Genomic DNA, 124,125 nt, shown 5'->3' with positions numbered 1-124,125 from the left:
CCCTCTTCAGTGCCTCCTTCCTTAATATGTTAAAACCAGGTACTGTGATCACTCGCCTGATTTTTTGTTCCTATAAAGGTGTTTTTGTGTGGATAGTTGTTCAATTTTGTGTTACTGTTGTGCGTACAATTGGTGGAATCTTCTTTTTGACCATCTTGCTCTGCTTCCGCCTGAAGTACATGACGTTATGGTAACCATCGTCATATATAATGCACATAAGTGCTTTTACATTTTCCTTTTATGGTTTTCAGAGAGTCATAACTTGCAAATACAATTTTAAATTGTTTTTAAAAATTTGCAGTTGAGTAGAATTAGTCCTAAAATAATAAATACCCATCAATACAATTTTCTTTCTTTTTTTTTAACTCAAGATAATTTGCTGGAAGGTGAATGGTCTAAGTGCTTATTCAGTGTTTTTAGTTTGTCTGTGGAACACCTACATTAGGATCCCTTGGAAGCTTACTAAAATGAAGGTTCTTGGGTCCCACCCTCCATCATCTTGAATCAAAATCTGAGGGGAAACCTAGGAACTTGCTTTTTAAATAAGCTCTCCAGGTAATTTCTATGCACTTTCAAGTTTAAGAACTTTAGATCATACAACTTCTACATGATGTATAGTAACTGGATCTAGTTCTGGTTTTGACAAATAAGTTGCTGCCATTTCATTTTAAACTCATTGTGCCTCAACTTCCAATCTATAAATGTTTGATGTTTACTTTTACTTTAAGTGGTACTCTGAACATTTATGGAGCATCTCACAACCCAAAACTTTCCACAAGTGCCAACTCTGCAATAACTAGTATCACATCCTTGGGAAAATAAAAATCTCTCTGGGCCCTTTACTTCATTTGCACAATAAACAAGGTTAGACTAGGATTTATCTATAAGGCCTTTTCCAAATGAAACGCACTAGAGCTCTGTGAAAAAGTTGTTTACAAATTACCAATTTCTAATGTTTTCCTTCCCAGCAGCACAATTCATAATAAAGCTGCATTAATAGTACATGAAATTACAGAGCCTAAATAGGAGGTGAGTTTAAAGCATTGTGTGACACTTGAGCTCTAATAAAACTAACAAATGCTTGAAACAGTACTATATACCAATGATTTGCAAAGTTATTTGCACATTAAAATCACCTGGGGACCTTTTAGCTACTCCAGTGCCCAGGCCACACCCCAATTAGAGGTGCATCTCAGGCACAGTAATTATGAAGCTTTCTAGGTGATACCAATATGAAGCTAAGTTTTAGAACCACTACTATATATTGCTGTCAAAATTTAACATTACTAGACCTTTTCAACTACTTGTACTTAATATTAAGTACCTGAATGAAAGTACTTATTACATTTAAAAATCTATATTTTAACTGTAACAAAATCTGCATTTTAATGTTACCTTTAAAATTTATATTGAATATATCTACCTCTCTCAATATTATTTGTTACCTAGCTGGTCTCCTTGCTTTCACCTTTGCCTCCTACATTTGTAGAATACAGGTTTAACTTCTGTTCAGATACTCAAAATAATAGTGACTTAAAGAAAACAGAATTTTATTTTTTGTCTCATGTAACAGCCAAAACTGTGGTAAGCAGTGTGCAAAGCTGGTATGGCAGCTCCACAATGACAGGACCTTGGCTCCTAATAGCTGGTTGCTCTGCCATCCCTAGGGTGTTGCTCTTCTCTGCGTGATCCACAATGTCTCATGACTATGCTCACTTTATAGCTAGCAGGAAGTGGAGGGTGGACGGAAATAAAACATTCCCTCTTAACCTTTGAGGGAATGGTTCCAAAATTGTACATATCACATATGCTCACTCCCATTGGTCAGGACTTGGTCATAGGGCCTACTTAGCTACAAAGGAAGCAGAGCAAGGTATTCTTTATTCTAGGTAGCTTTGTTCCCAGATAAATATTGGGAGATCTATTACTATAGAAGAAGAGAACAGGTATTAGGGTACATCTATTATAGCAGTCTCTGCCAATCTCCTTATAATCCGTTCTCCTTCCAGCAGACAGTGACCATTCTAAAACAGGAATTGAATCATGGCATATACTAGCCACAAATCTTTCAGTGGCTTCCCAGTGCTTTAAAGATACAAACTTCTAAAGTCTTTGCCATAGCCTATAAGACGGCATAGTCTGTAAGAGCTCTTGTCTATTTGCCTGTCTCATCTTGTATCTCACTTTCTGCACTCCAGCCATATCAGTCCTTATTCAATTCTCAAACACACCTTTTGCTGCATGTCCTTTATACCTCAAGTTTACTTCCTCAGGAAAAACTTTCCTAGTGCCCCCCACTTTGTTAAAAAGCTCTAATATAAATCACATGTTTCCATTGACACATTTGTCTCACTTATTTGTGCAATTATTTGGATGTGTTTCTCCTCCATGAGACTTTTAAGTTCCATGAGAATAGGGGCCTTGTTTATTTTTGTTTGTATTGTATTGTGTTCCTAGTGCTAGCCCAGTGCTAGGCATGGAGTGGACACTCGAAGATTTGAATATAAGCTGCAATGATTTAGCTCATTATTTCATGAGCCCCAAGACATAGAATTTATTGTGTAGTGATCTAATATACTAATAGAAATTGTATTATTATTTAAACATTTTACTTTTTCTATTTTTTTAGATGCAGGGGTCTTACCATGTTGCCCAGGCTGGTCTCGAGCTCTTAAGCTCAAGCAATCCACTCATCTTGGCCTCCCAAAGTGCTGGGATTACAGGCGTGAACCACCACACCCAGCCTCAAACATTTTACTTTTTGCTCTAATTAGAGTTTAAAGAAATAGACTTTGGAATATAAGCTTGACCTTACCATTAAATTGTCTTTACTAATTTACATTAAGTCATTTAGTCTTTTTCAGTTCCCCATCTACAAAATAGATATTAAAACCTTGTTAGGGGCAACTTCTAGGTCTCAAGCTACTAGAAGTCAGGTACAATAACCTTAGAATAACATCAGAGTTACTTGAGTTCTTTTAGGGATATTGCTTGATTTTCACTGAAAATGTGCATATAATTTTTCAAAAAGCTAATATAGTTCAGATTTGTTTTGACAACAGTCTTTAAACCCATATGGAAGAATCATCTTGGCTCATTTAGTAAGTATATATTTAGGCCAAAAATATGAAGGAAACACATCAAATTCATTCAAAATGAGACAGGAGACCAAAAAGTTATTGCATTTTAACTTCTTTAATAATTCACTCAAAACTGTAACACGAGAGGAATCCACTGTTTAGTTAACATTTACACACAATTATAAAGAATAAAAGACTGAATACATTTATGAACAAACTGCAGTATGTCTTTAGGTTCATAGGCTGCTCAACACATTTAAAGCGTATAGCAAATGAAGTCACAGAACTATAGGGCTACAAGAAAATCCCACAAGTTTATAGCTTAACTGGAATCAGATTTATCTTGATACAGAATAATCTATAAACTCATTTAATGGTCATTTTGTCTCATCTAACAAACCACACAGATGTCAACCACCGGGCCTTGCAAATGCAGAGTGGCCATTTACATTTAAAATGAAGTATTATAGACAACCAGAATAAAATCAATTCCCGTGTTTACTATTTTCCATTTTCAATATGAGCATTTGAAATGTTAATATGAGATACAATTTCACTATTTAAACTCACATTACATATACTGAAACTACCAATGAGTACAGCAAGAATATAGACATACTGCAGCCTTTGACTTTAACATCAACACACTGGTTAAAATACTGAGAAATTCGAACCACACAAAGTCACAAAATGAAGTGGAAAAACCTTAAGACAATTTAATTTAGCACGCTTATTTTGCAGCTGAGCAAGCTAAGGACCAGGGGCAACTAGACCCTAATAATGTGTACTTTTGAAAATGATACAAACTACCTTGGTTGTAAGAAGTGCAGGTTGAACACTTTAGGAGAACAGTCTTCAAACTGGCAATTCAAAATTTCCCATTATATGTGAATAAAATTGGAAGGATGTTAAATGTCCATGGAAAGTTACTCTTGTAAGTTAGGATGCCTTATACTGAGGCTTTAGAATGAAAGTACACTTCACAAATGGAATAGTGAACATAAATTACCAGAAGTCAAGATAATAGTCATACTAGTAAGGTAAGCAAGGTAAATTCCCTTATACACAAAAATTATTTTGATGACCTTTTTCAATAATGAATCTGAAATGAAGTGTTTTAAAAAGCTCCCTAAACACAAAACGAACATAAAACTGCTTAATAACTTTAGAGCTCATGTAATATTCTTGCTGAAAACAGTTACTGAAATTACCAGCAAAATGATGGAATATCTTTAAAGCAGTACACTCGTATAATCTGTAATAATTTCATTTGCTAACTTTTAAGAAGTATTCTCTGGACTATAAATCTTGTGCAAATAGACTTCCACTTTATTATTACCCAAATTACAGATATCCAAGATACCGACGATATGCACTCTATCCAGTTCAGTTGCTGCTTTTATAATATCACCTAAAAGTAAAAAGCAGATGGTAAGTACTGTAAAATAGTTAAATATTTACTTGACTTTAGTATCACATAAGCTGTTAATTTTTTTCTTATAATATTAACACTGTGCCCCATCCTCTCCCTCTTCCCTCCAATTTATTACATGCATTTACCAAAATTATATGGCAACTTCTGCAGATAAAGGTGAACATATCAAACAGATACACCAAAACTGCCATGGCATGAACTGGTATTCAAAAGCCACATTTAGTTTTCGGGTTTTTGTTTTGTTCTTGGTGGAGCAAAATAAATCCAGATATCTTCAAGGTCATTTGTAAGGTTCCAAATAAATAGCTTATTGGTATACTTCAAAGGAATGCAAAGATAAAGTTTTCTATTTTGAAATTCAATTATCAATATTTTTGTAAAACTATAAGCCATAAAGCAAAACTGTATTTGCCTTATATATTTTACCGCATAAATATATGTATACATATGTGTATATGTGTAACTGATGCATCTTTTAAAGTGTATTTCCTTTAAAGTGGCTTTATTAATTAAAACTTATCTTTGGATACTCTTGAGAAACTCTGTGAAAAATGTATCAGGTCTCCAGTAAGACAATTCGCTTCTCAGAAAAAAAAAAAAAAAATGGATCAGGTGAGTGACATGGCAGAGTAACGAGTTCCAGGGCCCTGTCCTTCTATAAAGCATCTTATAAGCTGACAAAAACTCTTAGAATCAACTTTTGCAGAACTCTAGAATCTAGACAAAAACTTAGAGCAACTAGGGAAAAATTAATAAAGAAATAAACTGCTACACGGTGGGTAGAGTGTGCTGTGGTATTTTAAATTGCCTGCCTATCACTCCTCACTCCGCAGATAAGGGGCAGTCATGAAGATGGCTGCTTGCACTTCTGGTGCAGGTTGCTAGTACCAAAGGGAGCAATGCAGACCTTATTCTCAAAGATGTGGTTGTGTGTTCTCATCTTTACAGTAGCTCCCTCAAGGAAGATGCAAGGGTTTACTTTTGTTTTACCCAGTTTGGAGCATTCCCACAGCTGGGATGGCTTTTCTGGTGGTGGCATTGCTGAACGCATTTAAAGACAAAAATAGTAGCCAGTGCAGCTGGGCAGGTTATAAAGTTGGGACAAGCAAGAAGCAAACCAAAAAATCCTGGGCAGGAAGAAGCTGAGAAAAGATATATGTGGTGTAAAGTGGGCTTTAAAAACTCCTTTGTACAACGGGGAATCAAGAAGGCCACATGCATACCCAGGGCAGACATATGGTCAGAAAAAGGCTGAGAAGACTCTAATCACTCATCTGTGGCTGACCTTCATGCTCTGAGCAAGCAGGAAGTGAAGGCTAAGGCAGAATTGTAAATGGCCTGGCTAAGTGTCGAAGGAGTGCCACCACTCCAGGTCAATTTACAAAAACTGGGAGAATATATTTTTTCTTTTTCATTTCTGGGCTCCAGGTGTTTAAGGAAACTGTCAAAACACTAGCTGACTACTGCTAAGATAATGCATCACAGACTTTAGTGGCTACGCATAAAAATACTTTATTTTCAATATAAGAAAATGAAAACAATTAGAGGTTAAGTAACAAGCAAAGTCACATGGTGATTCTTATCCAGACAAGCTGGCATGAAGGCATATGCTTTTAATCTTTTATGCTAGAGCTACATCTCTACAAAACTGTGCTAAAATATAGTAGTAGATCCAGGTTTTGTGGGACCCCAAGGGTATACTATTTGGGGGCACTTTTTAATGAAAAAATACAAAATACGTAAGAATGCCAAATGGGTTTTAGAAGGGATTTGTGCAAATTTAGGCTACATTAGCGTCACAGTAAATCCATCTCTGCTAGACTTATCAAAAGATCTAATTAATGATTTAAAATTGTATAAGTTCACTAAATCATAATGATTACAACTGGTAGTACTATATAATTTTCTTTTGCCTTGAGTGGGGTGGACTTTAATCCAGATGCTTTGGAAAGATTTCAAGATCTTGAGATCTGATGATAACAGATAATTCTAATTGTTATCGTATTTTGACTTTTATGAACAATGACTTACTTCTATCCACAACATAAAATATAAATAAGTCTTCTGTTCAGCTGTTCAGGTAATTCTGCCTAGTTGTGTAATGCTTTGAACAAATGACAACTTCTCTATGCCTCAATTTGCTTATCTAGTACCTACATCATAGGGTATTTTGAGGATTGAATACACATAAAGCATTTAGAATGGTAGTTGACACACAGCAAACACTCATTAAATATTAGCAGTGATAATCTTTACTTAAGGAAACCTATTATGAAATTAGGATAGTATTTATATCATAAAAATTCTTTAAAAAGGACTATAGATTTTACCTAATAAAACGAGCTACTCTTCGGTTCATTTTAAATTGCTAGAATTACAAAAATTATACATTTTTAGGAAGCTTACAAATGCATAAGTTAAGTGTGACAAAGGCAACACTATGTGTTCTCCACTCCATTTCCTCTCTTTGGTCACAGGAAAAAACAGTGTCCTGGCTTCCCTTGTAGCTAGGCTGGGATCATGTAACTTAGTTCTTGCAAATGAGAATGCAAGTAGAAGTAATGTGTCAATTCTGGTCCAGCATAATTAAAAGCCAGCATCTCCTTCATCTTTCTTCCTCTGCCTTGACGACCCTAGAAGCCATTTTTTCCTGCTTAGGCAGCAACAAGATGGAAGCAGACTGGATTCGTGAATTGCTGTTGGGAAGAGAGCTGATGACTGATTGCATCAGACTTGAGCAAGAAATAAACTTCTTGAGTTAAAGTGTCTGTGACTTTAGAGTTGCTTTGTAATTGAGCATAGTCCTATAGATATTGTAATACAGTGTGGTATTCCTGTCTCTGAAACTAATAAGGGAAACCTTGATTACCTAGAGAATAATAAAATTGTTTTCTTAGATGTGTTAAAACATTTCCATACCATGCTGTACTTCCAAAATGATATCCTTGGACTTCAAAGTTAAAGATGACACCAAGTAGGATATCATATCAGTAATCAGTATTCAATAAATGACTTGGGATAAATGGCTATTTGGAAAAAAATATGAAGCTGGATCTCTATCTCACTCTTTTTTTTTTTTTTGAGATGGAGTCTCGCTCTGTTGCCAGGCTGGAGTGCAGTGGTGAGATCTCGGCTCACTGCAACCTCCACCTCCCGGGTTCAAGCAATTCTCCTCCCTCAGCCTCCTGAGTAGCTGGGACTACAGGCGTGCACCACCACGTCTGGCTAATTTTTGTATTTTTAGTAGAGACGGGGTTTCACCATGTTGGCCAGGATGGTCTCGATCTCTTAACCTCGTGATCCGCCCGCCTTGGCCTCCCAAAGTGCTGGGAGTACAGGCGTGAGCCACCGCGCCTGGCCAAAGATCCCTATCTCATTCTTTACACAAAAATAAATTCCAAATGGATTAAAATTTTAAGTTGTAAAGATGAAGCCATATCAACATCACCCAAATCAAATTCAGAAATGGGCAAAGCATTTGAGTAGATATTTCTCCAAAGAAGACATACGAATGGGCAGCAAGCACATGAAAAGATGCTTAACACATCATTTGTAATCAGGGAAAAACAAATCAAAACCACAATGAGATACCACTTCACATCCATTAGGATCGCTGTTGTTAAAACAACAACAACAACAAAACAAAACAGAAAACAAGTGCTGGTGAAGAAGTAGAGAAACTGGAATCCTCATGCATTGCTGGTGGGAATGTAAAATAGTGCAGCTGCTATGAGAAAGCTTGGCAGTTCCTCAAAAAGTGAAACATAGAATAACCGTTTAATCCAGCAATTCCACTACTGGGTATGTATCCAAAGGAAATGAGATCAAGTTGAGGGATTGGAGGCAGAGCAGGAGGGCGGAATAGAAGGCTCCACCAATCGTCTCCCACCCCTCCCCTGGCAAGGACATTAATTTAACAACTATCTACACACACACACACACACAAAACACCTTCATGTGAATCAAAAGTCGGGTGAGCACTCACAGTACCTGGTTTTAACTTCATAACACTGAAAGAGGCACTGAAGAGGTAGAAAAAACACTCCTGAATCACCAATACCACCCCCCACCCCGGTGCAGCCATGGCAGGGTACAGAGAGCATTTCTGTGCCCTGGGGAGAGGGAGATCCAGCAATTGTGAGGCATTGAACTCAGTGCTGCCCTTGTTACAGCAGAAAGCAAAAGTGGACCAAATTCAGCTGATGCCTGCTCATGGATGGAGCATTGAAACCAGCACTAGCTAGAAAGGAATCACTAATCCCAGCAGTCCACAAGCCTCACCACCATGAGCTAAAGTGCTCTGAGGTCCTAAATAAACTGGAAAGGCAGTCTAGGCTACAAGGACTGCAGCTCCTAGGAGAGTCCTAGTGCTGAACTGGACTCAGAGACAGTGTACCAGGGGCGGTGTGTGTGTGTGGGGGGGGATGGGGGGGAGACACAACCTACTGAGACATCAGCCAGCGTGTCTAAGGAAGTGCTGGCATCACCCCTCCCTTAACCCCAGGCTGCACAGCCCATGGCTCCCAAAGAGGCCCCTTCCTTCTGCTTGAGGAGAGGAGAGGGAAGAAATGGGCAAAGCATTTGAATAGATATTTCTCCAAAGAAGACACAGCAAGATAGGGCATAGCAGGATAGGGCACCAGTCAGTCGTGAAGACATCGTTTCGGGCCTTAGCTCCCAGATGTTATTTCTAGACACACTCTAGGCCAGGAGGGAACCCAGTGCCTTGAAGGAAAGGATCCAATCCTGGCAGTATTCATCACCTGCTAACTGAAGAGCCCTTGGGCCCTGAATAACCCGCAGTGATACCTCAGGTACTATGTCAAGGATCTTGGGTGAGACTCTGAGACTGGCTGGCTTCAGGTAAGACTCAGCACATTCTCAGCTGTGGTGGCTTTGGGGTGAGACTCCATTTACTTGCGAAAAGCAGAGGGAAAAGGGGACTTTGTCTTGCATGTTAGATACCAGCGCAGCCACAGGGAGGTAGAGCAACAAGTGGGCACTTGGGGTTCCCGATTCCAGGACTTGGCTCTTAGATGGTATTTCTGGACCTGCCCTGGGCCAGAGGGGAGCCCACTGCCCTGAAGGGTGAGTGCCAGGCCAGGCAGCATTCACCGCAAGCTGACTGAAGAGCCCATAGGTCTTAAGCAAACATTGGTGGAGGTCTGGCAGTGCTCCCCATAGGCCTGTGGTGCTGATAGCCATGGATGAGGTCCCTCCTGCCTTTGGAAAGGGAAGCAAAGAGGGGGAGGGACTGTGTATTGTTTGAAAGCCAGCTCACCTACAGTGCAATACAATACCAGGTAGACGTCTAAGATTTTTGACTCTAGTCACTGGCTCCTGGATGGCACGTCTGGACCTGCTTGTGGACTGGAGGAACTAGCTGCACTGAAGGGAAGGTCACAGGCCTGTCTGGCTTTGCCACCGCCTGACTATAGAGCCCTAGGGCATAAGGCGAACATAGGTGGTAGCCAGGGAGTGGTTACAGCAGGCCTTGGGCCAGACTCAGAGTGGTGCTGGCTTCAGGTCTGACCCAGTGCAGTCATAGTGGTGGCTACAGGGCAGCTTGTGTCACTCCAGCCTCAGCTTCAAGTGGCTCAGAATAGAGAGAGAGAGAGAGAGAGAGTATCTTTGGGAGAAAATAAGGGAAGAAAACAAGAGTTTCTTCCTGGTAGTTCAGAGAATTCTCCTGGATCTTGTCCAAGACCATCACTCAGCCATAGCCACAAAAAGGAATGAAAAACAGGCAAATTTCTAGAGACAGAAAGTGGAATAGCTGTTACCCAGGGATTGGGAGAGGGGAGAATGGGGAGTTACTGTTCAATGGGTGCAGAGTTTCTGTTTGGGATGATGAAAACGTTTTGGAAATGAATAGTGGTGATGGTTGCACAACATTGTAAATGTACTTAGTGTCATTGAATAGTACATATAAAATGGTTAAAATAGTAAATTTTGACCTGTATGTTTTATCGCAATAAAAATATATCAGTATATATGGGTGAAGCTCTAAAAGTGCTGGAAAAAGACAGTGAATTCAAAAAAATGTAGTCTTGACCTGAGTGATGCCTGAGTATGACATAAAACCAGCAGCTACAAGATAAAAAGTCTAGTGTATTTGAGTACATATGAGTAAAATTACTTAAACAACCAAAACAAACATCCCATTGAAACAATGTCAAACTGGGTAAAAATCTTTGTAACACATGATAAAAGGTTAATTTCTTTAATATGCAAAGAGAACTTACAAATTATTAAGAAAAAATAGAGACAAATGAAAGGTAAAACCAGCATAGAAAGAAAAAACATATAAATGGCCAAGAAATGTATTAAGATTTTAAAGCTCAGAAATTGATAAATGCAAATCAAAATAATAATATATATTTTTGCTTATCTATCCACCATAGATTAGTAAGACCAATAATATCTAGTTTTTACAAGGGCATGAGTAAAGTGGCACTCTTGCTTTTGGTTCTAGTGTAAATTAGCATCACCATTTTAGAGAACCATTTGACAGTATCTACCAAAGTTACATATCTCTTGTATAAGTATGCCCTGTGGAATACTATTTAGCCATAAAAAGAATGAAATTATGTCTTTTCCAGGAACATGGGTGGAACTGGAGGTCATTATCTTAAGTGAAACAAGTGTAAAGATTTTATTGACACACACACAACACATAATGGATATTCATGCAGTACTGTTTGTTAATAGCAAAAACATTTAGAAACAATCTAAATGTCTACCAGTAGGAGACTGGTCAAATAAATTTTGGCACATCCACACAGTGGAATACTTTGTAGTTATTAAAAAGAATGAGGTAGCTTTCTATATACTAATATGAAATATGTCAAAGACATACTGTCAAAGGGAAAAAGCTGGATATAGAACCATATGTTTACTAATTCCATTTTTGTGTATTTATTCGAGAAAGAGAGAGAGCAATAGAATACATACTTTCATAAGCAAAAATCATTTCTTAAAGAGTTCAAATAATACTGGTTATCTCCTGAGAATAGGTGAGTGAGTTGGTGGAAAGGGCTGGACCTGGGAAGGCAAGGAGGGGAGCTTTCATTTTTACCTGGTACCTTTGTGTACTATTTGAATTTTTAAATTATTAATGTGTATAGCTTTTGTAATAAAAAAGAAACTATAAAGAATGTTTGAAAGATGACACTAGTATTATACCATGAGACACTGCATTATATCATTTTGTAACTATTTTTATCTTTCAGTTGAGAATCATGAAAGGAAAGAAAAAGTTTGGAATCGGATCAGGTTTCAAAATCTAGCTTACTCATGCTAGTGAATCTCTCTGATTTTCAGTCTAGTTATCTATAAATAGGGGATAATAAGGTTCACTTTGTGAGATTCTTATTAGGATTAGCTGTACCATATAAAATGCCCAGGCACAGTGCTTGGTACAGAGTTAAATGAACACTATTATTATTATTATTATTATATTATACATATTATTATTAATGCTATGTCATGAAAAACATGGTATTCCTCTCAAAATGAACCACTTTGTTTGTGATTACCAATTAATTTGTCTTCCCTAGTGATTCTTGTCCTTCACATTTCAAATATTACCTGCGTTGTCAGAAGGGTACCAGGTATATTTCATATGACCATGTTAGTGACTACTGGAAGAATACTGGCACTAGCACTAAACAATTAGCTGAGAACACTGAACTGGTATTTTATATCAATAGTAGTGTAGACATACAGCAGAAGACATGTAACATAAGTGGATATTATATGAAACATGAGCATACATGAGTGCACAAATATTTAAGCTGCATGTTAGGGCACTAATTAAGAAATGTGAAATTACTGAAAGTCTAAGGAGCTCCAATGTAGAAAGTAATACGGCAAGTGTATATCATCTCTAAAATGGACTGTGGGAAAAATAAAAAAAAAATCATCTCTTATAAAATTAGGTACCCAAGTTCAATTTGCAGCAACTGTTACTGCCCCAAATTACTTTGTCATCAGGCACAGCTCATAAGACTTGTTCAAAAACAACATACACTCAAGAGTTTCATCAGCTTAGAAAGACCCACCACAAAATCCCAAGATAATAAGGCCTTTCTTAAAAGCCATTTTAAATGTAATATCCTGATAAGCTCAATGAAAACTGCTAGAAACTTTACCACATGATTAGGAATTAGAAATAACAGAAAAACGTGAATGGGGTAATTATAATTGGACAGATAATTTTATAGGTACATAGAGACAATTTAGAGTTCAGTATATTATGCAGCAACCTAAACAATTAGCTGGTTGAAGAGTTTCACTATTGGGAATACATATGCTCCTAGCAGTTCTCAAGAAATTTATTGCATAGCACTGGAATAACTAAACATTTATAAGAGAGAATAATTTTACTGTATTATACTATAGAGTTATTGTAATTTCAGGCAATTACAAGGTGAAAGGACAAATTGTGTCGCCTGAGAAAAAGGAAGAAAAGAGTAGAATTTGTACTGTTCCATGTGCATACCACTTATGTCTGATGAAATAATTATACTTGGAATTGTATTGTATTATAAGATAATATTCTTAATGCTAGCCTAGAGTAGAAACAGCTATTCAATTTATTTAAAAGACATATTCTCATTTATAAGTCTTGGGGAACATTTACCAAATAACCCTTTAATTAAAACTACACTAAATTTTAAGGCTAAAACTGTTTACATAATAAAATCTTAAGGCTAGGGCTGTTTATAATTTTTTTTTTTTCTGAGTGAAAAGAACACTGAGATTGTTTTACCTGCAACCGCTCTTGGACCTGGCAATCGGTCATTTCCAGTTGTGTCCTGTGGATATGCACAGCTGTAATTCATGGAGGTCAACAGTGTGTCTATTTGAGATGTTCGAATATCTTCTGGACAATACATGGGTAGGAAAGCAACATCGATTGCTATCTCATGGTTCAGACCTGTTAAAGAAAGTTCACACATTATTAAAAGTTCAGTGGGTTAGCATGTGGTGCTGATGCCGAGTTTGCTGGTTTGATCCCAACATGTTCCAGATAGCTTTAGATCTGAAAAAACCTGTGTTTGAAAACTGGAGACTAAACTCCTAGTATTGCAATTTATGAATACATGGTATTTGTTGAAAGAGTAGACACTCCAGTGCAACCTTTCACCACTGCTGGAAATAACAGTTCAAAAGGTTTCCCCTACTGATGGAAGATTGGAATCTTACTATCCAAAGGACAGCATGGTCACACAAATGACATGTAGAGTGTTTCCTTGGTCATTTAGGACAGGTGCTATTCCGGGGCAGGGGAGTTTGGAGATGACTATTCGTTCCCTTATTGCCATTTGGACTCAAAGATATCTGACTAATGCAAGGTCAGGGATGATATAGTAGCTAGATCTCATCCGTCCTCAAATATACAAGACAAGGTTCGCACACTCACCATCAGGGCCATAAAAGGTTGTGCTAGAAAAAGGGCTAAGAGGGAAGAACTAAAGTGAATCCTGACCTTTGGCTGTCATCTTTTTATGTGGGTCAATGTCAGTTGGGGTAGATAAAAAAGACTTCCTAGAGGAAGAAAAGAATTCTAGCTATGTACTAAAGGATGAATAGCATTTAAATAAACAGAGAAGAGGGCATTTTAGGCATGGCAGGGAATAGCACAAGCCAAAGGTGTAGACCAGAGTAAAAGACCATCTTGGCTAGAGTAAGCGTAAACAAACACACAGAGCACAGCTTCAAAACTATGAATTCTATTTAGTGACCCAAATCAGAAACCTGAGAGTTATCCTTAACTCCTCCTTTTCGGTCTTTCCCAGATATTTAGTCAGCTAGATTCTATGACCTTAATATCTCTCTGATTCATCCCTTATAGTGATTCCTAAGTACTGAGTATGGGCCAATGATGGGTAACCAAATCCTTCTCGTTAAGCTGCAAATCAATCCAGAAATGCAAGTTCTTTGCTTTTTATGGGGAAATGACATTAAATCTCATATATTTAACTTAACATACAGCTAAAGGCCACTTAGCGCTTTCTAAGGATTACTAAAATTTGGTAGCCATAAATTGAAATAATCATGTTATCTAGAATTTTCCAAGAATTCTAATTCAGTATTATAAGAAGCATAGCCACGTCACAACTCCTAGCAATGCTGCAAGACTCATATGAATGTGCACATGCTGGTATCTTATATCCTTGATTCTAAGACTAAATTTAACTTAGATATATATCATTAATTTTATTTTTTAATAAAAAGAAAACACTGCATTAAATTTACCATTGACCGTTCCAACTTGCAAACAAAAAAGGAAGGATGCCTTAAAACTGAGAAACTATCAGAATTTGGAAATCCTGATATTTTCAAGAAAGTAGACATATTAGTGTGTTATTGATATTATTTTGAGTTGCTTTCTACATTATAAAATATTGGGAGTAGAGCTTCAGCATTATCAGTGAATTTTTTACTGAGCTGTTTGATTAAAACTAGAGTTCTGGTCGGGTGTGGTGGCTCATGCCTGTAATTCCAGCACTTTGGGAGGCCGAGGTGGGTGGATTGCTTGAGTCCAGGAGTTCGAGACCAGCCTGGGTAACATGGTGAAACCCTGTCTCTACCAAAAATACAATAATAAAAATAATAACTGGGTGTGGTGGTGTGCGCCTGTGGTCCCAGCTACTTGGGAGGCAGAGGTGGGAGGATTGCTTGAGCCCGGGAGGTGGAGGTTGCAGTGAGCCAAGATTGTAGCACTGTACTCCAGCCTGGGCAACAGAGTGGTAACCTGTCTCAAAAACAAACAAACAAACAAACAAACAAACCACTAGAGTTCAAAGTACAAACGTTTAAGTCAATAGGCCTCAGGGCTTTTGTGCTTGCTGCCTCTGTGCCTAGAATGGTTTTTCCCCAGATAACTACATCTCCCCCAAGTTTCTGAAATGTTCCTTTCTCCAGGAGACCTCTGCTATTTAAAATTTAACCCTTTCCTACTACAACACTTTCCAGCACCTGTTTTTCTTAGCACTTATCACCATCTCACTCTACTACAAGCTCTCATAGGGCAGGGTTTTTATCTGTTGTGTTCACTAATGTGACTTCAGCACTTAGAAGAGTGCTAGGCACACAGTAGCTGCCCAGTAAATATTTCTTAAATTGAGTAAATAAATACACATGTGTGCATTTTACCTATAATTTTTCAATAATAGAATTTAAGACATTTGTGCAAGAGCATTCAAATATAAGTTCATCCATATTCCCATTACCAAGAAATGAACACAAATATCCTGTACAAACCCCAAGAAAAATGGCTATGATGTAAGGAGAGCTGTTAAAATAATCTTTTCTAGATTTTTTTGTCAAAGTATTTTTTGGAAAAATTTGTCATATGGTTTGTTCTTTTCCTTTACCGTAAAATGCATTTAAAAGATAATTTCAAATTTTAATAACATTAACTGTGATATCAAGGTAATTTAATATACTATAGATACGCTGAAATAATAAGGCTTTACTCATCTTTATATTTTCTTTTATTAAAGCAGCCAAGTAGACCAATATAATTCTTTCCCTCCTTGGTATTAGCCTGTGGGCTCAGGATCAATTATTTCTACTTCTGGGGTATGCTACCTTCCTTGCTGAAAGCCTTTTTGAAAGATTAGCTGAGTAGCACTGGGTTCCCTCAATGTTGATTCCCTTACCAATTAATGCTATTATTGGGGTTTATATCTTTTGACTTTTAAAAGACAAATAGGCAGCCTTCAGAGACTTGGAAAGGCTGGCTGGATTATGTTCCTAATTATCTAAGTCAAATGAAAATTGAGGAGATGACTTTTAAACTTTGATTGACTCATCAGATTTCATGGGTAACCAAATTAGTGTTAGTAGAGCCAATGATACACTATTGTGTATCTTAATGATCTGTAAGTTCAATTAAAACTTTTGAAAGGTGTGTTCTTATATTTCAGGTGAAAAATAATTCTTAAAATTGGGAAAGACTGACCAACAGATTTTACATTTTGTACTTGGGCTAAGGGCACTGAAAATCTAGTTCGTTACTTCATCTCAATATATTCTATTTAAAGTGTGTGATCTTACATGGTAGGCAATGAGCTGAGGTTTTAATGGTTATAATCTATTGATTTGAGGCAAGTGAGATGGCCCAGCAAGAATTTAAAGGCAAGAACCAGTGCTTCTAGGATAGGTTTCTGACATTGCCATGGTACCAAGCTGGTGGTTGCTGAGAGCCATTAGGACTGTGGGAAAGAAGGAAGACTAATAATTCTATTCAATGTTTTCAATAACAATTCACCCTTCCAGTCAGAGGTAATGACCAAGTAACAGAGTTGTGGTCCAAATAACATTTTTGGCTCCAGGAATAAGGCACTTCAAAATTACGAGGTCTTCTAGAGACTTGCAAGATATTGCAGAGGTATAATAAACCACTAGAAGATAGTATCACTAAATTAGACAATCTTCATGCTTGGAGAACCTTAAACATCATACAGATTTATCTGCCTGAATTGGTTTAGGCAGTCTCAACTAAGAACAGGGGTCTAGAACAGGGTAAACTATGACCGGGGGGTTGGGGGAGGGGGTGGAAATTCAGCCTGCCCCTGGTTTTGTACATTCCATGAGCTAAGAATAGCTTTCACATTTTTAAATAGTTAAAAAAATCAAAAGAACAATATTTTATGATACATGAAAATATGAAATTCAAATTTTAGTGTACATAAAGTTTTTTTCAAACAGCCATGTGCATTCATTTGCATATTGTCAATGGTTGCTTTCACATTAATACAGCAGAGCTGAGTAGTTGCAAAAGAAATTGTATGGCCTGTAAAACCTCAAACATTTACTACTTGGCCCTTTACTGACCAAGTGTGCCACCTTGTATAAGATACACTTAAAGTCATCTTTCAGTTTTGGGATTCTACCTTTCAACAAATAGCACAGTAATAAGAGATTTATTCCTCTCTTCTGAGTTTATTGCTCATGTCCATGCTTAAAATATATATGAACCATTTGTCTGGTCTTATAATACAACTTGGGTTCATACTTTTCTAAAAGATATGACAAATTCAGCACTGTCACATCCGATATTCAGCTCTCATTCTAAGTAGTACTTGAAGTATAGATGTAGATAGTACCTGAATGAATGAAGATATGAATACAGATAGTACTTGAAGTATAGACAATGTATACTTCAAGTACTACTTAAAGCATAGAGTTTTCAACCTTTAATCTACTCCTTTACACCTGATGGACAGGATGTGTTCTTGGCAGTGGAATTATCTCTGTGGCAATAAGTCTCTCTTATGAATGGAGTAGACTGAATGGGCTGCTTCTCTAGTGTGTATCAGAATTCTAAGAAGTAGGAATAGGCCTCTTGTAGATGACTTTGATAAGCTACCCCCTCCCACCGAGACTGTATGAGAATCACTGGATCCAGTACCATTTATCCCAGCCCTCTAGGTTTTATCCCTCCATTAAGTTAAACTATTAGAGCGTGAAGTACTTGGATTATATAATAATAAAGTGAAAATATATTCCTTTATAGAAATGCTTTATTAAGGTATGACTAATGATTATACTGATTAGGTATATTAAAATGTTGATGCACGAAGCAACTATCTGAAGATCATTTACATAACTTTTTAAAAAAACTACAGTTGAAGTTTCATACAGTTAATTCGGACTTGAATTTTGTTTGAGAGAAAAAATAGCAGGGTTCCTCTATGTAATTGTTTTCTCTGCAACAGATGATACGTTTAGAGAATCAGGAGATCTGATTTATAATCATGGCCTGGCTTTTACCTAGCCAAGGGTAAGACTAGAAGATATCCAAGGTTTGTTTGGTTTTAAAATTAAATATCTCATCAGAAAAAAAACAATAACAATTGAAAAAAAAAAAACCCTTCTCCCTTCCTGCCAGAAAGCACAGAAAATTATTGCCAATGGTAGAAATTTGGTTATTTGCAAGTACCTAGTAATACCTACTTTTGCGCTTCCTTTAAAATGTTCTGTTTTGTTTCATTCATAAATGGCTTATTTTCCACTGTCTTTTAACTATGTAAACCATACTTGGAAAAATGTAGGATATAAAATTTATATAGAAACAGCATACTTCTAACATGGATTAAAGCTAGTGGGAGGAATGATGAAATTTCCTTCTTCACATTTGATTCCTGCTCTTAGCTGACTCATAGCCAAAGCTACACAAATTTATAATTACATGTAATACAGCTGAGAAGTCTTAGTCAAGCTGTTTTAATAGAGCACTAACATGTTAAAAGTAAGAAAAAAATTCAAGTTCTATGTTTCTAGATGAACTCATCATTTCCATGGTTACCTTTTTAATTTTTAATGTTGTGGGTATATAAGTGTATATATTTATGGGGTACATGAGATATTTTGATATAGGCATGCAATATGTAAAAATCACATCAGGGTAAATGGGGTATCCATCTCCTCAAGCATTTATCCTTTGAGTTACAAATGATGCAATTATACTCTTTTAGTTATTTTAAAATGTACAATTAAATTATTATTGACCATAGTCACCTTATTCTGCTACAAAATTGTAGGTCTTACGCATTATTTCTAAATTTTTGTATCTATTATCCATGATTATTATTTTTTTGATGGATGGGAAATTTTGCTATAATTTTTGTTCCCTAGATACAAAACTAAAGTTGATGAACTACTTGAAGAGACCAAGTAATACATTCTAGTGAAAAAGCATTTGAAACTTAGGTCTGTGATTGTCTAATGGAGTCAGTGAGAATTCAGACTTTTCATAGATTACATACATACTCACATGTCTGTACATATTTATATGTGAGGAGGTAGGGAAGAGGGATTGGGAGAGAATAAAAGGGAAAAGAGAATCTTGATAAAGGTCAAGGCAATTCATCCAAGGACTGCAAATGTTAGCACCACGCTCTCACCAACTGAGCTAACCGGCCAAGATGTCCAGTACTACAAATGTAAAAATCCATGAACTACATTATTCGGTCATTAAGTTAATTTGCTAATAATTTTTTCCTCATTCCTTCATTTTAAGGTAATAAGACCTGGTACTAAGATCTTCCTGTGAAATACAAATGCATTGTTTTGCTTGACTCTGAGAGTCATTTTAACTAAGATTTTGTTTTAGAATTTTTTTGTGTGTAAATTTTTCATCTTTCCGAAACAAAAAAAAAAAACTAAGTTTTAAAATGTTTTGACTTCTTTAAATTTCTGTAAGTTCCATAGCTACCTCTCAATTTTGAAAAACCTGGGTAAATCAGCTTATTTTCTCTTATCAGACAAGGGCAGTTTTTTCAATAACTTATTTCTAGTCAACCTCAGTTACTTGATTATTTTATTATCTTGAGGGTCTAAACAGACCTTTTTTTCTTCCTTTTTTTTTTTTTTTGGTAGGGGCTTCTTTTGATTAGTATTCTTTCTCCTCTTTAACTTACACTTTACCCTTCAGTGGTTCCGATGAATGAAGAAGCAGAGAATATAGGCAAGAAAGTGGTGGCTAAGGGAGAACAGAAGCTGCCTTAGAAGCTGACTGATAGTCAGGAATGAGGAAAATTCCCTTAGTTCTCCCATTCTTCTCTCGCCAGATACCTTCCAAGGACTTGCCAATGTTTAGAAGCACACAATTAGAGCTTCATTTATTCCATAATTGGTGCTCCATTCCTTTTGTTGGAGCCAAACAAAAACTTCCCTTGGGCTTAATGTTTTTGTGGGAGGGGCTTAAATTTTTAAAGCGAAATAGTAGGTATATTTAAAATATGTTAAATTAATGATATGCAAAAAGAACAGTGAACTTACCTAGTATGGTTACTTCAAAATGTCCAAGGCTTCGGGCGCTCTTAAAATCATCAAGTTTTGGGGGCCTTCCTTCTGGTGGTACATATTTCGCAGGCTGAGAATTATACTGGTCACTAAGAAACTTTCTGTGTTCAAACATAAATTTCCGTGGAATACTTTCAGGATAAACACGGCTGTAGTGTAGGTGATCTATTAAGCCAAACTTTTTCTCTCTCCACAGCTGACTCTCCCACCTATCACTTATAGTTTTTCTGGCTTTCCCTTGCAGATTAGCATTTATATTTGCTCGACCTGTTAAAGACACAAGGAGATAGACACAATTGATCTATAAACTAATCAAATCAAGTCATTCACTGCAAAAAAAAACCACACATTAATGAGGAAGAGTTTAAGTAACATTAAAAATCAAACCACTACCTACAAAATATAAAATGAATATACAAAAGAAAATTCTTATTAAAGTGAGGAACTAAATTCACTTTCAAAATAAACTTTTACCGTAAAATACTAAAGTGACATTGTTTTCTCTGTTGTTGTAATTATGTAGATTTGTAATTACGTTCTTTCTACTTTTTCTAAATGTTCTAAAAGCTCTTAAACATATGTTCTTTTTATATTCAGTGACAAATTCAAATTAAATTAAATTCATGATTAGAGATCACTCACTCTTGGTGGAAATTTGAGCCTAAAATAAACTTTTGTTAATCTCTGCTAAAAGTAAACTGAACAAATACAGTCTCCTTCTTCATTACTTCTCTCCTTCAGAGGGGCCATTTAGGGGTTGGGCATGGTGGCTCATGCCTGTAATCTCAGCATTTTTGGAGGCTGAGGCAGGAGGATCACTTGAAGCCAGGAGTTCAAGACCAGCCTAGTTAACATAGAGAGACCTGTCACTAAAAAACAAAACAAAACAAAAAAACCAAAAAAAAAAAACAAGAAAAAAAAACAAAACAAAAACGAAAAACAAAGGGGCCATTTATTTATTATATATGACACTCCTTTATGGAAAACAAAAAGGGAACGAAATTGAGATGAAAGACCCCCTCAATTTTTGTTGTTCTCTATCATCAAATCAAATTATCATTTATGTATGATTAAAATCTAACACATTAAGTTTCTAATGCAGAATATAATTTATCCCTTATTGATATGGTTAGGCTTTGTATTCCTACCCAAAACTTATCTTGAGTCCCCAGGTGTTGAGGGAGAGACCTAGTGAGAGGTGATTGGATCATGGGGGTGGTTCTCCCATGCTGTTCTCATGAAAATGAGATAGTTCCCACGAGATCTGATGGTTTTATAAGTGTTTGACATTTCTTCCTGCACACATTGTCTCTCTTGCCTGCCACCATATAAGACGTGCCTGGCATGATTGTAGGTTTCCTGAGGCCTCCCCAGCCATGTGGAACTGTGAGCCAATTAAACCTCTTTTCTTCGTAAATTACCCAGTCTCAGGCAGTCATTTATAGCAGTGTGAGAACAGACTAATACACGTATACATTATGACATTCGTTCATCCATTCAACAAACAATTACAGAACACCTATTATGTGCCAGACATTGTGTTAAGGAATTTGGTACAAGTAATACTTTGATTAAATAATGTACCATGGTAGAATCGGAAACACTGTAAAATCAGAAAAAAAAATTGATTTTGGAACAACAGTTCTGCTAGCTGAGATAGGCTGACAGCTTAAGAGTTTACCAAAGTTGCTGACTTTCTTTCTTGCCTATGTCCTGGTATTCTTATCCTAGCATAAAAAACCTTGCTGAGGCAGAAGGTGGCTGCAATAGCAAGGTTTCAGTATGGTTAAAATACTACTTCTGATTATCAGACTTTATTACATATTCCCAGAGTACTTGCTTGGTTTCTTAAGCCTAGCTGGAGACTTATTGAAAATGTATTACAAGGTAAAGTATTAGTTTGAGTTGTAAGGGAAGATGAAGAAGTTGAACACATACTTCTTACCAGGAATTTAAAATATTGCAATACTACAAAAGAGTTTTTTAAACTAAAAATTCAGTTGATGAACACACAAATTCCTATAATAATGATTGATAACAAAAGGGATAAAAAACTTAGTCACACACGAAAAGATCAAAAGGAATAAATCAAAGCTGAGAAAAAGAGTTAGTAGGACTAAATTGATGATTGGGAAATGACTTCATCTTTTGTATCTTCTAGAAGTAAATCTCTTCTCAAACTAATAAAAGTACATAATCAGAACAACAATTAGTAGCTATTGCAATGATCTAACCCATATTAAACATTCCTGCTTGACTTATTTTAGAATACAGCATGCAAAAGAAAAAGTGATATGCTATTCTAATTTTTAAAAATTAAGTATTTACATCTACCTTATAGAAAACAATTATATGATTGATCTGTTTGGAAAAAGCCAGAATATTTTCTATGCATATTTTCTTATTTGAGTGTTAATATTAAGGACTGCCAAGGTACAAATGTTTATATGAAAAATTCCTCTAAAGAAACATGCTTTATTTTTTTATTTTAGTAACTGGGGACTACAATTACCTACCTCAATTGTATCTTCATAATTAAGTAATACAAATCAGTATGAAATCAATACAGGAGACATTGGCAGTTATTGGTTGTGAATAGTAACAAATCAAAGACAATAAATAGGAAAGAGACAAAATATATCTAGAGCTCAGGTTTTTCTAAAAATAAGATGGAAAATCATGAACTAGTTTTTTTTGAATATTAATAAAATTACTATATGAAACATGTTATATTTTAAGCTTAATGCATAGCTAAAATATAGGTTAATTACTTAGCAAAATTATATTTTTATATTTTACAATTATAATTTTCATTCTATTATTTCAATTATCTATTTTACTCTTATTTCTGGTGAGATTGGTTCAATGTTTTAATGAGGAACATTTACATTTAGGTCGTAAGGTTAAAAAAAGAATGCAGTTCAAACGTATGTACGTAGGCATCGTGAATTTTTTTTTTAAATCTACTCCAAGCATTTCATTACGTGGATAAGAGTGGTAGGTTGATAGAGGCAGGCTCACGCCTGTAATCCCAGCACTTCAGGAGCCTGAGGCAGGAGGACTGCTTGAGGCCGGGAGTTCAAGACCAGCTTAGGTAACATAGGGAGACCCTGTCTCTACAAAGTAATAATAATAATAATAGTAATAGTAATAAAATAAGCAGGCATTATGGCACACACCTATGGTTCCATCTACTTGGTAGCTGAGGTGGGAGGATTGCTTGAGCCTGGGAGGTCGAGGCTGCAGTGAGCCATGATCGTGCCATTGCACTCCTGCCTGGATGACATAGCAAGACTCTGTCTCAAAAAAAAAAAAAATGTAATGGGATGTATGGAGGCATGGGGGAGGGAAAGGAGCTACTTTCTTTGCCTCTCCTTCTTGCTAGCAAGTATATAACGGACTTTTTAAAGACTAGTGAAAGTCAGAGGCTACCTGTAATGCCTTGTGTTACTGTTAACTTTTCAAGTGTATGTCTGAGTTACTAGATATAAGCACAAACAAACCACACAAACATATTAATTGTGTATTCACAAAATGAATGACTTTTGAATTTACAAGCATCTAAAAAGCCAAAGTTATCATGAAACTACCTGGGAATACATTAGTGACCATGTTGACACATATAGATCTAATTCATTCATTAAAACTGCAATATAATATTACAGTATATTAATATGCTATATTTATAATCATCTGTTAATTAACATTTAGCTTTTAATTTTCCCTATTATAAATAATTTTCCAGTGAAAATCTTGGAATGTGTCTTCCTATGTGGCCAAAGACATAAATGGAATTTCTAGGTCACAGAGTGTAACACATTCCCAACAAATTAGGTATTGTCAAATTATTCTCAAATGGTGGTTGCAGCATATCTATTCTAACAAAGTGGGGAGGTGCATGAGTCTCTCCCTAATACAAATGCCTACTCCAGCTGGAATACTGAGTTTGTCAAAAAGAGACAAGGAGTAGGTAATTGAGGGATCCTTGACTCTTCTCATTTCTCTACTTTAAATTTTTATCAATATCCAGTTATAGTTGATTGTATCAGAAATCTACTTTTCTGATATAAGTGTAGACACTCAAGTTTTCTTTTGTATGGTATGTGCTTTTCCATCTTTTTATATCATATCTTTACATTTAAATTGGTTTTCTTTTAGATGGTATATGGTTGGGTCTTACTTTTGTATCCAATATGATAATCTCCACTTTTTACTTGGGGTATTTATGCTATTTATTTTAATATAAAGGCATACCTTGTTTTAATGCACTTTATTGTGCTTCACAGATATTGCATTTTTTTGCAAATTGAAGGTCTGTGGGAACCCTGTGTTGAGCAAGTCTATTGGTGACATTTTTTAAACAGCATATGTTCATTTTGTGTCTCTGCGTCACGTTTTGGTAATTATCACAATATTTCAAACTTTTAAATTATTATATATATTATGGTGACCTGTGATTACTGATCTCTGATGCTACTATTGTAATTGTTTTGAGGCGCCACAAACCACACCCATGTGAGATAGCAAACTTAATTGAAAAATACTGTGTGTGTTCTAACTGCCCCAATTACTGGCCATTTCCCTGTCTATCCTCTTTTCCTCAAGTCTCCCTACTCCCTAAGACAAAATAATATTGAAATTAGGCCAATGAATAACCTTATAATGTTTTCTAAGTGTTCAAGTGAAAGGAGAGTCACACATCTCTCATTTCAAATCAAAAGCTAGAAACAATTTAGTTTAGTGAGGAAGGCATGTTAAAAAACAAGATAGGCTGAAAACTAAGGCCTTCTGAGCCAAACAATTAGCCAAGTTGAGAGTGCAATGTAAAAGTTCTTGAAGGAAAGTAAAAGTGCTATTCTAGTGAACACATGAATGATAACAAACTGAAACAGCCTTATTGCTGATCTAAAGAAAGTTTTGGTGGTCTGAATAGAATATCATGCTAGCCACAACAATATTCCCTAAGGCCAAAGCCTAATTCCTAGCAAGGCCCTAACCTAACTCTCTTCAATTCTATGAAGGCTAAGATAAGTGAGGAAGCTGGAGAAGAAAAGTTGGAAGCTAGCAGAGATTGGTTCATGAGGTTTAAGAAAGAAGCTATCTCCATAACATAAAAGTGCAAGGTGAGGCAGCAAGTTCTGATGTAGAAGCTGCAAGTTATTCAGAAAATCCAGCTAAGATAACTGATGAAGGTGGCTACACTGAACAACAGATTTTCAATGGAGATAAAATAGCTTTGTATTGGAAGAAGATGCCATCTAAGACTTTCATAGTTAGAGAGGAAAAGTCAATGCCTGGCTTTAAATCTTCAACGGGCAGGCTGACTCTCTTCTTAGGGGCTAATGCAGCTGATGACTTTAAGTTGAAACCAATGCTCATTTACCATTCCAAAAGTCCTGGGGCCCTTAAGAATTATGCTAAATCTACTCTGCCTGTGCTCTAGAAATGGAACAAAGCCTCAATGACAGCACATCTGTTTATAGTATGGTTTACTGAATATTTTAAGCCCACTATTGAGAACTACTGCTCAGATAAAAAGATTCCCCTCAAAATATTACTGCTTATTGACAATGCACCTGGTCACTCAGGAGCTCTGATGACCAGGAGCTCTGACGGAGTTCCATCAAGGAGTTCAATGTTGTTTTCGTGCCTGCAAACACAAAACCATTCAGAAGCCCATGGATCAAGGAGTAATTCTGACTTTCAAGTCTTAATTCTTAAGAAATGCATTTCATAAGGCTATAGCTACCATAGTGATTCCTCTGATGGATCTGGGCAAAAGTGAAAACTGAAAACCTCCTGGAAATTTGAAAACCTTCTGGAAAGGATTCACCATTCTAGATGCCATTTAAAGTATTTGTGATTTATGGAAGGAGGCCAAAATATCAACATGAACAGGAGTTTAGAAGAAATTGATTCCAAACCCCATAGATGACTTTGAGGTGTTCAACACTTTAGGGTAGGAAGTAACTGCAGAAGTGGTGGAAATGGCAGGAGAACTAGAATTAGAAGTGGAGTCTGAAGATGTTACTAAATTGCTGCAATCTCATCATAAAACTTGAATGGACGAAGAGTTGCTTCTTACAAATGAACAAAGGTGGTTTTTTTGAGATTGAATCTATTCCTGGTGAAGATGTCGTGAACACTGTTAAAATGAAAATAAAGAATTTAGAATATTACATAAGCTTAGCATAATAGATAAAGTAGTGTCAATTTTTGAAAGGAGTGACTCCAATTTTGAAAGAAGTTCTACTCTGGGTAAAATGCTGTCAAACAGCATCACATGCTACAGAGAAATCTTTCCTGAAAGGAAAAGTCAACTGATGTGGCAAAATTTATTGCTGTCTTATTTTAGGAAACTGCCAAAGCCGATTCCTCAGGGATCTAGAACTAGAAATATCATTTGACCCAGCCATCCCATTTCTAGGTATATACCCAAAGGATTATAAATCATGCTGCTATAAAGACACATGCACACGTATGTTTACTGTGGCAGTATTCACAATAGCAAAGACTTGGAACCAACCCAAATGTCCATCAATGATAGACTGGATTAAGAAAATGTGGCACATATACACCATGGAATACTATGTAGCCATAAAAAAGGATGAGTTCATGTCCTTTTTAAGGACATGGATGAAGCTGGAAACCATCATTCTGAGCAAACTATCCCAAGGGCAGAAAACCAAACACCGCATGTTCTCACTCATAGGTGGGAATTGAACAATGAGAACACTTGGACACAGGGTAGGGAACATCAAGCACTGGGGCCTGTCATGGGGTGGGCGGTGGGGGGAGGGATAGCATTAGGAGATATACCTAATGTAAATGACGAGTTAATGGGTGCAGCACACTAACATGGCACATGTATACATATGTAACAAACCTGCACATTGTGCACATGTACCCTAGAACTTAAAGTATAATAAAAAAAGAAAACCTGAAAAAAAAATAAAGCTAATAACAACTTAAAAAAAAAAAAGAAAAAGAAACTGCCACAGCCATCAGCATAAGGCAAGACCCTCCGCCAGCAAAAAGACTACGACTCACTTAAGGCTCAGATGATGGTTAGCATTTATTAGCAATACAGTATTTTTAAATTCAGGTATGTACATTTTTGGATATAATGATATTGCATACTTATTAGAATGTAAACATAACTTTTATATGTACTGAAAAACCTAAAAATTTGTGTGATTTGCTCTACTGCAATTTTCACTTTATTCTAATGGTTTGGCACCAAACCCACAATATCTCTGAGGTACGCCTGCAATTAACCATGGAAGGACTTAAATTTGCTACTTTTCTATTGTTTCTCTTTGACTCATCTATTCCTTAGATCAATTTTCTCTTTTCCTGCCTTCTCTTGGATTGAATGTTTTAAAAAATAATCCCTTTATAGATTCTGGATATTAGCCTTTTGTCAGATGGATACATTGCAAAAATTTTCTCCCATTCTGTAGGTTGCCTGTTCACTCTGATGATAGTTTCTTTTGCTGTGCAGAAGCTCTTTAGTTTAATTAGATCCCATTTGTCAATTTTGGCTTTTGTTGCCATTGCTTTTGGTGTTTTATTCCTAAGTCTTTGCCCATGCCTATGTCCTGAGTGATATTGCCTAGGTTTTTTTCTAGGGTTTTTATGGATTTAGGTCTTACGTTTAAGTCTAATCCATCTTGAGTTAATTTTTGTATAAGGTGTAAGGAAGGGGTCCAGTTTAAGTTTTCTGCACATGGCTAGCCAGTTTTCCCAACACCATTTATTAAATAGGGAATCCTTTCCCCATTGCTTGTTTTTGTCAGGTTTGTCAAAGATCAGATGGTTGTAGACGTGTGGTGTTATTTCTGAGGCCTCTGTTCTGTTCCACTGGTCACTTAAACAAATTTACAAGAAAAAAATAAACAACCCCATCAAGAAGTGGGTGAAGGATATGAACAGACACTTCTCAAAAGAAGATATTTATGCAGCCAACAAACATATGAAAAAAAAATCATCATCACTAGTCATTAGAGAAATGCAAATCAAAACCATAATGAGATACCATCTCATGCCAGTTAGAATGGTGATCATTATAGTCAGGAAACAACAGATGCTGGAGAGGATGTGGAGAAATAGGAATGCTTTTACACTGTTGGTGGGAGTGTAAATTAGTTCAACCATTGTGGAAGACAGTTTGGTGATTCCTCAAGGATCTAGAACCAGAAATACCATTTGACCCAGCAATCCCATTACTGGGTATATACTCAAAGGATTATAAATTATTCTACTATAAAGACACATGCACACTTATGTTTATTGAGGCACTGTTCACAATAGCAAAGACTTGGAACCATTCCAAATGTCCAACAATGATAGACTGGATAAAGAAAATGTGGCACATATACACCATGGAATACTATGCAGCCATAAAAAAGGATGAGTTCATGTCCTTTTCAGGGACATGGATGAAGCTGGAAACCATCATTCTCAGTAAACTAACACAAGAACAGAAAACCAAACACTGCATGTTCTCACTAACAAGTGGGAGTTGAACAATGAGAACACATGGACACAGGGAGGAGAACATCACACATTGGGGCCTGTCGGCATGTTGGGGGCTAGGGGAGGGATAGTATTAGGAGAAATACCTAATGTAGACGATGGGTTGATGGGTGCAGCAAACCATCACGGCACGTATATACCTATGTAACAAACCTGCACGTTCTGCAAATATATCCCAGAACTTAAAAGTATAATAAAATAAAATAAAATAAAATAAAATAAAATAAAATAAAATAAAACATAATCCCATTAAGCCCTGCTATTGATTAGCTACACTTTTTTTTAGTGTTTTCTCCAAGGTCTACAATATACAACATTTACTACAATCTACCTTCAAATGATGCTATGCATCTTCATGCATGTAGTGTAAGAATTTTAGAACAGTGCATTTCCATATCCCCTCCAGTCATCATGCTATTTTTTCATAACACTTTACTTCTATATAAACTATAAACTCCACAATATATTTTTATTATTTCTGATCTAAAAGAAAAATGAGAAAATATATTTTATTTTACCCACCTATTTACTAATTCTAGTGCTTTATCTTCCTTTACTTAGATAAAAATTTCTATCAGGTGCTATACATTTTCTGCCTGAAGAATTCCTTTAATATTTTTCATTGTGTAGGTCTCGTGGTGATGAATTCTCTCAGCTTTTGCAGCTTTTGCAGCTTTTGTCTTTATTTTGCCTTTATTTTTAAAAGTTATAGTCACTGTGTATAGAATTCTAAGTTTACAGGTTTTTTTTTTTTTTTTTTGACAGAATCTCACTCTGTCACCCAGGCTAGAGTGCAGTGGTGCAATTTTGGCTCACTGCAACCTCCGCCTCCTGAATTCAAGCGATTCTCCTGCCTCAGCCTCCCAAGTCACTGGTAATACAGGCATGCTCCGTGATTACATGATTTCTTAAGAGACATCTGCTGTCATGCTTGTCTTTGATCCTTTGTGACTTATGTGTATTTTTTTCTTTTCTCTTTTGCTTCTTTTAAGATATCGTTTATCCTGGTTTTCAGTGGCGTGTGTGTGTGTGTGTGTGTGTGTGTGTGCATTTAATGATGTTTTTGTCTCCTTGTTCTATTATTTTAAGAGGAGTGCACCATGACTGTTATGTGCACCAACTGCTCTTAAAATCCACCAGGTTATTTACCTTTTTAAGATTATATTATATGTTATACACATTCATGATTGTTACTGTATTCTTAGTGGAATGTCCATTTATCATCCTATATATTCTATATCGTCCCTATTTATCTTTACTTACAGTTTTTACCTTAAATTCTATTTACTTCATATGAATATTGCTATACCACTTTTCTCTTGGTTAGTATATATCAGGTATATATTTTGCCATTCCTTTATTTTCAACTTTTTATATAATTTTGCTTAAGTATGTCTCTCTCTTAAAAAAAATTTCTTTTGAGATTGGTTCTCACTATGTTGCCCAGGCTGAAGTGCAGTGGCTATTCACAGACACAATCATAGCACACTACAGTCTCAAACTCCTGGGCTCAAGTGATCCTCCTGCCTCAGCTTCCTGAGTAGCTAGGACTATAGGTGCATGCCACTGCACCAGGCTTAAGTGTGTCTCTTATATGTAGCATGTAACTGGATTAATTTTTAAGATTGGAATACGAAAGTTTAATATGTTTACATTTATTGAAATTGTTGATAATTCAGAATTATCTCAGCTATATCATTTTGTGTTTTATCTTAAAAAAAAAAGAGAGAGATGGAGTCCCATTATGTTGCCCAGACTAGTCTTGAACTCCTGGCCTCAAGTAATCTTCCTGTCTCAGACTCCCCAAGTGCAGGAATCACAGACATAAGCCACCATGCCCAGCCCATGTTTTATCTTAATCATGCTTTTTCTTTGCTTTTTCCCCCTTTTTTCTACCTTTACTGCCCTGAAAAATTTTTCATAATTCCTCCCCTTTTTTTCTGTGCTGCTTCAGAAGTTACACATTCTATCCTATTCTTTCAGCTTGATCTTAAATTTTTAACTCACATGTTTAAATTTACAAAGCCTGCAGTATATAAATCTCTATTTTCCATAAAGATACAATGATCTTAGAATGCTTTAATTCTCATCTTTCCATCCATTTCACCTTAAATAGTATTTTCATTCTACTTTGTTTCAAATCCCATGAAATAATTTGTTACCATAGTTATTAATTTCTACTGCATATATTTATTTATATTTACCAATATTTTACTAACTTCTTTGCTTACCATTGCTTCTTACATTCTGATATTTCCTTTTGGTTTGATTTTCCATCTCTCAGAATTCTTTAGTAATTCTTTCATTGAGACTCTACAAGTAATAACTCTTTTAGTCTCTGACTATCTGAAAATATCTTTATTTCACCGTCACTCTTGCTTGATTGTTTAGGTAGACATAAAATTCCAGGTTAGGAATTATCTCAACACTTTGAAGATATTTCACTGTCTAAAGCATTATTGTTTTTGGGAAATTTTTCCGTCTAATTTTGTTTTCTTTGTTGATAAATCTGTCTTTTTTTTATCTCTGGTAGTTTTAAGGATGTTTATCTTTGATGCTCTGCAGGTTCACTATCATGGTCTGTATGATTTATCACATATCATATGTCTAGATACAGTTTATTTTTATTCTACTCAGAATTCACTGTGATCCTTCAATTTAATAATTCATTTTTATATATATACAATTTTGAAAAAATACCCTCTTCAAATACTGCTTCTTCCTAACTATCTCTGTTCTGTCCTCCTGAACCTTTATTAGATATAAATTGGACTTTCTCATCCTATCCACTATGTCTCTCAACTTGTATTTTACCTTTCTAAACTCTTTACCACTCTTTGGTGTGATTTCATCAGTATCTCCAAATACACTAAATTATTTCTTCATCTGCATTTATCTATTATTCTACTCATCCTCTACCGATAAGTGTGTGTGTGGATACCTTTTTCACATATGTCAGTTCTTCATATTGATCTGTTTCCAACCTACTGACTTTTATTTATTCCTTTAACTTTTTAAACGTGTTTATTTTAGAGCTGGATGTGGTGGCTCACACCTGTAGCACTTTGGAAGGCTGAGGCTGGAGGATCACGTGAGGCCAGGAGTTTGAGATCAACCTGGGAAACATAGTGAGACACTATCTCTATAAAAAAATTATAAAAATAATAAACATACGTTTCAAAGCCTCTTTCTGATTGGCCTAGTATTTCTAGTTCCTGGGGTATAAATTCTTCCATGTGTTACATCTGATCACACTGCCTTTCAGTAGTAGCTCATTTCCTTTGGAAGCTTGTAATTTTTCACCATGAATCCATTTTCTGTAGATATTGTTTTCCAAGGGAATCCCAAGCACCCTAGGTTACAAGAAACCTCCCTTTTAGGAAGTTTCACAACTGCCTTTGTCTAGACCTTAGGGTCTTGATTTCACTGATTTTGGACCAGATATTAGTGCTAACTCCTTAGTTCAGTAGCCTCACCATTTTAATCATGTGAACTGCAACCATACTTCCATGCTGCACAGGTCTGGGATTCCACTTTCTCTCAGATGACTTTTTCTTACCCATTGCCCAGGAGATACAGGAAGCTCTTTGATATCTCTCCACATTCATGGTCACAATTTTTCTGCCCTTCTGCAAACTTCCAACTTTACATTAGTTTTACTTCTTCACAAGTAGGAGGCCTGTGGTCTGGACTCTCCTTCCCATGTGGTTATTATACCTCTCAGCCCATGAAAATTAAGGTCTCTATCTAGTTCTGAGATGTCCATGAACACTTTCAGTTTTGGTTCCTACTCACTAGTAAATTTAAATTCCTTTTTTGTTTCTGGCACCTGGTGATTTTTCATTCTTGTTTAGAGCTTGATTAGATACTTATATTATAATGTTTTTCTTTTGTGGGTTTTCAATCGGCCAGATTTACCATAAGGCAATCCCTCCTTTTGCTACTGGTCTGTCAGGCTATTCTTGGATTTATTTCTTTCTGCAGCCTAAGACTCAATCCATTCTATCTTTCAATTTTAGTTAGCAAGTGAATGATTAACTTACATCTGAACAAGAGCTTTCTCCAAAACAGCATGGAATAGGAAGGAAAAGTTGAAATTAATTTCAAATAACCACTTCCTGTGAGATAAACAAAATGTGTCCATAAAGCTCAGCACAGTGCCTGACACATAAATGCTCAATAAATGGCTGGTACTACTATTATATAATTGTGAGAAGTACCATATTATCTTCTGTAGGTAAAAGAGATGGGATAATCTTAGCAGATGCTAATATAGAAATCTGTATGAAGTTTAATCACCAAGCTGACAAGCTGAAGAATAGAATTTAATTGCTTTCTTGGATATTAAACAGAGAATCACAAAACCTGGGAACAATTATGGTTTTCTCCTTCATTTTTAGAATTTAGAGTCCAGGCAAGATCCATTGCCTGAGGAACATTTTTTTAATTCAAATTATGCTTAGCTGGGAAAAATAATCTTTTTCTCCATAAGTCCGCAAATTATATTTTTTACTGAAATCATCTAAAGTGCTCATTGAAACTTTTGGACAAAGTATTCAGCCTTATAGAGAATAATCAGTCTAGAATATGACAGGAGAAATGAATAAAAATCTATTATTAACTAACCCACATAAATCTAATAGGTAAGGACAGATGTTTCTAAAAAGATTTAAAATGTTTAGAATGGACTTGTTCACAATGCTCCAATTTTATATCATGTAACAATCAACAAAAGTCATATTTAAATACTTTGGAAAGGTTCGTTGAGACATCAAATTTAACAAGGTAGTATTCAATAAAATGACAGTATCACTTTTGTCTAGGTGGAGGATGAAAACAAAATAACACCAAAAGCAAAGCAAGGAAATAAAGTGCTAAAAAGTCTAATCCAGAGAGATGATACCTGATAAGATCTGACTTAAACCAAACTACTCTACGGACACCCCACCAGAAAAAATTGTATTACGAAATCACTTCAGAAATGAGGCCAAAGTTCAAATCAGCCAACCCAATAGCAAAGAAAGAAGATACAATTTACTTTTAAGAGCTATCCATATTTGTTGTCAATTAAAAATTAAACTTCCTACTTATTCTTCTATTAAAAATAGTACATTTGAAGAGATATACTATTACTAATGAAACAAACTGGTAAGTATAAGTTTGTTTAAAATTACTTTCACTTTTGGGATGATACCAAATTGATCAGTACACTTTTGACAGTGACCTAAGCTAATATTACTATATGCAAAGTATACATTCTAAGCATGTATTACTTGTGCTTAGTAATTAAATAGTAATCTTCATAGAATAATGTTTCATAAAGTTTTCATAAATAATAATAACAAATAGTAACATACGGTTGAAGATGCTTGGCATGCCCGGTTTAATTCCCTTTGTTTGTACAGAAGCTCCTGGTTGAGGTACAGCAACTCTATAAAGGATAAGAAGAGTATAACCAATCCTTATAAAAAGAGTCTCAAATGAAAAACAAATCAACTGGTTCTATTCAGAATTTATTTTAATTCAATAAATTTAGAAAATATACAGGTTAAGTTTGTTGAATAATACATTAACATACACTAATAATTATGAAAAATATCCATATATAAAACAACTCAAATACTGCAATAGATTTAAATTTTAAAGATTATTCCATAAAAGGGAGCATTAATTTTATTAAATATTAACTGAAGATAATATTTTTATTCTTTATGACAGAAATTTAAAATTTAGTGCATGCAGAGCAAAAGAAATAATCAAAGTGAAGAGACAACCCACAGAATGGGAGAAAATATTTGCAAACTACTCATCTGACAAGGGATTAATAACCAGAATACACAAGGAGCTCAAATAAAACTGTAAAGGAAAAAAGCTAATAATTTGATGAAAAATGGGGAAAAGATTTGACATTTTTATGAGAAATGACATTTCTGTAACAGACATTTCTCAAAAAAAGACATATAAATGGCAAACAGGTATATGAAAAGGTGCTCAACATCACTGATCATCAGAGAAACCCAAATCAAAACTACAATGAGATATCATCTCACCCCAGTAAAAGTGGCTTAAATCCAAAAGACAGGCAAATAACAAATGCTGACAAGAATGTGGAGAATGGGAAAACTCTGTATAATGTTGGTAGGAATGTAAATTAGTATATCCACTATGAAGACAGTTTGGAGGTTTCTACAAAAATTAAAAATTGAGCTACCATATAATCGAGCATCCCCCCTGCTTGGTATATACCCAAAAGAAAGAAAATCAGTATATCAAAGAGATAGCTGCACTTCCATGTTTGTTGCAGAAGCTTTTACAATAGCTAAGGTTTGGAAGCAACCTAAGAGTCCATCAACAGATGAATGGATAAAGAAAATGTGGTACATATACACAATGGAGCACTATTCAGGCATAAAATGATTAAAATCCTGTCATTTGCAATGACATGGATAGAACTGGAGATCATTGTGTTAAGTGGAAATAAGATAGGCAATAAAAGATAAACATTGCATGTTCTCACTTATTTGTGGGAGCTAAAAATTAAAACAACTGAACACATGGAGATAGAGAGTAGAAGAAGAATGGTTACCAGAGGCTGGGAAGGGGAGTAGGGGAGTTTGGGAGAGGTATGGATGGTTAATGGGTACAAAAATATAGAAAGAATGAATAAGACCTACTATTTGATAGCACAACAGGGTGACTATAGTCCATAATAACTTCACTGTACATTTTAAAATAACTAAAAGACTGTGTAATTTAATTGTTTGTAACACGAAGGATAAATGCTTGAGGGGATGGATACCCCATTCTCCATGATGTGATTATTATGCATTGTATGCCTGCATCAAAACATTTCATGAATGCACCTAACATATACTTACAAAAATTAAAAATAAATAAGTAAAAATGAAATAAGTGCAATGGCCTAGTTTTTACATTTTCTTTGTTCAAAAATTATGGGAAACAATCTGGCCTGCCTTTCCAATTTCATTTCATAGTTTTTTATTAGTCCCATGGTGCTTTAAACCTTCACGCTTTTCTTTCTGCCTGGAACAATCCTATGTCCCCTTTCATTTGCCTGGTTAACTCTTACTCATCCTTCAGGATTTAGCTCCAGCATAATTTCCTACAAGAAGCTTCCCTTGATCTCTTGCCAAGGCTAACTGCCCCTTGTATATGCTATTACAGTACTGTGAATAAACTTCTATCATGGCATTCACCATATCATATTGAAATTACAGGTTTAAAAGTCTGTCTCTTCCACAAGACTTAGCTCTCTATGAAAGTATTAACTCATCTTTATCAGTTACATCTGCTATGACCCTATTTCCAAATAAGGTCATATTCAGAAGTCCTGAGGGTTAGGACTTCATTGTATGAATTTCGTGGGGACACAATTCAACCCATAAGTCTGCCCTCTGGTCCCACAAAATTCCTGTCCTTCTCATATGCAAAATAGGTTTACCCCATCACAACAGCCCCAAAAGTCTTATCCCATAGCAGCAAAATCCATTGATCTGTTGCTTATGAGAAACATACTTTACCTATAAAGATACATGTAAACTGAAAATAAAAGGATGGTAAAAGGTATTCCATGTCAATGGAAACCAAAAAACCGTAGGAGTAGCTATCTTTATATCAGACAAAATCGATTTCGAGACAAAAATAATAAGGAGTAGCTATCTTTATATCAGACAAAATCGATTTTGAGACAAAAACAATAAGAAGAGACAAAGAAGATCACTATATAATGATAAAGGAGTCAATCCAGCAAGACAATATAACAATTTTAAATATGTATGCACCCAACACTGGAGCATCGAGATATATAAACCAAATATTATTAGAGCTAAAGAGACAGATAGGCCGCAATACAATAATAGCTAGAGACTTCAACACCCCACTTTCAGCACTGGACAAATCTTCTAGACAGAAAATCAACAAAGAAATATTGGACTTAATCTGCACTGTAGATCAAATGGATCTAATAGATATTTACAGAACATGTAATCCAACAGCTGCAGAATACACATTCTTTTCCTCAGCACATGGATCATTCTCAAGGATAGATCATATGTTAGGTCACAAAACAAGTCTTAAAACATTCAAATAAACAAATAATATCTAGCACCTTTTCTGTCCACAATGGAGTAAAACTAGAAATTAGTAACAAGAATGATTTTGGAAACTATACAAATACATAGAAATTAAACAGCATATTCTTCAATTACCAATGTGTCAATGAAGAAATTAAGAAGAAAATTGAAAAATTGCTCGAAACAAATGAAAATAGAAACAAAACATAACAAAACCTAAGGGATACAGCAAAAGCAGTAGTAAGAGGGACGTTTACAGCTATAAGTGCCTCCAACAAAAAAGAAGAAAAACTTCAAATAAGCAACCTAATGATGCATCTTAAAGAATTAGAAAGGCAAGAGCAAAACAAACCCAAAGTAGTGGAAGAAAACAAGATCAGAGCATAAATAAATAAAATTGAAATGAGAAAATCAATACAAAAGATCAATGAAGCAAAAAGCTGCTTTCTTGAAAAGTAAAACAAAACTTACATTTAGCCAGACCATGAAAAAAAGAGAGAGGATCCAAATAAATTAAATTAGAAATGAAAAAGGAGCTTTTACAACTGATACTGCAGAAATTCAAAGGTTCATTAGTGGCTACTATGTACAACCATATGACAATAAAATGGAAAATTTAGAAGAAATGAACAAATTCGTAGATACATACAACCTACCAAGATTGAACCAGGAAGAAATCCAAAACCTGAACAGACCAATAACAAGTAATGAGATGGAAGTTGTAACAAAAAGTCTCCCAGTAAAGAAAAGCCTGGGATCCAATGGCTACACTGATGAATTCTACCAAACATTTCAAGAAGAGCTAAGATCAATCCTACTCAAACTATTCAAAAAAATGGAGGAGGAAGGAATACTTCCAAACCCATTCTGCAAGGCCAGTATTACCCTTATAACAAAACCAGACAAAGACACATCCATAAAAGAAAACTACAGGTCAATATCTCTGAAGAATTTTGATACAAAAATCCTCAACAAAATACTAGCAAACCAAATTCAACAATATATTAGAATGATCTCTCATCATGACCAAGGGAGATTTATCCCTGGGATGCCAAGATGGTTCAACATATGCAAATCAATGTGATATACCATATCAACAGAAAAAAGGATCAAAACCATACAATCATTTCAATTGATGTTGAAAAAACATTTGATAAAATTCAATATCCCTTCATGATAAAAACCCTCAAAAAGCTGTGGATAGAAGGAACGTACTTCAGCATAATAAAAACCATATATGAAAGACCCACAACTAGTATCATACTTAATGGGGAAAAACTGAAAGCCTTTCCTCAGATCTGGAAGACAACAAGGATGCACACTTTCACCCCTGTTATTCAGCATAGTACTGGAAGTCCTATCTAAAGCAATCAGACAAGAGAAAGAAATAAAGGGCATCCAACTTGGAAAGGAAGAAGTCAAATAATCCTTGTTTGCAGAGGATATGATTTTATATTTGGAAAAACTTAAAGACTCCACAAGAAAACTATTAGAACTCGTAAACTCACTAAAGTTGCAGGATACAAAATCAACATACAAAAATCAGAAGCACTTCTCTATGCCAAAAGTGAAAAATGTGAAAAAGAAATAAAAAAGTAATCCCATTTACGACAGCCACACATAAAATTAAATACCTAGGAATGAACATAACCAAACAAGTGAAAGATGTCTATAATGAAAGCTATAAAACACTGATGAAAGAAATTGAAGAGGACATTCAAAAATGGAAAAATACTGTATGATCATGTATTGGAAGAATCAATTTATTACAATGTCTATACTGCCCAAAGCAATCTACATATTCAATGCAATCCCTGCCAAAATACCAATGACATTCTTCACAGAAACAGAAAAAACAATCCTAAAATTTAGATGGACCCACAAAAGACCCAGAATAGCCAAAGCTATCCTAATCAACATATGCAAATCAATGTGATATATCATATCAACAGATTAAAGGATCAAAACCATACGATCATTTCAATTGATCAACACACAAATCCACACACCTAAAGTGAACTCATTTTTAACAAAGGTGCCAAGAACATACACTGGGGTAAAGACAGTCTTTCCAATAAATGGTGCTGGGAAAACTGGATATCCATATTCAGAAGAATGAAACTATACCCCTATCTCTTGCCATATACAAAAATCAACTCAAAATGGATTAAAGACCTAAATCTAACACATTGAGATATGAAACTACTACAGGAAAACATTGGGCAAAATCTACAGGACATTCGTCTGGGCAAAAATTTCTTGAGTAATACCCCACAAGAACAGGCAACCAAAGCAAAAATGGACAAATAGATTGACATCAAGGTGAAAAGCTTCTGCACAGCAAAGGAAACAATCAACAAAGTGAAGAGACAACCCACAGAATGGGAGGAAATACTTGCAAACTACCCATCTGACAAGCGATTAATAACCAGAATGTATAAGGAGCTCAAACAACTTATAGGAATAAATCTAATAATGCAATAAAAAGCGGGCAAAAGATTTGAATAGACGTTTCTCAAAAGAAGGTATACAAATGGCAAACAGGCACATGAAAAGGTGCTCAACATCACTGATCATCAGAGAAATGCAAATCAAAACCATACAATCGTTTCATTTGATGCTGAAAAAAAATTTGATAAAATTCAACATCCCTTCATGAAAAAAACCCTCAAAAAGCCGTGGATAGATACCATTTTACCTCAGTTAAAACGGCTTAAATCCAAAATACAGGCAATAACAAATGCTGGTGATGATGTGGAGAAAAGGAACTCTGTACGTTGTTGGTGGGAATGTAAATTAGTACAACCACTATGGAGAACAGTTTGGAGGTTCCTCAAAGAAACTGAAAATTGAAATACAATGTGATCCAGCAATTCCACTGCTGGGTATACACCCAGGAGAAAGGAAATCAGTATACCAAAGAGATATCTGCACTCCTATGTTGCTGCAGCACTGTTTATAATAGCTAAGATTTGGAAGCAACCTACATGTCCATCAACAGATGAGTGGATAAAGAAAATGTGATACATATACCCAATGGAGTACTATTTAGCCATAAAAATGAGATCCAGTGATTTGCAACAACATGGATGGAACTGGAGATCATTATGTTAAGTGAAATAAGCCAAGCATAGAAAGATAAACATTCCATGTTCTCACCTATTTGTGGGATCTAAAAATCAAACAAGTGAACTCATAAAGGTAGAGTTTAGAAGGACGGTTACCAGAAGCTGGGAAGGGTAGCAGGGGGGTGCGGGGAAGTGAAGACGTTTAACGGGTACAAATAAATAGCTAGAAAGAATGAATAAGACCTACTACTTGATAGCACATCAGAGTGACTATAGTCCATAATAACTTAATTGTACATTTAAATGTAACTAAAAGAGTGTAATTTGATTGTAATACAAAGGATAAATGCTTGATGGGATGGATACCCCATTCTCCATGACATTCTTATTTCACATTGTATGCTTGTATCAAAACATCTCATGTACCCCCATAAATATATATATACCTACTAAATGTACCCACAAAAATTAAAAGTTAAACAATTTTAAAAAATAAATTAAAAATTTTACCTATTACTTATTCACAACCAAAAACTGCTGTGCACCCGGGCACACTCTAAAAGATTGGAATTTTTAAAATCTTAAAATCTAAAGTGATTCTGCACTCTGCTTTATGAGTGTTTGGGCTTTCCTGACACTTTAAAGAAACCAAAACTTCCAATCATGTACAATTCATAATGTATGAATGTTTTGTAGTAAAGACCCATGCTTAAACAACTGGTAAGCAAATGTAAGCTATAATGTTCTTGTTGTTCAGGAAAATGGAAGAATGACCTTGGGAGTGAGACTACCTCCTTGGTTTCAGAGGACAAGTGCTCCCTTTTCAATTCCAGAGGGTGGGTTCATTTCCTTGGTTCCAGAGTGTGGGGCCATCACCCAGGATTGTAGAAGTGGGGATGCTACCCCAGTGAGCCCAGAGGACATAAGACTGTGGCGAAGAGAATAATTCTGAAGCCTTAAAATCTAATGCAATTTATTTGCCTTGCTAGGTTTTGGAGTTGCTTGTGACCCATGATCCCCCTTTTCTTTCCAATTTCTCTCTTTCAGAATGGGAGTGTCTATCCTATACCTATCTCATCACTGTATTCTGGACAGATAACTTGTTTGATTTTATAGGTATACAGATGCAGAAGAATTTTGCCCCAGGATAAATCACCATGATCATGGATGGATGAATTACATCCATATGAAATTTAGATGAGATTTTGGATTAGAATTGATGGTGCTATGGGATAAGACTTTTGGGGATGTTGTGATGAGGTGAACCTATTTTGCATATGAGAAGGACAGGAATTTTGTGGGACCAGAGGGCAGACTTATGGGTTAAATTGTGTCCCCACAAAATTCATATGATGAAGTCCTAACCCTCAGGACTTCTGAATATGACCTTATTTGGAAATAGGGTCATAGCAGATGTTACTGATAAAGATGACGTCATACTGGATTAGGGTGGTCCCCTAATCCAATATGAGTGGTATCCTTATGAAAAAGGTGAAATTTGGACACAGACATTACACAGAGAGAACTCCATGTGAATATGAAGGCAGAGATTGGGGTGATGCTTCTACAAGTTAAGGAATGCCAAAGATTGCCAGCACCCTAAGAGGCTAGGAGAGAGGCATTGAACAGATTCTCTCTCGCAGCCCTGAGGGAACCAATGCTGTTGACACCTTGATCTTGAACTCTATCCTCCAGAACTCTGAGACAACAAATTTCAGTGTTTAAGTCACTCAGTTGTGGTATTTTGTTATGGGGGCCCTAACAAATTAATACAGCTTCTACGATAATTGCTTATTTTACAGGGTAGAGATAACCCAAAAGAAAAAATATACTTTACATATACTTAATACAAATGACTTACGGATTAGCGTGTGGGCCTTGAAGAATTCTTATTTTATTGCTCAGACTTAAATTTGTAGATGTAGTTTGGAAATACTGAGAATTCACAGGCTCATCATCTTGATGCCGTTTACCATTTCTTTCTTGAATTTCTACTCTAGCTGCTTGAGAGGTCGAGGGTCTGTTAGCATTCTAAAACCAATAATTTAGAGAAAACACTTTAGGCTAATTCACAATTATTAATCTCATAAAAGACTACAATTTTAGTGTATTCATTTTTCATAATCAACAGTTCTGGCAAAACTTCAATCATAACAGTGCTTTTATGAAAATGATTGAATCTAATCCATCTGCTATTAAAATATTTTTTAAAAGGAAGACAAACAAAAGTCCTTCTTATACTACTATCTGAAAAGCTGGATTAAACACTTATTTCCATATAAATAGTAGTAGTCCTGGACGTAGTGTTTAAAAAGATAAACTCATGGGAAAAATTAACTTGTCTTGATTGTGCCAATATTCCAGAACTGGCATCTTCTATAATACTAAACTATTTATTCTAGAAGAGTTATAGAACCTGGGTAAGACTACTATGCCAGATATAGAGAAAACTTCCTATGAAAGCTTTCCTGTAGTACTGGCCTGGACAAAAGGTAGGAAATTAATATAGTCATAGATACCACCTAGAAATTTAAAACACCCACAATAGCCTCAAATTACACAGAATGCAAAAACAGGATACCAAGTTTTGAGGGCCTTGGGAAATGTCAAGAGGCTATAATCATTATTGGCCTAGTCTGCCCCCAAATAAATGACACAAAAAGGAAACAAACAAAAAAGTAAAAATATTAGGTTGGTGCAAAAGGAATTGCGGTTTTTGCCATTACTTTTATAGGCAAAAACCACAATGCCTTTTGCACCAACCTAATGTTTTCTCTTAGGCTTACATTATTAAGAGTCAATACACGTGAGTTCTGAATAAAATGTAAAAGGTACCAATTGCAATCATAATCACAGTGCTTTCAGAGAAATACTATTAATTCTCTGGCACCATACCCGAAGTGTTTCTGATGCTGAGGCACTTTCAGTCGCACTGCTATGGGGGATATACTTTATAGCAGTAATTATCCCCTGAATTGCAATGCGCTTTTGTTCCCTATACTGCAAGTCTTCAATCTCCTTCCTGACTTCACTTATAGCTGTCAAGAGCGACTCAACTGCAAAAAAGTCCAAGAAAATTGTAAGTTTTAAAGAACTGAAATGATAAAAATAAGAATTAGATTTGCAATGTAATTTCACAACACAAAATTATAAACTTACTACATTAACTGTGAGACACTGTGTTTATATCTGGCATCCTTCTATATAATTTTGTGAAATAGGCAAAATACTTTTATCAGTTAAATTTGAATACAGGCTTCCACTCTGTACCCCTCATTTGCAAAATAAATTTTGCATATTAAATGCAATTTACATATTATATTTCAAACTATAAAGTGTTGCCTAGCCACTGCATAGAAAAACACATTTTAATTATTTCAAACACTATTACATATTGCTAGCATTATGATGTATAAGAGGATGCCAATATTTAGATGATGATAGGTCCGCATTTTAAAGTTTCTCTTTTTTTCCAAAACCATGCAATTATCTCATAGCTTTTTAAAAAAGAACATGCTTGTGCTAAACTTTTCAACTGTCATATATTAATTCTACTAAAAAGTATATTAATAGTAGGCTTCTCATCAGTACTTCAATTCCAAATTCAGCATCTCATTTATTTTGGCATCATTTCATATTTAAAGATAGCACTCAATTGTGTTAAACACAATATATATCATTCCACAAGAGTCGCATAATACAGTTGTCAGTCTCTGAATATCAAGTTACCCAGTGTCTCCTTTAGATATCTTTAGTCTTTCTGTATAACATCATAGCAATTGAGATCTACACCAAGGTCAGATGTGATCTCAATGACATTAAATAAAGATATTTATAGGTTGAACATCCCTTCTCTGAAATACATTGGACCAGAATATTTCAGATTTCTGATTTTCTTTATTTTGGAATATTTGTATTATACTTATCAGTTCAGCTTCCCTAATGCAAAATTCCAAAATCTGAACTGCTCCAATGAGTAGTTCTTTGAGTGTCACTTCAGTACTCAAGAAGTTTCAGGTTAGGCCGGGCGCGGTGGCTCACGCCTGTAATCCCAGCACTTTGGGAGGCCGAGGCGGGCGGATCACGAGGTCAGGAGATCGAGACCATCCCGGCTAAAACGGTGAAACCCCGTCTCTACTAAAAATACAAAAAATTAGCCGGGCGTAGTGGCGGGCGCCTGTAGTCCCAGCTACATGGGAGGCTGAGGCAGGAGAATGGCGTGAACCCGGGAGGCGGAGCTTGCAGTGAGCCGAGATCCCGCCACTGCACTCCAGCCTGGGCGACAGAGCGAGACTCCGTCTCAAAAAAAAAAAAAGAAGTTTCAGGTTTTGGAACATTTCAGATTTCGGATTTTTGGATTAGGAATACTCAACCTATATCTCCAGTTGGTTATCATCTGTGTTTTCTCTTTTCTTCCAGTCTGATAAAAATCAAAGTATTAATCTTTAGAGCACCATGCGAGATATAGGGAAAACTATATAGAAAATACGTGACATATATTTTTAGATCTGCATTAAGACAAAGCTATTATCGGTGAATGTTGCTAAACTTTAGATCACTCCCATAAAAGAAAAGAATAAAGATGACTAATTGAAATAGCATAAGCCATACATATAAAATATAAACATATTTAGAAGGACTGGCAATTACATTAGTACCTTTAATAGAACTACTATACTTGGAAAATGTCTCTGGCACTGGTGGATAGGGGTAATATCCACCAATAACCATATTCTTCTGTTCCCCGGAATCAGACTTTGTTCTAATCCATTGAATAAAGTTTTTTACCTTGGCATCATACGTATACGGCTGGCCTCTATGACCTCCTCGCGGGAAGGGTAAATCATAAAAAATGAGAAATAAAAATGTCACTGTAACAATCTGTATGCAAATTTTTGTGTAAAAACAGTTTACTATTAAAACAATCCCTCTTTTATCACCAAGAAAAAAACAGTCAAGTTTACTTATTCACTATGTATAATTATCCAAAGACAGTAAATAAATCCTAAGAAGAAAATCAGACACACTGTGTATTAGAGTTTAAGTGGACTAAACTGTAGCTAGCTATAAGATGCTAGAAATCACAGGAAGAAGAAAAACTAATAATTTGAATTTTTCTAACCATCCAAATGGTTGACATCTTCTGAAATAACCGATTTTTAAACTACGAATTAACCTGAAATTATGGCATCATGTATGAATGAAACTTCCTATGAATATGGCTCAGCATTTAAATTTATGTTCTTAAAGCATACTTAAAAGTGCCATATTCACATCTGATAGTATTTATAAAATAAGATATGCATTGACAAAGATGTATGTTACACCTTTCCTAGGACCCTTCTTTTAACAAATTTCTTAATTACCAACATGGTAACAATCTGGTAAACACCCAATCCACACTACTTCCTCACTCTCTCATTTGGAAACGTTTTTCTTTAATGTTTTGATCCTATTATTGGAGGGAATAGGGAAAAACAATATACTTGCAGACAAGTAATGAGACCTCTCTTGTTATATAAATAAAACATAAGATCTTGGGGCTAAAATTTGACACTCAGTTTTGTTTTCATTTAGAATTTTAAAATATTGTTAACAGAATCCATATTATGATACCAGGCCTAACCAGGTCTTCAATCTATCAAGCAATTTATGATTATCTACATTCTATGCCAAGCAGGAATTAAAGTTGACTGAAGGATATAAATGCAATTTTCCACTGAGTCACAAAATCATTGCCTCATTCGTAAGTAATCCATAAGCAACGTATTTCACAGGCCAAAAATTCTTTGCTAAAACACTCTTATAGTAATAAAGGAAGTCAAAATAAAGCTATCTTGTAGTTGAATGTTATTATATAAAAGTTAATATGTACTGAAGGATTCTAGGGAAGAGAAAATATATTTCTAATAATATACACAAAGAAATTACTCACCAGTAATAAACACTCCACTCTCATTTGTAGTGGTGAGGTAAAGCAGCTTAGGTACTTGATTGTCATTTCTGACAACTTTCAACTGTGTACACACAAAATATGCCACTAGAGAACAAAAACACTTATGAAATTACTTTTCCATTTCAAATAGGACATAACAAGATCAGGATCTAACACAATGCTTCTCAAACTTTAATGCACAAAGAAATCACATGGTACCAATGTTAAAATGCAAATTCAGATTCAGTAGGTCTAGGGTGGGGCCTGAGATTCTGCATTTCTAATAATCTCCTAGGCAATTATTAGTGCTGCCAGTCCTGGGACCACACTAGGAACAATAAGGGTTTAACACTACTCTGCTTTTTGCGAGAGGCCCCTTTTTTTTAAGAAAGTACAACAGCTGCAACTAACTAAAGTCATTTGTTTGTTGCACAGATAAAGAGTGCAAGTCATTTTAACTGGGCCCACACCTGAGTGTGAACAGTGATTTCCAACAGAGAAAAAAAAGCTTAGTTTCTCCATGATACTTCCACTGACTAACCCTAACTAACACTAAACTCTGAATTACTCTAACTCCTTCCACCAGATAGGGCTTATATATTATTGACTGGTATTTGCTTATGCAACTGTTTTTTATCTTTTATGTATTTATCTTAATTAGATTTTAAGGCCAATGGCAGGGCTTATATCATCTGTTTATTTTCTTTTCACCTTGCTAACTTTATAGACTAAAAAGAATATCTAAAAATGAGAGTATAATGTCTTCAGATTTCAACTACTTTCAACAACTATCAATTGTTTTTACCTAACAGGCTATCTAATTATTATAGTTTCATTAATCCAACATTATTTTTTATTTTAACTCATTATATGTCAAAACACTTACGGTTTTACAAACTAGGAAATGAAGAAATAAATGTAAATTCTTATAATCACACAAAGTAATTTCTCATTTGAGAATAAAAATTTCTCCAGAGCACAACTGTACATTCATTTGCTACATCTCATATTTACTAAGTTCTTTATTCTGTAGCAATGCAAATGAAGAAAATCTGTTCAAATGCTAAGAATTACCTTAATTTATATTAAGAATTATCTTAATTTTTCCATTATTTCAAAAACTACAAACATATGAATACTAATGGCTAAAGGTGTTGATACAGGAATATTAAAGAAACCTCTAAAATATGTTAAGCCAGTAGATCTCATGTTACGTGTTCTTACAACAATAAAATAAATTTAGAAAAAAATAAAGAAACCTCTAATTCTAAATTCATGGCCACTAAAAATCTGAGAGTCAGATCTAACACTTCCTAGCTATATGAAATCCAGGAAATTACTTAACCCCTCTGGAAGTTTGCTTTCTCACCTGAAAATTTATAACAACATCAACTCTTCAAAAGGTAATTGAGAGTACAAAATGAGATAATATCTATAAGCATCTGGTACATGGTAAACACACAACATTACTTCCCCTTAGTTCTTCACTTTTCTTATGAAAAAAAAAGTCATACTACCAAAGAATTTTGGTATTATTCCTGAAGACTTTTGGCCATGCTCCCCTTCTTGGGCCTGAAGCCCCCTTAATACTCACCATTAATTTAATGATTTTTTCCTTCACTTTTGGTCAAAAGATAAAAACAAATTGTGACTGTTGTCAACTATTATACTAGAATAAATCTCACCAAGATCCGAATATACGTTTCTTAGAAGGATACATTTCACATTATCACAAGAAATACAATATGCGTGCTTGGCAAAGTTCCTGCGAGAAATCTTTATCCAAAATTCTTGTTAGCTTGTTGTTTAAAGTGGTTACAAACAAACAAAAAGGAAGCTGGCAATAAAACCCACCTAAATTGAGGCAATAGGATTATCACCAGAAGTCATCACTGCCAATTACTTATGCCCTAAAAGAAGTTATATCAGAGTTAATAGCCCACTCACCTTGGAAGTCCATGCCTTGGTTTGGCCGAAACTCTCTTTCTGTTCCATCCCCCATAAATTGGGGTGAGGTTTGGTTCTATTCAGATATATTTTTAAAATTTAATCTCACAAGCCTAGGGTAGAATCTAACAAAGCAGAGGTGTATAATACTGTTTTGTATAGAGAATAAAGGGGCAGCAGAACAGCCCTATATATAGTGTCTAGGTCTCTTGGTGTTCTACAATGTCTATCTTATTGCTGGTTAAAAAAGTAATAATAATAGATATAGGCCAGGTGCAGTGGCTCACGCCTGTAATCCCAGCACTTTGGGAGGCTGAGGTGGGCAGATCACCTGAGGTTGAGTTCGAGACTAGCCTGCCCAACATGGTGAAACCCCGTCTCTACTGAAAATATAAAAATTAGCCAGGCATGGTGGTGTGCTCCTATAGTCCCAGCTACTCAGGAGGCTGAGGCAAGAGAATCATTTGAACCTGGGAGGTAGTGGTTGCAGTGAGTCAAGATTGTGCACTGCACTCTAGCCTGGGCGACAGAGTGAGACTCCATCTCAAATATATATATATGTATACAGATAGATAGATAGATATATACAAACACACACACATATATGTAGTAAATATTGGGAGTTTCTTCAATGTTGGCCAAGCATTTAACACAGATAGCAATTAGTGTTTATTCATGTAATTATTTGGAAAAAAATAAAATGTCATCCCCTAACTACAATAGCTTTATATTCTAAATTTAAATAAGGAAATATTCATTGAAACTGCTGAAAAGTATTATACTTTTTTCCTTATCATAATAGATCTGAAGACTAGCCTGTTATATGTAATATGTAATAGGACAAACCTAAAATAATTTCAAATAAATAAAACTAGTGGAAAAAATACTTTTATATCTGAATGAATCCAGGGGAGAAAGTCAATGCCAAAGTAAGCCAAAGTAAAATATTGACCAGCCGGTATAAATAACACTACCAACTTACTTGAATAATTTAATATTCGACCGGAACCATACTTACCATTGTTATTATGTAATTACATAGTCCACCAATCTTCTACCAATTAATGCTATATAAGTCTTCGATGTCTTTAATGTGGTCTACTTAATCAATTTCCAAATGTATAAAAAGGGAATTGACTGCCCATGTTTTAGTCTTATTGAAATTTAAGGATTTTTTTAATGCGTGGAATTTTTACAATGAGAATTGATAAGAGGACCTGTTTTCTGAAAAACTGGTTTCAATCCCAAGTTAATTCTGAACAGACAACCAACGGGTTGTTAATGTCTATAAAAAACGATATTAATATAGAAAAGATTTAAACATGCTGTCAGACTGCTTGAATTGCCAACTCAATGTCACCCTACTTCTGTAAGTCAGTTTACTCTACATTTTTAAAGTTAATTCTCCTACTTCCAAACATAATATAAAAATATTAAAAATCGCTTACTTGGGTAAATATTTTCAAAGATTTCTGGCTGCGATGTTGAAAACAGTTCCACTATAAATGGTTGTTCTGAAGTACCGTCAGCAATGTGAATCCAGCGATATGACCAAAAATCTTCACGGTTTTCTATATGGATAGAATATTAAAATAAATGAAGGTAACTGTTATATACATATGAACACAAAATTATTCACTGAAATACTTTTTATGATTTTCAATTTTAAAAGCTTACCTTTCTTTTTTGACCGCTGGACCCTTCCTACAAAAACTAAAAGGCCAATAACATCACAGATGCAATTTTCTGGCATATCATCCAGTTCTGACCTAAAAAGGTAAAATCACTAAATTAATATTTTATTTTTAAACAGTGAAAAAGCATTCTACAATTATTTTGAAAATGTATATCTACATAATTGCTATAGCTTAATTCTGGGTAGATTTTGAGCAAATTATAATGCATTGTTTTTCAGTAACCAAGACTGAAGATTAATATTTAAGACATTTTACAAGAAACTATTTTACCTTGTGGTAAATCGGTGATTTAGCTTTGGCAGTCTCCATTCTGGTTTCACCTGCTTTTCTGGAATGATAATTATATTTGTTGGGGGATCTCGAAGATTCAGGCAGATTTCTGAAAAATAAATATATTACTTTAATATGCTATTTAATACACACCAAAGAATATACATGAATATATATTAAAAAGCAAAATAGTATACTGAACATTTTGAACCCACCACTAAACTCAAGAACTAGACTATTATCAGTGTTCTTCTACCTCCATTATCACATCCACTTATCTCTCCACCACAGTTTAAAAAGTTTAACCACACTTTGAGAACTTTGTGTTCTATCATTTCTTTAACTTAAAAAGGGTTTTATCACTTTGCCCAGACAAAATCCTATTTGGCTTTGTTTTTGAACTTCATATGAGTGAAATTATATTCTGCATTTTATGACTACTTTTTTCACTCAACATTATATTAATAAAATTCATCCATGTAGCTGCATGTAGCAGTTTTCTTGTCATTTCCACAGCTGAATAATGTTCCAGTGTGTTAATATACTACAATTTATTAACTAAAATTTATTTATCCATTATTGTGTTAATGGACATCTGGATTATTTCCAGGTTTTTACTATTATACATAGGGTTGTTTAAAAATTTTTGTATGTGTCTCCCTGTGCACACAGGCAACTGTTTTTCTAAGGTATTATATGTAGGTGCAAAAATGCTGGATTATGTGATATGTAAATGTTCAGCTCTATAGCATAATCCCTAATCATTTTAAGTAATGAGCCTATTTGTGTTTCTACCAGCAATGTGTAAAAATTCCCATTGATACACATCCTCTCCAAACCTTGGTATTGTCAACTAACTTTCTTTCTTTCTTTTCTCTTTTTCTTTCTTTTTTCTTTCTTTCTTTTCTTTCTTTCTTTCTCTTTCTTTCTTCTTTCTTTCTCTTTCTTTTCTTCTTTCTTTCTCTCTCTCTCCCTCCCTCCCTTCCTTCCTTTCTTCCTTCTTTCTTTCCTTCTTTCTTTTTTTTTTTTTTTGACAGGGCCTTACTCTGTTGCCCAGGCTGGAGTGTAGTGGCACAATCATACAATCATGGCTCACTGCAGCCTTGAACTCCTGGGCTCAAGCAATCCTCCTGCCTTAGCCTCCTGAGTAGCTAGAATCATCATGTCCAGCTAATTTTTGTAATTTTTGGTAGAGATGGGGGGGTCTTATGTTGCCCAGGCTGATCTTGAACTCCTGGCCTCAAGGCTTCCTCCAGAATCAGCCTCCCAGAGCACTTAGGTCTCAGGTGTGAGCCACTGCACATGGTCAAATTTGGTACTTTTGGCCAATCTAGTGATATGACAATTTGTTGTGATCCTATTTTGTATTTCCCTTAGTACTAATCATATTGAACAACATTTCATATACTTATGGTTCATATATGCATTCTCTTCTGTGAAATGCCTTGGTCTTTTGCCCATTGTTCTATTGAATTGTTGAATTGTCTTTTAAAAATTTGCAAGAGTTGTTTATATGTTGGATATTAATTCTTCATTGATTATGTAGTGGCAAATACAATCTTTACCCAGTTTATTTATCTCTACTTATTTATTTAAGGCTTTCTTAATGTCTTCCAATAATGTGTCATAATCATCTCCACACAGGTCTTACACATCTTCTCTTACATTTATTTCTAGACATCTTATAGTTATTGTTGACAATGTCAATGATGTTTTCAAGTTATAATTTCTAACTCTTTATTATTGGAGTATACATAATCAGTTGACTTCTTTTGTAGCTTTGCTAATATCTTATTACTTTTAATTTTTATTTTTAAAAACTTTTATTTTAGGTTCAGGGGCATATGTGCAGGTTTGTTATATAGGTAAACTCATGTCACGGGGGTTTGTTGTACAGATTATTTTGTCACCCAGGTACTAAGCCTAGTACTCGATAGTTATTTTTTCTGATCCTCTCCCTCTTCCCACCCTCCACTTTCAAGTAGGCCACAGTGTGTGCTGTTCCCCTCTTTGTGTTCTCATCATTTAGCTCCTGCTTGTAAGTGAGAACATGTGGTATTTGGTTTTTTGTTCCTGCATTAGTTTGGTAAGGATAATAAATCCTATTTTTTTAATACTTTGTGTTATTTTTTCTCTGTATAAAATTTAATTTGCGAGTAGTAACAGTCTTGCACCTTTCTTTAAAACCTTTATACCTTTAATTCATTTTGTCTTCTCACACTGGCTAGGACAGCCAGTACAACATTAAATAGAAATAGTAATAATAGGAGACATCCATTTTCCCCATTTTATAAAGGAATGTATCTAACTTTTACCCATTAAGAATTGTGTTTGCCGTTTGGTTTTGATTTTGTAAATACCCATTATTAGGTGTTTTTTTTTTTTTTTGTTTGTTTGTTTTTTTGTAGTTGTTGTTGGTATTGCTCTGTCGCTCAGGCTGGAATGCAGTGGTGCAATCACGGCTCATTGAAGCCTCAACCTCCTGGGCTCAAGCAATCCTTTCTCCTCAGCTTCCTGAGTAGCTAGGACTACAGGTGCATGCCACCACAACTGGATAATTTTTTCTTTTTATTTGTAGAGACAGGGTCTTACTATGTTGCACAGGCTGGTCTCAAACTCCTGGCTTCAAGTGATCTTCCTGCCTTGGCCTCCCAAAGTGCTGGAATTACAGGCATGAGCCACCATGCTCAGCCCCCTTACTTAGTTTAAGGAAGTTTCCTTCTCTTGCTATTTTCTTTTTTAAATTAATGAATAGTTGTAAAATTTTAATAAAAGCTTTTTGTGTATCTATTAAAATGCTCATTATCTAATTTGTAAAAATGGCGGGTGACACAGATTTTTATATGTAAAACCAATTTTGCATTGCTGAGGAAAAATGCAACCTAGTCACAGTATGTGAACTTATTTTTTTTTTACACATGATGCAGTTTGCCAATATTCCATTCAGAATATCTATATATATGTTTATATATTAGTGGCTGAAGCTGACCTATAATTTTTCTCCTTCATACTATTCTTGTTTGGTTTTGATTATCACGGTTATATTGGAAGCAAAATATGAGTTTGAGAATATACTTTCTAGTCTAGTCTCTGGAATAGGTTTAGAATGATATATTCCCTAAATGTTTGGTAGAATTTCTCTATAATATGATGTATGCCTGATATTTTCTTTGTGGGAAAAATTTAAACCTCTGATTCAATTCCTTTAATAGTTATAAAGCTATTTGGGCTTTTTTCTTCTTGGTTAGTTACATTTTTCTAAGAACTTTCTGTGTAGCAAACAAGGCTTAAACCAGGATGAAGATATTTTATTTCTATTTCTGCCTATTACTAGTCATGTGAAAGGAAATATTCACTTTACCTTTATGAGTTTCAGTCTATTCATATATAAGCAAGCAAAGTTGTATTACATAATATTACCTTGCATCATAGTTTGCATATTCCGAAGTACTTTCATTGTCATAGTATCACTTAATTATATTCAAGGTCCCTTCCAGCTCTAAAATGCTAGGGTTCCGAATTAAAGAAATAGCCCCTGCCCGCCAAAATCAAAAATTCTTGTTGCTATCATCCAATCAATATGCATTATGTAATACAGTCTGAAAAATCTCAAGATTTTAAAGGGTGTATTATTTGTGTATGCCAGCTATGTACTATTTTGTAAAAGGTATACAGAATAATGTACAAAATTCAATATACAAAGCCATACACATCCAGCAAATAATATATCCTTTGTTTTGCAATAGAATTTCCATCTTTATAGATTTCCATTTATTCAGTCTTTTAAAAAAATTACATTGGCTAGGCGCGGCGGCTCACGCCTGTATTACCAGCACTTCGGGAGACCAAGGCGGGTGGATCACTTGAGGTCAGGAGTTCAAGACCAGTCCGGCCAATATGGCAAAACCCTGTCTCTACTAAAAATACAAAAAGTAGCCTGGCATGGTGGTGGGCGCCTGTAATCCCAGCTACTCGGGCAGGAGAATCATTTGAACCCAGGAGGTGAAGGTTGCAGTGAGCCAAGTTTGCACCACGCCACTCCAGCCTGGGTGACATAGCAAGACTCCGTATCAAAAAAAAAAAAAAAAATTCACATATTAGTTCTAACTTGGAACTATGTGTGGAAATATGAAAAATAAACCAAGATAAATGACCCCAGTAGTTTCTCTTCCAACATGAACACCTAGAAGGCAGTGATGGTACCACAAATCCTTATTCCTTTACTGACCAACTCTCCTCCCACTATATACTGTTTCTCATTTATAATGCTCAGAACATTTAAACTCCACTGATATTTTTCCTAATCTCTGCTTAACACTTTCTCCCATGCAACACATTCTCCTACTTTACTGTCCATTCTTTCTTCAATTACATTTTTATTCATTTCCTTATCCTTTTTGTCTATTACATTTTTAATATGGTTTACTGTCATTAGTCTTTCATTTTACTCTAATTTGTTTATCTTACATAGCTGTCACCCCATTAGACTAATTTTTAAGAGTAGGACTGTATATTACTTACTTTTGCATCTCCTGTGCCTAACATGATTTACATAACTGCCTTTTTTTTTCTCTTTAAAAGATAACTAATCACCTTCCAGCCAGGTGCAGTGGCTCACACGTGTAATCCTAGCATTTTGAGAGGCCGAGGCAGGTAGATCATTTGAGGTCAGGAGTTCGAGTACAGCCTGGCCAACATGGTGAAACCTCGTCTCTACTAAAAAAACAAAAATTAGCTGGGCTTGATGGCGTGTGCCTGTAATCCCAGCTACTTGAGAGGCTGAGGCAGGAGAATCGCTGGAACCCAGGAGGTGGAGGTTGCAGTGAGCCGAGATTGCACAACTGCACTCCAGCCTGGGTGACAAAGTGAGACTCTGTCTCAAAAAATAAATAAATAAATAAATAAAAACAATAAAAAAGATAGTCACCTTTCTACTCTGTTTCTATGGGATCAGCTTTGTAGATTCCACTTATGAGTTAGATCTTACAGTATTTGTCTTTCTGTGCCTGGCTTATTTCAATTAGCATAATGTTCTCCAAGAATCTAAAAAAGTCAATCTCATAGAAAAAGAGAGTAGAAAGATGGTTACCAGAGGCTGGGGAGTGAGTGGGGAGGGATAGGGAAAAACAAGATGTTGATCAAAGGGTACAAAATTTCAGTCAGATTGCAGAAATGTCTTAGGGATCTATCGCATTGGATGGTGACTACAGTTAATAATAATGTATTATATATTTCAAAATTGCTAATAGATTCTTAATGTCCTTACCACAAAAAGTGACAATTTGGTAAGGTGATGGATATGTTGATTGAGTCTTTCTACAATGTATATACACAGATCAAAACATCACACTAGACCCCATAAATATATTTTATTATTATTTGTCAATTAAAAATAAAGAAAATGCTAGGATAAAAAGATCATTAGTCAGTTTCATGCAGGTAATGTTTAAAGATCATAAAGCCATAGTTCCCAACCTTGACTGTACCTTTGGGATCAGCTGAGGAGATTTAAACCCATAGCAATGCCTTGGTCCCATTCTCAGAGTAATTAAATCAGAATCTCTGAGGGTGGGGCACCAGTGGCTCTTTAAAGCTCCCCAAGTGATTTCAATATACAGCCAGAGTTGTAATCCACTTACACATGTAGGCTAGGCAAACTACAGGCTGCAGATGGCTGCAAGTTTTTGTAAATAAATATTTATTGGAATATTGCCATATACATTCCTTTACATACATATGGCTGCCTTCAGTCTACAAAGGCAGAGCTGAGAAGCTGAAACAGAGACCATATGGCCTGCAAAGCCTAAAATATTTACTACTTGGTGCTTTACAGAAATAGTCTATTGCTTCCTAAAAAAAGAGGGCAAAAGTCCTGTTACTTATCAAAAATATAAGGAAGAAAATAGAGACTGCTGCTAACATTAATAAGAAGTAATACTGTTTTAAAGACCAAAAGGTACATTTTAAATATATTATCACCAACGCTAACATTACTAAGAAGTAAAACTGTTTTAAAGACCAAAAGGTACATTTAAAATATATTATCACCAAGGCTATCATTTATAAAAATAATTTCTGTATCTGCAATTACTTACTTGAAAGCATAAATAATTTCTCATACCTTAGAGAGTTTCCATTATGAAAATCTGGTCCTATAATTCTATATAGCAGAGGTAGCATGCTGTAAATCAGCGTCCTCTTGCCAACTTTTACTGTGTTTTCTTAGTAAGTCACAATATCTCTATCAGTTTAGTTCCTCACCTTTCTATAGCAAAAACTAATGAGGTAATAGACTGTGTGTACCAGACTACCTAGGTAATAACTTCTTCATCTAGCAAGATCTGACCAATGTCTGCAAAACGCTTAAGATTTTAATAAATAATCATATAAGGTTTTTGCAAATAAACACAAGTTTAAGAAAACAATGAACAACTGCTACCTTTATCTGAATATTCTCTAAGTAATTAAGCTTAATGGATTAGCTGGGGAATTTAGAATACACAGAAATTCAGGTTCAGAATAAAGGTATTATAAACCAAAAACAATATTTAAACTTAAGCAATGTAATCTACAATTCTTACAAATGAAAGTGAAAAAATCACGGTCATATCTAAAAACAATTATTTAATATATTAATCTTAATGGTCCAAAAATATTTGTGATGTCAATATACCAATACTAACTAGGAAAAGCCCTTTCAAGATTGCAGCAATTGGCAAAATTTGAATACTGACTATAGGTTAGGTATTAGTATTGTATCAATTTTAAATTTCCCGATTTTGGTAATTGTACTCAGATTATGTAATAGAATGCTCTTGTTATTAGAAAATATACACTGAAATATTAATGAAGTGTTTAGGCTTAAAGGGGTATGTATGATGGCTGCCACTTTCTCTTACTGGATCACAAGGAATATATATACATACATATGTGTGTATGTGTGTGTGTGTGTAAAGATATGTATATGTATGAAGAGAGATATATAATGATAAAGCAAAGGTAAATGCTAGTAATTGTTGAATATGCGTAAAGGGTATATGGGAGTTCTCTATACCATTCTTTCAACTTTTATGTAAGTCTGAAATTATTTCAAAAAGTTAACAGAAGTTCTTTTTAGATAGCACCTACTAGTAAGTGCAAAATATATTCGTTATTAACTTAATATTATATGACCAAAAATAAAATAAAACAAAATAAGTACAATCCAAGTGGAGCTCATTCTTCAATCAACAATAAATGTCTCAGATAATTTTTCTTAATAAATAAAATAATAAATAGGTATATTTATTAGGTTATGTGATTGCTTGAAAATTTTATGGACAAATAAATTTAAAGGTTTCATAGGTTCTAACAGCTTCAGTAATTTTTGTGGTCTTTTTTCCTAATATGGTACATTGCAAATTTATATAAACAAAACAGCGATAAGACAACAAATTCATGGAATACTTAACCCATTGTAGAAATTAGTTTGATCTGTGGATCCACGGGGACAGGCTGTATTCTGAATGGATAACTCTTTTTAACAGAATAGTCTTGAAGCAGAAGAACTAAACCAACCCGCAAACTTTTATACCACTCAGGACACAGGGCATTCCACATAATCACTGACACTGTGCCTGAACTGTCAGCAACTTCCAAAAAGGTCTAGAAAGAAAATGAGTAAAAGCACATACATATTTGTCACTTTTATCTGTACAGATAATATATAGCATATTATTTGTGATCATTTAGAGTGATGGAAAATAACATCTAAATTTTAATTATTTATTAATAATGATTCAGTTGTCAATTTTGCTAATATTGATCATCTAAAGATTAGAGATAGAGAAATGTATTGAGGTGGAAAGTATTTGGAGTTTTTCTCAGTATTAAAATACAGTGACAGACAACTTCAGTTGGGCCTAAAAGGCAGTCCGTAAAGTGTTTTCTAATTCTTAATTTCTTCTTAAATAATGATGTTATATTCTCAGACCCTTTCTCTAAATGATGAATATACATTTTGGGTAATTCATTCCTTTATTCATTAAACATTTACTGAATCCATATTCCAGAGATTATGTTAGGCCCTGGAATGCAGAGATGAATCAAACATTGTACCTAATAATAATAGCTAAAATATATATAGGACTTGCTATGTGCCTGGAACATAGGTAAATCCTTTACTAATTCAATCCTCACATCAATCCTGTAAGGTAAGTACAATTAGTATCCATATTTTACAGATGAGTAAACTGAGGCTTTAAAAGGATAAATAATTTTCCCTACATCATAAAGGTAAGAAATGGTAAACAGCTGAAACTTGAATTCAGTTCATATGACCACAGGGCATGCACTCTTAAGCACTGTTAGATACTTCTTCCCTACAGTCAGGGAGCGCACAGTAGAGTAAGATTAGCAAATCTATTAACAGGTATGTGTAACTGGGTTATGCATGCTCTGATAGACCTATGTAAGGGCATATAGTGGGGTCCTGAGTAGCATGTAGTTGATTCTCCCAGTGACTAGGCATATGGGTATACATGGAAAGACTTAAATCAGAGGTAAGCACTGAACTGAATCTTAAAGATGGCTTTGCCAATCTGATGAGAAGTGAGAGGAAGAGGATTCTAGGCAGAAGAAACAACGTGAGCAGAGGTATGAAAGGTAGAAAACAATTGGTTACTGTTAGAACATTCCAGGTAGGGCAATTTGGTTAGTATGAAGCATAGAGAGCTCAGGAAGAGATGAGACTGGAGAGGCAAGCAAGGGCGAAATGATGGAGGCACAAAGAGGTAGGAAGGCAACAAATAAGCGGAGTTAAAAAATCAGGGAGGAAAGTATTGCAACAATGAGAAGGCAAAAAACTATCGGGGAATGACTGAATAATTTATGATAGAATGTGCTAAAAATATATAACTGTAAAGTATTATGGATGAAGAATTTTTAGTGATATGAGAAAATATTTAAGAAAATGTTAAACGACACAAAATTGTATGCACAATATGGTTCCCATTTTGTAAAATAATGTAATGTGATATATGATATACACACTCACATGAAATATATAATACATCTACATATGCACATATATGTGATATATATGATTAAATATCATAGATATGTGTATGTATATATATATATGATATGCTTGTATATGTGTATATATGTGATTTACACACACAAGAAAGGGAATAAAACACACCATGTTAACAGTGGCTCTCTCTGAGTGGTAAGATCTTCAAACAGCTTTCTACATTTTCCAAATTCCCTACAATAAGCATGTATAACTTTCATAATAAAAGTTTAATGAAACATCTAAAATAGTTCTTGATATCATGGGAAAGTACAATATAATATTAAGTAAGAAAAAAATAGAACACAAACATATCAAGAAAGTAGAGCTCATGAGCATTATATGGCACAGAGAGTCAAGACAATAGAGAAGTATCACACAGATTTGACAATTAGAGTTACTAGTGAATGATAAGCTAAGGAAAAAAGCCAAGCTAACTGTGTTGAGAAATGGGAGGCAAGAAAGTAAAAACATCTAGTGTAGACTACTTCTTCAAGAAGCTTACCTGAAGAGAAAGATAGGGAATAGAAGAGTCATAAGGCCAAAGGAGATTCTTTTCTTTTCTTTTTTTAAATGGGAGACTAGAGTATGTTTATATATTGGCACAGAAAGCATAGGTGAGAAGAAAAGGTTGAAGGAAAATAAAAAGGTGGGAAGGAGACCACCTGGATCAGGGAAATAAAGGGCACCAATACAGAAATAATTTCTTTTTGTACAATAAATTATGCAGAAAAATACTTTATAATATACATTTACGTACATTTAAAAATTATTACATTGAACTTATGAAATGTTATTTAAACGAACAGGTTATCATACTATGGAGTGAGGTGTGTAAGCTATAATTTATAACTTTTAAATTAACATATGATATCTTATTACTTGTACCTGATATGGTTCAATCATCTTTTTATCAGGTTTTCCATAGTATCGCAGTTTTGATTTATGTAAGATCCTCACAAGCAATGCAGGAAAATTTCTTCTGTTAGTCCAGGTCATTTCAAGATGAGAAAGGGAAATTATTTTGGTATCTAGAATATAAAAAAGAGGAAAGAAATCCTGTTTAACATGTAATGGTAACTTCAAAGATCTATTTTAATGGTTAAAAATAGTAGCTTGATCATACCTAAAGTGACTCCTTCTTGCCAGCTAAACCTTGCCAGCTAAGTCTATTACCTCTCATAAACTACATTTGATCCCTAATATTAACAGCTGAAATATATATAGGGCTTACTATGTGCCTGGAACATAGGTAAACACCTATATTAACCAACACATTGTCCCACCTAGAATGCCCTCCATCTTACCAAACCATTTAATAACTTCCTGGAAAACCTGGATTTAAACTCACCTCCCTTAAGATATTTTGTGAAAAAAAAAACCTCAATGTCATGGAATATTTTTCCCATTACTAAGCACTTATATATTTAATTTATAGAAATGGGCCAGGTGCAGTGGCTAATGCCTATAATCTGAGCACTTCAGGAGGGCAAGACCATCAGCTTGCTTGTGCCGAGGAGTTTGAGACCAGCCTGGGCAACATGGCAAAACCCCCATGTCTCTCCAAAAAGACAAAAATTAGCTGGGCCTGGTGGCATGTGCCTATAGCTCCAGCTACTCAAGAGGCTGAAGTGGGAGGATCACCTGAGCCCAGGCAGCTGAGCTCACTGCAGCCAGGCTGCAGTGAACCATGATCACACCACTGCATTCCAGCCTGAGCAATTGAGAGCCTGTCTCAAAAAAAAAAAAAAAAAAACCATAGAATTGTTTTATTACACATTTTTTGTATTGCCTTCACCTCAGTTTCATATGTATAAATTCTATCTCCCGCAAACATGACAGACATGGCCCTGTATCAGGACCTTTGCAATTGCTGTCTTCCCTTTATATATCCAAATGACTTTCTCCCTCCTCTCTTCAAGTTTTGCTCAAATATCACCTTCTCAGTGATATTATCCCTAACCATCCTATTAAAAACTGACCCCTTTACTTATCCTCCATTCCACTTTACTTTTCTACATTGCACTTACTATCTTCTCATATGCCATATAATTTACTTAGAAATGTTTTTATCTGCAAGCTTGCTGGCAAGTTCAAAAACTGCTAAAAAGCTATTCATCAACTTAAAGAATTAATTTGTAATACTGATGTATTCTTCCTTGGATTAAGAGAGGTTCCACCTGCAATTGTCTCCACATTTTTCTCTCTCACAGCCCACAGTTTCAACTATTAAGACTTGAATCTGCATTAGTACGAGTATTTCTTTTGCTAAGGGTCCCTTCATTTCTAGCTTTGTTCAAATAATTTTTTACCTAGTCAACATTTTTGACACAAAAATCACACTTGTAATTTCTTTTTAATAAGGGATTAAGTGGTATTATATAATTATGTCTATACTATAAAACACACACAATTTTTAGTATTAGGATACTCTGTAATTTTCCTTCCAGATTCTCCCAATAGATTACTATCCCAGGATCACAGGTCCTAACATTTGATCTGATATAATTAAGTGATTTCATTTTAACGTCAGACGAATCTCAGATCAGCTTTGAGTTGTCTGGGATGTACATGGAACATTCTTGATCAATAAAGGCACATAGAGCTCCTTTATTGTCTGGAATAAATTCAAGAGCTACATAGTTTTGTAAAAGCAGAGTTCTAAGAGCCTCTGTTTCTGTTATAATTAGGTCCAGAGAGTTAGCTGTAATCAGACATCTTTCTGGTTAACATTTTTCCCAGTTAGAGTTTTTAACTCACAAACTTCATGGAATACACATTTTATCTCTCAAATCTAAAAAAGAATTAGAGGCTGTTTACAGACAATGAAGAATTTGTGTAAATTCATAGTAATAAATGTGTTCATTATCAAAAAAGAAATAATGAAAATAAACTGGTTATTCAATATGCAATAGAACAGTGATTCTCAAAATGTTTTGGTCTCAGGATCCCTATACATTCTTAAAAATTATTGAAGATCTTGAAGAGCTATTTTTTTTTCTTTTGTTAAGATGGAGTCTCACTCTGTTGCTCAGGCTGGAGTGCTGTGGTGTGATCTCAGGTCACTGCAACCTCCACCTCCCGGGTTTAAGTGATTCTCCTGCCTCAGCCTCCTGAGTAGCTGGGACTATAAGCATGCACCACAATGCCCGGCTAACTTTTGTATTTTTTAGTAGAGACGGGGTTTCACCATGTTGGCCAGGCTGGTCTCGAACTCCTGACCTCAAGTGATCCGCCTGCCTCAGACTCCCAAAGTGCTGAGATTACAAGCGTGAGCCACCGTGCCCATCCTGAAGAGCTTTTTACTGTACTATAAAGTAGACTAAGAATTTTTTAAATGATCAATTCATTAAAAATAGCAATAATAAACTGATATGTATAATTATAAATAACATTTTTTTTGAAAAATGACTATATTTTCCAAAACCAAAAAATAATGTAGTGAGAAGCGTGGCATTGTTTTGCATTTCTGCAAATCTTGTTAGTATCTAGCTTAATAAATGACAGGTGGATATTCATATCTTCTTTGATACTCAGTTTGCTTTTATGTCACACGTCATTTAGCCCCTGGAAAACTACACTGTACACTTGCGAGAGCATAAGAGTGAAAAAAGGTAAGTAAAGCCTTAGTATTGTGAAAATAGCTTTGACCTCATGAATCCTCTGAAAATGTCTTGGGGCACCACTAGAGGTCCCTGGACCATACCGTAAAAATCATAGCAGAAGAATAAATCTAAGGAATGCAGAAGGAATAAAAATTAAAGCTAAAAATAATGAATCAGAAAACACTATACCACAATAAAAAATAGAATTGATAAATTCAATTCTCTGGAAAAATTAATAAAAAGGTAAATCTTTGGCAAGTCTAATCATGAAAAAGAAAACAAAAATGTAATACTCAGAATGTAAACAAATATACACACAAATAAAAATTGTTAAAAGATTATTATGTATGATTTTATATCAATAAATTTGAAAAGATCAGTGAAATAGATAATTTCTTAGAAAAATATGAATTACCATTATTGCCATAAGAAGCAAAAGAAAACCAAACTAGGTCCTTAACCGTGGAAGAAAATGAAAAAAGTTTATGAATGATGGCTTCCAAAACTGGCAGCAGGTTCACATTGTTTTATAAGAAAATTCTAACAAATTTCAAAGAACAGCTCTTTCCCTGAGCTATAAATTGTCCCAGAGCCTAATAAAGTATAGAAATTGTACCACTTTGCTTTATAAACTTAGAACAATCCTGAAAAATTCCAACAGAAATAGTACAAGAAAGAAAACTATAAACCAAAAATCAGTTATGATGGCAAAAACCCTAAATACAATACTTATTTAGAAGCATGCACAAAGACAACTGTGCCATGATCAAGTGGAGTCCTAAATATCTTCTCTTATTCAGTAGGGGTGTATTATATATTTTGAATAATTCTGGAGACGGAAACAGAAATGTAAGTTTAAATAATTTTGTTAAAACATTAATACATGTACCCCATATATATCTACACCTACTATGTACCCATAAAATTTTTTAAAAAAACATTCAGTAACAACTAGGAGACTAGGAGAATACAAATACAATGTATGATTTCCAAACTACTAGAAGAAAAAGAAAATTTTAATCCCGCAAAAGTAAAAAAAAAAAATAAGGTGGCATATGGTAAACATAAAGTAGAATTTCAAGAACAGGTACAAACACCATTATTCACATTAAATTTAGATAAATTAAATTGATCTCTTAAAAGAAAAATAATTGGTTTGGATCAAAAGGCAGTCTTAGCTATATACTTTTTAAAAGAGACAACCCTAAAACAAAATGGAAATAAAGGGATGGACAAGCATACACTAAGGCCAGTGGTTCTCTTTTTTTATTTTTTGAGACAAGGTCTCACTCTTTTGGTCCAGGCTGGAGTGCAGTGGCATGATCAAGGCTCAGTGCAGCCTCAACCTCCCGGACTCAGGCTCCCCCGACTCCACCCCTGCACCAAGTAGCCGGGATTACAGGCACAAATTCATGCCCCGGCTAAGGTATTTTTATTAAAGATGGGGTTTCGCCATGTTGCCTCGGCTGGTCTAGGCTGGTCTGGACCTAGGCTGGTCTCAACATGGACTCTGAACTCAAGCAATCCGCTCGCCGTGGTCTCCCAAAATGCTAGGATTACAGGCATGAGCCACCGTGACCGGCTTGCCAGTGGTTCTCAAAGTGTGGTCTCTGTACCAATAGCATTGTTACCATCAGTGAACATGTTCGAAATGTAAATTCTAGGGCCCTACCCCAGACCTAATGAATCATACACTGGGAATGGTGGTCAGCAATCTGTATTTTGTTTTATTTCTGTATTTTTGCATTACTGAATTACTGTAGTCATTTTTTAAATAATTACACTCCAGCCTAACGGCCTTTCTTTACTGTTTTCCGTCTTTCAAATCCATTAAAAAAAACGACAAAACTGATTTAAACAATCATGTTGGAAACTAGATGTTGTGATAACTTATTGTGCATCAATTCATTTTGATTATATGCTTTCATGACTTTCATGTATTCTGTTTAGCTTTTTGGGGTCTTCTTTGACATTTCAAGTGAGAATTTTACTGAGACGGTAATATCTTTAAACCCCTCTCTTTTATTTTCATGGCATGCAATTGGCATTTCTTTTTTGCTTCAACATTTGAAACATACTGCCTTAATAATTTCTTTAAGTTTTGGTGTATTCTTTATCTTTGCAACCTTTTCCAAATCTTTTTTTCTGCATAAATTTTTTTTCTCTGATTTTTGTAAGTGTAATTTGAACTTGTTAGCACCGGGATGCTTATTTGTCTCCAATTCCCATTGCTCATTTTTGCCCCATCCATTTTTTTGCAGTGTTTCTTGATATTATTTGTGAATTCTTAGAGTAAGGAAGCACTTAAGTTATTTTTCTGACTGGCACTCTTGAGGTGATATGCATGCCTACTCACATTTGAGTATCATTGTCCTAATATGCTACCAAAAAGACTGTGGAAGTGGCAAACATTACTATTAGGGAAAATAGAATTCAAGGCAAAAGGTACAAAGAGGCAAATTCCATATTGATAAAGTGTAAAACTCAACAATAATACATTAATCAGTTATGAAATTGCACACGTTATAGTAACATCTAAAGCAAAACCTTTTAGAAATATAAGGAGAAATAAATGCAACTATCATCATAGAGAGAAGCCAATATTCCTCTGAGAAATGGGCAAATAAAGTAGATTAAAAATAAGGATCTGGAATATGTGAATTACATTTTTAAAAACCTGGTATAATAATAAACTTTAAACCTAATAAATAAGCTTTTTCTGAACTTTCAGAGATTAAAGAAGCAAAAAAGAGCCGGGCACAGTGGCTCACGGCTGTAATCCCAGCACTTTGGGAAGCTGAGGTGGGTGGATCACCTGAGGTCAGGAGTTTGAGACCAGCCTGGCCAACATGGTGAAACCCCGTCTCTATTGAAAATACAAAAGTTAGCCAGGTGTGGTGGTGTGCCTGTAGTCCCAGCTACTCAGGTGGCTGAAGCAGGAGAATCGCTGCTGGAGAACCCGGGAGGCGAAGGTTGCAGTGAGCCGAGATCACGCCAGTGATCCAGCCTGGGAAACAGAATGAGACTCTGTCAAAAAAAAAAAAAAAAAAAAAAAACCCACACACACAAAAAAAACAAAGAAATGCCAATTGCAAGCCAAGAAAATAAAAGAGAGGGGTTTAAAGATATTACCATCTCTGTAAAATTATCACTTGAAATGGCAGAGAAGACCCCCAAAAGTGAAAATATCAGTGAAATTTAGACTCCAAAAGGCTAAATAGAATACAGGACGGTAATGAAAGTATATAATCAAAATGAATTGATGCACATTAAGTTATCACAACATCTAGTTTCCGACATGGTTGTTTAAATCAGCTTTGTCATTTTTTTAATGGATTTGAAAGATGGAAAACACTAAAGAAAAACCATTGGGTTGGAGTGTAATTATTTCAAAAGTGATTACAATAATTCAATAATGCATAAATACAAAATAAAACAAGATAAAATAAGAAAATATAAATAACGAGTAACAATAAAATCTCTATACTTCCAAACCTGGGGGATGCAGCCTAAGCAATATCCATGGGAAATTTCAGAATTTTAAATGCTTTTGGAAGAAATAAACAAGGAAATATATGAACCAAGCATTTAACTCAAGAAAGTAGTACAAGAAAAATATGAACAAAGGAAGTACGTAAAAGAAATTAAAGATAATAGCAGAAATTAAGTAGAAAACATCTCCTCATTATAGATTTTGTTATTAGTAAAACCAAGTGTCTTAAAAAACACCAACAATAAGACTAATAAACTTCTGGCAAGGCTCACCATAAGAAAAGGTGAACACACAAACATGAGGATTGTGAAAAGAGTCATGATTGACAAGATAGGTCAAAAAACATAGATTACTACGTACAACTTTGAGATCTAGGTGAAATGAGTTTTCCTAGTGAATTACCAACTCTCAGAAATGGGCTCTTGAAAAAGCATTATTGGTTTAATCACTTTTTCTAAAAGAAATTGAAAAAGAGGCATCCCCCCACAACCCCCAATCCAGGCCCAAGACAACAGGTTCAGATAGTTTTAGAGAGGAATTTTACTAAGTCTTTAAGGAACATATAATTTCTGTAAGTACAGAAAGACGGGCAAGCTTTCCAACTCATTCCACTAGGCTAATATTAACGCCATATAAAAATTGCATTGAAAAAGTACTCTCCCTGCAAAAAACAAAAATAAAAACCAAATCTGTAGACCAAATTCACTTAGACAGATGTAAAAATAATCGTGACCAAGTGGGAATTCAAAAGTGGCTCAACATTAGTAAAAACATCAATTTATTTCATTCATTCTTTTATTCAACAAATACTGAATGCCTACTATGTGCCAGTCATTGTTCTAGCTGTAAGATATGGCCCACAGAAATGAAAAAAAAAAAGAGTTGTGGATCTTATAAAAATGTAAGAGAGGAAAGAAAAACAGCTAAAGAAAATAATTTCAGAATGCTATGATTCTATGAAGATCATTTGCAAGGTGGTATAATAAGAATAAATGGGGGAGGAAATATTTATTTAAAAGGCACTTTTAAAATGTTTTTATTTGAGCTGAAACTGGAAGATGGGAAGAAACTTTCCAGAAAGAGGAAAAAGCAAGTGCAGGAAAAAGACTGGAGGTTTGAGGATCAAAAAGAAGGCTGGTTGCTAGAACAAAATGGTGGAGGAGGGGGGTTAGAGATTCGAGAGGTGAGTAAGGGATTCTGTAGGGCAGGGGTCAGCAAATTATACAGCCCACAAGCCAAATCTTGCCTGTTGCTTGTTTTTGTAAATGAAGTTCTATTGCAACACGGCCAGACCCATTCATTTACATACCGCTTGTGGCTGCTTTCCATATACAATGGCAAAAGTGAATGGTTGTGACAGAGATCATGTCTGGAAAGACAAAAAGATTTACTGTTTGGCTCTTTACTGAAAGTTCGCCATCCTCCGCAGTACGGCCTGCCTTCCAGACCCCGGTAGAGTTTGGGTTGCTGCCTAAATGCAATGGGAGCCACCTGAGAGATTTAGGCAGGAGGGTGTGGCACAGGCTAACTTCTATTTTTAAAAGCTATATTTGAGGTTACAATATGTGTTACCCTTCAGATAGGGTACTGACCAGGAGGAGGCATGAGGGAGACTTTTGGGGTAACAAGATACAGAAATGTTCTATATCTTAAAGGGAGGGGGGTGATGGTTACACAGGTATATGTACGTGAAAATTTATCAAGCTGTATTTTTAAAACCTTTTTTTTTTACTGTGTACAAGGTAAACTTTAATGAAAAGTTTCAAAAGCACAAACGTGTGCCATAAACAAAGTTAAGAGAAAAAGAACAGAATGAAAGAAAATAATTTGCAGTATATAGCAGACAAAATTTTAATACCCATTAGCAAAGGAATCCTATAAATTAATTAGAAAAATGTCAAAAGATGTATTTAAAAATAGTAAGATATGGGGAAATGGGCATTCTCATATGTATGTTGGTAAATGTAAATTAGTACAACCTTTTCAGAAGATGATCTGTCTATATCCACAAAATTAAAAAAATTAAATACCTTTTAAGCCAGCAATTTCGCCAGAGGAAGCCGTTCAACAGCAATGCTTGAACATAGTAAACAAAAATATGTGTACATTCTAATGATGCTTATCATTGTATGTAATACTAAAACACTAATAAGTGCCTAAAACTACAAATTACCTATTCACATGGGCATGATTATAGAAATTATGGCACACCCATGCTATGGAATATTGTATGTACAGATGTACATGAAAGATGCCTGAGATGTGTTCAGTGGAAATAGCAAATCACACAATGCGACATTAATTCCTTTTTTTTAAAAAAATACACAACAAACTGCTGACAATTTGAGATTTTTAGAAGAAAGGTGAAGGCACTAGGGAAGGTGAAAGAGGTCTTTCACTTCTCCCTAATATTTTATTATTAACAATTTGAAACATATAGCAAAACTGAATAAATTTTACAGTGAACATCAATATGCCCACTTCCTAGATTTTATCACTAACATTTTACTATACTTTGGTGGTATATTTCTAACACAATATACTTTCAAATATACAGATTGGGTTTTATTTTGGCATACAGACATTGCCTTTTGTATTATAAATATGGTTTTAATGAATGAATAGATATTACGACAAAATACATTTTACAAAGTATTAATCCCCTCAACTTTTCTTGTAGGGCACCAGTTTTTCATTTACATATTCAATTCTAAAAATTAAAGTGATCAACATTTAGAGTAGTAATGCACTACTGCCTTATTTCACACTTGAGATAAAATCACTCCATTTTTTCATCCCTGAAATAGCTATCTTGCTTTTTAAAATTTAGTTATTTAAAATATCCTTACCTACACATTTCTATAACATCTTTTTTCCTTACAACTGGATGTGACTATAATTGCATGGTTTTTGAGCTAGTTATTCTTTTACTTTCAAGTTTGTTGCTCTTACACGTCACAGTAAGATTATCCGTGATTTAGCATTGTGACAACATTGTAAAAGGGACTGAAAAGCAGTAATGTAGAAAATTATAGTCTTTCTCCTTCCAGTACTTTCTCTTATTTTATTTTTTGCATTTTATTTCTTTCCCCATTTCAAACGTGTTCATGCCTACAGTACTATCATTCCCCTTAATTTCATCTGTTAGAGAAAAAAAACGTATTTTAGAGCAGTTGCTGATGGCAAGCTAGTGTTTTCAAGCTAACTTCCTACTTCTGATACAGAAAAATTGAAGTTCCCAGATCAGTACTCTTTGTGGTGAGTAATAAGAAACAAGAAAATGAGAATGTCAAGCCTTCCCATAAAAATCACACCGTTAAAAGGTGATATTTACATAACTGTTACACGGCGTTTCAATCAATGTAAAGTATTAAGGAATACATCACGGAGCATCCTTTTTGAATGAAGATTAAAACATGCAAACCCGCAAATTTTTACAACCTTTATGCTAAATTCAAATCTATAAGCTCTTCAACCGACACAACGTACTATTTCCACAACTGGATTGGGAATAAAACTAAGATTAATTCCACCACAATCAAACATGTAACGAACGTATGAGGAATACTGACTCCCACATCAGTACGTTTGCCAGACTGAATTTTAAGATGTAGTCAAACACACTTCCTGAATTGGCCACTTTTGCAATCAAAGAAACAAACAAACAAAAAACACCAACAAAAACCACTGGCTGTGCAAATTTCATTGAGCATCCCTTGGTCATTTAAGAAAACTTGTCTACCTACCACTCCTGGCTTGTAATTAACAATACAAAAGCATTTTCATTTCCTTTCCCGTTCACGCAAGCTCCTGAAAACTATTTTTTTTAAAACCCTCTGCCGTTCTTTCCAAACACTTACCGCTAAAGTTGTGTTCCTCAGGTTGCTTGTCTGTTAACCAGATATCTCCATAGGGATCTTCGTTATTCCACAGCGCCAGGTAATGACTCTTCCCGCCTCTTAAAGGCCTCTCTGGTTTCTCCTGGTGCGCTCTATTTCTGAAGGGAGTTTCTAAAGAAATACTGTCTGAAGTCTCCCCACAGTGGACGTTATCTATGCACAGGATCCCCTGGCCTATCCTTTTCTCATTGTAAAGACATGAGACCCTGGAAATTCTCATTTGAATGCCAACTTTAAGAATATTTTGATATACGAGAGAGTTCAAGCTGGGGTCCAGGTAGCACTTCTCCTGGTACACCCCATCTGAGATCGTCACATCATAGCAATAAAGGGGAGGCTTGGGCACCGTGTCGCGTGGCTCATCCTCTAACAGGTACCTCTGGACGGCCAGCACAGTTACAGGCACCACCTCCGAGGGGGTGACACACTGGCGAGGTGAGTCCATAATCTGCTCAAGAACCTTTTGGATCCAGGACCTGGGCCCTTGGGAACCAGCTCTTCGGATCACCCCTCCCGGGACCCCAGCCCGATTCCTCTCAGGGTTCGGCCAATCTAGCCCTGCATGTGAGGGACCAGCCTCAGGCTGTCCTGACTCACCAGACATTGTTGGATAACTGCGTACCCGCTTCACTCCCAAAAGCTAGTTTGCCCCGTCCAAAGCGGAGAGAAATAAAACCGCGCGCTTTGGCGACGATCGCTACTCTGCCCCTGCTGACAGGCAAGACTCCGCCCCGTAGCGAGGCTGCAAAGACTTTACGCGTGCGCGCGCCAGCTCTCCCACCCCGCCCCTCGCTCCGAGCGCTTCCGACTCGAGACACTGTTACTAGGCAGTCACACGCGCGAGTTACGTAGCAGGTCGTCCGACCTTGTGCCCGCCGGGTTGCCGTCTGGGGGAGGGATGACAGGGGAAGGGGAGGGGGAATCGGTGGTTGTCATGGTTCTCAAAGAGGGAGGGGGAGAGCGCTTGTGGTCCCCTGGAAAGGAGGATGCCTAGAGGCAAGGGAAAAGAGAAAGTGGCAAGAATCAGGGTGCAGAGTCAAAGCTCAGGGATTTGGGGGTTTGGGCTTTGGGCCAGGAACAGAAAGTAATTTAGAGTTGGTTAACATATGTTAATGTTATAACATGGGTTTCCTGTAGTATGAACAAAACCAGATAATTTATGCAGAGCCTCCAGGACAGACTCTAGCACAAAAAGTCCTCAGTAAACATTAGCTGCTATTGCGATTAGCATTAGCATAATTATCTGTAGTGGCTCCCTGAGTGTAGGGTGGGTGAATTAGTGTTTAAGTGCAAATGAAAATAGAAAACTAGAACTGGCTTGTAAAGGGCTGCCTTTAGATTAGACTTCTTAAAATGCAGCTAGTTTTAATATAATACCTGGCCTAATATACATCTAGGGTAGAGATTTCAGAAACTTTGTTTAATGTTTGTTTGTTTAATGCAAGGCATATATCAGGAACGAATGTAAAGTGAAAAAGCTGATAAGAATAGTAAAAATTAAGGATAAAATATTTAATAGATGTACTTAGATCCAGTATACATAGAAGGGAGTAATTGTTCTAAGAATACTTTTTAAGATGGTTATGAGCTGATTTTGTTTATACTAATTTCCTTTGGCTCTCTATTTTATCATTCTTTATTCACTATTTATGAAGTCTCTATATGAGGTAGGCACTGTTTTAGGCCACTGGGGATAACTGTAGTCAGGGTCCTTCCCTCAAGTTTCTTCTCATTGCTTGGGCTAAAGAGCCCTGCCGTTATTAATACTTAACTAATTTACTCATTCTATACAGATTTCTTGAGTGTCTGGTCTGGGCAGGGTATAGCCTTGCTAGGGAGACCAAAAAACATAGTAAGGGGAAATAAAGTGGAGGGAACAGGAGTTAATATTTTATAAAAAGTATGATTACAGAAAGGTTCTCTAGTAAGAGACTGAACAGAACAGAGATGTGCAGGAAGTGAGGAAGTGAGCTATGTGGATATCTAGGGGAATGGCACTTGAATCAGAGAAAACAAGAAGAATAAATTCCATGAGACAGAAGCATACTTGATATTTTCAAGGAAATGCATAAGCCAATCAGCCGCAGTGGAGGGGCGAGGGGGAGAGTGGTAGGAGGTGAGGTCAGAGAGGTAGCAGGGTTTCTTCTATTATGAGCAAAGGAGTGACATGACACTTAGTCTTGAACCCCACTTCCTTCATGATGCCTCCCCTCACCAATTCAGTCTAGGATAATCTTTCTCTTCTCTGTATCACCTTGTATCACTCATTTGATACTTATCATCTAATACTTGCAGTTAAAAAAAAAAAACTTAATGTATGCGTAACTCAGAGTTTCTCAACATGGGCACTCTTGATTCTTTGGGCCAGAAAGTTTTTTGTTGTGGGCTGTCTTGTGCACTGTAGGATGCTTAGCAGCATCTCTGGCCTCTACCCATTAGATACCTGTAGCACCTCCCCCTCCAGTTGTGAGAACCAGAAATATCTCCAGACATTGCCAAATGTCCCCTGGGGTAGCAAAGTCGCTACAAGTTGGAACACCCGATTATGATCTGCATTAACTAGATCTTAAACTTTTCGAAAGCAGAAACTGATTTGTTCTTTCACTACTGCTATGCATAAAAGGCACTCAAATATTTTAAATAAGTAAAACATATAATTCCCAGTGCCTCTCTACCAAAGGGAATATACAAGTGTGGCTTTCCATAAACAAACAAATGCAATATACAAAAATCCAAATTTACCAAACATAAAATAAGTTGCCTGAGTGTAGGTACTTTGTTATGTAAACTGCAGAATCTCCAGTGGCAAAATAAGTATCTAGCATATAGTAGGTACTCAATAGTTTTGTTGAATGAATAAATGAAATTATGGATTTGTATTGCATTTACTGTAGGGGTCATTAAATGTCGACTATCTCTGTTGTTTATCAAAGGAGAATGTGTTTGAAATATTTCAAATCTATTCCATCAGCAGCCCCTAAACTATATATGCTCAGTGAAATTTATGACTAATAGTATTGTCTCATCACATTCTGTGTCCTTCCAGCTAATTCATGAAAGATGGATATTAGCAGTGGTGCTTAGTATTTGGATAATTACTGGAATTGGGAAGAAATAGCACTAATGTTTAGTTTTACACTACTACTAACAACGATGTATGGTGACTGTGGGCACACATTTGGAGACTTATATTGCTCTACTGACAATCTGCTGATAGTGTGCAGCTCCCCAAGAATTAATTTGCCTACTTGAGTAGTGGTCACACCTGTGAAAGTATGAATGCTCTCTGATTTGGCGTTACTAAGCACCTGTTTTAGGATCAATTTCACAATAATAGAAAAAGTAAAGGATATGACCTTCAAAGCCAGTAATGAGTATTATTAAGGTTATTGATCTTTTTCTCCTCTCAGATCTGGAAGGTTTATTACAGTGCCTTCCAGGGTTTAAAATGGTAAAAGTAGGCAAAACAGAATTTTATAAAATGGAATGTTCTAAGATATTCAAAACACCTTAAATACATTATGAAATGTATTTTGGTTGTCCACTAAATTTGGTGCAGCTATAAGCCACATTGATTTTCTTCATCTTTAAAATTGAACTAATAAAAGTAGTCATAGTTGTTGAAAAAATTAAGTTAGTTCATATGGGCAAAGTGCTTAAAACAATACCTGGCACATAGTAAGAGCTCAATAATTACTAGCTATTGTTACTATTATTCTAAAAGGAAGATAAAGACATAACATAAAATGATAGAATGCTAGAACTATAGGGAGCCATTAGATGCCCACAGTTGTGTTCTTCAGACTGTGGATTGTGAAACATTAATGAGGCTATGAAGTCAATTTATTGGGTCACAACTAGCAATTAAAAATACGTAAAAATAACAGCACAGAAAATATCAGGGTACATCACACATAGTAAGGGTAAGAATTGCTTTGTAAAATTTTTGTGTTAGATTTGATGTATGTATATGTGCATACTGGGTTGTGATGTAAACTGTATTTCTTACTATAGGTTTGGCCAAAATGTTTAAAAACAACTTCTATAGCTCAACTATCTTTTATTATAAATGAAGAAACTCAGGCCTAGAAAGGGGGATGAACATGAACAAGATAACAGTGTGATAAGTGGCAGAGCATAAGGCTTTCCCTGATGTTAGGTAGGACAGATCCTGCATTATCTTCCAAACATTTCAATTTTTTTGTTTGAAGAACCTTGTTTTTTTCTATCATCACATTCACTTAACAGTCCTTTCATTCATTTGCCTAGATAGGCAAATTAGCATAATTCTCCAGCCTTGGACATTGGAGGTACACATACAGGTTCATCAAATTCATAAGATTATGAGAGTGTGGGTGGAGTTGTGGGGGAGGAAGGAAAAGAAGTGGCATGACTAGTTGGTGCTAAAAGGATGTGGAGAGTTCGGCTGCTATCTCAAAGAGTATTTAGGTAAGCTCTCCAAACATCACCACGGTAACAAGAGAGGGCCTGAGGGTGGCTGCCTGGCAACGAGAGCACTACAACCTCCAGCGCAGTGCTGCCCTTTTCCAACATCTTTCCCTTTTAAGGCTGCTCTTGATGATTTTATTAACTAAATTGCCGCTATATACAAGGATAGATCTGTATAGCTTATAATACCCCATAGCTCATCGGAATCAAGGTTGCTCCTATGTTATCTTTCTATCAGATGTCGAATGAGGTTTGATTGATATATTTGAAGCACGTAAACAGAAGTCTTTAACACAGATTTACCATTAAAGTGGTTCTAGACTCCTTTTGCCCTTTAGTATCTCAAGCAAATGTTCATATTTGTTCCCTGCCTTTGCTCAACCTGAGCACATATTAAACATACTATGAATGGTTGATTGATGTTGTTCCCTTTTCCTTTCTTCCATCCAAATCCTACTTCTATTTTTAATAAAGACCTAAGCATGTTAGATTTTCTTCCGAATCTTAATATTATATATCTGTAAGAGACTTGGATTTTAGAATGTAGATTTGCTGTTTTCAATTTATTAAGTCTTTATTTTCTCTGACTATTAGAGAAAGTGGGATTGCCAGTAAACTCCTGGGATTCTACAGATTAACTTAGTCCTTCTTATACTCACTTATCATCCTCATTTGTCATGATGTGTCTAGCACCCTTTAATGCTTATATTATTTCTTTCAAGATTTTGTTTGTTAAAATGTATGGCTAAAATTTGATAACATTTTGGAAATCTGAACTCCAGTGTCTACCCTGGGTTGCTGTACTTGAAATAGAACTGGACTGGAAGTTGGTTCAAAATAAGCTATTTCTCTAAAGATGTCTTTATTAGTTTTTTTTTTGTTTTTATACAACAGCCTTATTAAAATATAATTCACAGACCATACAATTTACCCATTTGAAGTGGAAAATTCAGTTGTTTGTAGTATATTTAAAGACTTGTGCAACCATGACCACAATCTAATTTTAGAACATTTTATTATCCTATAAAGGAACCCCATACACATTAGCAGCCATTTCCAATTCCAACTGGCCACTGGCAACTGCTAATCCAATTTCTGTCACTATGGATCTGCCTATTCCGGACATTTCATATAAATGGAAACATACATTGTACTTGACTTCTTTCACTTAGCGTAATAATTTTAAGGTTCATCCATGTTGTAGTATACTTCATTCCTTTTTATGACTGAATAATATTTCATTGTATGGATACACCACATTATGTTTATCCATTCGTCAGCTGATGGACATTTGGTTTGTTTCCACTTTTGGCTATTATGAATAAAACTGCTATGAATATTAGTGTATAAGATTTTGTGTGGACATATATTTTCTAATCTCTTTTGTAGTTACCTAAGAGTGAAATTGCTGGCTCATATGACAAGTCTATGTTTAACTTTTTGAGAGACTGCCAAACTGTATGACAAAGGGTTGCATCATTTTACATTCCTACTGACAATGTATAATTTCCACTTTCCCACATTCTTGCCAACACTTGTTATTTTTTCTTTTTTATTATTATAGCCATCATTGTGGGTGTGAAGTGGAATATTTTGTCAAATATTGCAAATATATTCTCCTAGTCTGTAGCTTGTCTTTTTATCCTCTTAACAGTGTCTTTCACAGAGCAAAAGTTTTTCAGTTTTTAATTTTGATGAAGTCCAATTTATTAATATATATATTTTAATTTTTAATTTTTGTGGGTACATAGTAGGTGTATATATTTATATGGTACATAAGATGTTTTGATACAGGCATGGAATGCATAATAATCACATCAGGGTAAATGTGGTGTCCATCATCTCAAGCATTTATCCTTTCTGTTACAAACAATCCAATTATGCTCTTTTAGTTATTTTAAGATATACAATTAAATTATTATTAACTGTATTCACTCTGTTGTGCTATCAAATACTAGATCTTGTTCATTCTTTTTTCTTTTTTTTTTTTTTTGAGACAAAGTCTCACTGTGTCGCCTAGTCTGGAATGCAGTGGAGCGATCTGGGCTCACTGCAACCTCCGCCTCCGGGGCTCAAGCTCTCCGCCTGCCTCAGCCGCCTGAGTAGCTGGGATTAAAGATGCATGCTGCTGTGCTGGCTAATTTTGTATTTTTAGTAGAACCTGGGTTTTGCCATGTTGCCCAGGCTGGTCTTGAACTCCTGGGCTTGAGTGATCTGCCCACCTTGGCCTCCCAAAAAGCTGGGATTACAGGCGTGAGCCACCGTACCTGGCCCATTCTTTCTAACTATATTTTTGTATGCATTAATTATCACCATTTCCGCCCAACCCCTTATTTGTGGGATCTAATATTTCCTTTTAGTATCAAGTCTGAGAACCCTTTGCCTTGCACTAAATTTCAAAAATAATCTCTGTTTTTTGTTTTTTGTTTTTTTTTTTCCTAGAAGTTGTATTCTTTTACATTTTACATTTAAGTCCATGGTCCATTTTGAGTTTGCTTTTGTATAAGATGGGAGACTTTGGTCAAGATTCATTTTCTTACCCATGGATGTCCAATTATTCCAGCACCATTTGCTGAAGACCAAACTTCCACCAATGAATTGCTTTTGCACCTTTGTCAAAAAATCAGTGGCCAGTTCTTTTGTGAGGATATTTCCAGGTTCTCAATTTTATTCCATTGATGTATGTGTATATCCCTCCAGAAATACCACACAGTCTTTATTATTGTAGGTGGTCAAGTCTTAAAATTAGATTTCTCCTTTCTCCTTTTATCAAATTTATTTTAGCTATTCAAATTTATTTACCTTTCTGTAAAAATTATAGACATATTTTCTCCATATCCACAAAAATCTTGGTAGGATTTTGATAGTAATGGCTTTAAACCTGTGTATAAATTTGGGGAGATTGACTATTTTATTACATTGAGCCTTTCAATGCATGAACTTTGTTTACTTAGATTTTCTTACCAGCATTTCATAGTTTTTAACATGTAAGTTTTGTGCGTGTATTGTGAGATTTACACCTATTTCAGTTCTTGAGCAATTGTAAATGATACTGTGTTTTAAATTTCAGTGTCCGTGTCTTCATTGTTAATATGTAGAAATAAATTGATTTTTGTATGTCGAAATTGTATCTTGCGAACTTGCTGAACTCATGTATTAGTTCTAGAATTTTTTGGTACCTTCTTTGGCATATTTTACATAGACCACCATGTCATCTGCAAAAAGGGAAAATTTTATTTATTCCTTTCTGAATTGTATAACTCTTATTTCTTTTCTTGTTATGATGGTTAGGATCTCCAGTATAATGCTGAATAGCAGTACTGAGAGTGGACATCTTTACCTTGTTCCCAGTCTTGGAAAGAAAGCATTCAGTCTTTCACCATTAAGCATGATGTTAACTGTACGGTTTTTATAGATGCCCATTATCAAATTGAGATAGTTACCTTCTGTTTTTATTTTGTTGTAATTTTATAAAGCATCATGAATGGATTTTAGATTTCACCAAATGCATTTTCTGCATCAATTGGTATGGTCATGTGATTTTTCTTATTTAGCTCATTGATATGGTGGATTACATTGGGTGACTTCGGAATATTGAACAAGTCTTGCATACCTAGAATACATTTTGCTTGGTCATGATGTATAATTATTTTTATACCTTGCTGAACTTGCGTGGCTAATATTTTGTTGAGAAGATTTATGTCTACATTTATGAAGAAAATTGGTCTGTAATTTTCTTTCTTTTTTTTCGTTTTCTTTTCTTTTTTTTTTTTTTTTTTTGAGACAGAGTTTCGCTCTTGTTGCTCAGGCTGGAGTGCAATGGCGCAATCTTGGCTCACTGCAACCTCCACCTCCCAGGTTCAAGGGATTCTCCTGCCTCAGCCTCCCAAGTAGCTGGGATTACAAGTGCCCGCCACCATGCCCAGCTAATTTTTTGTATTTTTGGTAGAGACAGTGTTTCACCATGTTGGCCAGGCTACTCTTAAACTCCTGACCACAGGTGATCTGCCCGCCTTGGCCTCCCAAAGTGCTGGAATTACAGGCGTGAGTCACCATGCCTGGCCAATTTTCTTTTTTTGTACTGTCTGTCTGGTTTTTGTATTAGGGTAATAATGCCTTTATGAACTGAATTAAGCAATTCCACTCCTTTATTTTCTGGAAGAGATTGTGTAGAATTGTTATCTAAAAAAAATTTGACGGAGGTCTCCAGTGAAACCACTGGAGCCTGGAGATTTCTTTTTCAGGACCTGTTAAAAATTATAAATTCAACTTTCTCAGTAGATATAATAGGCAAATGGTGTAGTTGGTGTACATGAATTGAACCCAACGTACCTCCTAACTTACATTTTACCTCACAAGAGCAGAGTTTGCCCCACCAGTTTCAGCATGTAGTTGAAAGAATAGAGCAGAATGTATCATTGGCAGCCGGCGGAGATCACAGAAACCAGAGGATGAGGCTAAGCTGTGTGTGCTGAGATCATTACCCCAAAGTCATCAGTTTCATTATTCCTTCTGTGGGGAGGAGCAATTAAAGGGTGGGAGGAGAGGTCAAGGGTGTTAATCTAATGGGGGGGGGTGGTTCTTCAGTAGAAAATATTAATTTAAGAGAAAGATGGGATACCCCCCAAATAGCTACATGACAGCAAGATTTCAGAAGCAAACTATCTTAAAATGAGTGAACATACTTTAGAGAATTTTCTGCATCCTACACGTAACAGAAAAGGATATTATCACATTTCTTTAAAAAACAAAATTATTTTAAGTCCATTTTTAAAATTAAAAAACCATAACTCTAACAAGAAAAAAAATGTTCTAAGTAAAATAATAGAGGTATTTAGACTATTCTCAATATACATTAGCCTTAAGGGTGCATATACCCTGATTATTGTGGATTGCATTCTCTTGGTTTGGATCCTGTTTGGTTATCCTCCTCCTGCTTCTCCTCTTCTTACTTCTTTTTTTTTTTTATACTTTAAGTTTTAGGGTACATGTGCACAATGTGCAGGTTAGTTACATATGTATACATGTGACATGCTGGTGCGCTGCACCCACTAACTCGTCATCTAGCATTAGGTATATCTCCCAATGCTATCCCTCCCCCCTCCCCCCACCCCACAACAGTCCCCAGAGTGTGATGTTCCCCTTCCTGTGTCCATGTGTTCTCATTGTTCAATTCCCACCTATGAGTGAGAATATGCGGTGTTTGGTTTTTTGTTCTTGCGATAGTTTACTGAGAATGATGGTTTCCAATTTCATCCATGTCCCTACAAAGGATATGAACTCATCATTTTTTATGGCTGCATAGTATTCCATGGTGTATATGTGCCACATTTTCTTAATCCAGTCTATCATTGTTGGACATTTGGGTTGGTTCCAAGTCTTTGCTATTGTGAATAGTGCCGCAATAAACATACGTGTGCATGTGTCTTTATAGCAGCATGATTTATAGTCCTTTGGGTATATACCCAGTAATGGGATGGCTGGGTCAAATGGTATTTCTAGTTCTAGATCCCTGAGGAAACCTAGGCATTACCATTCAGGACATAGGCACAGGCAAGGACTTCATGTCTAAAACACCAAAAGCAATGGCAACAAAAGCCAAAATTGACAAATGGGATCTAATTAAACTAAAGAGCTTCTGCACAGCAAAAGAAACTACCATCAGAGTGAACAGGCAACCCACAAAATGGGAAACAATTTTTTCAACCTACTCATCTGACAAAGGGCTAATATCCAGAATCTACAATGAACTCAAACAAATTTACAAGAAAAAAACAACCCCATCAAAAAGTGGGCGAGGGACATGAACAGACACTTCTCAAAAGAAGACATTTATGCAGCCAAAAAACACATGAAAAAATGCTCACCATCACTGGCCATCAGAGAAATGCAAATCTTCTTATTTCTTGATTTGACTCATCTGGTTCTTTGCCATCTTCATTAGGATCTTGAACCTCTTCATCAGAGGCATCATTATCATCTGTGACACCTCTTGAGTGATGTCACATTGATCCTGGGAGTCATGGAAAAAGTGCTCCACTTTATCTGCAGCAAGGATAGTTTCAGCATCATCATCTAGAGATCATCCCCCAAGAACTTCAAGGGGACAAAAGCAATTAAATAAAGAATCATTATATATGTGTTAGATTGGCAATAAAAAGGGCATGGACCAATAAACCGCCAGTGGGAATGTAAATTGTTTCAACTAGTGGTTAAATTGAACATATGCACACTCTATGATCCATGAAGTGTGTGTGTGTGTGTGTGTGTGTGTGTGTGTGTGTATCTCCAAGAATAGTGTTTGTCAAAGTGGAGGGTGATACTAACATTTCATGGGGAAATGATTTTTCCTTGTGCTGGAAAGTACCAGACATTTTAGGGTGTTTAACATCCCTGGTCCTAACCCTCTGAATGTCAGTTGTACTCCCCAATCACTGTGAAAATCAGCCCTTCCCAGGTGAGACCTATTGGCCAAAAGAAACCCAAATAGCTGCACTAATAGATGTGTAAAAGAATGTTCACAATAGCTCTTAACTGGAAATAGCCCAAATGTCCATAATGGAAGTCTGAATAAATAAATTGTGGTGTAATCAGACAACGGAATAACTTGTTGCCCTCATGATATCGGCATACCAGCCCTCACTTGCCTATGGTCAGGCTTTATAATGTAAGAGCAAAATAATCTGTCTTATTCAGCTACCTTTCCAGTCTGTAAAAAAAATACTAGTTTGAAAATTACTGTGATTTGGAAATGAGCCCTGTCCTTTAGTAGGGACCCTGCCAAAAAAAATGTGGTATTGTAAAGAGATTTTGCCCCTTTAATCACCACATGAGATTATCCCCTAAAATGTATGAAACCCGTAGGGCTTAGATATAATGCTGGTTGATGCAAGTTGATTATGATACAACATTCTGAATTGAGGCACAATATTTTTGAAATGAAAGTGTGTGGTTGGCTTTTAGCTATATGATTTTTAAGGTGGACTACTATGCCTGCGCAACCCAGTCTCTGAATATCTGACCACCTTTGATGTAATTAAGTTGGTCAGACTCTGGATATCTGGTGGTCCTCCAGGTGATTGGATAGCTTAAATCTTGAATGTTTGCTAATTTTCAGAAAAATCAGGACTTAGATGGCTTCATAAGATAGAAGGCCTAATGTTTTACTTTTTTAAACAGCCTGGAAACAATTCATATCACTAGTTTGTGTTGGCGCTATTATAACCTCTGACACATACTTTAAAATGTACTATTCCTTCTTTGACTAGACACAATTTTCTGCATGGCTAGGTTGCTTTGGGAGTACCCTTAGGCTCTTGAAATAATTTTTTCCATCCTTCTCCTCTACCAGTGTACTTTATACTCTGAAGAATGTTGAGACATTTTAACTCATAATTTCTCTTTAGTTGAGAATCTTCCACTTTATTCCTCACTGGATCACAGGAGACAGGCATTGGCAACAACATATCTGTGTGTTTTATCCACAGTTTGCCTCTATTTTCACTATGAGAACTGGAAAGCTAACTTTTAATTCAACTCGTACAAATATGAATTCTTATTATTCCACGTACTAGTTGTTTCACCTTGTGTAAGTTACCTAAACTCTCTAGGCCTGTTTCCTCCTTTTAAAAGTGGAGTGGATCACCTACCTCACAAGGTTGTTATGAGATTTTTGTTATGAGATTTGAATTATACTGTACCTAGAAGGTCTAGAACCTGGCCTGTTTGAAAGTTAACACTATTTACAGGGTTAAAATAGCTATTCCTAAAGAGCAATAGTCAGTAAAAAGATGTTTCATAATGTATACTACTCAGGCAGGAGAATGGCGTGAACCTGGGAGGTGGAGCTTGCAGTGAGCCGAGATCACGCCACTGCACTCCAGGCTGGGTGACAGAGTGAGACTCCATCTCAAAAATAAAATAAAATAAAATAAAATAAAATAAAATAAAATAAAATAAAATAAAAATAAAAATTATAGACCAAATTGCCAGAAAATTTTAAAAGAGTGATAATGGATTATTGTGAGGTAGCCATTTTGTCTCATCTCCAAGTGGTTGGACCTTAGTGAGGTGAGAGTAACAAGGAGAAGGACTTGTTAACCAAACTGTAGGGAAGGCACTTGGGCTGCTTATGGATCTTTCATGCTTTTTCTCCTTTCATACTATGGACTGATCCAAACTCTAAACATCACGTTAAAGCCAGAAGCCATCTCTTTTCTTCCCTCCAGAGGTGCCTCTAAGGCAGAGATAAACCTCTAGAGGTGCCTCTAAGGCAAAGATATATTTTAGAATATAAAAATTATAGCTTGAAAATTATGCATCGAGCTTTTACTTTCAGCTAGGATGGAGCAGCTAATATCAAACTAGCTATACTATTGACAATAATTATAAATGCTTGACAAATATTTTACAAAGCTGTTTGAAGACACTAGAGACCAACCAAGGCAGATAGGACATGACAGGACAGGATATAGTGAAGGGAAAAACATTGAGATGAGTTTTGTATTTGCTGCTGCTTTCTCTCCTCGAAGAATTGCCCAATTCACAGAGTGTTTGATATAAAGGCCAAACAGAAAGCAGCAATTAGAGATTATAGCACTCTTACTGGGCCAGGAAGACCAAAACTGAAAGTCACACCTACCAAGTGGCTGGGACTCGAATGGCCAAGGTCCCTGGGGGAAAAAAAGGAGGCTGTTATGGACTGAATGTTTATGTTGCTGCCAAATTCATATATTGAAATCCTAACCCACAAAAAGATAATATTAGAAGACAGAGTGTTTGGCAGGTCATTAATTCATGAAGGTGGAGCCCTCATGAATGGGAATAGTGGATTTGTAAGAGACATAAGAGAGATACTTTCTCTCTCCACTATGTGGAGATCTAAGAAGACGGCTGCCTGTAAACCAGAAAGAGGGCCTCCACTAGGACCTGACCATACTGGCACCTTGATTTTCTACTTCTCAGCCTCTAGCTCTTTGAGAAATAAATTTCTTTTTAAAGCCATCAAGCCTGTAACAATTTGTCATAGCAGCCTGAGCAGATTAAGACACAGCTAGAGAAGTGTGATCAACATTCTGCATGAAATTTCTCCTTGACTAGATCAGTAGAGAAAAAGATGGAAGGAGACAGAAAAGAGAATAAGAAACATAGATAACATGATGAAAATGATACAGAAAAGAGAATAAGAAACATAGACAACATGATAAAAAGGTCTGACATATGTAGAATTGGAATCCGGTAAGAGAAGAGAGAGAAAAGAGGGCAAAAGCAATATATATATTTTTTCTTTTGAATTTTTTAAAACATTATTTTATTGTTTTTTTTTTTTTTTTTAAGTTCCGGGGTACATGTGCAGGATGTGCAGGTTTGTTACACAGGTAAACTCTCCACCTAGGTATTAAGCCCAGCATGCATTAGCTCTTTTCCCTAATGCTCTCCCCACACTGTCCTCCCCCGACAGACTCCAATGAGTGTTGTTCCCCTCCCTGTGTTCATGTGTTCTCATTGTTCAGATCCTACTTATAAGTGAGAACATGCGGTGTTTGGTTTTCTGTTCCTGCATTAGTTTGCTGAGGATAATGGCAAAAGCAATGTTTAAACAAATACTTGCTGAGGATTTTCCACAAATTGAGGAAGGCATCAAGCTACATGTTTGAAAGGCTATGTAACTGTGAAGGAGCATAATGACCCCAATTCAAAAAATCTGTGAATATGTTCTGTTACATAGCAAAAGGGATTTAAGGTTTCAGATGGAATTAAGGTTGTTAATTAGATGACTTTCAGATAAGGAGATTATCCTGGATTAGTTAAGATGTGCCCTTAAACATGGACAAGGAAGGTAGCAGTATTGATTAGGGAAAGACGTGGCATGAGAAGGATTTGATCAACCATTGCTGGCTTTAAAGAAGGAAGAAAGGGGCCATGAGTCAGGGAATGCAGGTGACCTCTAGAAGAAGGAAATGCTGATACTTATACCCAGCAAGAAAACTGGGAATTCAGTCATACAAGTGCAAAGTACTGAGTCCTGTTAGCAATCTGAATAAGCAAGGAAATGAATTTTCCCTTAGAGTCTACAGAAAGGAACTTATCTCGCTGATACCTTAATTTTAGCCCAGTAGGACATTTTCTGGGCTTCTGACCTATGAAATTGTAAGACAATACACTTGCATTGTTTCAAGTCACTAAATTTGTAGAAACTTGTTATGACAATCGAAAACTAATGTAGTGAGAAAGAAAACCAGACTTGGGTACATCAAAGTGAAGCTGATGGATATCAGAAACAAATATAAAATTTTAAGAGTAACTAGACATCAAAGGTCCATTATCCTTAAAGGGGCAACAATAAGCTTGACAAATAAATTTTTCAGCAGGAATAGTGAAAGAAGACAATGTTGTGACATCTTCAAGTGCTGGAAAAAAATTAATGCCAACCTAGTAAACATTCTTTCAAAATGAAAGTGAATCAAATGTGTTTTAAGATAAACAAAAATTGAGAGAATTTATAAGATGTACACGAAAAGAAATACTAAAGGAAGTTATTTAGGCAAAAGGGGAGTGATTGTAGATGGAAGCAAAGCAATTCAAGAAGGAATAAAGAACACTAGAAAGGATTAATATGAGTAAATCTATATGAATATTAGCTATTTAAAACAACAGCAATAATATCTTTTGGGGTTTAAAATATATGTGCAATTAAAATACATGATTACAGCACAAAAGGTAGGAGACTATAAATGGAGTTGAAGTGTTTTAAGGTTCTTACCTAATATGGGAAGTAGTAAAAGCACTATCTTAAGGTAGGTTTTATTTTTATTTATTTTTTAATTGAAATGTGACCATTTATTTTTTATTTTAAAAAATTTTAACTTTTAATTTAGATACATGGGGTACATAGTTTGTTACATGGGAATACTGTGTGATGCTGAGGTTTGAGGTATGGATCCCATCACCCAGGTAGTGAGCATAGTACCTGGTAGGTAGTTTTTCAGCCCATCTACCCTCCACCCCCTAATAATCCGGTGTCTGTTGTTCCCATATTTATGTCCATGTGTGTTTAATATTTAACTCCCATTTTTGTTTTCTGTTCCTGCATTAATTCACTTAGGATTGTGGCTTCCAGCTCCAACCATGTTGCTGCCAAGGACATGCTTTCATTCTTTTATGGCTGTGTAGTATTCCATGGTGTATATGTACCACATTTTCTTTATCCAGTCTACCATTGGTGGGCACCTGGGTTGCTTCTATGTCTTTGCTCTTGTGAATAGTGCAATGATGAACATATGAGTGCATATGTATTTTTGATAGAATTATTTATTTTTCTTTGGGTATATACCCAGTAATCGGATTGCTGGGTCAAATGGTAGTTCTGTTTTAAGTTCTTTGAGAAATCGCCAGACTGCTTTCCACAGTGGCTGAACTAATTTACATTCCTACTAATGGTATATAAGTGTTCCCTTTTCTCTGTAGCCTCAAGGTAGATTTTATTAAGCCAAGAAGGAATGGTGTAATTGTGGTAACTAAACTATTAATAAACTATATATCACAGACAAGGTATAGGAGTGTTAAAATGAAATAAAAAAACAACTTGATTAATTAAAAAGAAGGGAGTAAAGTTAAAAAAGGAATAAAGAAGAGAGAGCAAATAGAAAGCAAATAGTAAAATTGTAGATGGAAGCAAAGGAATTCAAGGAATCACATTAAATATGAATAGATTAAGTACTCCAACTAAAAAATGAAGATTGTCAGACTAATACTAATACTAAAAATACTAATTACAACTATGTGCTGCTTATGAGAGACATACCTTAAATAAAACAGAATATTTGAAAGTGAAAGTATTAAAAAAAGATATACCATACAAACATGAACCAAAGTGAAGCTGCTGTATTTATAGTAATATCAGACAAATTAGACTTTAAGACAGGAAACATTATGAGACATATTAGAGAGACATTTCACAATGATTAAAGGATCAATTTAACAAGTTTTTTTAAAACTTAATTGGTATGCATATATGAAGTAGATCAAAAATACAAAAAGTGAAAACTGACAGAACTCTAAATATAAATATAAATATAAATAGATAAACCTATAAGCATGGTTGAAAATTTTAGCACCTCTCCTCCAGTAACTGGTAAAAGAAGCAGATAAAGAAAAGTGTGGATGTGGAAGAATGGATAAGAAGACTAACAGGTAAGTCCTAGCTAATATATTTAGAACATTGCATGCAATAAATGTAGAATGCACATTCAAGTGTATGTAGGTTATTTATCAAAACTGACCATGTGCTGGGCCACAAAGCAAGTCTCAATAAATTTTGATTGGCTGAATTCACAGAATATGTTCTTTGTCTGCAGTGGAATTAAGCCAGAAATAATATCAAAAAGATAGTAGAAATCCCCAAATATTGGAAAATTAAGCAATATATTTCTAAATAAAGCAAGTCAAAGGAGCACTCAAAATGGAAATTATAAAATATTTTGTGCTGAATTACAATAAAAATATGACATCACAACTTGTACTTAGAGCTTTAAACCTTATATGCATGTATTAGAAAAGAAGAAATGCAAAAATAATTATGTAAACACTCACATCAAAAGGGTTAAACAAACAACCAGTTAAATTCCAAGAAAGGAGAGAAATAATACGGGCTGAAACCAAAGAAATACAACAGAGACAATAAAGAAGATCAACGAAGCCAAAAGTTGGTTTTTTGAAAAGAATAATTAAATTGATAAATCTGTATTAATATCAATGAAGAAAAACTGAAGGCATAAACTATAAGTATCAATAATGGAAAAGGGACATTAGTACAGAATCTATAAATATTGAAAAGATGAGATGATATAATGAACAACAAATCTGATGATTTGCATAAAATGCACAAATTACTTGAAATACATTTTACCAAAACTGATTTCAAGAAGATATACAAAATCCAAATAATCTCATAGACATTAATGAAATAGATTCCATAGTAAATATCATCCTGCAAAGAAAATACTGAATCCAGGTGCTTTCATAGTGAAACTCCCCAATATTTACGGGAAAAAATAATACCAATCTTACATGAACTCTTCCAGAAACTAGAAAAAGAGGGAGGAACACATTTCCATACTTGTTTTGTGATGCTGTTATAACCTTGATACTGAAAATCTATGAAGGACCTTATAAGAAAGGAAAACCATAGACCAATATCTCTTGTGAATATAGATGCAAAAATCTTACATAAAATATTAGCAAATTGAATCCAGGGATTTATAAGGTTAATACATCACAACCAAGTTGAATTTATTCCAGGAATGAAAGAACAGTTTAACATTTATAAAGCAATAATATAATTCATCACATTAACAGAAAAAAGAATATATGATTATTACAATAGAGGCAGAAAAAGCCTTTGATAAAACTCAACACTCGTTCATATGAAACAATTTTAGAAAACTAGGAATAGAAGGAAAGTTTCTTAATTTGATAAAGAGAATCTTTAAAAACTACAATACATCAATACATGGCATATTAATGGTGAAATATTGAAAGCTTTCCTCCTGAGATCAGAAATAGACCTGCTTGTCTGCATCGCCATTTCTAATTACTGCATATTTTAGCCAGTAAAATAAGGTAAGAAAGATGAATGAACTTTACAAAGATTGTAAAGGAAGATGTAAATCTTTCCTTATTCACAGATGACATAATTATGTTTAGAAATTTCAAAAATATTTACAAATAACTTAGAAGTAATAAGTAAATTTTGCAAGTTTGCCAGATATAAGGTCAGTATACAAAAATTAATTGTATTTCTATATATTAGTAGAAAGCAGAAAATACAGTGAAAAGCAATACCATTTGCACTAGTTTCAGAATAATCAAATATTGAGGATTAAAATTAGCAAAATATGTCCAAGATCTCTATACAGAAAACTTCAAAACATTGAAAGTAATTAACACAGACTTAAATAGAGAATTATACATTGATTGTGAATTGGAAGACTTTATATTTTAAAGATATTATTTTTTCCTAATTTGATCTCTGATTCAAAATAATAATTCCAGTAGGGTTATTTTTCAAGGAAATTGACAAATGAATTCTAAATCTTAAATAGAATTGCAAATGTCAAGAGCAGCACTGAAAATATTGAAGAAAAACAAAGTTTAATGATTTACAGAAATCAAGATATTTTACACAGCCACAATAGTTAAACCAATAAATTATTGTTATAAATATAGAAAAATGGCACAATGGACTAGAATAGTCCAAAAAGAGGACTATACAAATTCTCTTTATGACAAAGAATTCATAACAATGCAGTGGGGGAAAGAATGGTCATTTTAATAAGTAGATCTTGATCAACTGGGTATCCAAATGGATCCAAAAGAAACTTTGCACCTATTTCAAACTGCATACGACATTTAATTCCAAATGAATTGTAGGGTAAATGTCAAAGGTGAAACAAATAAAAGTTACTGGATATAACATAGGAAAATGCCTTAATGGTCTTGATGTAGTCAAGCATTCCTTTAAAAAGACACAAAAAGCACTAACTCTAAACAAAAATAAAATAAATTTGACTTAATTAAAATCAATACACTATTGGAGTTAAAAGACAAGTCACAGAGTGGAAAAAATATTTGCAATACTTATATCTGAGAAATGGCTTGTATTCAGAATACATACAGAACTATAAATCAATAAATAAAAAGCAACCCAATTGTTGTTTTAAAATGACAAGTCTTGAACAGCCAGATCAAAAACAGTATATCCAAATGGTCAAGGCAACAATAAAAAGGTGTTCGATTTTATTATTTGAGTAAATATAAATTAAAATCAGTATCTGGTAATACTATATATCCATCACAAATGCTAAATATTTTTTAAAAAAGCAAGCAGACAGGTGTCATCAATGATGTGGAATGTGAGAATTCTAATACATTGTTGGAGGGCATGTTAATTGTTACAACTTCTTTGGAAAACTGATGGGCTGTATGTCTTAGAGCTTATGGTGTTACCCAGCAATTCTAAGTATATAAGTACAATAGAAATGCCTATATATGTGTACCAAGAGAAATGCATGAGAACATTGATAGCAACATTATTGTAATAGACAAAACCAGTAAATAACCCAAATGTCCACCAACAACAGAATGAATAAATCGTGTTATATTCATAAAATGGGATTTTAGCAACAATGGAAAAGAGTAAACCACAATTACAAATAACAAGGATACATTTCACAAAAAGAATACTGAGCAAAAGAAGCTAGATACAAAGAATATGCACATATTATTCCATTTATACAAAGTTTAAAAATAGTCAAAACTCATCTATGGTAATAAAAGTCAAAATAGTGTTTTATATCATAATGCCAGTGACTGAGCAGTATGGAGGAGGCTTCTGGGGTGCGGATGATGTTCTAGATCTGGATCTGGATGTTGGTTCCATGGGTGTGCTCATTTTGTAAAAAAGCAAAACAAACAAACAAAAAAACCCATCAAGCTGTTGGAAATACTCTTGCACATTTTTACTAAAATTTGACTACTATATTCCTTTGGAATATTGAAAATTGTACTTATGAAAAATTAAAATATACTTGTCATTGACCAAACAACTCCACTTCTGGGAATCTATCTGTGGTAGTCGATGTTGTTTGTGTAATATTTCTGGTTTCTACTCTAGGTGTATGGTAGGCTTGCTCTTCCCAGCTCCCTTGGATTTGGGTATTGCCATGGACTAGCTTTGGCCAATAAAGTTTGAGTAGAAGTGACATATCCACAAACAAAATAGAAATGACCAATGATTAGGTAAACAAACAATAAACAAAACAATTAAGTAAATTCAAATATAAATAGTACTGAGAATTGAGTTTTTGCCTATTTGGATGTAAAAATTAGAAAAAGAACAAACACCATGTTGACAGTAGGGAAAGGAAACAGGCATTTTTGGGCCCCAGGTCACACAGCTGGGAAGTAGGGAAGCTTAAATCAGAACGCAGGACTGTCTGTATCCATAGCTCTCTCCTTGGAAAGCATAGACATATGGGTATCAGCTGCTGACTAGAGTTAGTCATCTATACAGGTAGATGACAAGGAAAATACACCCAGGGTATTTGGTCAAGTAGAGACAGTGGATTTATGGGCTGCACTGTTTAGCCAGGGAAAATTCCATTCTTAACTAAAGACAAGGATGTATGTGTATGTGTTCATATGTGACAGGTTGTGATGTGCAACACAATGAGATATGTCATTTTAAGCTTATTTTTTCTCTGATTATAATACTGTGACCCAAAGAGTGAGATGAAAAGAGAAACACACTCTAAGCAAGTCGGGCAACTCTTGACATCAAGTACCTATGCAGGACTCTGCTCTCCAGCTCCATGGAGAATTCCATTCGCATCGAAAGGTAAGTCACGTGTGTGTGTTTAACAAAATAGGATAAGCCAGTTTCCGCTTCAATTTTTATTCTGATTTTATAAATGTCCCTTAAAAAATCTAATAAGATGCTGAAAATTATAAAGGAGGACATATATATTATCAGTAATTTCTTCACCCAGAAACATTTGTTGTTAACATTTAGGTCTATAAACTTCCAGACTTTTATCCTGCTTGTTGTGAGTTGAATGTGTCCCCACAAATGATATGTTGAAATCCTAATCTCTGTTGCCTATGAATGTGATCTTATGTGAAAATCAGGTATTTGCAGATGTAATCCAGCTTAAGATGAGATCATACTGAATTAGGGTGGGCCCTAATCCAATAGTGGAAGAAGAGACAGAGATAGAGAGAAAGAGAGAAGAATGCCGTGGGAAGACACAGACGTATCGGGAGACAGCCATGTGAAGACTGAGGCAGGGTTTGGAGTCATGTATCTGCCAGCCAGGGACCAGCAACCACTAGAAGCCAGAAGAGGCAAGAATTCTCCCCCTAGAGCCTTCAGAGAGAGCATGGACCTGCCAACACCTTGATTTTTGACTTCTAGCTTTCATAATTGTGAGAAAATAAATTTATCTTGTTTTAACCTACTTAGTTTGTGTTGTTTTGTTATGGCACCCCTAGGAAATTGATTCCTAAGTGTCCCACTATTCATACAATTTAAATAAACTATTTGAAAATCATTTTAAAAAACAGCATATTTGACAACCTTCCATGTCCATACTATCTACATCATTACTTTGTGAATCACTTGCAGAAGGAATGATTTCTTCAGAGCTTCAAAATTGTTTACTTCTTTTACTTTTCTGACTACAAGGATAGTATATGTTTTAGATAGACAAATGGTAGGGAAATCTGTAAAGTAAGATTTAGTTGCCCTATGACCCCACACCTAGGCTCCTTTCCAAGATATTCTCTATAAGCAGGTTTTTAAAATACGTTATTCCAGATTTGGTACCAAGAGAAATGTAACTGCCTTTTATTTTCGCTTACTCTCTCAATGAGAACTGCATATGTTTTATTGATGTACTCTATTAGCATAAGAATGCTTATTTGAAGCATTGTCTATAATGGCAAAATACCGGAAACTAATTGTATGTACACCAATAGCTGGATGCTTGAATAAATTGTGCTACATTCATAATAGACTATTTTCTTCAGCAATTAAAGAAAGAATGAGTTATAGCTATATTAATTACTAGAAGGATATTCATGATGTATTGGTAAGTGAAATGTACACACAATATATTGAGAAAAGTGTACAATAATACACAGTAGGTTATCTGGAGTTTGGAGCTGAGGAAGGACAAGGTTTATGTGTATGTGAAATTTTATTTCTTTTTAAAAAAAGATCATTATATTATTCCATTCCATTGCTTGCAGTGATTGCATATTAATTTTATAATTCTGGAAGAACATTCGATTACAGAATGAAATATGCACAAATTTGAAAACCTTTTGTTTAATATGGATATATCAGTTGAAGAATATATTTGAAACATTATCATTTATTATGTTTTAAACTTATAATAAACACATTACATAAAAGTAGAAAAAATAACACATTGCATAAGCCCTTGGTATTTATGATCATAAACATAATAAATACATTTAATTTAGGAGTTCTCTTACAAAAACTTACTTGTGACACACACTTCCTTCAGCAAAAGGACCTAACCATCACTCAATAACATAAATTATAAAATTTTATTTATTCAAAAATCTTCATTGATGACAGATAAAGATAGGGTACAATTACTTATCAGGAGGTTTTGTAATAGCTTAGGGTACAATTACTTATCAGGAGGTTTTGTAATAGCATTTGCAGAAACCAAATAAAAGGATGTTACACAGAGCTCTTTTGAGAGGCTCTTCAGGGTCATTTACTTGTTCTTCCTGTGTGTTTCCTTTTCAGATTTCTATTTCAGCATGTAATTTTGAAGTAAGTCCTGATTATAGAAAATGGTCATTGTTCCACAAAATTTATGACATTTTAGCAAATAAAATAGCCTCTGTCACAGTAATTTTCTTCCTGACAACACATTGCTATCATCACAGTCTTCACTTTAATTTACCATGGAGACTATAACAGTGTCAATATTTTTCCAGTCTGTTAAAGACTTAGTAAATGATTGAGAACTGTCATAATGTATATGTTACAAGTGGTGCTGCCATGATGTCTATAAGATTGTCTGAAGTAGCTTTCTCACTGGTCATGATCACAGCTTAGCGAGTCACAATGTTTTTCTGTACCACACATCGTTTCAAATAATTAATTAAATGTTTCTTGTGTGCCAGGAACTGTGTTAAGCATTGTGCAAGCATATTATTACTCACACTTTAAACCATGGCTCAGGGTTTAAACCATTTGTCACGTAGCAAATGGAAGAGCTAGGGCTAAAATTTAGTTTGTGACTCCAGGTGTACTCTTTAACTACAAGCTATACTACATCCAGTAGTATGTGAGGTATAAATACTGGAGTTCAACAAGTATCTGGTTCTCCTCCATTTAACGGGTGCTGGAAAGCTATAATTCCTAGCCCTTTTGTAATTAGTCAGAGTCATATAACTGGTTCTGGCCAAAGGTCTGTTAACAGAAATGATGTATTTAGTTTCCAGGTTGCAACATTTAATTGATAATGTGAAACTCTCTTAGCATCTCTCTTTCCTAGTTGCAGCGGTGGAGGAGGCCCTGTGTTGAGATGCTGGAGCTTTAAATTTGAAGTAACTTTATTACCTAGTCACCATCTAGAGGGCAGACACTCAGGAGAGTTGCCTCAATCCACAGTGTAACTTGTATGAGTCAGAAACATGCTTTTGTTGTGTTAAACCACTGAGATTATAGGACTGTTTGTTACCATAGCATAGCTTAGCCTATTCTGATTAATTCAGAAATTGATACTGAAAGTGGAGTATTTTAACAAATCCCTGAAACGTGACATTGGCTAAGTGGTTTTTTGGCAGGATTTTGCAGTGGCAAAAATTTGGTATAACTGTCACCTGCAATGAACACAACACATAAAATTAGAGAACTTGTAACTCTAGAAGAAAAAATTGTGAAACAAAAATGTTAGTAGAAAAGAGCCTGGAAAACAAAATGTTAGTAGTGTTAATAGGAGTGATAGTAGTGCTTGTTGATTGCTGCTGGCTTTGATTGGCAAGACAGTACAAGAGTGAGGTGAGATCAGAAAGAATTAGCTGGTTTGCATGCACAAATAAAGGGGAATAGAGAGTACAGAAACTTCAAAGCTTGTATGTTTGAGAAAATCAACTGAGTTTCAACTTCAAACTGTAAAAAAGAAAAGATTTAGAGAGATTTTAGGAAAAAATTAGACTAACGGTGTGACACCCTATAAACCTTTTAGTTAAATAAAACTACTCGAGGCAAAGATTATCTTAAGCATATAGTCTTCCCATAGAAGACTAACAGTCTTGGGTTAATCCACATTGAAGGTAGAGGGAGATATGGGTGGCAAGAAAGCAAACAAATGAAAAAACGGGCTATAAATCTGAGAGCTTTGCCTGCAAAAGAATTCTTGGTGTGGTTATTCACACATGGAGCTGACTGAAACCAAGCCTATTAAGTTTTTGAGACAATTGAACTGTTAAATCATGAGCCTAAACTAAGAAAGCCTGTGACAAAGACTTAAAATAATCTTTGGGTTGCCAGAATTAAAACAATTTAGGCCATCAGACACAATGTAGGCCATCAGACTTAAAACAATCCTTAGTCCATCAAAATTCTGTAGGCAAGAAGCAGGCTAAGAGAAATACATATCCCACAAGAGGACGTATTCCATAATGCTCACTTTAGTTACAGCTGAGGAAGATAATGGAAAAGGAAGAACTTACCAAGAGGGTGAATCATGGGTCCACAGGGAACAATGAACAAGAGAACTGCTACAAAGAAAATAATCAAGACTTAATAAATGAATATCTCTAACCTCCCTGGATGAGAGATATTCACAATGCCTGCTACAATTTGCCTCTGTGAATGAGAGTGTTCATCGTGGTTACTCCATCCTTGTTTCATCATTGCATATTGGGTCAGTGGGGGACAGATTACCTATCTTTTTAGTTTATAGGTCTCAGAACCAACGGGAATCACAACTTGACCTGATGGAGAGTATTGTAAATCACCTGGAGATTCTGGACTTTTAAATTGTGACTGAATGGAGTTTGTGGTGTCTTCCTTGGAGAAAAGGTGAGTGAGTTTTCCCTGTGGGAAGAATGAAGCAAATATTTTGTGGACTATGATAGAGATAACTGTGTTCAACAATATCTATTTCTCGTTTACTTCCTGGGCATATAGAATATCACACTTACCATCTCTTTTAGAGCCACGTGACCAGTATGACATTCACTACTTGGCAGGAGCATTTAATTGCTTTTGTGTTCTCTCTTCCTTTTTTTGTGGCAAAAAGATGAGGTCTTGGATTGAGATAGCAGTGCCAAAACTTGAAGCAACTTAGCTTGTGAGTCACCATTTGGAGGAGAACTGCCCTACAGAGCCAATTGAACATGCTGAGATTTTTGGGTTGTTTGTTACCAAGACCTGTTCTATTATTTTTGTCAACAGATATGAAACAATTGTTTTTTTTAAAAAAATAAAAAATTAAGTATAAAAACAAATGGAAAAGATTGTTAAATATATCCTAAACAACTTCTAACAATAGGTATCTCCTATGCTCTAGAAACTAACCCAGGCACACACAGAAACATACACAGATATTCAATTATTCTTATAAAGTAGTATAACCTTAACACAAACCTGATAAAGATAACTCAGAAAAACAGACTAATTGCATTTATGAATAGAGTTACATAAACCCTTAATAAATGTAGCAAATATTATGAATTAACCAACATAACCTCCATTCTACCCTTCTAATTATAGTTCGGGTTCTGATAGCAAATTAGTTTCTGTCAATTAGATAGACTTGTCTTATATTTGTAAGGTGGAAGTGAGATGGAGGACATCTTTCTGCTACTATTGCTGCTGGCAAGGTCAAGGATAAGAGAATGGCAGCTGTGGCTGGACTCAGTATTCCAGAGTCTGGTCACCAGTTTTATGAGTATGTAAAGGCAATTACAGAGGCCAGTTTAGCATCCTATTGTTTAGTTCCTAGCTTCATGGGTGTAGGAAGTAGTTGTGGGTGGCAACAGTAGCGGCTTCCCTTGAATTTAATGATGCAGTGGCAGTGCCCTGATTTCCACCCTCTAGCTATTACAATAATTTTATAAGCACCTAAATTCCTTTATTAAGTTTCTTTCTTCTTGAACTATGTAGAGTGGCCTCTATTTCTACTTTGATTTGGTAGTATGTGTTCTTGAACTGCAGAGATTTGCATCAGCTCAGAATCGGTGTCCAGTGATACCCTTAATGTTTGGCTATTTCCCTTCTCCTGTGTACACTTGGCCCATTAAATAGTCACAGATTGATAGGCTAGGGGAAATATTTATTGTATATACTTATAGCAGTATTACAGGATCCTGCTTCCAGGGTAATTGGCCTTCCCTTCATTCAGTGGGCTCTGGGCTTTAAAATGGCCCAGGTTTGGGAACTGTGAAAGAGCCTGTGACTTTCTATTGTGGTGACCTAAGTCATGCCTCTGTTCACCAGACTTGAGTTAATTTTTTTTTTGGTATGCAGACCAAATAAAAATTTAGTATGCTGCCCATCTATTTTAGTCTTAGAGTTACCATAATCAATTAGCCACTGCAAAAGGTCAGCAAAGGTTCTGTCACTTGTCCTCTACTGGTTCAGGATCCTATGATACCCATTGAAATTCAGAAGCCTATTTCAGTGGCAGCAGTTACCTAGCCTCCCAGAGTGCAGCTGCTATAGTGATATTATAGTACTCTCCTCTGCAATAATTTCTCAATTTTTGGTGAAGAAAGTGTCATTTGGGTCCTTTTGGGGGACATAGTTGGCAAGTTAGTGGGTTATACATGATAAACCCATTTCGCCATTCTTATCTTTCTAATTCTTTGGCTTACTTCCTCTACATTGTATCAAGGAATTTATGGTAACACCATTTAGTGGTGTACACCTTTGAGTATGGGTGTGGCAGGCACATCCAGCACTCCAAATCACAATTGCACAACCTTATCTCTGACTTGTCCTACACACGTCAGCCAGCCTCTGTCCTTGGCTACTCCAGTGTTTGCACAATGAGCCTAGGAGTGGAAAAGCCACAATGGTAAGAATGGAGACTATACATGGGCTGGAAAGCATGGACTACTCACCAAGGCCATCCAGCATCTTGATGGCAGGTTGATTACTTCAGACCTTCCTACCATGAAAAATGCAGTGATTTGTCCTTAACAGCATTGATACTTTCTCCATATATGGGTTTAGTTTCCTTTCCCTGCCCTCAATATTTCTGTTGGCATCATAATTTGAAGCTTACAAAATGCCTGATTTGTGACAGGGATACTCCATAACATTGTCTTAGATGAAAGGACCCATTTTACACGGAAGGAAGTGTGGCCATGTGAACCTAATCATAGGATCCACTGATCCTATAATTTAACATATAACTTAGCACCAGGTGATCCAATAAATCAATTGAATGGCCTGTTAATGGCTCAGCTAAGGCACCAGATAGAGGATAATACCTTGCAGAGTTGGAATACTGTCCTCCAGGATGAGGTATATGTACTCATATACTAATAACTGATATGCAGTGCTGTGTTTCTAATAACTAGACTCCACAGGTCTGGGAATTGATCCAGTAACCTACTTATAGAATTTGTGCTTTTTGTTTCTACATACTCAGGCTCTGCTAAATTAGAGGTTCTGCTTTTCAAGGAGAAATGCTTCCATCAGGGGGCACTTTAAGAGTTCTACCAAACCTGAAGCTACAATTACCTCTTGATCAGTTTCAGCTCCTCATTTTGGTGGACCAGGAGGCAAAGAAAGGAGTTACTCAGCTAGTAGAGATAATTGTCTCTGATTATCATTAGGATTAGGGTTGCTGCTACATAATGAAGGTAAGGGTCACAACATGTATGTAGAAAAATTGTTGTGTTGACTTGTAAAGAAAATAGTAATTTTAACATAACCATTGAAATAAGAAAATAATTTATAATGAGATACTTAATAATCTCCCACTACATAACTACATATAGCTTCCACATACCATTCCATTTTTAACCAGTGATATATTCCTGGTGGATATCTTTCAACATTTGTCAGGACAAAATCCATGTGATACTGAAATATCTGTGGTGTAAGGGTTGGTTTATTTTTTCATATAAAAATATGTAACATATGCAGCTTATCAATATGTACATATTTACTTTCCAGATCACTTCATGAGCATCCATGCCAAAATAAATATGCATTTATTTACATTCAATTCAAGCTCTAAGCCTCAGGGAATGCATTATGGTGAGCATAAATGGGTGAAATTGACAATCTTTCTAAGTTCTTCCATTAGGTCGTTCACTATAGGATTATATGGGGTTTCTAGAAGCTGAAAAACTTGCTAATATCCCATAGCCAAACCCTCATAGTTTTAATAATGGTATTGCAGATTATAAATATTTTGTTCCATGTTATCACTAATGTTTCTTATGAGTTCACTATTTTGAGCTTGTTCTAGGTACTGAGCTAGCCCTGCATATGAGGCTCAACTTGAAGTTGTCAAATAGCAAAATGATGATTTATGGTAACTGGAGCAACTTTGCTACTTGTTGATACAGTTGGACCTTGGTAACCCACTTGGACTTCAGGAAATTGAGAGAACTCTAGAATCTAAACATAGCCAAATGAAATAGTGTTAATCTTTACTAATGATAGTAACATTTTCAAGGTTAATATCTTCTATGTTTATAAGTAGTCTCTAATTTGGAAATAACTGGCATTAAAATTTTGCCTTGATAGCTGTAATAATGGACTTTTTTTATTATACTTTAAATTCTAGGGTACATGTGCACAACTTGCAGGTTTGTTACATAGGTATACAATTATAAATCATACTACCATATTGTTCCTATCTTTACACTTGTGTGTATTCAACGTTTAGCTCCCACTTATAAGTGAAAATATACAGTATTTGGTTTTCTGTTCTTGTGCTAGTTCACTTAGGGTAATGGCCTTCAGTTCCATCCATGTTGCTGCAGAGGACATGATTTTATTCTTTTTTATGGCTGTGTAGTATTCTATGGTGTATAGGTACCACATTTTCTTTATCCAATCCACTGTTGATGGGCACCTGGGTTGATTCCATGTCTTTGTTATTGCGAATAGTGCTGCAATGAACATACGGGTGCATGTGTCTTTGTGATAGAATGAATTATTTTCCTTTGGGTATGTACCCAGTAGTGGGATTGCTGGGTCGAATGATAGTTCTATTTTAAGTTGAGAAATCTCCAAACTGCTTTCCACAATGGCTGAACTAGTTTGTATTCCTACCAACAGCATGTTAGTGTTCCTTTTTGTCTACAGCCTTGCCAGGATCTGTTGTTTTTGAATTTTTAATAATAGCAATTCTGACTGGTGGGAGATGGTGTCTTGTTGTGGTTTTGATTTGCATTTCTCTGATGATTAGTGATGTTGACCTTTTTTATATGATTGTTGGCCACTTGTGTGTCTTCTTTTGAGAAGTATCTATTCATGTCCTTTGCCCATTTTTTAATTAAATTTTTTTTGCGTTTTGCTTATTGATTTGTTTAACCTCCTAGTAGATTCTGGATTTTAGACTTCTGTCAGGCGCATAGTTTGCAAATATTTTCTCCCATTGTGTAGGCTGTCTGTTTACTCTGTTGACAATTTCTTTTGCTGTGCAGAAGCTCTTTAGTCTAATTAGGCCCCACTTGTCAATTTTTATTTTTGTTGCAATTGATTCTGGGGACTTAGCCACAAATTCTTTGCCAAGGCTTATGTTGAGAAGGGTACTTCCTAGGTTGTCTACTAGGATTTTTATAGTGTGAGGTCTTACATTTAAATCTTTAATCCATTTTGAGTTAATTTTTATTTATGGTGAGGACTAGGGGTCCAGTTTCATTCTTCTGCATATGGCTAGCCAGTTATCACCACCCAATTTATTGAATAGGGAGTCCTTTTCCCATGCTTGAAGTAATACAGTTTTAATGTATTGTTTATAATACAGCATTTAATAATTTCTCACTCCATAGCTTTCTATGCATATCCCATTTTACTCCTAGTATCAACTGCATGGGTATCATTCAAATACATTTGTCATATACAAATAAAAATACACACATATTAAGATTCCACTGAAATGCAAGATATGGGGTGGTTTATTTTGTTTTATTAATTTTGCCATACTAATTTATTTTCATATTTCATCATTAGAACATTCTTTGTCCATGACTATGAAATGAGTTACTCTTCAGAACACTTTATAGACAGCCACCCATGCCAATATGTATATATTGCTAGACAGATATGTAGATATATAGATATAGGTAGTTGATTTTAAAATGAACTTCTGGAAACCATAAATAATGACTTGTGGGAAGAATTAATTGCTGCTAGTTGGAATCTTGATTTTTTAATGTGAGATTCAAATTTATCTAATAGTATTTTATGTGTTCATTTTACTCCATTGTGCTCGTCATCATGTTTTTAGCCAATGCCATATTTTTTAAAAGCATGTATGACAGACCAACTGTGTACTATGGTGCCTGCTACTGCTAGTACTCCTTAGTAGACTCCTTTGATCAGTAAATATCTAGGGGGTTAAAAGTGGCAGTTCATGTTGAGCCTAACTAAATATTGCCTAGGTAGGCAAATATCAGTTGCAGTAACTGGAGCAACTTTGCTGCCAGTTGATATAATTGGTTCCTGGCAGCCTCATGTATTCCACTCAATCATTGGGTATTAAGCTTGGGTTATAGAATAATGACTTTTAAATATTTTAAAACTAGACTTTATTTTTAAGAGCAGTTTAAGATTTATAGAAAAATTTAGTGGAAGTTACAGAGGTTCTCCACACGTGTATAACCTCACCCATTATCAACATCCTCCACCAGAGTGGTACATCTGTTAAGTTGACAAATCTACATTAATGCATCATTATTGCCCAGAGCCCACAGTTTACATCAGGGCTCTCTCCATACATTCTATGGGCGTGGACAAATGTATAATGACATATATTTATCATTATAATATCATACAGAGTATTTTTACTGCCATAAAATTCCTGTGTACTCCACCTATACACCCCTTTCTGTAGCTTAACACCTGGCAACCACTGATTTTTTACTGTCTCCATAGTTTTGCCTTATGTAGAACATCATATAAGTGAAATCATACAGTATGTAGCCTTTTCATATTGGCTTATTTCACTTACATATGAACTTAAGCTTCTTCCATGTCTTTTCATGGCTTCATAGTTCATTTCTTTTTAACATTGAATAATAATCCCTTGTCTGTATGTGTCACAGTTTGTCTTTTCACCTATTGAAAACCATCTTGGTTGCTTTCAAGTTTTGGCAACTATGAATAAACTGGCTATGAACATCCATGGGCAGGTTTTTGTGTGGACACAAGTTTTCAACTCCTTTGTATAAATACCAAGGAGCATGATTGCTGAATTGTATGCTAAGAGTATGTTGAGTTTTATAAGAAACTGCTAAACTGTTTTCCAAAGTGGCTATACCATTTTGCATTCCTGCCAGCAATGTATGAAAGTTCCCATTGCTCCACATCCTCACCAGCATTTGGTGTTTCAGTGTTCTGGATTTTGGCCACACTAATAGGTATATGGTGACATTGCACTGTTGTTTTAATTGGGATTTTTTAATTGGGATAATATGTCATGGGGAGCAGCTTTTCATATACTTATTTCCATTTGTACAGCTTCTTTGGTGAGGTGTCTGTGTAAGTCTTTAGCCAACTTTTAAATTGGGCTGTTCATTTTCTTATTGTTGAGTTTTAAGGGTTCTTTGAATGTTTTGGAGAACAGCCTTTTCTTAGATGTCTTTTGCAAATATTTTTTCCCAGCCTCTGGCTTATTTTTCATTTTCTTGACAGTATCATTCACAGAGCAGAAATTTTTAATTTTAATACATTCTAGCTTATCAATTCTTTCTTTCTTGGATTGTATCTCTGGTTATGGAACAGTGGTGTTTAAATTTTTAAAAATTAAACTATTTTAAGAGCAGCTAAAGATTAACAGAAAAACTGAGTGGAAGGTATGGAAGATTCCCAAATACTCCCTTCCCCATACAGGCATAACCTCCCTTATTATCAACGTCTTTCACCAGAGTGGTACATTTGTTAAACTGACAAACTTAAATTAATGCATCATTATTGCCCAGAGTCCACACTTTGCATTACAGCTCTCCAAATCGAAAAAGCCATTGCCAAACCTAAGGTTATCTTGATTTCTTCCTACACATTTTTAGGAATTTTATAGTTTTGCATTTTGTATTTAGCTCTGTGATTCATTTTGAGTTAGTTTTTGTGAAGGGTTTAAGGTCTGTGTCTGAATTTATTTATTTATTTATTTATTTTGTATATGAGTATCCAGTTCTTCCAGCATTATTTGTTGAAAACCTTATCTTTTCTCCCTATATTTGTATTGCCTTTTCTCCTTTGTCAAAGATCAGTTTACTATTAATATATCTATGTGGGTCTATTTCTGGGCTCTCTATTCTGCTCCATTGGTCTGTTCATTTATTCTTCCACCAATACCACACTGTGTTGGTTGCTGCAGCTTTACAACGAGTCTTGAAGTTGGTTAGTGTCAGTTCTCCAACTTTGTTCTTCTCTTTTAATATTGTGTTGGCTACCTTGGATCTTTTGCTTCTCTCTATAAATGTTAGAATCAGTCTGTCAAAAAATACAGAATAACTTCCTAGAATCTTGATTGTGATTGCATTGAATCTGTAGATCAAGTTGGGAAAAACTGACATCATAACAATATTGAGTGTTCCTATCCATGAGCATAGAATATCGCTCCATTTACTTAGTTCTTTAAATTCTTTTAATAGTTTTCCTCATATAGAAGTTATACATATTTTGTTAGTTTCATACCTAAGTATTTCATTTTGGGGGGTGCTAATATAAGTAGTATTGTATTTTTAATTTCAAATTCCACTTGTTTATTGCTGGTATATAGGGAACTGATTTACTTTTGTATTATATATTAACCCTGTGCCTTGGAACTTCACTATAATTGCTTGTTAGTTCCAGGAGTTTTTTGTTGAGCATTTTGGGTTTTAACTATAGACAATAATGTCATCTATAAATATAGTTTTATTTCTTACTTCCCAATCAGCATATCTTAATTTCCTTTTCTTGTCTTATTGCATTGGCTAGGGCTTCCAGTATGATGTTGACAAGGAGTGGTGAGAGGAGTTACCCTTGCCTTGTTCCTGAACTTAGTGGGAAAACTTCTAGTTTTTTACTATTAAGTATGATGTTAGCTGTAGGTTTCTGCAGATATTCTTTATCAAGTTGAGAAAGTTCCTCTCTGTTCCTAGTTTAGTGAGAGTTTTTATCATGAAAAGCATTTGTCAAATGCTTTTACTGAGATTTTAGGGGGGTGGAGCCAAGATGGCCGAATAGGAATACCTCCAGTCTACAGCTCCTAGCGTGAACGACACAGAAGACCGGTAATTTCTGCATTTCCAACCGAGGTACCAGGTTCATCTCACTGGGGAGTGTCAGACAGTGGGTGCAGGACAGTGGGTGCAGCACACTGAGCGTGAGCTGAAGCAGCAGTGCACTGAGCGTGAGCCGGGAAGCACAAGGGGTCAGAGAGTACCCTTTCCTAGTCAAAGAAAGGGGTGACAGACGGCACCTGGAAAATTGGGTCACTCCCACCCTAATACTGTGCTCTTCCAACGGTCTTAGGAAATGGCACACCAGGAGATTATATCCCGTGCATGGCTCAGAGGGTCCTATGCTCATGGAGCTTCACTCATTGCTAGCACAGCAGTCTGAGATCAAACTGCAAGGCGGCAGCAAGGCTGGGGGATGGGTGTCCACCATTGCCGAGGCTTGAGTAGGTAAACAAAGCGGTCAGGAAGCTCGAACTGGGTGGAGCCCACCACAGCTCAAGGAGGCCTGCCTCCATCTGTAGACTCCACCTCTGGGGGCAGGACATAGCCGAACAAAAGGCAGCAGCAACCTCTGCAGACTTAAATGTCCCTGTCTGACAGCTTTGAAGACAGTAGTGGTTCTCCCAGCATGCAACTGGAGATCTGAGAACAGACAGACTGCCTCCTCAAGTGGGTCCCTGACCCCCAAGTAGCCTAACTGGGAGGCACCCCCCAGTAGGGGCAAACTGACACCTCACACGGCCGGGTACTCCTCTGAGACAAAACTTCCAGAGCAACGATCAGGCAGCAACATTTGCTGTTCACCAATATCTGCTGTTCTGCAGCCTCCGCTGCTGATACCCAGGCAAACAGGGTCTGGAGTGGACCTCCAGCAAACTCCAAAAGACCTGCAGCTGAGTGTCCTGACTGTTAGAAGGAAAAATAACAAACAGAAAGGACATCCACACCAAAACCCCCTCTGTTTGTTACCATCATCAAAGACCAAAGGAAGGTAAAACCACAAAGTTGGGGAAAAAACAGAGCAGAAAAACTAGAAACTCTAAAAATCAGAGCACCTCTCTTCCAAAGGAACGCAACTCCTCATCAGCAATGGAACAAAGCTGGATGGAGAATGACTTTGACGAGTTGAGAGAAGAAGGCTTCACATGATCAAACTACTCCGAGCTAAAGGAGGAAGTTTGAACCCATGGCAAAGAAGTTAAAAACCTTGAAAAAAAATTAGACGAACGGCTAACTACAATAATCAATGCAGAGAAGTCCTTAAAGGACCTGTTGGAGCTGAAAACCAAGGCACAAGAACTACGTGACAAATGCACAAGCCTCAGTAGCTGATTCGATCAACTGAAAGAAAGGGTATCAGTGATGGAAGATCAAATGAATGAAATGAAGCGAGAAGAGAAGTTTAGAGAAAAAAGAATAAAAAGAAACGAACAAAGCCTCCAAGAAATATGGGACTATGTGAAAAGACCAAATCTACGTCTGATTGGTGTACCTGAAAGTGACGGGGAGAATGGAACCAAGTTGGAAAACACTCTGCAGGATACTATCCAGGAGAACTTCCCCAATCTAGCAAGGCAGGACAACATTCAAATTCAGGAAATACAGAGAACACCACAGAGATACTCTTCGAGAAGAGCAACTCCAAGACACACATAATTGTCAGATTCACCAAAGTTGAAATGAAGGAAAAAATGTTAAGGGCAGCAGGAGAGAAAGGTCGGGTTACCCACAAAGGGAAGTCCATCAGACTAACAGCTGATCTCTTGGCAGAAACTCTACAAGCCAGAAGAGAGTGGGGGCCAATATTCAACATTCTTAAAGAAAAGAATTTACAACCCAGAATTTCATATCCAGCTAAACTAAGCTTCATAAGTGAAGGAGAAATAAAATACTTTACAGACAAGCAAATGCTGAGAGATTTTGTCACCACCAGGCCTGCCCTACAAGAGCTCCTGAAGGAAGCATTAAACATGGAAAGGAACAACCAGTACCAGACACTGCAAAAACATGCCAAATTGTAAAGACCATTGAGGCTAGGAAGAAACCGCATCAACTAACGAGCAAAATAACCAGCTAACATCACAATGACAGGATCAAAGTCACACATAACAATATTAACCTTAAATGTAAATGGGCTAAATGCTCCAATTAAAAGACACAGACTGGCAAATTGGATAAAGAGTCAAGACCCATCAGTGTGCTGTATTCAGGAGACCCATCTCACATGCAGAGACACACATAGGCTCAAAATAAAGGGATGGAGGAAGATCTACCAAGCAAATGGAAAACAAAAAAAGGCAGGGGTTGCAATCCTAGTCTCGGATAAAACAGACTTTAAACCAACAAAGATCAAAAGAGACAAAGAAGGCCATTCCATAATGGTAAAGGGATCAATTCAACAAGAAGAGCTAACTATCCTAAATATATATGCACTCAATACAGGAGCACCCAGATTCGTAAAGCAAGTCCTTAGTGACCTACAAAGAGACTTAGACTTCCACACAATAATAATGGAAGACTTTAACACCCCACTGTCAACATTAGACAGATCAACGAGACAGAAAGTTAACAAGGATATCCAGGAACTGAACTCAGCTCTGTACCAAGCGGACCTAATAGACATCTACAGAACTCTCCACCCCAAGTCAACAGAATATACATTCTTTTCAGCACCACACCACATCTATTCCAAAATTCACCACACAGTTGGAAGTAATGCACTCCTCAGCAAATGTAAAAGAACAGAAATTATAACAAACTGTCTCTCAGACCACAGTGCAATCAAACTAGAACTCAGGATTAAGAAACTCACTCAAAACCACACAACTACATGGAAACTGAACAACCTGCTCCTGAATGACTACTGGGTACATAATGAAATGAAGGCAGAAATAAAGATGTTCTTTGAAACCAATGAGAACAAAGAAACAACATACCAGAATCTCTGGGACACATTCAGAGCAGTGTGTAGAGGGAAATTTATAGCACTAAATGCCCACAAGAGAAAGCAGGAAAGATCTAAAATTGACACCCTAACATCACAATTAAAAGAACTAGAGAAGCAAGAGTAAACACATTCAAAAGCTAGCAGAAGGCAAGAAATAACTAAGATCAGAACAGAACTGAAGGAAATAGAGACACAAAAAATCCTTCAAAAAATCAATGAATCCAGGAGCTGGATTTTTGAAAAGATCAACAAAATTGATAGACTGCTAGCAAGACTAATAAAGAAGAAAAGAGAGAAGAATCAAATAGATGCAATAAAAAATGATAAAGGGGATATCACCACGATCCCACAGAAATACAAACTACCATCAGAGAATACTATAAACAACTCTATGCAAATAAAGTAGAAAATCTAGAAGAAATGGATAAATTCCTCGACACATACACCCTACCAAGACTAAACCAGGAAGAAGTTGAATCTCTGAATAGGCCAATAACAGGCTCTGAAATTGAGGCAATAATTAATAGCTTACCAACCAAAAAAAGTCCAGGACCAGATGGATTCACAGCCGAATTCTACCAGAGGTACAAGGAGGACCTGATACCATTCCTTCTGAAACTATTCCAATCAATAGAAAAAGAGGGAATCCTCCCTGACTCATTTTATGAGGCCAGCATCATCCTGATACAAAAGCCTGGCAGAGACACAACCAAAAAAGAGAATTTTAGACCAATATCCCTGATGAACATCAATGCAAAAATCCTCAATAAGATATTGGCAAGCCGAATCCAGCAGCACATCAAAAAGCTTATCCACCATGATCAAGTGGGCTTCATCCCTGGGATGCAAGGCTGGTTCAACATATGCAAATCGATAAATGTAATCCAGCATATAAACAGAATCAATGACAAAAACCACATGATTATCTCAATAGATGCAGAAAAGGCCTGCGAGAAAACTCAACAGCCTTTCATGCTAAAAACTCTCAATAAACTAGGTATTGATGGGACATATCTCAAAATAATAAGAGCTATCTATGACAAACCCACAGCCAATATCATACTGAATGGGCAAAAACTGGAAGCATTCCCTTTGAAAACTGGCACAAGACAGGGATGCCCTTTCTCACCACTCCTATTCAACATAGTGTTGGAAGTTCTGGCCAGGGCAATCAGGCAGGAGAAGGCAATAAAGGGTATTCAATTAGGAAAAAAGGAAGTCAAATTGTCCCTGTTTGCAGATGACATGATTGTATATCTAGAAAACCCCATCATCTCAGCCCAAAATCTCCTTAAGCTGATAGGCAACTTCAGCAAACTCTCAGGATACAAAATCAATGTACAAAAATCACAAGCATTCTTATACACCAACAACAGACAAACAGAGAGCCAAATCATGAGTGAACTCCCATTCACAATTGCTTCAAAGAGAATAAGATACCTAGGAATCCAACTTACAAGGGACGTAGAGGACCTCTTCAAGGAGAACTACAAATCACTTCTCAATGAAATAAAAGAGGACACAAACAAATGGAAGAACATTCCATGCTCATGGGTAGGAAGAATCAATATTGTGAAAATGGCCATACTGCCCAAGGTAATTTATAGATTCAATGTCATCCCCTTCAGTCTACCAATGACTTTCTTCACAGAATTGGAAAAAACTACTTTAAAGTTCATATGGAACCAAAAAAGAGCCCGCATTGCCAAGTCAATCCTAAGCCAAAAGAACAAAGCTGGAGGCATCACACTACCTGACTTCAAACTATACTACAAGGCTACAGTAACCAAAACAGCATGGTACTGGTACCAAAACAGAGATATAGACCAATGGAACAGAACAGAGGCCTCATAAATAATGCTGCATATCTACAACTATCTGATCTTTGACAAACCTGACAAAAACAAGAAGTGGGGAAAGGATTTCCTATTTAATAAATGGTGCTGGGAAAACTGGCTAGCCATATGTAGAAAGCTGAAACTGGATCCCTTCCTTACACCTTATACAAAAATTAATTCAAGATGGATTAAAGACTTAAATGTTAGACCTAAAACCATAAAAACTCTAGAAGAAAACCTAGGCAATACCATTCAGGACATAGGCATGCGCAAGGACTTCATGTCTAAAACACCAAAAGCAATGGCAACAGAAGCCAAAATTGACAAATGGGATCTAATTAAACTAAAGAGCTTCTGCACAGCAAAAGAAACTACCATCAGAGTGAACAGGCAACCTACAACATGGGAGAAAATTTTTGCAATCTACTCATCTGACAAAGGGCTAATATCCAGAATCTACAATGAACTCCAACAAATTTACAAGAAAAAAACAAACAGCTCCATCAACAAGTGGGCAAAGGATATGAACAGACACTTCTCAAAAGAAGACATTTATGCAGCCAAAAGACACATGAAAAAATGCTCATCATCACTGGCCATCAGAGAAATGCAAACCAAAACCACAATGAGATACCATCTCACACCAGTTAGAATGGCGATCATTAAAAAGTCAGGAAACAACAGGTGCTGGAGAGGATGTGCAGAAATAGGAACACTTTTACCTGTTGGTGGGACTGTAAACTAGTTCAACCATTGTGGAAGTCAGTGTGGCGATTCCTCAGGGATCTAGAACTAGAAATACCATTTGACCCAGCCATCCCATTACTGGGTATATACCCAAAGGATTATAAAACATGCTGCTATAAGGACACATGCGCACACGTATGTTTATTGCAGCACTATTCACAATAGCAAAGACTTGGAACCAAGCCAAATGTCCAACAATGATAGACTGGATTAAGAAAATGTGGCACATATACCCCATGGAATACTATGCAGCCATAAAAAATGATGAGTTCATGTCCTTTGTAAGGACATGGATGAAGCTGGAAACCGTCATTCTCAGTAAACTATCGCACGGACAAAAAACCAAACACCACATGTTCTCACTCATAGGTGGGAATTGAACAATGAGAACACATGGACACAAGAAGGGGAACATCACACACCGGGACCTGTTGTGGGGTGAGGGGAGAGGGGAGGGATAGCATTAGGAGATATACCTAATATTAAATGATTAGTTAATGGGTGCAGCACACCAACATGGCACATGTATACATATGTAACAAACCTGCACGTTGTGCTCATGTACCCTAAAACTTAAAGCATAATAAAAAAAAAAACTAATGCTTTTACTGCATCTATTGATATGATCATGTGATTTTTCTTCTTTGTCTTATTGATGTGATCGATTATATCGAATTGATTTTCAAATGTTGAACCAGCCTTGCATACCTGGGATAAATTCTGCTTGGTGGTGGTGTATACATCTTTTTCACATTATTGGGTTTAATTGGCTAATATTTTGTTGAGGATTTTGCAGCAGTGTCTAAGAGAGATGTTGGTGTGAATTCGTTTGCTTAGATTGTCTGTGTCTGCCTTAGTGTTGGGATGATGTTGGCTTTGTAGAATGAGTTAAGAAGTATGTCCCCTGCTTTTATCTTTTAAAGGAGATTACAAAGAATTGGTACAACTGTTCCTTAAATGTTTGGTAGAATTCTCTAGTCAGCCCATCTGAGCCTGGTGCTTTCTGTTTTAGATGTTTATTAATTATTGATTCAATTTCTTTAATCGATATAAGCCTATTCATATTGTCTGTTTCTTCTTGTGTGAGTTTTGGCAGATTGTGGTTTTCAAGGAATTGACCCACTTCATCTGTTATCAAATTTGACCTATTCATCATTATGTTATGCCCATCTTTATCCCTGATAATTTTCTGTGGTCTAAAGTCAACTCTATATGAAATTAACATAGGTTCTTTTGTTTTCTTTTGATTAGTGTTGGTATGGTATATCTTTCTCCATCTATGTACTTTTAATCTATATGTATTTTTATATTAAAAATGAGTTTCTTTTAGACTACATATAGTGTACAAGTGTCTTATTTCTTGGTCTACTCTTTCTTTTTTAAAAACCTTATTTTTTAGGTTCAGAGGTACATGTGCAGGTTTATTGTATAGATAAACACGTCATAGGGGTTTGTTGTAGAGATAATTTCATCACCCAGGTATTAAACCTAGTACCCAATAGTTATTTTTCCTGCTTCTCTCCCTTTTCCTACCCTCTACCCTCAGGTAGGCCCCAATGTCTGTTGTTTCCCTCTTTGTGTCTATGTGTTCTCATCTTTTAGCTCCCACTTATAAGTGAGAACATGCAGTATTTGGTTTTCTGTTCCTGTGTTAGTTTGCTAAGGATAATGGCCTCCAGCTCCATTCATGTTCCTGCAAAGAACATGATCTTGTTCTTTTAACTTCCGCACAGTATTCCATGGTGTATATGTACCACATTTTCTTTCCATGCCCCATTGCTTGATTTTGTCAGCTTTGTTAAAGATCAGATGGTTGTAAGTGTGCGACCTTATTTCTGGGTTCCGGTCTCTTTATTCTGTTCCATTAGTCTATGTGTCTGTTTTTGTATCAGTATCATGCTGTTTTGGTTACTGTACCCCTGTGGTATAGTTGAAAGTCAGGTAACGTGATGCCTCCAGCGTTTTCTTTTCTTTTTTTTTTTTTTCTTAGGATTGCCTTGGCTATTCAGGCTCTTTTTTGGTTCCATATGAATTTTAAAATAGTTTTTCTAGTTCTGTGAAGAATGTCATAGGTAGTTTGATAGGAATAGCATTGAATCTATAAATTACTTTTGGCAGTATGGCCATTTTAATGATATTGATTCTTCCTATCCCTGAGCATGGGACGTTTTTCCATGTTCTTGTGTTACCTCTGATTTCTTCATGCAGTGTTTTGTAGTTCTCCTTGCAGAGATCTTTCACCTCCCTGGTTAGCTGAATTCCTTGGTATTTTATTCTGTTTTTAGCATGAGATTCTTTTGTGAATGGGATTGCATTTCTGATATGGCTCTTGGCTTGACTGTTGTTGGCATAAAGGAATGCTAGTGATTTTGGTATGTTTATTTTGTATCCTGAAACTTTGCTGAAGTTCTTTATCAGCTTAAGGAGCTTTTGGGCCAAGACAATGGGGTTTTCTAGATACAGGATCATGTCGCCTACAAACAGGGATAGTTTGACTTCCTCTCTTTTTATCTAGATGCTCTCTATTTCTTTCTCTTGCCTGATTTCTCTGGCCAGGACTTCCAATACTGTGTTTAACAGGAGTAGTGAGAGATGGCATCCTTGCTTTGTGCCAGGTTTCAAGGGGAATTCTTCCAGCTTTTTCCCATTCGGTATGATGTTGGCTGTGGGTTTGCCATAGAAACCTCTTATTATTTTGAGGTATCTTCCTTCAATACCTAATTTATTGAGAGTTTTTAACATGAAGCGATGTTGAATTTTATCAAAAGCCTTTTCTGCATCTATTGAGATAATCATGTGGTTTTTGTTTCTAGTTCTGTTTATGTGATGAATCACATCTATTGATTTGTATATGTTGAACTGACCCTGCACCACAGGAATAAAGCTTACTTGATTATGGTGGGTAAGCTTTTTGGTGTGCTGCTGAATTCAGTTTGTGTTGAGGATTTGTGCATCAACGTTCATCAAGGATATTGGCCTGAGGTTTTCTTTTTTTGTTGTGTCTCTGCCAGGTTTTGTCATCAGGATGATGCTGGCCTCATAGAATGAGATGGAGAGGGGTCCCTCCTCCTCAATTTCTTTCATTTTTTTTTTTTGCTTTTTTTATTATACTTTAAGTTTTAGGGTACATATGCACAACCTGCAGGTTAGTTACATATGTATACATGTGCCATGTTGGTGTGCTGCACCCAGTAACTTGTCATTTAGGTATATCTCCAACATTAGGTATATCTCCAAATACTATCCCTCCCCCCTCTCCCCACCCCACAACAGGCCCCGGTGTGTGATGTTCCCCTTCCTGTGTCCATGTGTTTTCATTGTTCAAGTCCCAATTTCTTGGAATAGTTTCAGTAGGAATGGTACAAGCTCTTCTTTGAACATCCGGTAGAATTCGGATGTGAATCCTTCTGGTCCTGAACTTTTTTGTTGGTGAGCTATTTATTACCGATTCAGCTTCAGAGCTCATTATTGGTCTGTTCAGGGTTTAACTTTCTTCCTAAGTTTCAATCTTCAGAGGGTGTATGTGTCCAGAAATTTATCCATTTCTTCTAAATCTTCTAGTTTGTGTGCATAGAGGGGTTCATAACATTCTCTGATGATCATTTGTATTTCTGTGAGGTGAGTGCTTATGTACCCTCTGCTGTTTCCAATTATCTTTATTTGGATCTTCTCTCTTTTCTTCTTTATTAGTCTAGCTAATGGTCTAACTTTTTTTTTTCAAAAGATAAACTTCTGGAATTGTTGATCTTTTGGATGTTTCTCTGTGTCTCAATCTCCTTCAGTTCAGCTCCGATTTTGGTTATTTCTTGTCTTCTGCTAGCTTTGGGGTTGGTCTTCTCTTGCTTCTTTAGTTCTTTTAGTTGTAATATTAGGTTGTTAATTTGGGATCTTTCTAACTTTTTAATGTGGGCATTTATTGCTTTAAATTTCCCTCTTAAAACTGCTTTACCTGTGTCCCAGAGATTCTGGTATGTTACTATCTTTGTTCTCATTAATTTCAAAGAACTTCTTGATTTCTGCCTTAATTTCAGTATTTACCCAAAAGTCATTCAGAAACAGATTGTTTCATTTCCATGTTTTGAATGATTTTCTTAGACCTGAATTCTATTTTTATTGTGCTGTGGTCTGAGAGTGTAGTTGGTATGATTTTGGCTCTTTTGCATTTGCTGAGGATTGTTTCATGTCCAATTGTACACTGAATTTTATATGCCATGCGGCAATGAGAAGAATGTATATTCTGTCCTTTTGGGGGTACAGAGTTCTGTAAATGTCTATCAGATCCATTTGGTCCAGTGTTGAGTTCAGGTCCTGAATATCTTTTTCAATTTTCTGCCTCAATGATCTCTCTAGTACTCTCAGTGGGTGATGAAGTTTCCTACTATTATTGTGTGGGAGTCTAAGTCTCTTTGAAGGTCTCTAAGAACTTGTCTTATGAATCTGAGCACTCCTGTGTTGGGTGCATATATATATATAGGATAGTTATGTCTTCTTGTTGAATTGAACCCTTTACTGATATGTAATGACCTTTTTTTGTCTTTTTTGATCTTTGTTGGTTTAAAGTCTGTTTTGTCTGAAGTTAGGATAGCAATCCCTGTTTTTTTCTGTTTTCCATTTGCTTGGTAGATTTTTCTCCATCCCTTCATTTTGAGCCAATATGTGTCATTGCATGTGAGATGGTTCTCTTGAAGACAGTATACCATTGGGTCTCGATTGTTTATCCAGCTTGCCACTCTGTGCCTTTTAATTGGGGCATATAGCATGTTTACCTTCAAGGTTAGTAGTGATATGTGTGGGTTTGATCCTGTCATCATGTCATTAGTTGATTATTTTGAAGACTTTTTGTGTGGTTGCTCTATAATATTACTGGTCTGTGTGCTTAAGTGTGCTTTTGTAGCGGCTGATAGTACCCTTTTCTTTCCATAATTAGTGCTTCTTGCAGGAGCTTTTGTAAGGCAGGTCTGGTGGTAATGAATTCCCTCAGCATTTGCTTGTCTGAAAAGGATCTTATTTCTCCCTCACTTATGAAGCTTGGTTTGGCCAGATATGAAATTCTTGGTTGGAATTTCTTTTCATTAAGAATGTTGTATATTAGTCCCCGGTCTCTTCTGGCTTGTAGGGTTTCTGCTGAGAGATCTGTGTTAGTCTGATGGACTTCGCTTTGTAGGTCATCTGTCCTTTCTCTCTAGCTGCCTTTATTTTTTTATTTTGACCTTGGAAAATCTGATGATTATATGTCTTGGGGATTATCTTCTTGGGAAATATCTTGTAGGGGTTCTCTGCATTTTCTTATATGAATGTTGCCCTGGCTAGCTAGGTTGGGGATGTTCTCATGGATGATATCCTGAAATATGTTTTCCAAATTGCTTCCTTTCTCCCCATCTCTTTCGGGGCCATCAATGAGTCACAGATTTGGTCTCTTTACATAATCCCATAATTCTTGGCAGTTTTGCTTATTCCTTTTTAATCTTCATTCTTTATTCTTGTTCAACTGTTTTACTTCAGAAAGCTAGACTTCAAACTCTGAGATTTTTTCCTCAGTTTGGTCTATTCTGCTGTTAATGCTTGCAATTGCATTATCAAATTTTTGTAGTGTGTTTTTAAGCTCTATCAGGTCAGTTACATTCTTTTCTATACTGGCTATTTTGTGTGTTAGTTCCTATATCATTTTATTGTAATTCTTAGCTTCCTTGGATTGAGCTTCAATGTTCTCCTGCATCTGAATGATCTTCATTCCTACCCATATTCTTAATTCTACTCCTGTCATTTCAGCTATCTCAGCCTAGTTAAGAACCTTTGGCCTGGTTAAGAACCCTTGCTAGCGAATTACTGTGACAGTTTAGAGGAAAGAAATCACTCTGGCTTTTTGAGTTGTCAGGGTTCTTGCAGTGGTTCTTTGTCATCTTTGTGAGCTAATGGTGCTTCAATCATTGAAGCTGCTCTCCTTTGGATGAGTATTTTTTCTTGTATCTTATTTGATGACCTTGGGGGTTTGATTGCAGTATTTCATGGACTCAGTCGATTGGCTTCTTTCTGGAACATTTTAGGGGGCCAATGCTCAGCTCAGAACTCCTGGACTGCATGTTCTAACTCTGTCAGACTGATACCAGACCCCAGCTTTGTTCTCTGGCTCCTCGAGAGTAGGAACCTGCTGCACTGGAGGGGCCAATTTGCTCCTGGACTGTTGGTCACGACACTCCAATGGGTGGTGCCAGCCAAAGCAATCCATAAGGCAGTGGCAGTGGAATTCATCCTTGTTTGTATGTGTCAGCAGCAGCAGCAATGTGACAGGGTGCATGCTCCTTGGCTCTTGCAGGGTGCTAGTGGGTGCTTGGTTGCTGACCTCCATGTGGGCATTTGCAGCAGTAGCAGTGGCAGCACAGCTTGGGGAGGCAGGTGATTTTCGCTGGTGATTGTGCATGCATTCACATTAGTGGTGGTGTTAGCATGGGAGCAGGGTGCTGGTGGGCATAGGACTGTGTGCACCCTCTGTGCTCATTCATGCAGGCAGCAGTGGCCACTTAGGATGAGGGAGGATCCATTGTTCTCTGTGCCTTGTTTCTCAGTGGAGGTAGTGTTGGCACAGGGCAGGGCTCTGGCAGGGGCAAGGCTGGAAGGCTTCAGATGACAATGATGGTGTGGCCAGGAAGGGGGTACAGGGTGCAACCACTCTGGCAACAGTGGCACGGCAAGGTGCATATGCACATGCACACTGTCAGGGAAGGGAAGGCAAGGTCCAACTGTGCACACACTTGCTGGCAAAGTGATGTGGGGGGTGACTGTGGGTAAGCACATTCAGGTAAGGTAGCACAGGGGAGGCTGCAGTAGGGGAAGGGCAGTGGTGGGCTGGTGCATGTCTGCAGAGGCCACTTTGCTGGAGCACTCTGCCAGTCAGGCACAGTCCACCAGTGGAGGAGCTATAATCTAGGATCCCAGCAGGGTCTTGGGGGCTACACTGTAGGCAGACATGGCCAGGCTTGTGCCCCAACAGAGGCCAGCAGTCCGACGTGTGCTCATGTTAGACTGGCACCATCTCATGGGCAAGAATGCCCTGCAGAATTCAGGACCAATAGTTCCCCTAGGGCTGAAGTCTGCTATGGGAGAAAGTTGAGCCTAGTCGGATGGGCATCTCTGGATGTGCTCTACTGCAGACGCTCTGGCATCGAACACTCTGGACTTTTGCACTGGCTGGAGTTCTGCCCCTATCATTTCTCTAACCAACTCTCCCTGCCAACTCAAGTGTCTGTGGTGGTCAAGGGTTCTGCCAGGATTCTCGAGGCCTGTGGCAAGAGTAGGTTTCTCCTTGCCTGTTCAACTCTCCCCTTCCGCAAGAGTTGTTTGGGGCCAGGCATGAGGCCCTGTGCACAGTAGCCCCGTGCAGCATTTCCAGCTTTCTCCCACTTCAGTCCAGCATTTGTGTCTTCCCTCCATTTGCTCATAATGCACATTGTGCATTATGTGCTCCTCCATTTGCTCCATTTTCCCTCTGAAAATCTGCTAAGAGTGTGCCAGTTTTCCTGATGTTCCAGTCTCTTAGTGGCCAATGTTCCTCCTTGCTGTGTCTAGTCAGCCATTTTGGAGAGACTTAGAGAGATAAGGTTTCTGTAGTTCTTTAACATGGCATCCCTATACACATTCTGCTGAGCAGCATCCAGGCTTTGCCACTCCTCCAGAGAGAATTCTATGGCCACATCCCTGAAAGTCTACAGTCCTGCAGGTCACAGGGTCGCAGAGGCTAGACCTCTAGGAGCAGAAGACACAGAGCAGTGAAGATGAGACCTGGAGCTCTGGCTGCAGTGAGAAACCCATATACATTCTTAATGTAGTACTGAAGCTGGCAGTGTTTGGAATCAGATGCTTCACAAAATGCCATGCACATGGTAAATATTCAAATGCAGGAATTGCTGTTACTACTTCTACTATTGCTGCTGCTACTGCTACTCCTACTACTACTCCTGCTACTACTATTACTAGAACTAGAAACTGCCGGAGGCAAGGTTGAACTCGTGTCTCCTGATTGAGCCCAGTTCTGTTTGTTCCCATTGCTGCTTTGCGTATAATAAGTACATAGTTAATAGTGGACAGTGGAATATTTGATTCCACTCTCTTTGCCTCCTTCTGCATCCTCTTTTGGAGTCATGTGGCCAGGGGAGGGCATAGGGGATTTTAGTGAGCAAAAGAGGACTGGTTTTTCCCCCTGAGCAGACATACATGTGTGCAGCACCAGCAATCTAGTGTTGGAAGCTACCTTTGACATCATTTCCTCTGCAAATAATTTCTACAGCACCATTAGGAGGTTCACCCAGCTCTGCCTGTATTCACCTTTCTCCTTCAAAAGGCTGCCAGTCCCAGAACTGTTTAGCCCAGTAGTGAGAACTTTATTCTGGTGCCTTTTGGTGCTTTTGCCTTATTCTGCCTGATGAAAAGACAGTTTTTCTAGCAGGGACAGGGAGCCTTCCAGCTCTGACAATCCTCTTTCTCTTTTGTTTTACATGAGGGATCTGGCAGCCAAAGCAATCACCCAAATTTCCATGCGTATCACTTTTCACTCTGTTCCTTTTGGCCTTGGTTTTAGGTATTGGCTTTGAAAATATCATTTTGCCATTAATGCTGGGGTTAATGAGTAACTAAGTGTAGCTAGTTTTGCAATACAGAATATGTTATAGAGATGAAAAGGTTTTTCTTTCTGAGACATGCAAATGGCTTCTTGGGCATGCTTTATAAGTACGTTTTTTTCTTTTTGGGAACCTTTAACATCTCTATCAGCAAGTCAGAGTTCCAAATCACTATGAGGTCTGAACTGCCAGCTCCAGGATCCAAGGCTTAAGTGTGACCATCTGATCATTGGCTTCCTACCTGTCTCAGCAACTTTTTACAGAAAGAGGACTATGGCTACAATATGGAGACTGGATGAAGTGTGAAAGAAATGAAGATGAGATGGAGGAGATAGAAGACAATGTGGCCTGTTGGGAGTTGATGCAGTAGTTCAGGCCTTGGACTTGACGCAGTGGCAGCAGGGATGGAAAGAAGGGAGTTTTGAGAGGTATTTAGAAGGTAATACTCACAGGACATCATGACTCATTAAATGTGAGCAATAAGAATGAAGAAAACCCCTAGCACAATGCCTAGATTTTTGGCATGGGGGTTTCAGTAGACAGTGATATGATAGCCTGAAAATGTGGAACAAAGAAGGAGAAGACTTGAGGGTATGATGAGTTTACTTTTGGAAACTTTGAGATTGATATATGTGTGGACCATCCTGGTGGATATATCTAACAGTGAGCTGGATAAACGGCTAGGAACACAGGAGAGCAATCCGAGTTAGAGATATGTAGTTTTGTGAGGTAGAAGTTGAGTTTCTGGGAGTGGATTATATCACCCAGTAAGAGGATAGAGGTCTAAGGAAGGAGCCCTGTCCTGACTCCAGGGATCTCTTCCCTCTGACCACTCATGTCCGTGGTCATTGGTGATTTCACAGCTGACCCCCTTACTCCATTGCCTTGTATTCTTCCAAGTTCAGAGCATGTAACACCATATTTTTCTGGCTTCCTCACTAGCAATTTAGAAATAATGCACGTGGATATTAAGAATAACAGTGTTAAATGCCTTGCAACGTAAAATGACTCTTTAGATGATAATGATGATAAGAGCAATCTAAAATGTAGACATTTACATCTTTATCTCCTTCTTGTTCAAAAATACTTCTGTGATTTCCATGTATTGCACAAATGCATGGATTTCAACATGTGATCTTGCACACGGCTCCACAAACTCCCACCCTTCCTTCCCAACAAAACATATATTGTGAAAATTATTCTCCTTTTTCTTTTAGTAGAAGAAAGTATGAATCTTCTCTCATCTCATCTCTTACAGATTTTATCTTAAGAAAAGGCCAAATTAAAGAAAAACACAATCCAAAATTCTAATCTACAGATAATAGTGTATGCCAAGGGAATACTAGTTTTATCTAAGGATTCTTCCTTCTTCAAAAGGCTGCCTCTGATTAAAATCAAAAGTGCTTCAATTTCCATGAAGTTAATTTACTCACAGCAATTTCATAATTTTGCTATTACATCTAAATGAGAGGCCATGGCATTATTTCCGTGCCCCAGCAAGCCACTTCTCCTACTCCCTGCCCACATGAGATGAATCATCAGTTTTTCAAGGGAGAGAGACCTCCACCCAGCCCCTGGTGAATACCTCATCAAAATTTGGTATTGTTTTTAAATCAAGGTAGGAGATTATTATGTTTCTCTGGCTAGGAGTATTTCATCCAACAAAGTTCCCCTAATGGTTCTCTTACTTCATCTCTTATAGAGTATCTTTCTTCTAAAATGTCACCATTCCTCTATCTGGTTCACTTGGTACTTGAGCTTCATGCTACAGTTCACTGTACATCACCTAACAACTCTGAAGGCAAAGTAATCACCTACCATTTGTCCCAACAAAATGCTACTCCATATAAAATATCATTAATTAATTCTGACTTTGCATTCAACCTGTATTGGAGTTTCATTGTGGATATCCCACATAGAAACACTTTCTTTTCTCTTGTGAGCATTTTTGCAGTTTTGGCCATGCTTTCCCTTGAGGCATACTCCAGGACCCAAACTCAGATCCTGGGGTGTTTGGGATTCAACCTTACAGACACATCAATGATAGAGATCTTGCATGGCTTCCAGCACATGATCTACTCACTGAATTTTCCAAAGAAGAAGCTAGAACTGCAAATGGGAAACACTCTCTTCACTGGAAAGTGGCTGGAACCACTGGCAAAGTTATTGGATGATGTGAAAACATGTCAAAATAGTCTCTGAGACTTACTTCCCCAATGTTTCTGGATTCCAGTAGGAGATAAAAGGTAATATGGAAAGGAAAGCCAAAGGAAAAGTTGTAAGCCTTATCCACACCCTCAAACTGAACTTCATCATGGTCTTAGTGAACTCGATTTGCTTTAAAGGTAAAGTCCTAAGTGTCAATTTTAAGATCAATGTTAAGATCATTTGAAAATAGAAGAGGAAGCTCTGGATCTCTTCTCACTAGCCTAAACAGGTCTTCTCATACCACAGTGACATGCTCCCCGGCCATTGCTGCACATTATATGGGCATCTTTCATAGGGAGGTATGGGTCACACAGCTCTGTGAGTTATTCTAGGAAATTTCAATGGAGAGGGTACTTTCAGAGAGATGGGTGACAATGGCATGAATATCCTTCTCACGTCTCTTTAGAGCATAAGATTTTCCAAAAAATTTGGTGAGGTGAGAAAAGTCTGCATTTGGCGCGTGTCAGATTTGGGTTTAGACTCCACTGTGACCTGCACTTTTTGTGCACTCTGAGGCAAATTACATACATTCTTCTATCATGTTGTGTTAGTCTTCTCAGGCTGTCATAAAAATATCATTGACTGGGTGGCTTAAACAATACAAATTAATTTCTCACAGTCCTGTAGGCAAGGTACCAGCTCATTTAGTTTCCAGTGAGGGCTCTCTTCCTTAATTGCTCATGGCTGTCTTTTTGCTGTGTCCTCACATGGCCTTTGCTTGGCACCTTGCATGTGGAGAGAGAAATCTCAGTCTCTCCTCCATTTCTAATAAGGCCCCCAATCCTATCAGATTAGAACTCTGCCTTTATTGTTTAATTTAATCTTTAAACTATCTCCTAAAAGCCCTGTTTTCAAATACAGTCACATTGAGGGTTGGAGCTTCAACATAGAAAACTTGGGGAAATATAATTCAGTCCATAAAACATGTACTATGCACAATAGTTTTAATTTTGATGTAGTGCACTTTGCTTTTCTGTTCCCTGCACTTTTGATGTCATATCCAATAAATCATTAACAAATTTAATGTCATGAAGGTTTATTATTATGTTTTCTTCTAAGAGTTTGGTGGTTCTAGCTCTTACATTTAGGACTCTGATTCATTTTCAGTTGATTTTTTTGGTGTGGAATAAGGTATTGGTCCACCTTAATTCCTTTGCTTTTGGATATCCATTGTTTTGTCATATCATTTGTTGAAAAGTGTGTCCTTTCCCCATTGAATGTCTTGGCACCTCTGTTGAAAATCATTTACCATGTATTTGAGGGTTTATTTCTGGGCTTTCTGTCCTATTTTATTGTTCTAATATGTCTGTCCTTAAGTCAGTACCATATTTTTTTGATTACTGTAGCTTTGGAGTATGTGTCAAAATCAGAAAATGTGAAACCTTGAACTTTGTTCCTTTTCAAGATTGTTTTGAATATTTGGGGGCCTTTGAAATTCCATATGAATTTTAAGACAAATTTCTGTATTTCTGCAAAAAGTATTGTCAGGATTTGGTAAGGATCTGTAGATTGCTTTGTGTACTGTGTACATCTTAACAATGTTGTCTTCATATCTATGAACAAGGGATGTCTTTCCATTTATTTGTGTCTTTGTTAATTTTTCAGCAACACTTCACAGTTTCCAGTGTATAAATATTTCTCCTTCTTAGTTCAGTCCTAAGTATTTTACTTTTTATGATGCTGTTGTAAATATAATTATTTTCTTAATTTCCTTTTCAGATCGTTAGTGTCATTTATTCACATAATATCTCGTATATTTTTTTCTGTATTCTAATCAGACTTCATTCTAAATGTTGTATCTGTGTTCCACTTGTTCAAGTAGGAATCGCCTGGTTAGTCTGTATTTTTGTCTGTACTGTTACTGAAGTTTGTTACCTCCCTACCCCCATATCCTTTGACAACTACATTTTGCCTGCATATGCCATCCCCTCCATCCACCAAACTAGATGTTGTCTCAGAAAATATGTATTCAAAGCCCCAGTATTATAATTTGGTACGTAAAAGAGCATAAGTATTAATGACATAGTAGCTGAAATTCTAGCCATAAGGTGAAACCTTTTAGCAAAAGTGTGAAAGTGCTGTTGCAGGCATTGTACTTTTCATTTGTAATTAATATATGCTATTTAAAAATATGTGTCCCATAACCATTTTAAATTTTTTTCTCATCAGACCCACTTGCATGTAGGTTGCTTACTCTTGGTCTAGTTCAGACTTTGGTTTTAGAGATAAAAAATTGGAATCCCAGAGAGGGAAAGTAACTTGTGGCTCAGAAAATTAATTGATAACATTGAGTTTGGTTTCACTGAAGTTATATTACAATCTCGGCTTTGCTACTTACACTGTTTTGTGACATTGGGGCAGATGCTTAAACCTTGCATAACTTATTTTCCTCATCTGTCAAATGGGAGTGTAATAATATTCATGTCATCAGGTTTTTGTAAACACTCACTGCAGCAAAGCATTTAATGTGCTTATTATAGAGCCTGACACTTGATAAGAGCCCTGTTAATGTAAGTTGTTTCAATCATGTTGATCAACATCAGACAGTGGGGCTGGTGTAAATTTCATTTGGAGATTGGTGAAATGAAAGATTTTTTCTTATTCAAATTCATGCATCCTTTGAATTTTACTCTTAGACCTTTTTAAAGGGTTTGTGGACCCTAGGTTAAAATCTCCACCTTAGGAAAGTACCTTTATATCTAAATACACACATAGAGGAGAGCTTCCCACTGATCAAAAATATTTATGACAGATGATTAGGTGAGCAGACATAAACTTCTCTCTTCTTAAGAATCTGATTTATTGCTGGGCCCATTTACTAAGCAGCGTAACCTTACTCCAAGTAACACAGAAATTGGTAGCCGTAGTAGAGATGTTGCAGATTACATTCTCCTGAAAGCAGATTCTGAAACAGTATTTATTGTACAGGATGTTTATGTGGGAGTGCTCTTGGGATAAATAGCTGTGGGGGAAAAAAGGGAAAAAAGCAGAATTGGGCAGGGGCAGAAATCAAGGTGAAATGCAGGCCCAAACAGCAAAAGTCTCTTGGATGACTGTATGAAGAGATCTGTAGTAAAAGTGGCCCGAGTTGTTTTGCATCGGGTCAAAATATCTGGGCCTACACACACACACACCTTGATCACTCACTGTATCAGAGTGAGATGTCTCCTGCAACTGAGGCTGTCTTTGATGGGCTAAAAGCTGAAGACTGCCTGCTGACAGGACTCCCGACATCTCAGACAATACGTCCTTTCTTAGAGGGAATCTGTATGGGGCACCTCCATGTCCAATGCTGGTTCACCCCTTTTGCTGATCAAATTTACTTCTTCATATAAGTCTGGGAAATAGCTCCTCCAGGGTTCTGGTGCATCTTTCTTTTCGGGGGGAAACAGAGAAAGAAAATTTTTGGAATGTACAATACAAGAACCCTGCATTTCACAATATTAAATAAATTCCAGATAGATTAAAGATTAAAGTGTAGAAACCTTGAAAGCATTAAAAACATAGGATATTTTATACTACAGCGGATGGCCAGGATTCTTGAAATAATAACGAAGTTAAACACATAAAGGAATATATTAGAAAATTTGACCTCAAGAATAAAGCCTTATAATTGAAAAAGTACATTTTGAGCAAAATGAAAATAAAATAATAGATAAGTTATTTGCAGTAAGTATACCAGACACAATGACATAATAAATGCCTACAAAGTTATAAGACAATGACATACAATCCATAAAGGGGGTAAAATTAAAAAAAATTAATTCTCAGATAAAAAGAAAAGATTGTCCAGTAAACCTTTGTATGAAAAATGCTGTTCCAGGACCTATCACAGCTTTATAAAAACCAAATCCCTTGTGGTGGGGCCTGTGCACATTTTTTTTTTTTTTTTTTTTTTTGCTATTCTTATCTTAAAGTTTTGATTTTTTAATTGCGGTAAAACACACATATTAAGAGTACAAAAATCATAAATATTTAGCTCAATAAATTTTAATAAGTGAACATACTGATGTAACCAGCACCAAGAGGATATTATCTATACCCTAGAATCCACATTTATGCCCCTTTTCTGTTATAACTGCCTCCCCCAAATAAACCATTATCTTTACTCCTAATGCTACAAATTAGCTTTATCTGTGATGTTTTAAAACTTATATAAATATAAATAGAATCATATAGTTTATATTCTTTGGTGTCTGGCTTTTTTTTCCCACTCAGCACTATGTTTATTATATTCATTTATATTTTTGCATGCAGTTATGGATTGTTCAGTCTCATTGTTGTGTGGTATTTTGTTGTTTGATAATACCACATTTTATTGATCCATTCTACTGTTGATTGACATTTGGGTAATTTTCAGTTTTGAGCTATTATGAATAGGGTCTCTCTGAGCATTATTGTACAGATTTTTTGGTGAGTAAG

General features: G+C 36.0%; 1 protein-coding gene, 1 long non-coding RNA gene, 1 other non-coding gene and 1 pseudogene across 5 annotated transcripts, besides 2 other annotated features; 2 read left to right on the top strand and 2 right to left on the bottom strand.

Annotated features, from left to right (window-relative positions):
• RADX (RPA1 related single stranded DNA binding protein, X-linked) lies at positions 3,180-70,641 on the bottom strand. Of its 3 annotated transcripts, NM_018015.6 has the most exons (14): positions 69,896-70,641; positions 59,826-59,968; positions 57,337-57,529; positions 49,886-49,994; positions 49,596-49,687; positions 49,367-49,489; positions 45,972-46,076; positions 44,695-44,859; positions 42,932-43,092; positions 41,898-42,067; positions 34,233-34,306; positions 20,314-20,604; positions 13,289-13,456; positions 3,180-4,491 (listed from the first exon to the last, which is right to left on the bottom strand). In NM_018015.6, the coding sequence occupies exons 1-14, from the start codon at positions 70,536-70,538 to the stop codon at positions 4,361-4,363; spliced, it is 2,568 nt and encodes an 855-aa protein (NP_060485.4). In that variant the 5' UTR covers positions 70,539-70,641; the 3' UTR covers positions 3,180-4,360. The 3 variants fall into 3 exon arrangements, with proteins under 3 accessions (NP_060485.4, NP_001171711.1, XP_047298189.1); NM_001184782.2 differs by lacking the exon at positions 42,932-43,092 and having other exon boundaries at positions 44,825-44,859; XM_047442233.1 differs by lacking the exons at positions 3,180-4,491; positions 13,289-13,456; positions 20,314-20,604; positions 34,233-34,306; positions 42,932-43,092 and having other exon boundaries at positions 41,985-42,067.
• On the top strand, positions 4,431-7,281 carry LOC124905235 (uncharacterized). Its single transcript, XR_007068365.1, has 2 exons — positions 4,431-4,511; positions 7,153-7,281. It is a non-coding gene; the product is annotated as an uncharacterized LOC124905235 (long non-coding RNA).
• MIR548AN (microRNA 548an) lies at positions 42,723-42,805 on the bottom strand. Its single transcript, NR_039765.1, has one exon. It is a non-coding gene; the product is annotated as a microRNA 548an (primary transcript).
• Positions 70,077-70,416: an enhancer, noted in NCBI's record as "active region_29829". NCBI's record gives its function as "activates an Ori minimal core promoter by ATAC-STARR-seq in GM12878 lymphoblastoid cells {active_cell/tissue: GM12878}" and the evidence as "EXISTENCE:reporter gene assay evidence [ECO:0000049][PMID:35858748]".
• Positions 70,457-70,646: an enhancer, noted in NCBI's record as "active region_29828". NCBI's record gives its function as "activates an Ori minimal core promoter by ATAC-STARR-seq in GM12878 lymphoblastoid cells {active_cell/tissue: GM12878}" and the evidence as "EXISTENCE:reporter gene assay evidence [ECO:0000049][PMID:35858748]".
• On the top strand, positions 119,215-119,845 carry SERPINA7P1 (serpin family A member 7 pseudogene 1; annotated as a pseudogene).

This window comes from Homo sapiens, chromosome X, assembly GCF_000001405.40.
Source record: "Homo sapiens chromosome X, GRCh38.p14 Primary Assembly".
NCBI lineage: Eukaryota > Metazoa > Chordata > Mammalia > Primates > Hominidae > Homo > Homo sapiens.
This window is presented reverse-complemented; position numbering and strand designations above follow the sequence as displayed.

Excerpts from the sequence above, each read along its gene's own strand:
- RADX (NM_018015.6), bottom strand. The coding sequence starts at position 70,538 with ATGTCTGGTGAGTCAGGACAGCCTGAGGCTGGTCCCTCACATGCAGGG. Across the intron at positions 59,969-69,895 it reads TGAGGAACACAACTTTAGCG|ATACCAAAATAATTTCCCTT; the intron begins GTAAGTGTTTGG and ends TTTATATTCTAG. Across the intron at positions 34,307-41,897 it reads CAAGGCCCACACGCTAATCC|AGTTGCTGTACCTCAACCAG; the intron begins GTAAGTCATTTG and ends TATCCTTTATAG.